General features: G+C 43.9%; 4 protein-coding genes across 7 annotated transcripts; 2 read left to right on the forward strand and 2 right to left on the reverse strand.

Moving 5' to 3' along the window:
- The first annotated feature begins 1010 nt into the window (after positions 1-1010).
- On the forward strand, positions 1011-92250 carry LOC118386998 (prolyl 3-hydroxylase 2-like). Of its 2 annotated transcripts, XR_008144466.1 has the most exons (16): positions 1011-1713; positions 63612-63764; positions 65888-66077; positions 77964-78095; positions 80271-80398; positions 84488-84577; positions 87106-87146; positions 87838-87929; positions 88233-88360; positions 88851-88940; positions 89343-89499; positions 89676-89793; positions 90010-90085; positions 90316-90456; positions 90696-91127; positions 91158-92250. XR_008144466.1 is itself a non-coding variant. In XM_052526826.1 (15 exons), the coding sequence occupies exons 1-15, from the start codon at positions 1297-1299 to the stop codon at positions 90795-90797; spliced, it is 2055 nt and encodes a 684-aa protein (XP_052382786.1). In that variant the 5' UTR covers positions 1011-1296; the 3' UTR covers positions 90798-92250. The 2 variants fall into 2 exon arrangements, 1 of the variants encoding a protein (XP_052382786.1); XM_052526826.1 differs by having other exon boundaries at positions 90696-92250.
- ccdc181 (coiled-coil domain containing 181) lies at positions 92248-98379 on the reverse strand. The gene is made up of 6 exons (XM_035775129.2): positions 98174-98379; positions 97394-97498; positions 94965-95987; positions 94631-94777; positions 94128-94285; positions 92248-93824 (listed from the first exon to the last, which is right to left on the reverse strand). Exons 1-6 carry the CDS (start codon positions 98372-98374, stop codon positions 93653-93655), a joined length of 1806 nt encoding a protein of 601 aa, XP_035631022.1. The 5' UTR covers positions 98375-98379; the 3' UTR covers positions 92248-93652.
- A 420-nt stretch (positions 98380-98799) lies between these two features.
- On the forward strand, positions 98800-106557 carry LOC118387042 (oxygen-dependent coproporphyrinogen-III oxidase, mitochondrial-like). Its single transcript, XM_035775150.2, has 7 exons — positions 98800-99588; positions 100476-100619; positions 100859-100980; positions 101090-101220; positions 101861-102079; positions 104643-104747; positions 105270-106557. Exons 1-7 carry the CDS (start codon positions 99051-99053, stop codon positions 105352-105354), a joined length of 1344 nt encoding a protein of 447 aa, XP_035631043.1. The 5' UTR covers positions 98800-99050; the 3' UTR covers positions 105355-106557.
- Positions 106558-112346: 5789 nt separating this feature from the next.
- On the reverse strand, positions 112347-119605 carry LOC118387049 (transmembrane gamma-carboxyglutamic acid protein 1-like). 3 transcript variants are annotated; one of them, XM_035775178.2, is made up of 4 exons: positions 119476-119605; positions 118635-118680; positions 115345-115508; positions 112347-114721 (listed from the first exon to the last, which is right to left on the reverse strand). In XM_035775178.2, exons 2-4 carry the CDS (start codon positions 118642-118644, stop codon positions 114272-114274), a joined length of 624 nt encoding a protein of 207 aa, XP_035631071.1. In that variant the 5' UTR covers positions 118645-118680; positions 119476-119605; the 3' UTR covers positions 112347-114271. The 3 variants fall into 3 exon arrangements, with proteins under 3 accessions (XP_035631071.1, XP_035631056.1, XP_035631064.1); XM_035775163.2 differs by lacking the exon at positions 119476-119605 and adding an exon at positions 118855-119436; XM_035775171.2 differs by lacking the exon at positions 119476-119605 and adding an exon at positions 118855-119424 and having other exon boundaries at positions 112347-114703.
- Positions 119606-123766: the final 4161 nt, after the last annotated feature.

The raw sequence follows: 123766 nt of genomic DNA on the forward strand, positions 1-123766 counted from the left end.
TGTTGAGATCAGTGTGGAAGAACTTGACTGACCTGCACAGAGCCCTGACTATACACCCATCAAACACCTTTGAGATGAGTTGGAATGTCGACTGCGAACAAAGCCTAATCACCCAACATCAGTGCCCGACTTCACTAATGCTCTTGTGGCTGAATGGAAGCAAGTCCCAGCAGCAATGTTCCATGTGGAAATCCTTCCCAGAAGACTGGAAGCTGCTATACCAGCAAAGGGGGGACCAACTCCATATTAATGCCCATGATTTTGGAATGAGATGTTCGACAAGCTGGTGTCCACATACTTTTGGTCATGTAGTGTATCACAATGGCTCATGCTGTATGAAAAGTTATTATTTCCCTTACCAAACATGTTTGATTTGATTCGAATAACTTGCTGTCTGGTAAGAAAGTGTTGACAGGGGAAAATGATATAATTTAAGTATTTCTCATAAGAGCAAGTAATGACGCTCTGCAGAAAGTACCAGAAAGTACTAGAATGACTATATGTGGCCTGCAGGGGGAGACAATATCCAGTGATTGGACATGTTGAGAGAGTTACGAAAGGTGATACGAGGTACTCCAGGCATCCTTCGATCTCTCAAAGAAAATGGTTTATGTTTAAAAAAAATAATAACGTTTTAAAAATGTGAGTCCCATTTAACATTTCCAAAATGGTGTATGGTAATATCTAGAGGGTAGGCTTGCAGTGCAGCCTAATAAACTAACAGTTACAACAGTACTCTAACACCTCTACAACTGAACAGTAGTTAGCTACACTCTACCCTGTGTGTTTACTAGTATAGACTACACTTCAAACAGTTCATCCAGATTGGATTTATACTTTTTCATGTGAAGTAGCCTAGCCTATAGATTTAGGCTGATTGTTGCTATGATACAACTGTTATTCGTGCAGTACCATAGCGGAATTCATAAACGCAGTAACTAATTGTGTCTCAACAACACGGCAAAAATCATAAGAACTCAGTGAGATGTTATGACCATTAATTTCATAGCAGAGGGGGAGGAGTTAGTATGTGTGTGTGTGAGGGGGGTCATTACAACAAATGTGTCCCTGACTGAAGTAGTCCAATTTCCGCCCCACAGCCGTCCGCAACATCTACCAAAGGACGCATTTAATGGGACTCAAATCTTCATTTTCAACTCTTACGTGACTGTCACGTTCCAGCTGGACTCCGCAAGCCGCCCATTGGTAATTCTATTACATGACTGAGGATTTTGTACAAACGGCAAGCTAGTGCGCTTGAGTAGTGTCCCACCAAAGATAACTAACGACAGAAAGATGAATGTGCACTTTCCCACTAGTAGTATCTTGTCCATTGTCCTTCAAGCGCTCTTGTTGTCGTCTTCATATGGTTCGTTGGAGCCCTACGACCTTTTATACAGTAATGCCGTCGACGCCTTTTACAGAAGTGACTATAAAGATGTAGTGCGATACATGGAGGGAGCGCTCAGCAGCTACGCAGAGGTCCGCCAGACTAAAGTCCGATGTCGACTGAGGTGCCAGGACCAGCACCCGTTTGACTCTGTTTCCATGGACCTGCAGTTCTTTGACGTGGTTCTCCGAAGATCAAATTGTCAAAACGAGTGCATCGAAGAGAAGGTTGGAACGCAGTCCATGCACAAAGTCAGCGAGGATGTCAACCAGGATTTCCAGAGACGAATCCCGTACAACTATCTTCAGTTGGCGTATCAGAAGGTAAGGTGTTTTTTTTATTAGTATATCTGACAATCAACGTTTGATAGGAAATTTCTAGATATTAAGTCACCCACCGTTATTAGGTTTACAGCGTATCATTCTGTGACCTACATACAAAGGCTACTGCGATAAACTCGTGCGCAGCTGGATTTTCACCGCTGTTGCTGCTGCTGAGCAACGTGAAGCCATCGGTGTTGAGGTTTCTGGGGCGACGCAAGAAGAGATACTATGTTTACATAAGTCTCTGATAGAGCCTACCTTACTGTATCAGTTTTTGTTGCATATCATTTTTGGGACTTGAGTGGAACTTTGTTTCCGTTTTTTCAGGAGTGTTCTCCTTCCCAGCTCTGTTATTATATGTATAGCCCTAACACAAAGGGCTATTGTAGCCAATGATAAGCAGCTTTGTGCTTCTATTTCTGTGCGTTTTTAGTTCTGCGATATGTTGTGTGTCTATTGCAATATAGACCTGCGGGGAAATGAAGCAAACTGTGTGCGCAGGTTCGAGGCTGAGGGAGGGAGAAATTTCCATCACTCACATGAAGTGTGGTCACAAAACTTGCTATCTTTATAATTTAACGTAAACACGACGTGCTCACACACGCACATCTACATCAATACCAGTGACATGCGGTGAGGTCTGATGCCGCGTTCAAAACAACTGGGAACTCGGAAATCTCTGGCTTCAGTGCGTTCAAGACAACTGGTAACGCAAAAAAACGAGCTTTGACTTGGAAAATTCGTTTTGAAAGGTCATCTAACCCGGAATTGCACATCGGAAACTCTGGCATCTTTCTAGAGCTCCGACTTTCTGACTTGAAGATCACTGACATCATGATTTGACCGTGTCATTTTCCAAATGTCTTGAAACCACCATGAGGTCAGGTCAGTCTTTCCAAAGATACCACTGAGATTGAAATGATCATGCTATTTTCTGGCCCTTCCTTTGAAGTTTACATTACATTTACATTTAAGTCATTTAGCAGACGCTCTTATCCAGAGCGACTTACAAATTGGTGCATTCACCTTATGACATCCAGTGGAACAGCCACTTTACAATAGTGCATCTAAATCTTTTAAGGGGGGGGGGTGAGAAGGATTACTTTATCCTATCCTAGGTATTCCTTAAAGAGGTGGGGTTTCAGGTGTCTCCGGAAGGTGGTGATTGACTCCGCTGTCCTGGCGTCGTGAGGGAGTTTGTTCCACCATTGGGGGGCCAGAGCAGCGAACAGTTTTGACTGGGCTGAGCGGGAACTGTACTTCCTCAGTGGTAGGGAGGCGAGCAGGCCAGAGGTGGATGAACGCAGTGCCCTTGTTTGGGTGTAGGGCCTGATCAGAGCCTGGAGGTACTGAGGTGCCGTTCCCCTCACAGCTCCGTAGGCAAGCACCATGGTCTTGTAGCGGATGCAAGCTTCAACTGGAAGCCAGTGGAGAGAGCGGAGGAGCGGGGTGATGTGAGAGAACTTGGGAAGGTTGAACACCAGACGGGCTGCGGCGTTCTGGATGAGTTGTAGGGGTTTAATGGCACAGGCAGGGAGCCCAGCCAACAGCGAGTTGCAGTAATCCAGACGGGAGATGACAAGTGCCTGGATTAGGACCTGCGCCGCTTCCTGTGTGAGGCAGGGTCGTACTCTGCGGATGTTGTAGAGCATGAACCTACAGGAACGGGCCACCGCCTTGATGTTAGTTGAGAACGACAGGGTGTTGTCCAGGATCACGCCAAGGTTCTTAGCGCTCTGGGAGGAGGACACAATGGAGTTGTCAACCGTGATGGCGAGATCATGGAACGGGCAGTCCTTCCCCGGGAGGAAGAGCCGCTCCGTCTTGCCGAGGTTCAGCTTGAGGTGGTGATCACCACCTTCCGGAGACACCTGAAACCCCACCTCTTCAAGGAATACCTAGGATAGGGTAAGTAATCCTTCTCACCCCCCCCCACCCCCCCTAAAAAGATTTAGATGCACTATTGTAAAGTGGCTGTTCCACTGGATGTCATAAGGTGTATGCACCAATTTGTAAGTCGCTCTGGATAAGAGCGTCTGCTAAATTACTTAAATGTAAATGTAATGTAAATGTGATCCGTCATCCACACTGATATGTCTGCCAGACATGCAGAGATGCGATTCGCCACCTGGTCATCAGAAGGGGGAAAGGAGAAGATTAATTGTGTGTCGTCTGCATAGCAATGATAGGAGAGACCATGTGAGGTTATGACAGAGCCAAGTGACTTGGTGTATAGCGAGAATAGGAGAGGGCCTAGAACAGAGCCCTGGGGACACCAGTGGTGAGAGCGCGTGGTGAGGAGACAGATTCTCGCCACGCCACCTGGTAGGAGCGACCTGTCAGTTAGGACGCAATCCAAGCGTGGGCCGCGCCGGAGATGCCCAACTCGGAGAGTTGGGTCCTTAAACTCACGTCTTGGTCTTCCATCCCTTATCACCCCGTTACGCTAGAATGTCACAGGTTTAAAACGGTTTCAGATGCAATATACTAGCCACCCTGATCAGTTTTCTTTTAGTTAGCAGCAAAACGGATGTAACAGCCAAAAGGCCGATTACGTGTGACGTCCGTTGGTAGGTGAGAACACGGCCTTTCCCATGCGCATTTATTATTTGAGCGCAATGAAAATGGATGGGACATATTGGGCGTTTTAGTGGGTCACTTTGTCAAAATGAGTTGTGAATCACGCCTTTCAAAATGAGTTGCATTATAGGGATACAAATGTTCGACAACGGCCTACATGTCACGTGAACTTTACCACAACCATGTGATCAAAGGTCACGAAGTTTAAACTGCAGTCGACTGCCATTCTCCACAGTTGCTCCTCACCAGCTGCAACTTGTAGCCACCACCTGCATTGTCAACCCATCATTCGTGTTTTTGTTTGGCCCACTTGAACGGGACAACTTTGCCTCGATGCCATATGTATACAGTGTACAAAAGTATTATTGATTAAAAAAAAAAAATATTGATGTATTTTTCATTCGTTATTTTTTTCAATAATTATCACAGGGTAGGTAAGAGGCATGTCACTGAACACTCTACACACATGGCGGGCTATGGAATTGGATGATTTAGCATTAGCCCCTCTCCCAGTCTCTGCCTGCACTCATTCATAAAGTTTTCCAGACATGCCTCTGCCATTGAAGCGAAACAGGTACACGCATCTGTTCACTTGTTTGACATTTTAGAGAATTCTATGCGTTTTTACAGCCTGGTGGTTTGCTGTGCCATGCCAACTGCTGGCCACAACTGCTGAAGTGTGTGTTTTTGCTTTGGCTGCCAGTTACTCCTTGATTTCCGTCCTATCTCACAGAAACTAATGGTACCAGACTGCAGGGTGCTTCTCAAACTCAGATCTGCAACACTTTGTATGACATTGGACTGTCTGAAAACATATGCATACGCCTAACAACATCACAGAGCTGGTGAATGATTGTAATCTCCCCAGTAATTAAGCACCAGCAACATCGAATACTGCATCTTGTGGTCAGTTGATTGTGAAATAATGCAGAAATACCCACAAGTAGACAGAATCATCATCACTGTCCCAAATTGTCTCGGATAACTTAGGCCCTATAGCCGACATTGACACTGAGATCAACCCTTTCCTCAGAGCTCTTAGATTTTACTGTGCTGCTGGCAAGATGGGTGTGGGAACAATGAGAATATCTATTTGAATTGTAGAATGAATATCATTCCCTTTTTTATAGACTCAAGTGCCCAGTTAATCATTCACATACCCTAATGGCAGTAATCGGGGCGACCCGACCAAATTAACATAGATCTATAACTCACAATTCTATCATTCCCGTTGAAAGCAAGTCTAAGAAGCGGTGTATCTTTTCTATATGCTCTGTTTCTATGTTTTCCATTATTTATTTTCATTTTTGCGTATTTTACCCCAGCTTAAAACAGCTGGAAATATATTTCACGGCCTCCCTAGTGGTGCAGCAGTTGAGGTGTCAGTGCATACCCAGGTTCGATCCCAGGCTATATCATGACCTGGAGTCCCACAGGGCGGTGCACAATTGGCCCAGCGTCGTCTGGGTTAGGGGAGGGTTTGGCCCGGGGGGCTTTACTTGGCTCATCGTGCTCTAGTGACTCCTTGTGGCGGGCAGGTTGACCTCAGTTGTCAGTTGAATGGCATTTCCACCAACACATTGGTGCAGCTGGCTTCTGGGTTAAGCAGGCGGATGTTAAGAAGCGTGGTTAGATGGGTCAGGTTTTGGAGGACGCATGATTCAACCTTCGCTGAGCCCGTTGGGGAGTTGCAGCAATGAGATTGCAATTGGATATCACAAAAAAGGGGAGTTAAAAAATAATACATTTATATATTTCACAGCGGTTTAGATGGTATAATGATTCTCTACAGGACGCATTGCTTGTTTTGTCACAAACTGAATTTAGGCAAAATATTTGAATTTTTGCAACCAGCTAATGGCAAAGTGATTTCTACATATTGAAACTTTAAGGTCTAATAATAGGGGTTCATTTAGGGCATGTAATTCACAATTGCATGTGTTTGGCTTTCGAAGGACAATTATTTAGTTTGTTCCCAATTAATGCACGCATTGAGACATCCATGTCTCATTCATCCTTTACATGAACTAGGTGTGTAAATGAGATGCTATCAGAAGCCCCTGGATGTCCCTGAACTTTGAACTCAGGATGGGCATTGCGGCTCATCAAAGAGCCTAGTGGACACCCGGCTACACTTCCCCCGACTGCCTACAGACGTATTCGTCTGCCGCCTGTGTGTCATGGGGGATCCAATGCCAACTCGCTGACACAGGTCCCCCACCTTAGAAGTGGTGGGGAAGTCACTGTCTGCAGGCAAAGATGGTTCTGCTTCCCTCTATCTGGATTGGCCCAGTGCTTTATAGACTGGGGGCTGCTGCGGCCCATAAAATAACAATGTACAAGTCTAGACATTTGGGACAGACATCCTCTTAGGCAAGACCTTGGCCCAGCCCTGTAAATATTACTCATCTGTGCTGCAAAGGGGAAATTATTTTACCACCATCTGCACAACAGAGTTTGGTGGCATTATATTATGATATTTTCAAACAGAATAATAAGCACACACAAAAAAGAAGGCAGTAACTAATACCGCCATGGCTGTTTAATAGATTTACAACCTCCGTGTCCCTGCATGTCTCCCAGCGTGTTGATGTCTTTCTGAACTGACTAACATGGCAGCACATCAAGGCCTAGGGGTCCTGTGTTGACCTCACAACAGGTCAGGGGGCGATCTGAGGCATTCCCATTGGCTGGCTTAATACGACTATGTTAGTAAGAGCAGGCTCTGTGAATGTGTGTCGGTGTGCATCGAGGTGGGGGCGCGTACTGGTGATTGTGAAAATAAACAACATTCCTCCACTATTTAACATTCCACCTCTGGACCCAGCCTCTGCCAGGCCAAAAGGGGTCATTATGCCAGAGGGGCCCATAGACACCAACACAGACACCAACTGTTCTGCCCTATTAAGGCTGGTACGTGTGTCCCCAATTCGCCCATCGTTTAGCTGGGCAAATATTTGTTTTCTCCCTTTTGTGGCCTGTTTGCTTTGCTAAAAGGAGAGACACGCTACGCTCGTGCATGAGGTAAAGGGAGACTCTTGTGGGGCCTGACCCAGGTAGACAGCAGTAGTACCTGGTGGTTGGCTAGAGCTGGCTCCACAGCTTAAAGCCACAGCAGGATCAAAGGCCCTCAGCAGCCCCTGGACTCCCAGGACCTGGTCCCCCTGGCCCCAGGGCTCGATGCTAATACAGTTTTAAAAAAAATCTGGATCAAAAAGGGTCTTAGGTGGTGGGCACGGCAATGGGTCGGGCACGGCTGAATTTAAGAGAACATTTTGGAGGTCCTGCCACGCCAAATAGTGTCCCCCTCTACATCACCATGGGATTCGATAAACTATTAGCGTCCGTTGCTATGTCAACAGTGTGATGACCTAATGATTCTAATTTTTGGAGATCGTTACAGCCTAGATGGCGTTCTTTTCATCCTCACTATGCAAACAAAGCTGGTTTCCACAGCAGTTTCGCTGTTTAAACAAGTTTTGTTGAGCTAATAAAATGGAAACATTCATTTGAACTACTTTTGGGTACCTTGTTAACATTGCAACATTAAATCCATGTCTTAAACATTGCTACGTTTCGGAAATGTTAAAGAAAACGTGTAATCTGCTTGACACATTAAAGTTACTTTACCTTACAGATCAGGAAGACATGCTAATTCCCACTCCATTCATATGCAAATCCATTTGATTCATACACTGGCTTGTCTGGCTGCCATGTTTTTAATTTAACCTGCCCTTCCCTTATCTACACTGAAATAATATAATTTCAGTAGTCCTGTTACGATAAAAAATTTAAAAAATCTGTCTCGCATAGCTCATTAGTACACCCTGGTGGTTGAATATATATCTATCTATTGTAGGTCCTAGGATACAACAATGAATAGTGTGGAGCCTAATAGATACAAACAAAGGATAACAAACAATAATTAACACCTTGTGAAACAGCTGTGAAAACCAACCTGGCAATATTTAAGATTTGAATACATTAACTTTGATCGTTTTTGGTACAATTGTGTCGTTAATTTATTTTCACCAATTTTTAATTTTAATTTTTTTTGGGGGGGGGGGGGCGCACTCCCATGGCAATCATAGACTAAAATACTGAATTCTGGTGTTTGGGATATAGAGGAGGTGGTTGCGAGGTTCTGCCTGTCACTTGTTTTCAACAGGCAGCCAGTCTCGGAAGGGGGACGTGAAGAGGGAGACTGCAAAGTCCACAGGCACTGCTGCTCTCTTTGTTCTGAGTGTTTGCAGTGCTAGTGTTTTTAATTCATCTGTGTATCTCACATATGATGAGCCCGGTATGATGGAGCAAGAAAACATTCATAGCAGATAATGACAACATGACAATAACAGTAGATGATGTAGATGATCATGTAGACAATAACAGTAGATGATGTAGATGATCATGTAGACAATAACAGTAGATGACTAACTCAGCTCCTGGAGAACTCGAGCAGAGTTAGTCGTTTAAGTTTACAAAGAAAGCGTTTCAATCCCGAATATTTGACTGTTACACTGTTTGAAAAAATGCGTAGGCAGCCCGTCCAATGATTTCAATGGCAAAACAATCCTTGTAATCGCCAACCCATCTGGGGGAGGGCCACTGGGTGACCATTCTGAGGGGAGTTTGAACTGGTGTGAACCAGAGATCCTAACCACAGTGCAGTAAGGCCCTGTGGGTGCCGTTTGTAATGGAAGAGAAATGTAATCAAATAATAACAGGGATGCCTCTCTTTAAGTACTTATTTCCCTTGTTGTGAAGTTTGTTTGTGGCTAGATTAGTTACTGTATTAAAAGTATTTGCCATGTGTTGCCAATTAACTGAAACATATTTGAAGAGACAAAGGAACAATTTAATTTGATCACTTGAATAGCTGTATTTCTTGGAGATACGACTGGGGCCAGAGGTTCTATAATGGCTTTGTCTAGGGCCAGATGGCGCAACGGTTTGATTTATAATGAATTCATTTATTACTTGACATATGAGGATAATCTGCCTTCACAAATTCCGTCTGCCCACCATATGACACATTGGACTGCGCGTCGCTCTTGTGTCTCATTGTGGACGAACTGATTTCCCATTGTTGCTTTGTTTTGGAGACTTTCCCCACCTCTCCCAGCGTGACTTTATGAATCCTGCTGTTCTTGTTCCCTGCTCTCTCTGTCCGGAATGCCTCGCATATTACAAGTCTATCTCCAAGGCTCTACATCAGCGTTTCCCTAACTCGGCCCTCTGGACCCCGAGGGGTGCACGTTTTGGTTTTTGCCCTAACACTACACAGCTGATTCAAATTATCAAAGCTCGATGATTAGTTGATTATTTGAATCAGCTGTGTAGAGCTTGGGCCAAAACCAAAACGTGCACCTCCTGGGGTCCCGAGAACTGAGTTTGGGAGACCCTGCCACATCATGAGGACTCTAGGACTTGTGTTTTCCACTGTGAATAACTTCATGATTTGATATCCACTCAGCAGGCTACTTGTTGTTGTTCAGCTCCAACTGTCTCCAGCGTAGATCTCCTCTGAGATTAGGACTTGGACGGGGCTTCTGTTTCACTCAAATCCCTGCCTTGATCGGAGTGGATGTGTGTAAGGGCGTTTAAGTACGGAGGGATAGGGGAGGCTCGTGACCCTAACCAATTACAAGGACTCCTTTTACACCACGCCACCGAAGTATGGATCATCGTCGCATCTGTCTCATTCGAAGCGCTGTCATAACGCTGATCCAGTTAGCTAACCCTCGGACAAGGGCAGGAGAAGGAGGAGGTGTCTGTTTCTAGGAATGCTGGCGTTCTGAAGCTGGGTTTTTTTCGAGTGGAAAAAAAATTCTCTCTCTCCACAACGTTTCTATTACCCATGATACTCCAGCACAGTATGTGTCTGGCATGGGGGGGAGTAGATCCTGTTATTGTCGTCTGTTACTGATAGTGGAGGATAGAAGAGCTGAGAAGAAGGAAGGGGTCGATGTGATGAATATTATTTACACCAAACAGAGATCCAGAGTCAGGGTGACTCCAGGACAGAGAGCAATTAGATTTTCTTCCTCTGGAACCTTTCGATAAGGGATATTCCTCACGGATGAAGGATAGGACCTAGGAAAAAGGATAGAGGCTTAGGAGAAAGACATGGAATGCATATGGTGAGAGCCCCCCCCCCAAAAAAAAAAAACTACTCCACCTTCCTGTGTTTTGAGGGCCAGCTCTAGCCTACAGATTAAGGACCCAGAGAGATAGATGTCATGTGGAACGAATGTTTTAGAAAAGTGTCTCCACATACTCTGCCGTGTTGCTTTCGTGAAACCTTTCGCCGAGTCGATAAAACACTCCTTACGGTGCACCTTCGCTTCTGCTCATGGGCCAATCCCGAAACCCCCCCTGGCTGACTCTGAAGCATGCTATAACTAACTTCCTGCACTCTGCCCACGGTGAGCGTGGCCGGGCCTAGACGGAGTGGCACTCGGCTCTGCCAAAGACCTTCTGCATGACTACCTCTGAGCGGATAACAGCACAGCAGGAATGTGGGTGAACTTTCTCCAATGGACTGTACTGTATTACTGCATCACCCTAATGCTGTCTACCTTATTAACGATCAGAAGGCTAGGGGAAAGAAGGGAGGAGAATGCTGAGAATGACTTTCTAGAAGACTGCAGTGTTTGCAAGGGGAGATGAGGCTGCAGACTCTGGAGAGAGAAGAAAGAGAAAGACCTGGCCAGGAAGTGACACTGTCAAGTGTTGACACAGTGTAAAGCCATCATCAATCGACAGAGAGAAATTGCCCGTGCTCTTGTTTCTGAATCAGAGAGATCAAGCGTCTGCTGCTTATTTGATATCGGTTTCAGTTCCTTGCCATAGATCACAATATCCCTCGTCACGGAAGTAAGCAGTTGGATGGCGACGCAGTCGCCTGATCCAACCAGCCAGTGATCAGAGAGCATGTCTTTCCCACTTACTCTTGTTTTAATTAAAGAGGCATTCATCAGTTTGAGCGGAGGGCTCAGGGGTTGGCATTGACTTGTGTACTGTGTGCTGTATGAGTGTGGGATGTGAATTATTGTGTGGGCTGTGAGGGGATGAACCCTTGGTTGTCTCCTTGGGAAGGATCCTGCCTGTGGAAAAAGGTGGAGTGTCTTGCAAGGCCCAGAATCTGTTAGGCTTGATTAATGACTATGTGCTGCTGAATGTTTTGATCAGCAAACTTGTGGGACCCTCCACCTTCTCAATTTTGAACGATCTGCTTTTCTCCCCTGTCAGTATAGCACAATGCCTGGCTCTTTTGAATGACCAGAGGAAAAACCGTGAGAGTGTGGGTGTGTGGTGTGCACATGCAAACACGTTGTCTACTGTTATGTTTATCTACGTGGGTCTATGTGCATGTTCGCACAAAAACAGGAAAGTGAAACTTCGACAGCTTCGAGGATGAACTGCTGTCAGGTGTGCGAGGCCAGAGAGACCAAAGGGACATTTGTCTATGAACTGACAGTTTGCTGTAAATCCCACAGAGCTACGCTACGGGCCTAGAGGGAGATATCTGAGTTGGGGTTGGGGAGGAGGGGGATGATGTTGAGGGGTCTTTCACAGTGGGGAGAAATGAGAAGGGGGTAATGTACACTAAAGGGCAGGACAGAATTGGTCACCACATGTTTTTTTTTTTGTTTTTGACTGTGGTGATATTGTCCACAGTCAGCCACTGGCTGATGATGTGTTCTTATTTTCTTGAATGGTTATCTGTCTTAATTAAGAGAGAGTCCGTTTTAGCATGGACAAAGTCCACGTTTGAGAAGTTTCCACAGGGAAAGTGACATTTCCCTCAGGTACTTTTTCCGCCCTACACTTTGAATGTTTACACCGTGTGTAAATACAAATGGGTATATATATATTTACAAACGTGTATATATAATTGCTCGGGCGTTATTAGTTGAAGCAGACTGTGTTTGTCTATTGTTGTCAAGATCAGGTCAAATTTGATGACTAATTTATGCAGAAATCCAGGTGATTCCAAAGGGTTCACCTACTTTATCTTGCCACTGTAGGTCGGCCGATACCGTAACTCTTTCTGCCTGACCTTGTGCTATAAATTAATCTAGGCTCTCGTATTACTTCCCTGGAAGTTCTGGAGAGCTGGGCCCTTCATTTATAACTGTTGCATAAATGTAACACTAAATGCGTGCCACTCCTGAAAAGACTGCGCACACACAAAACTATTGAGATTTCTAAACTTACCGCACGCCACACGTACGCGTATTTCCCATTTATATATCTGGCCTGTCCTGAAACTGTGCGCACGTGAACAAGCATTTATAACTCCACCTAAAAAGCAAAAACGCCCATCATTCACCTGTATATGGTGACAATCAATGTTGACACATTTTTTTTCCGGCACTGAGCAAGTTTGTGGTCTGCTGAGCGCAAACTTGGAACATTGTGAAAAAGTGAAGTGCAACTACCAGCTCACGTTTACTGTGGACACTGAGGCTGTATCAGTTTTAACAGTTGCAAAGTAGGCTACTCTGGCTACTTGATCATAATGTAGGTGTACCAGAGTGGCATACCATCAAAAACAATGGACAAAAATGCATCCCATAACATTTTAACATGGAAATAGCTGTTCTATCAAGCCTACAGTAGCAGAAAATGTGTGGTGTTCAATGTAGACCGACATTCCATGGGACTTTTGGAGAAAAACATGCAGGGCTTGACATTAACCTGTTTATCCACTTGTCCTCCAGACAAGGAGGTGACTGAACATGTTGTTGTTTGATGCAAGAAACCACTTAACAATATCAAATTAATTATTATTCCCATACCATTATTACAGAGAATCAGACAAATTATACTACCCTCTGCCTATTGGCTACTTAGATTATTCAAGACTGTCTCAAAATGTAACACTGCCCCTTTAAGACTTAAAAAAATGCTCTTTACCTGACTCGCTTTTCAAAGATGGCTAGAAATTAGGGATGTCCCATGCCTAAAAAAAAAATGTGTAGAATGAGAGTCGTCCTGTACTTTCGATCAAGCGATTGGTCGAAATGTTTAAACTTGTTTTTCCCACATATAGACAGACACCCTATGTATTTGAAAAACAATCTGCTTCATATGCACTGAGCTTGTCTGATGCTTTTAAGTACACTGTTTGATTAAATAATGAAGACACACAAATCACTCAAGAAAGAGCCAGATGGTCACAGTTAAAAAAAAAAACAGCGAGTGCTTGTGTGACTGGCGCACGTTGTCTCATTCTCCTCCCTACTGCAGCTAAAAGGCACCACAGCAAAGCACGTGTTTATTGCGCTGTTCGTGCTGAAGCTGTGACATAATTTCAGCCATTTTAGTGTCTTACTTGTTTCTGACTGAAAAGTTCTGTTACCGAAATCCTTTAATTGTTTAGAAGAAACATTCCCTATTCCCTCAAACCTTTCTCTCTTTACGTGAAACATGTAAGCATCGCATGCATGTGACCAATAGGCTACATGTATAATTGGTAATAACAAACTCCGAAAACAGCAACACGTGACAGCAAAATGGATGCGGAGAACGTGAAAAAGTAACTCGAAACAGGCAAATGTTTACTGGTTGCTCAGGAGGGAAAGAGGAAGTCAGATCTGTGGAAGACATTTGACTTAGTTGGCGAAGCTTCTGGAGATTTAAAAAATGTGATTACAATATTTCTGACCGTTTGGAACAGTGTAAGCAACACTAAATTAATAGGTGTACCAGAGAGTCTGTTCTAACAAAATAAAAAAATATATAAAGCCTTTATTACAGCAGACTAAAAACAGTGGCATGCAAGGAAGCTTGCTCATCCATTTATATGCAGATGATACAGTCTTATACTCAACTGGCCCCTCCCCGGATTTTGTGTTAAACTCTCTATCATCATTTTGTGGCAGCTGGTAACCTAGTGGTTAGAGCATTGGGCCGGTAACCGAAAGGTTGCTGGATTGAATCCCCAAGCTGACATTGTAAACATCTGTAGTTCTGCCCCTGAACAAGGCAGTTAACCCAGTCATTGTAAATAAGAATTTGTTCTTAACTGACTTGCCTAGTTAAATAAAGGTACAATTTTTAAAAAGAAATACAAGGACATGGGAGTATGGCTGGACGGTACACTATTCTTCTGTCAGCACATTTCAAAGCTGCAGAATGAGGTTAAATCCAGACTTGGTTTCGTAATCGCTCCCCTTTCACCCCAGCTGCCAAACTAACCCTGATTTAGATGACCATCCTACCCATGCTAGATTACAGAGACAAAATGTATAGATCGGCAGGTAAGGGTGCTCTCGAGCGGGCTAGATGTTCTTTACCATTCGGACATCAGATGTGCCACCAATGCTCCTTATAGGACACATCACTGCACTCTACCATTCGGACATCAGATGTGCCACCAATGCTCCTTATAGGACACATCACTGCACTCTACTCTCTGAACTGGTCATCTCTGTATACTCGTCGCAAGACCCACTGGTTGATACTTATTTATAAACCCCTCTTAGGCCTCACTCCTCCCTATCTGAGATATCTACTGCAGCTCTCATCCTCCACATAGAACACCCGTTCTGCCAGTCACATTCTGTTAAAGGTCCCCAAAGCACACACATCCCCGGGTTGCTTCTCTTGTCAGTTTGCTGCAGCTAGCGACTGGAACGAGCTGCAAAGAAACACTCAGTTGTGGCTGCGTCGCGTGATGTATTGTTGTCTCTATCTTCCTTCCCTTTGTGCTGCTGTCTGTGACCAGTAATGTTCGTGCCATGTCTTGCGCTGCTACCATGTTGTGCTGCCGCCATGCTGTTTTGCTACCATGTGGTTGTCATGTTGTGCTGTTGTCTTAGGGCTCTCTTTATGTAGTGGTGTTGAATAAAGGTTCAATAACGATACAAACAAATGGTGAATTGCGGTTTATTTATTGTTTTAGGCTAATTATTCAAAGCTCCCTTTGTTATTTAATTTTTAACCCAAAATACTTGATTGCATTTCAAAGCATGAACTGTCAGATGTATGCTGTCAGATGAATGAATGAATGATTTATTGATGCAGTAGCCTATAAAGTATATTGAAATATAGGTCATAAGTCAGTTACGGTATTAAGACTGAACAGGATGCTCTCTTAGGCCTACAGCTCGATGGTGGTTATACAAGACTACTACACAAAGGCTACTAATGATAACGACATGACTTGTTGTAACGATGATCGTAATAACAATAAGAAGGGAATCAAGAAAGAGGAGGGTACAGGAGTGAGGGCTGCGTGCATATTATGTGTGACAAACAGGTGCTGTTAGATTACAATGTTATTTTTCTGCCTGTTTGGAGCAGTGTAAACAACAGTAAATTAATTCTAAGTAATGCCAGTCTGTTCTAACGGGGAGGGAAATAAAGCCTTTATTACAGCATAGCAAAGGTTCAAAACAGCCGAATCTGTGAAATGGCTTTATCCAACATTTTGCCGTTGCATGAGGCTTTGGAAACAGGAAACCGATGCAAGATCTGTCTTATTTCTGTAGTTATGTATGGATGATTTATAAAGCCAGGCACATTTAACAGTTAGGGTCTTGATTGTAGACCTAATTAAGTTGGTTTCCTCTCTCCTCAATTTTCTTAGAGGCAAGGGCTGTTTCCTCATCTCTGCTGCTGCTCCCTCTGCTGCATTGTTCTCAATCCCCATTATGCTGGTGTACTTTGCTATTATTCACATAGCAATTTAGGGAAAGGCGCCAATTCTACGGCGCACTGAAGATTATGTTTCAGAACCGAGGACAGCGACCGTATCCAACAGGGCAGAAAGCACTTTTGTCATAAAATAATATCAGATTTATTAGTGTTGCACCATTATTTTTGCATAAGATGACCATATACAATTTCAGTATCACATCTCTTAAAGTGATGCACTGTGCACTCCGCGTGGCATCCAAAATGGATAATTCCACTGAGACAGGCGCGAATCGTCTTCAGTGCCGAAAAAAAAAATGTGTCAACATTGATTGTCACCATATACAGGTGAATGATGGGCGTTTTTGCTTTTTAGGTGGAGTTATAATGCTTGTTCACGTGCGCACAGTTTCAGGACAGGCCAGATATATAAATGGGAAATACGCGTACGTGTGGCGTGCGGTAAGTTTAGAAATCTCAATAGTTTTGTGTGTGCGCACTCGGGCCTGAGTCCTGCCTGTCAATGCAACAGAATCCATCTCCAATGCGCTCTGCCTACATGAAAATCTGACATTTGCTGTATCTGACCGTGTCTGAAAGACAAAAACAATGCACATTGTTGTGGACCTGTCAAAAGATAGTTTGAATTCAATAATGTTTTGCATTTACTTTTTCACTAAGCAAAATATACTGCACTCCCCACTGCCTACTCAGATTTTTGTTGTTTAATTAGCCTACAGTAGGCCTAGTTACAGTAACCTACATACTTCAATGCAAAAGATCTACTGTCTGTTCACTTGGTAAATTCTACTGTATGTTATAAACCGCATTCCCTTTCGGATGCAAAAACTTGAAATTCTAATATCTAATAGGCACAATTAGAGATGCGCATGGTAATTTGTTGTATGGCTACTTCGGGAATATGAACTGATCATGGCCAGAAAAGGTGAGGAATATGTTCCCGCAATGGTTATGATGTTCTTAAGTGTGTTTTGAAATTGAAAAATGAAATATTGTTTACTCGATAAATTTGTGATTACAGTATTGCCGATACGATAGTTTTGCTACATAGCAAAACTGCTGCTATGCCAGGAGCCATTCAGTGCTTCGGCCACGAGCATTGCACAATGCCAAGGAATGTCAAGCGGCGGAAAAAAATAATCAGCAGCAAGCTGGTTCATTCTCCAACAGAAAGGTGCAATATTGAGAAACTGATAAATTGACACAGTGACCAAAATCTAACTCCTGTTGTAAATATTAGTTTAGGTTTAATTCACAAGTAAAAAATACTTGTCGACGTGCCCGGACATGCAAGCTAGCAAGCTATCTAAGCTAAGCAGATAGCTATGTGACTTGTCAGCAAAGATTATGTATAACTAACCCTTTCATCTGTGGTGTTAGCTACCTATATTAGCTACTATGCTAGCTAGCTAGAAAAACATGATGCTAAGATAACAAATATAAGTTATTAGCCAACGTAGCTAGCTAATGTTAGCTGGTTATCATTTTGAACATGCACCATTTTCAACAATGAGCCATCTGACTTGTGGTGTAACCACAGAGTTTCTAATCCTCTTTGGTGTAACGTCAGCTATTTACTGGTGTGCTAATCTGACCAGCCGCAATCGTATCCGTAAATTGAAAGTTGATTGTCGGATTAGATTATTTTCGTAATAGGGAAAGAAGGAAGTGTTTTAGAATGCCTAAATAAAGGTTGGCAATAGGTTTAGCTACCTAAGAAAATTCCTGCATGTTTATGGCCAAGAAAGATGTTCCCGTGTTCTCACTTCTCAAACTAAGTCATTCAGTGTCAACGGCAAGTTAACATAGTAGCAGCCAGCAAATTATATGAGTGGTCGAGTGAGATGTGAAAGGAAGCGGAATTACAGCCTCGCTCTATCCAATCATAGCAGTGAGATCAAATGACAACACATCCATTTCTTGAAAGATAGCTGAACTAGCCAATTTAGTTGTTTCGAATTTCATCCTTGCAGCTGAGTTTTTTTAGAGATGCATCCTGACAGCTGAAAATGTTTCAATCTACAAATAAGGACGTTACGTTGTACCATTTGCATTAAATATATGTTATTTTATACCGTCAAACTAACAGCAGTGCCTATATGATGTCCTTCCATACAGGTATGACATAGGGCTCATGAGTGGCGCAGCGGTCTAAGGCACTGCATCTCTGTGCAAGAGGTGTCGCTACAGTCTCTGGTTCAAATCCTGGCTGTATCACATCCGGCCATGATTGGGAGTCCCATAGGGCGTTGCACAATTGGCCCAGCATTGTCCGGGTTTGGCCGGGGTAGGCCATCATTGTAAATAAGAATTTGTTCTTAACTGACATTCCTAGGTAAAGAAAGATAAAGAATTGATGCTTCTATGCGAATGTTGTTGATCAGTAGGCCACATCGAAGGAAAACAGGTTATTTTTCATCTGTAGCACCATAGACTCCACTGATCAGTCAAAATGAGCTCAACACGCATTGAATATGCATTCACCTGTATTGTGAGTAGGCCTATGCCATCTTAACTTACCCAGTTCATCAAGAGATTTACCATTCAAATACAATTATTACCATTAGGGCGGGGCAATATGGCCAAAATCTCATATCCCGATATAGGTCATTTCATATCCCGATAACGATACATATCACGATATAACACATTTTCTATATAATATATATATATTTTTGGGGGCTTGCCTGTTTCGCATGTTATTTTGGCACTAATACGTGTCACAACAATTTGCATTTGGTACCATGGGTTGAGTGTTTGCACCAACTCACGAAACCCCCATTTCTCCACCGTGTAAATTGAGGCCATCTCTTTGCAAATGTAAATTGTAACGGCAGCTGTTATCTCCTTCCATCGTCGTGATTCATTGCTATATGGCGTGCCGCGGGCATAAGCCTCTTGCAAGGTCTGAGTCGGGGGTTTGTTTTGAGCACTCGACTGTACTTTTTGGGGTCTCATCCGTAGACTCTCTCCGTACTGTTTCACGTGATTCCTGCGTAGGTGGTAAGAGGTTAGTGGTGTTTGAGCCTGTTGTCGGGACCGGCCTGCGGCATATTTTGCAGAGGACGGTTTTCTGGTCCCTGTCAGACTTTTCATACCCAAACCACATCCATGTGACCGTAGTAGCCCCTCTTTTAGGTACGAGCTCCGTGTCTCCATGCTCGGTGTCACGTTCACTCTCCTCCACGTTTGTTTGTGTTGCAAATTTCAAATGCAAAGCGTCGTCCAATTGACAAAAAATATTGTGCAAATATGATTTGCGACACAACAAAATAAACGATAGAAAAACGTCTAATCGTTTCATATTATGCTCTATCGATCGCCACACAATATATATCGTCATATCGCCCAGCCTTAATTACCATTATGTTACGTAGTTAGGTTGGTAAAAAACAAAGTCAATTTTATTGTTTCTGGGAAGTTTTGTCATCAACATTTTCAAATGTAATAATATTCGAATATCGGCCGTGGGGCCACCTTGACCCCCCAAAAAAAATCTGTATCGGCCCTAAAAAAAATCTGTATCAGTCATTCTCTACTACAAAAGTCAATGGAAAATATGAACTGTCTGTTTTGCAGTTAAACTGTGCTTCAGCCCAGAAAAAATAGAGCAAAATACTTGAAATATCTCATCTATTCACTTCTATTTACTACATTGAAGTGGGTCCAATTAGATGAAATGGCAGCTTATCACAACGTTGTAGGCCTATAGGCTATTTTACATCACAGCCAGAAAAGCTGAGGAATTTTATTCTGCCAAGGATCCTGGAAATGAAATAAATAATAAGAAATAGATGCCTTTTTTGAATTTATTTTTCAATTTTTCCCTCTTCTCACTAACAGCAAATGATTGCATCTTGTGATTGTATTTAGCTACCTGTTTTTTTGTTGTTGTTATGAATAAGAGTGTCATCATATATTCCTGCACAAGACTACTACCAAGCTACTTTTGGCTTCTTGCAATGCTTTCAGACTTCAACCAATAGAAACGGTGCGTACGCAATGGTCTAAAGTTTGCGGGAGCACAAGCACATTCTCACGTCAGGTTCAGTTTTGATCAATTCCAACTTTTGTTTGAAAACTGGCACACGCATGTTTTGGGGCATATTATTGCGTGTACGCAACGCTTATAAATGAGGCCCCTGATGTGTTTAGGGTGGAGCAACTGAGTGGGTGGATGGCGAAAAAGTACTTTGAAATCGTCCTCTGGTCTTTTTCCTAAATAAGGACGGATTTCGTCAAACGTCTAGATGTTATCTTCTTTCAGTAAAGCCTGAACCATTGCTTGATTGGCCCACCCAGTTAAGGAGATTAGTTTAGCTAGCTTGTACTGCCCAGTCATGCAATGAATTGAACTCTGTCCTAGTGAATTGAACTAAACTTGACCGAAGCCCCCTGTGGAAACAGAGAATCTGTGGGGCTCTTGGATATTCCTGCGATAATATAGCAGGCAGCGGTCTGCTCCTCAGATGTCACGGCAGATCCATACGTTTCTGATTACCCACCGCGATTCAATCAACACACTGGGGTTCAAACAACGCAGCCAGGCTGCAGGAACTGATCGGGGGCCTGCGTTGTGCAAGCCGTGTCTAATCAGACTGCGGTGCCGTAAGGCCGAGCGATGACAGCGATCTACGTTGTGATGCATGACTGGGTCCAATGTAGTGGCCATGTTAGAATTGTGTGCGGCCTTTTGAGATGGTAGGCTTGTGACATGTTTACATGTCTCTTTTAATGTCTCACAATGTGCTGAATGGGGTTGAAAAATGTTGCTAACTTCCCCCAAACCCTGTTTTTCCAGAAATCCTGTTTTGGCGGATTCCGGATATTCCGGTCACTCTCAGCTCTCACTCTCTCACCCCGAGACTGAGGCTATTTCCTGGTGAAATGTGGACCCTGAGTCACGTGTTTGTTGTACTGCCACCCTGTGTGTGTGTGTGTGTGTGTGTGTGTGTGTGTGTGTGTGTGTGTGTGTGTGTGTGTGTGTGTGTGTGTGTGTGTGTGTGTGTGTGTGTGAATTAGAGAGACAGAGAGCGAGACACATGTATAAGCTAATAGCCCAAAAATGATTTATTTCTGACAAGCTGAGCTTTATCAATCTTGGAAAAATGTGAATATCCTAACAGGACCATGAGATTTGGACACAACACGATCTCGATATGGAGATTTTTATAACACTGCCACCCCAGATTCACATTCCACATGATGCTGGGCTTCCAAGTGGTAACCTCTTCCCCACTCCTCTTCAGTGTTTATCTGGAGGGGGGGGGGGGTCGTTTTCAAGACCCTGCGGTGACCTGGCTGCGACCCAAAGCCGACCTTTGAGGCAGGCATCTCCACATCTGGTTCAGATTGTGTGCCACTTCTGTGAATTACAGCTAAACGCAGCTCTAACCAGCCATGATGGCTAACAGACTCCCCGCCTACTCGATTACAGTGGTTCGAGTGGTTTATTCGACACACCTTTAACAACGAGTGCCTCACTGTCCTCCTTCCTCACCAGACAGCCCTGCTGAGAATTTAATTTCAAGTCCTACATGTGCCAGGGTCACAACTCTTGACTTCCACTCGGTTATTATGACTAAGCAAAGTGCTGAGGGAGAGTGTATATGTTGGAATTGTCCACCGCGTTATCCTTTATCAGTGGACCCGGGACAGATGTCCTTACAGAACCTTGACCGTACATCCTGGGGCTTCCCCCAAAATTCACAGGGGGACGTATGTCATGATCCTCACAGAAAGAGTGGGAGTTATTTTGCAAGAAGATCCCGCTGGCTTCCACAGCACCCCGAGCAGATTAGCTCGGTTGATGAATGGGATGTGAAGAGAGTTTTCGGAATGTAGTAATGAGTGGTGAATTAGAACTATGGAAATAGATGACGGTGATCTGGCATGACGTGATGACAATGGCCGCAGTCACTTGGGTTCATGCCTTTGGAAAGTGAAGTTTTCTTGTGCAATAAACCCGAGTAATAGCGTTGTCTTGGAATAACGCGTAGTGCGAGGATGATTGGGTCGATGATTGGAGCAATGGGCATTCTTGGTTGAGATTCAATCAAATGCCTCTGACTGCTTCCTGACAAGGTCGTAACCCTGTGAAGATCCCACACTGGGGGTTGGGTTGGAGACGTTAGGTCAATTTTGTCTTCAACTCCCCTGGCCTTAACGGAAGGAAACATGAGACTTCCCTTCTGAGGTACCTAGCTGTGAAAGTGTTCCGTCTCCTTCTCTTCATCTCCGACGAGTGTAACAGCTTAGAGATCAGTGTCAGGCCCTGACTTGGGCCCCTCACGGTCCCTGTTTGTACAGGGCTTTTTGTTATTGTCTTAGCTGTATAAAAGACACTCCACAAGCTTAACCCCCAGTTCAACCTATCAACGTTTCCCTTATGTCAGAGTCCTGTCCAGTTAAGTGGAGTCTGCCGACTTGATGTGGAGATTACTCATACGAATGACTCCGTTCCTGGTGAGAACAGACCGGACCAGTGTGAGGAGATGAGGTGTCAATGAACTGTTTGAAGAGCAGTGAAGGCGACGCAAAATCAACGTAGGCGGCTAGCCGCTGAGATCAGTGGGGGCAATGTACAGAACAAACGGCTAGATTGTGTCGTGTGCATTTGAAGTGAATGAGCAGGTCTAGTCGTAGTAGCTCTTCATGATCAAGGCATTGCCCGATGGATGCTGTGATATGTACACAACTAGAACAGACTCCGCGTGGATGTCTTCCTGGAGAAGCAGGCAGCATCATGTGTTCTCTCTGTGTTTAGTACAGAAGGCTTATGTGGAGAAAGAAGGCTAGGGAGGAGGGATGGGGTAACTCATTCACTCTCTCTTTGAAGGTAGACTTGACGATGTGGCGTTGAGGCGAACGGCAACACGGGTCAATTTCCGCAACAACTAAGAAGGTTTTTAGCTCGAGGCTCAACTTCTCCTCTGTTTTGGGTTCCCAGGCTACCACGCTGTGAACGGTGAAGCGAACCCGTGCACGTGCGCAGATACCGTGTGTGACTGTCCTTCTTTAATAGAATGCCATTGAAACCGAGTAAAACCCGTTTCAATTCATTGACGACTATCAGCTCAAGTATACTGCTATTCATAAACATGTGTGAAGCTTTTTATTTTACATCTGTTTTTACAATGCGCTTGAATTTATTGGGTCTTGTCAGCTTTATTTGCCATGATATCAACTTGTCATTAGGGTGCTAGTTTCAAAGTCGGACTGTGAATTGACACGGTGGATAAGCCCTCCTCGTGTTCATTTTCAAAAGTTGTGATTTTGAGAGAAATGACTGCGACCACCACATGACACATTGGGAAGGGAAAGGGGTACCTAGTCGGGTGCATAACTGAATGCATTCGAACCTAAATGTGTCTTCGCGTTTAAGGTGCTTTAATCAACATCCGTGTCATCAGCGCCTTGTGACTCAGGGATTCAAACCAGTGACCTTTACCGGCCGGTGCCGCCGCACATTGACTCTGTACTGGTACCCCGTATATAGCCTCGCTACTGTTATTTTACTGCTGCAGTTTAATTATTTGCTACTCTTATTTTTAATTTTTTTTAACTTATCCATTTTTGTACTTGACATGTTCTTTCTTCTTAAAGCATTGTTGGTTAAGTTGAAGATTACCACACCTGTTGTACTCGGCGCATGTGACAAATAAGATTTGATTTGGCCCAACAAAGTCCACATGCGCTCAATAAAAGGGAAGGCCTACATTTTCCTGGATGCCTTTACAAAGAAGTGACCATAATGCTCTTTGGAGATGGGAAACTAAACAGAAATGTGATTCCTTGGGGTGAAATCACAAACATCGTGGCAAACCCCATGAGGGCTGAGCGATATGGCCAAATTATCATACCACAGTATTTGAAGAACTGTTGATGATATTTTATTTTTGATGAATAAAAGTTCTAAATGTACTTTATGAGTGGTGCGTGACGAGGGTGGCAACACATACATTCAACACACACAGTTGAAGTTGGAAGTTTACATACGCAAAATACATTTACACTCAGTTTTTCACAATTCCTGACATTTAATCCAAGTAAAAAGTCCCTGTCTTAGGTCAGTTAGGATCACCACTTTATTTTTAGAATGTCAAATGTCAGAATAATAGTTGAGAGAATTATTTATTTCAGCTTTTATTTATTTCATCACATTCCCAGTGTGTCAGAAGTTTACATACACTCAATCAGTATTTGGTCAAATTGCCTTTAAATTGTTTAACTTGGTTCAAACATTTCGGGTAGCCTTCCACAAGCTTCCCACAATAAGTTGGATGAATTTTGGCCCATTCCTCCTGACAGAGCTGGTGAGTCAGGTTGTAGGATCCTTGCTCGCACAGGCTTTTTCAGTTCTGCCCACACATTTTCTTTAGGGTTGAGGTCAGGGCTTTGTGATGGCCACTCCAATACCTTGACTTTGTTGTCCTTAAGCCATTTTGCCACAACTTTGGAAGTATGCTTGGGGTCATTGTCCATTTGGAACACCCATTTGCGACCAAGCTTTAAATTCGTGATTGATGTCTTGAGATGTTGCTTCAATATATTCACATAATTTTCCTGCCTCATGATGGCATCTATTTTGTGAAGTGCACCAGTCCCTCCTGCAGCAAAGCACCCCCACAACATGATGCTGCCACCCCTGTGCTGCACGTTTGGGATGGTATTCTTCGGAGCCTCCTCCTTTTCCTTCAAACATAACGATGGTCATTATGGCCAAACAGTTATATTTTTCTTTCATCAGACCAGAGGACATTTCTCCAAAATGTACGATCTTTGTCCCCATGTGCATTTGCAAACTGTAGTCTGGCTTTTTTATGGCTGTTTTGGAGCAGTGGCTTCTTTCTTGCTGAGCGGCCTTTCAGGTTATGTCGTTTTACTGTGGATATAGATAATTTTGTACCTGTTTCCTCTAGCATCTTCACAGGGTCCTTTGCTGTTGTTCTGAGATTGATTTGCACTTTTCAAACCAAATTACGTTAATCTCTAGGAGACAGAACGCGTCTCCTTCCTGAGCGGTATGACAGCTGCGTGGTCCCATGGTGTTTATACTTGCGTACTATTGTTTTTACAGATGAACGTGGTACCTTCAGGCGTTTTGAAATTGCTCCCAAGATGAACCAGACTTGTGGAGGTCTTGGCTGATTTCTTTTGATTTTCCCATTATGTCAAGCAAGAGGCACTGAGTTTGAAGGTATGCCTTGAAATACATCTACAGGTACACCTCCAATTGACTCAAATTAATTCAATTAGCCTATCAGAAGCTTCTAAAGCCATGACATCATTTTCTGGAATTTTCCAAGCTGTTTAAAGGCACAGTCAACTTAGTGTATGTAAACTTCTGACCCACTGGAATTGTGATACAGTGAATTATAAGTGAAATAATCTGTCTGTAAACAATTGTTGGGAAAATTACTTGTGTCATGCACAAAGTAGATGTCTTAACCGACTTGCCAAAACTATAGTTTGTTAACAAGAAATGTGTGGAGTGGTTGAAAAACGAGTTTAATGACTCCAACCTAAGTATATGTAAACTTCTGACTTCAACTGCATGTATAACTTTATCATCTGGACTGTGTTTGCGCTCATTAGTATATTTAGTTGGCACCCTTCATGGAAATGTACTATTCCTTGTGCTAATTGTTTTAGCATTCTGGTAATAGACGTCTGTCACGCCCTGACCGTAGATTGCTTTGTATGTTTCTATTTTTAGTTTGGTCAGGGTGTGATGTTGGTGGGTATTCTATGTTTGTATTTCTATGTGTTTGGCCTGGTATGGTTCCCAATCAGAGGCAGCTGTCAATCGTTGCCTCTGATTGAGAACCATACTTAGGCAGCCTGGTTTCGCCCTTGAGTTGTGGGTAGTTGTTTTCTGTTTTGTGTGTATCACCTGACAGAAATGTTTCGTTCTCGTTACTCCTCGTTGTTATTTTGTTTAGTGTTCAGTTTTGATTACATTTCCAACATGAACACTTACCACGCTGCGTTTTGGTCTACTCCTTCTTCCACCAACGAAAACCGTTACGATGTCCAATGGGCTTTTTTGTGTGTTTTTGTGTACTAAGCCGGTAACACTGTAAGTCCCTGGATGAGAGTAGAACGGTAGGACGATATGAAAATCTGGATACTGCTCAACCCTAATGTTTACATTTATCTATTGTTTTGTTTCCGCTTTGTTTTGTTTGGGTTCAATTTACCACAGCATTGCGATTCACTGTAACTCTGCCTTGAGTAAAGAACTTCATGAGGCTCTCAAGGCCACAGGAAGTGGGCGTCAGGGTGATTTTACTGGTGGAAATCCATCTCTCTCCGTCAGCACACACTCCAAAAACATGGAAAATGTTTGTTCTAGTTTTTCACTTTGGAAAGAGATTGTTTTTCTTCTTTGGCAAGATATCGTTTAGAGTTCTCTCAGTTGTTTCTCTGGGGGTTCACCTCGTCACAGCATGTCCTCATCCGAACGGACCTGTCAGGTGTGTCTACACAGAGCTGCTCCCCCCTACTTCTCAGTCTTTCCATCTCAATTGGCGTGGTAAATATAGATGTGTGTGAAAGAGATCAACCCGGCTCAACGTATTTTACTGGTTTGTGGCTCAGTGACACTGCCCCCGGTTAGAGGATAATAAAGCATCCCGATAGTTAACACACAGGAACGTTATTTTAAACACGCTGAGGAAGATTAACACGGGGACGTAGAAGGGGATGGTTCTGGAAGGCACAGAGAAAGGAATAATGACGATTCACATACAGGCTACAATGGATCGAGCAGAGTAGTGAATGAGCTGTAGCCATGTAATGGCACACTATGAAAAGACTCTATGATAATACATTGCAGCAATACTCGATAACAAGGACTGTGTCTAATAAGCATATATTCGATAGCAGAGTAGGCTAATGACAAGCATGTTTGCTGACAAGGAATAAACAATGGCCGTGTAAGAAAGGAGGGTATTTACATGAAGGTAAGTTATATTAGTAATTGTTAGATCACTAATGTATTATTACTATATATAGATGTATGCAAAGTCAAGTTAAACAACAACTACAACTTACTTGGAGGGCTAAATGTTTTTGGGAGGACTGCTGTTACATAGAAAGCTGACATCTTAGAAGTGTGATGGGTCACAGATTGGGCGGTGTCCAGATTGTCATACCATCATACCCATCTTGTGCCATATTCAGTAATGCTGGTTCTGAACACAAGGGGTGTTGTTTTCAAATCCCATTGATACTCTGTAATCTGAAGGTTAGCAATGCTATAGGATTCTTTTGAGAGGAACCCTAAACCAAATCATATCCATGGCCAGATACAGTGCCTTGCGAAATTATTCGGCCCCCTTGAACTTTGCGACCTTTTGCCACATTTCAGGCTTCAAACATAAAACTGTATTTTTTTGTGAAGAATCAACAACAAGTGGGACACAATCATGAAGTGGAACGACATTTATTGGATATTTCAAACTTTTTTAACAAATCAAAAACTGAAAAATTGATAACAGACTGACTCTTGCCCCAGGCACAGACTATTGCAGCATAGATACTGGAGACTCAGACGGGTGGGTCGGGGGACACTGTGGACCCGTCCGAAGATACCCGCAGATAGGCCAACCAGGCAGGATATAACCCCACCCACTTTGCCAAAGCAAAGCCCCCACACAACTAGAAGGATATTTACATTTAAGTCATTTAGCAGACGCTCTTATCCAGAGCGATATCAACAGAGCACAAACTTACTACCATGAGACAAGGCTGAGTATAGCTCACAAAGATCTGAGGGGGCGCAAAACCGGACAGGAAGATCACATCTGAGACTCAACCCACTCAAGTGACGCACCCCTCCTTCCCCCCTAAAGCACTAGTAAGCCACTGACTCAGCACCTGTAATAGGGTTAGAGACAGAAAATTCCAATGGAGAGAGGGGAGCCGGCCAGGCAGAGACAGCAAGGGTGGTTCGTCGCTCCAGTGCCTTGCCATTCGCCTTCGCACCCCTGGGCCAGACTACACTCAATCATGAGTCTTCAGTAAGGACTTAAAGGTCGAGACAGTCTCTCACATGGATAGGCAGACCATTCCATGAAAATGGAGCTCTATAGGAGAACGTCCTGCCTCTGGCTGTTTGCTTAGAAATTCGAGGGACAATAAGGAGGCCTGCATCTTGTGACTGTAGTGTACGTATAGGTATGTATGGCAGGACCAAATCGGAGAGATAGGTAGGAGCACGCCCATGTTATGCTTTGTAGGTTAGCAGTAAAACCTTGAAATCAGCCCTAGCCTTAACTTCTTGACGCTACCTATCCCGTTAACGGGATAATTGTCATCAACAATCGCTGAATTGCAAAGCGCCACATTCAAATTATATTACTAAAAATATTTATATTCATGAAATCACAAGTGCAATATAGCAAAACACAGCTTAGCATTTTGTTAATCCACCTGTCGTGTCAGATTTTGAAAATATGCTTTACAGCGAAAGCAATCCAAGCGTTCGTGTAACTTTATCGATCACTAGACAAAACATCATGAACACCTAGCATCAAAGTAGCTTGGTCACAAAAATCAGAAAAGCAATCAAATTAATCGCTTACCTTTGATGATCTTCGGATGTTTTCACTCACGAGACTCCCAGTTACATAATAAATGTTCCTTTCGTTCCATAAAGATTATTTTTATTTCCAAAATACCTCAGTTTGTTTGGTGCATTATGTTCAGAAATCCCCAGGCTCGAGCGGTCACGACAACACAGACGAAAATTATTATTATCCGTAATGTCCACAGAAACATGTCAAACGTTTTTTTATAATCAATCCTCAGGTTGTTTTTAACCTCATAGTCCGCCCCACCCCGCATGCGGTCGCGTTACTACAGCCTCAAGCTCATTACCATAACGCAACGTTAGCAATTTCTAAAAATCGCAAATGAAATGAAATAAATATGCCTGCTCTCAAGCTTATCATTTTCTTAACAATCCTGTCGTCTCAGATTTTCAAAATATGCTTTAGAACCAGAGAAAATCAATAATTTGTGTAAGAGTGGTGATAGCTAGCTTAGCATTTAGCGTTAGCATTTAGCACGCAACATATTCACAAAAACCAGCAAAGGGATCAAATAAAATAATTTACCTTTGAAGAACTTCAGATGTTTCAATGAGGAGACAGTTACATAGCAGATGTCCAGTTTTTCCTGAAAGATTCTTGTGTAGGACACAACGTTCCGTTTTGTTACTATGCATTTGGCTACCGAAACTAACCGAAAATTCAGTCACCTACACGTCAAACTTTTTCCCGAATTAACTCCATAATATCGACTGAAACATGGAAAACGTTGTTTGAATCAATCCTCACGGTGTTTTGTCATATATCTCTTCATTGAAATGCCGTCCCTGGAAGCCTGCATTCTTCTCTGATTCGGATGGAAAAATACTGGTAGCTGACTTTCGCGCACCAATTTCCACGCAGACACCGTGCGGGACACTTGGCAATTGTAGTCTCTTATGGTCAATCTTCCAATGATATGCCTACAAATACGTCACAATGCTGCTGACACCTTGGGGAAACAAGAGAAAGTGTCCGTTCATTCCTGCCGCATTCACAGCCATATAAGGCGATCATGGAAAACGTAGCCTCAGAAATCCTGTTCATTTTCTGGTCGGTCAAACATCTTGGTTTTGCCTGAAGCATTTGTTCTAGGGCACTCATAGTGAAATTCTTTGCAGTTCTGGAAACGTAAGAGTGTCTTCTTTCCAAAACTACCAATTCCAAGCATAGTCGAGCATCTTTTCGTGACAAAATATTGCGCTTAAAACGGGCACGTCTTTTTATCCAAAAATGAAATACTGCCCCTATAGGACTAACAGGTTAAAATATATAATCAATAATATATCAACCGGTACTGTTTTTTTTTCAGTAGGAGTGGGAGAGACGATGGCTGCCCAGGCTCTGTTGCACAAGCAAAACTCATGTGAACACCTGATGCGATGTTATCTTTCTCGCTCATTTTTCTAAATAAAAGCCTGAAACGATGTCTAAAGACTGTTGACACATTGAGGAAGCGATAGGAATAGGAATATGGTTGACATCCCTTTAAATGGAGCGAAGGCAGGCTATGGAACATGGAGCTTTCAAAATAGAAGCCACTTTCTGGTTTGATTTTCCTCAGGTTTTGCCTGCAATATCAGTTCTGTTTTACTCACAAACAATATTTTGACAGTTTTGGAAAATGTAGTGTTTTCTATCCCAATCTGTCAATGATATGCATATTCTAGCATATGGGCCTGAGAAATAGGCCGTTTACATTGGGAATGTTATTTTTTCCAGCATAAAAATAGTGCCCCCTAGCTGAAAGAGGTTAATAGAACGCCAATGTAGAGAGGCTAGCACTGGAGTAATGTGATCAAATTTTTTGGTTCTAGTCAGGGTTCTGGAAGCAGTGTTTAACACTAACTGAAGTTTCATTGAGTAGTTTATCCAGGTAGCCAGAGGGTAGAGCATTGCAGTTGTCTAATCTAGAAGTGACAAAAGCATGGATTAGCATTTCTGCATAATTTTTGGACAAACATTTTCCGATTTTTGCAATGTTCCGAAAATGGAAAAAAGAGGTGAAAAAAGTTGGGGCTTCACCATGTTTCTTCGAAATGTAGAGCTGTGTTTTGTCTGCATAGCAGTGAAAGTTTACATTGTGTTTCCGAATGACATCACCAAGAGGTAGAATATATAGTGAAAACAATAGTGGTCCTAAAACGGAACCTTGAGGAACTCTGAAACTTACAATTACACCTTCACCTGTTAACAGCAGCTGTTGTGTCAATATAAGCTCCATTCTTCATTTGAGTCGTGGAAAATCACCAGAATGTTTTATGTGCAGAAAGGCAGAAAGAGTTTCAGCCAATTGACTGAAGGTGAAACAAATGATCAATCACATTACTTTAAATGTCAAGACAGTGCTTCCTGGAGGAACATCTATCTGCTCTTTCTCTCTCTGTATCCTCTGAGCTCACTGAAAAGGCAGTGTGGTACCTGCCTTAATGCTACAGACAAGCAGGTTGCCTGGGCTCAGGCTGCCTGTGGTAGGAAGCCTAGCAGAGAGCCTCTGTAATGGGAAGTCCAGGCACTAAGCAAAGTCACACTCAGTATCATCTGACCTCAGACAGGCTGAGTGGTGTTGTAATAGGACAGGACGGGGACTGTAAAAGGAAATGAATGGCACATGAGTGAGTCTTGACCAAAATTGAAGGAAGATTTGTGTTCACTTGACTGGGCAACTGAATTCGCAGAGGTTTCTGTTGCAATATCGATCGAGTATTTTCACACCACTAGCCTACAGTATGACATGTGCCATAGGTTAGCCGGGATTATGTGAGTGAGGACTTTGATACTTGAGGGATTTAGGGAGAGGCTCCGGATGAAAAGACCCCCCCCTCAAGAACTGGTTCTGAATCCAAGTACACCCACGAGCCACAAAACAAATCTGACCCCAGAGCAATGCATCAGGAACTGTCTCTACCCCACCCCATCCTGTGTGAAAATGACCGGAGTGTTGGGAAAGTAACTTATGTGTTTTCAATCAGGGCACCCCGTCCATTGGGGATGCTCTTCTGGATGGTAAAATAGCCCTCTCCTTCAGTTCACCCTCTTTTCCCAGTGCCATTCAGCTTACTGTGACTCAATGGGGCTTGGACAAGGTTTAGAGACCAACACCACTTTCTGGCTAAGCTTTTTTTGGATGAGGGTGGAGGGATATGTCTCTTTTTTTGTGTGTGGGTGTTTTCATAACTAAGAATGCTCCCTTCGTACAAGAACAAAACGCAGTGCTTACACCTGAGACCGGTTACTCTATTATATTGTGCCCTCTACGTTGCCAAGGGCGAGTATCGCTTGCCATCACCTGGTTGAGATTTAGAAATGAAGGTAAAGAAAGCTTTGAAGGGTTTAGGAGTGTCTTCAGGTTTCTTTTGTCGGCCCCACCACTTAACAACGTTCGCGGCTCTGTGTGGAAAAACTCCCATTCAAAACAAACAGCTATCTCTGCCCCAGGGCCCCAGGACAAAAGGGCAGATATTATGGAAGGATGTAACTATAGCTTACTCCCGACACGGCCGCATGGAGTGCCTGGTGAAAGTTGAGCATGCAGACAGGTAGGGCACTTATCTGTCAGCCTTTCCCTCTAATTAAACATGCTCTTTGGGAATTACCCCCCTTCTGGAAGATTCTGTTCTTACCGTACGCTTCTCCTTAGACATTAAACTCACCTTGCTCCCAGCACTTAGCCGCAAGTACTCCCCAGTCTGTCACAGAGCATTTCCCATTGTGACCGTTTCTTTCCAATGACGTTAGCCGCGGAATGCGAAGCCGCATAGTTTTATTGCTGTGATTATTTAATTTAGACTGCGCTGCTCCCTGCTATTAGTTCTCCGTGCCACACACGATCAGGACCCCAGGACTGCTTACTGCTTGGCAGTGAAAGCTGTGGGGAGACGTACAGTGCTTTCAGAAACGCTTCACACACCTAGACTTTTTCCAATATTTCGTTGTGTCGCAGCCTGAATTTAAAATGGATTCAATTCAGATTTTGGCCTACACATAATTACACCATAATGTCAAAGTGGAATGTCAAAGTGGAATTCTGTTTCCTGACAGTTTAACTAATGCATTAAAAATGAAACGCTTAACAAGTCGCATAATGAGTTGCATTTACTTACTCTGTGTGCAATGTGTGTTTGACATATTTTCAAATGACTACCTTCTCTGTACCCCACACATACAATAATCTGTAAGGTCCCTCGTCCGAGCAGTGTTTTTCAAAACACAGATTCAACCACAAAGACCAGGGAGGTTTTCCAATACCTCGCAAAAAAGGGTACCTATTGGTAGATGGGTAAAAAAAAAGCAGACATTAAACATCCCTTTGAGCATGGTAAAGTTATTCATTACACTTTGGTCACTGCAAAGATACAGGCGTCTTTCCTAACTCAGTTGCCGGAGAGGAAGGAAACTGCTCAATGATTTCACCATGAGGCCAACGGTGACTTTAAAACAGTATTGGCTGTGATTGGAGAAAACTGAGGATGGATCAACAGCATTGTAGTTACTCCACAATAATAACCTAATTGACAGAGTGAAAATAAGTAAAGCCTGTACAATCCAAAGCTCTTAGAGATATACCCAGAAAGACTCACCGCTGTAATCACTGCCAAAGGTGGTTCTATCATGTATCAAGGCTGTGAGTACTTATGTACATAAGATATTTCTGTATTTATTTTTCAAATACATTTGCTAACATTTCTAAAAACATGTTTTCACTTTGTCATTATGGGCTATTGTGTGTAAATGGTCATTTTAATTAAATAAAAGTCTATCTGTAACACAACAAAATGTAGAATAAATCAAGGGGTAGGAATACTGACTTTTTAGTTGTGTTGCAGCCTGAATTCAAAATGGACTAAATATATTTGTTTTCTCACCCATTTACATACAAAACCCCGTAATGACAAAGTGAAAACTTGTTTTTTTTAGAAATGTAGCTCTGACATCCCAGGATATTGTGTATGATTCCTGGTCAGGAGCGTATCGAATGGACCTAATGGAAGTAGTTGCATGTGTGGCTGCCGGCCGCCACTTCCCCTCCTCTCGAGTTGTGACGGGATGCAAGAACTGAAGATCCGAGTGGAGCCACCTGATGGGTTCATGCTCAGGGGAACGTTTGTCCCACTCCCTTGTTGCCCGAAGAGGAAGTGAGGTCAATCACTACCCAGGGAGTTAAGGGAATACATTTTCTTCCACAGCCCCTGGTGCCTCAATCCCATCACAAATAATAGTCACAGTTGAGCTGTTCATTTACTCTCTATGCCCTCCCCTGCCGTTTATTGTATGGAGAAACTATGGAGAATCTCCCTTCAGGAACCCTGTTACTGGCTCTGCCTGGCTGACTCCTCAAGCTGCAAGCCAGGTGGTGGCGACGCTATGGTGGTGGTGGTGGTGTGAGATTCCCAGACCCAGACTGCTTTGTGTGTGAGACGGCCTGGTAGTTTTTTCCCTCCAGCCTGCCTGGGATTGCTGGAGATTTCCTTTCGTCCCCTGGGGACGGACAACTCTCCTTGCCGTGACTTAGTGGGAGGATCCCGTCTGCATATGTCACTCCTTTCGCTCTCTTTTTCTTTTACTCCTTGTCGTAGATCTGAGAGATCAATACAGTAGCTGAAAGCAACAGAGGTTTCACTCAGTCCTCGTTTTGTCTGGTTAACAGTTTTCACAATAGGCTTTTAAGCTATATCGTTTTCTTTAATACTAACTATTGCCTATGGTCGTATAGGATCATAAATCTTGTGGATTATTTCACTTGGGTTTGATTTTCTTGCCAGAGTCGTCTTCATGTTATAGACATTTCTCTTGGAGGGGTTCCTCAGTCGAAAAGGGGAAGAGTTATTTGCCGCAAGTGTGTGTCTTCTCCGGCACATCTCGTTAAAAGGGGGAGTGATTTATGTTAACGCTGTTGTAACGCCATGCCTGAAGTCAATCGCTTCTAGCTTCTACCGGTGACGGATGAGGAAAACCCTGGACTTGGTGGGCTTGATGACAAACAAACTCAGGGTCTTCAATCAAAAAATGTTTTTTTTTTTCCAAGTTGGCACATTTTTTTCCAACAAAAATCATTTACTTATGACAGAACGGGGATGTAAACCTTAACTAATGAGTGTATTTTGGCATCTCGTTCCATAAACTCTCTGACACTGACCTGACTGCCTGCTAGTTCAGACAGACTTGACTGGTCTTGCTCCATGCCCACAAAATTGGTTTCCATATGGCCATTAGACAATGCTGCCCGATGATTTATTGAGTGACCTCACCATCGTTTATCACCTCAATTAAAAATGTGTCTTCCGGGGTGCTCCCTCTCTCAAGGCAGGTCAAATAGGCACTATTAAAAGACTGTTGTTCAGTTTAGTTTCCAGTTAGCAATGGCTCAGGTTATTAGCCCAGCGATGACATGGGGGGGGCTCTGCTTTGCATCAACCAAGCAGGCCTTTTCTCGGGAGCAATTAACACCTTTAAGCACAGTGTATTGGATAATTACTTGCCCATAGGGCATATGAGAAGAGAAAGCCCTTCTGCTTCACAGCTGCTTGTTAAACAGCTAGGCGTAGTGAACTCTGACCTCCCTGACCTGTAGTTGTCATCTTTCCCTCCTCTCTGCTGGGAGTTGTCGGACCATCTCTATTTGATCATCATTTGTCAGACCTAGAGAAGTCTCTTCTCTTAGTTTGTTTATGTCTGCCCATCCCAGCCGAGTCTAACCCACTCGCTGAGTCACGCACTCAACTATGAGTTTTATGGTTAAACAGCTTTGGGTGGACAATGTTCCAGACTCACCATCAAACTGAGACTTTTACCATGTTTAATACCAGTCTGGGACTCTATGGTGTATGACGATGGATGCTGAACTTTTGAAGAAACTATTCAGAACCGTTCTCTTTCATTCTCACACTCTCTCCCTCGCTGTCTGTCTGCCTGTCTCGTTCTCTCCCTCTCTCTCTTCCTCGCTCTCTGACAGAAAAGGAAGTCACATGTGGGCGAGAGTGTTCTCGTCTGGGTCACACGGTCTCGCACCTTGTAGTCAGGAGGGCCTGCTTGATGATTGCACATGGAAGCCTAGCGAGGAAGTCTTGCTGGCTTGCTAGACGACGTGTCTTCCCCAGACGTTTGTTGTCAAGTATAAAGTAAGACCAGACATGCGTGTATGCTGTTACTTTACATCACAGACACGCGGCACATCACGGTGGCGATAAAGGAAAAAGCTTTAGGGTCACATGACTGTGGCGGGCTTGTTACTCTCTCTTTGATGCTTGCGAATGACTGTGTGTGTCATCAGTTAGTCTGGGATAGCAATTACTGCCCACTGTTCTGTTTTCAAGTTCAGCTCATGTCATGGTGTTTTTGTAATACACTTAGAATAGACACGTGTATAAGCACAGCTCCTAATTTGGCTGATGATAATTGCAACTGTCAAAATGGAGGATTTTGCCTTCCATTATTTATAAAAGTCTTTGAAAGTGTTGTCGCCTTTTAAGCACATCAAAGCTTGAGATTTTAGGATATCAGTAATCATGCTTGTCCTGTTCAATTCCCCAGTGTGCAATATGTCTGTCAGAGAGCTACTTAAACACAAAGACGCACAAAAAAAGGCTTTCGAAGTTACCAGAAGGACCGGGGGGGTTCAGGATCAGATAAAAGTTGGGCCTTTCAGGAAACCCTTTAATGATGAATCACGACTTCACCGCAACATTGCTTTTGGGAACGACAGACTTTGCTGGTGAAAGCAAGCCTTTGACTGGTGTTTCTCCCTGCGGTGCTGGCACCAGGCCTCACACCCTCATTTAATGACCGTAGAAATAGCCCTGGCAACAGGCCTCAGCCATCTCAGTAGTCGAGATGTGTTTTTATTTTCTCCAGCATTTTTATGACCGCTATTTTGCAATTCATCCTTTCGGTCAGGTGGGAAAATGTCTTTAATTTAAAGCGATCTGGTGAGGACGTGACATATGCAGTTGTTGTTTCAGGTTGCTGGCCTCAAGAGCCATAACATTCCTTTTTTTTTAAATGATGGAGCACGTTCCGTGCGGTGGATGTTTGGAGGGAAAGTGTGTTACGCTCCAATTAATAATAATAATAATATATGCCATTTAGCAGACGCTTTTATCCAAAGCGACTTACAGTCATGTGTGCATACATTCTACGTATGGGTGGTCCCGGGATTGAACCCACTACCCTGGCGTTACAAGCGCCATGCTCTACCAACTGAGCTACAGAAGGACCACACAATTGGATCAGGTGAATATAAATATTTAAGCGGCAATCGTCAACTTTGAAGTAGTCCTGTTTTTCGTCCTGCCACACAGCCTTGTGTGAAGTTAGAGGTTGTGATATGCAAGGATTTTTGTTGCAATGCCCTTTTTAAAAGTCTGAATTTAAAACAGTGGGGAATGTGTGGGGGTCTATACATTTGCCACATCAGCAGCCAGAAAGAGCTTGGCTGCTTCCCAAATCACACCCTATTCCCTTCATAATGCACCACTTTTGACCAAAGCACTAAGTGAACTGAATAGGGCATAGGGTGCAATTTGGGACGCAGATCTTGTTTTACACTGAACAGATGTGTCATTGCCAACCTCCTGTTTGCCATGTAATGCCAAACCACTTCCTCATATACCCCTGTATATTCTGGGGCAAGGGCTGGAGCTGAATCTGAGACCTCTCTCACATGGAAAAAAATCAAAATTCCTCTAATACTTTTATAGTCCCTTATGGCCAAAGCTGATGCTGTAAACTATCTTAAAAATGGCGATGGCTATTGTTTATAGACACATTCATAGCTCTGGGAATGCTTTTAAGGAGGAGAGGTGAGTGCCAGTGTTTCCAGTGTCTGATCCTTGGAGGAACAGATCCCAAGGAGTATTATGAGGTTTGGCAGTAAAACACCCGAGAGGGAGAGCTGGTTGCTGAGGGGGGAGACACATTTGAAGAGAGAACGTCCAAATAGTTAGAAAGCAATCGTGCCCTGTTTTAGGGTCAGAAAACGGGATAAATTTACCATAGAGATCTCTCAAAACAAAAACACAGGCTTCAAATATTTGTTAACATTTTATTTTTATTTTTACATTTATTTAAATAAGCAAGTCAGTTAAACAATTTTTTTACAATGACTGCCTACCAAAAGGGCTCCTGCGAGGACTGAGGCTGAGATTTAAAAAATAAGACCACACACACGCACGCTATCTCACTGTCTTGTCTAACAAACAAAGAAATTACATGTTTTTTGTAGCAATACCCATTACACAGACTGCATCACAAACCCTAGCAATTACCTAATTGACAATTAACTTCAATACAGGTATGAAAAGAGTATACAAACACATTCGGGTAATATATTCCACATGATAAATATAAATGATATTTATAAATATCCCCTCATCAAATAACATTCAATAAAATGTGCTTCTCATAATAAACGGGTTTTAAATCAATGTCTGGACGTGCATAATCAGGGAAGACTTTAGCTTGTGACAGAGGACACACTATAGGACAATCGTCACATATGTAAAGAACATTTAATCTGTAATAGAAGGATTAAGGTCCTATGCAGCATTTTATATCTCAATATGAAATCATTTCTGGGTAGCAAATGTTTTTCAAACGGCTTATTAGCAAAGAGACATTTCTCAAGCATGAATTTTGCTTAGACAAAAGAAAACAATAAAAAAAAATTCTAGGACTGTCTGGGTGTAGAAAACTGTTATTGGCAGAGAGGTTTGGAACTCTCTTTCTTATTGTTCTATTAACTCATTTACCACCAAAAACAGGACACAATTTCAGGCCGGTCTTTTCAAACAGCTCTTACACTAAAAGGGTATTATCATCAGGTGGAAATCTGGGATGTAAAGCGGGGGAACGGCGCTTATAAAATACACTGAGCTGGTAAAAAATGTGAATCAATTATATTTAATTACCACAGAAATTCCATGAAAACTATAGAATAACAAACCGAATAAATATGTAGGCTATCGCAGCCTATATGTCGGTACATTATGTTTTCTTCCTTGTCTTCTCTCTCTCTCTGGCGGCAAATTATGAATAACTGTAGGCGTGTGTGCAGAGGCTTTGAGCGGGCCAAATCCGACATTTGAGCGGGCCACAGACTGAAAAGTCTACCAGGGGTTGCTAATGTAAAACTGCTGTCCTCAAAACAGTTTGTAATGGACTTGGGGTTCATGTACGACACACTTGAACTCGCCCTACTGTCCGAGTGCTTAGCTTCCAGAAACCACCTCTATTGCGTATGCAGATATGCGTATCCCCCGCATGAACCTTATCATCACACTAATGACATCTAGGACCCAAATTTACCGCGTGTCTGCCTTGATGTTCCCGAAAACTCCATGGACAACCTCTAGTGCGGTGGAACCAAGAACGATATGTGACCACTAGGTTACGGTGCTGTCCTTTCTACATCACGATTCTAACGGCACTCAAATCAATTAAGGTAACCCTCATAAAGATCTGTTGCCTCCACCAAATAGTCCGACTCATCACTTATTATTATTACAAATAGAAGATGATCACTTCTCACCACGATGCTCGCTTAGTAAAGTTAGCTCAGATCTGAAACAATGTCTCGCAAGGTCACAATGATTAATTAGTATTTTACGTAACCGAACTGAATATAACAGCATATGCTGTAGCATAGTAGGTCTATAATATGTTACACCAAAAATGTAAGGCATTAAATCGGCCGTAGTGGTGAAGTAATTACAATTTAGCAATTAGACACTGGAGTGACAGATGTGCAGAAGATGAATGTGCAAGTAGAGATACTGGGGTGCAAAGGAGCAAAAAATGTAAACAACAATATGGAGATGAGGTAGTATGATGGGCTATTTACAGATGGGCTATGTAGCAGCACCCACCCGTAGCACACGCTCCAGAAGGTATATTTCCCTGGTCATCCCCAAACCCAACACCTCCTTTGGCTGTATTTCATTCCAGTTCTCTGCTGCCAATGACTGAAACGAATTGCAAAAATCACTGAAGCTGGAGACTCATATCGCCCTCACTAACTTTAAGCATCAGCTGTCAGAGCAGCTCACAGATCATTGCACCTGTGAGCTGAGATAAGGCGTGGTTTTACGTAGCAAAGACTTATAGATGACCTGGAGCTAGTGGGTTTGGCGACGAATATGAAGCGAGGGCCAGCCAACAAGAGCATACATGTCGCATTTGTGGGTAGTATATGGGGCTTTGGTGAAAAAATGGATGGCACTGTGATAGACTGCATCCAATTTGCTCAGTTGGAGCCTATTTTATAAATCGCTGAAGTCAAGGATCGGTTGGATAGTCCGTTTTACAAGGGTATGTTTGGCAGCATGAGTGAAGGATGCTTTGTTGCGAAATCGAAAGCCGATTCTAGATTTAATTTTGGATTGGAGATGCTTAATGTAGTCTGGAAGGAGAGTTTTCAGTCTAACCAGACACCTCGGGATTTGTAATTGTCCACATATTCTAAGTCAGAACCGTCCAGAGTAGTGGTACTGGACGGGCGTGCAGGTGCGGGCAGCGATCGGTTGAAGAGCATGCATTTAGGTAGACTTGCATTTAAGAGCATTTGGAGGCCACGGAAGGAGAGTTGTAGGCATTGAAGCTCGTGTGGAGGTTAGTTAACACAGTGTCCAAAGAAGGGCCAGAAGTATACAGAATGGTGTCGTCTGCGTAGAGGTGGATATGAGAATCACCAGCAGCAAGAGCAACATCGTTGATGTATACAGAGAAAAGAGTCGGCCCGAGAATTGAACCCTGTGGCACACCCATAGACTGCCAGAGGTCCAGACAACAGGTCCTCCAATTTGACACACTGAACTCTGCCTGAGAAGTAGTTGGTGAACCAGGCGAGGCAGTCGTTTGAGAAACCAAGGCTGTTGAGTCTGCTGATAAGAATGTGGTGATTGACCGAGTCGAAAGCCTTGGCCAGGTCGATGAATACGTCTGCACGGCATTGTCTTTTATCAATGACTGTTATGATATCGGATTGCATGGCTGTGTGCTCGATTTTATACACCTGTCAGCAATGGGTGTGGCTGAAATAGCCAAATCCACTCATTTGAAGGGGTGTCCACATACTTTTGTGTTTATATCGTGTATATATGAAACATAAGGAAATCACGTTTTTGACTGCACTGGACCTTTAATTACTTTACTGTGATTGTTTTCCATTAACATTGTAAAAAATAAATAAAAATGCCATCATAGCAAAGACCGATTTCTCAAGCAAGAATTTAGCTAGGAATGGAGGGGAAAACCGAAAACTAGCTGTTGTTGACAGAGGTTTTGAACTCTCTTCCTTATTGATCTATTAACTAATTTACCGCCTTGTAATGTCACCAGGCAGGCCAAAACTCCCTCCCACCAAAACATGCTGATATTTCAAACCACTCTTACACTAAAAGGGCATTATCATCAATTCCATAATCTCACAGTGGGTAAATCGAGACGTTTTCACAATTTTAAACGAGGTCAATCAAGATATACCCTACGCTTAGTCACAATATAGGTGAATGCATATTCACGTTATCTAGTCTCCTTGCCCAATTTAGTTTGGTGAGTCTGTAACTTCTCAAACTCAGCAGGGGACTGGAACCTACACGCGTACCAGTGGCAGTCGGTGAGGTTTAAGATGAGGGAGGAGTTGTTGTTATTGTTTTCATGAGCATGTCCTTATTTCTATTACAGCATGTTGGATGACTGTCCTTCGTATTCCATTCACCCAGCTCAATGTAGCATCCATAGGTTTAGGCTACTACATGATACCCTATGCCCATCATGAGGTTGCTACAACCTAGCCTATGAATGAAAATTGAGAGAAAAATGTGCGTAATCAAGGTGACAGACACATTCAATACCACCTTGCACACTCTTGCCTTCACCTAGCTGATCTAGGGTGTAATCGTCCAACAGTTGCAAACGAGAGTTTCTATTGGACAAATTCAGGTATGTTTATCCCCGTTTCATTCCGTTTGCTTGCGCTTAAGAAACGTTTTTCAACAGATTCGGCAGAATGAATACACCCCTGATCACACTCGAACACAGTTCACTTTCTTGGCAGCCACATATAAACAGCATGATCTTTTTGCTCGTTGTAGACTTTCCTCTAGCATCTACACGCTCTCCTCCTCTCATCTTTTCTCTTCGCTTGTGGACTTCAGTGCACAACACATCAGCTGTATGGCAAGGCGAAAAAAACCTTTCCAAGCCAAACCTCTATATCATAACCGCTACACACAGCCTACATCTTTGCTAGTCAACATAGCTAATAGAACTAACGTGCTAGTAAACCCTCTACAATCATGAAGTACAGTAAGCAATCAGTCTAGCAGTTACACCGGCGGGCCCGGGTGCAAAATAAATAGATAAAAACCAAAAGCTCACCTTGATTCGAAAGAGTTAGTGTTGGATAGCCATAGCCAGATAGATAACATAGTATCCTTCTCTGTTAGAGGCGGGTGTTTTAGTATGCTAAACTACATAGCTGCATTCCCTATCTAAGTTTAAATGAAAAAACAACAACAATTAAATATAGCTCTCTCTCTCTTGCTTCTACTTATTTTTTTATAAATTAGTTTGTTAACTTCAACTATTCACCACATTTTATGTACTGCAGTGCTAGCTAGCTGTAGCTTATGCTTACAGTACTAGATTCGTTCTCTGAGCCTTTAATTGGTTGGACAACATGTCAGTTCATGCTCCAAAAGCTCTGAAAGGTTGGAGGACGTCCTGATGTTTTACTGTCTATGGAAGGGATTGAGAACCATGAGCCTCCTAGTTTTTGTATTGAAGTAATGTACCCAGAGGAGGATGGAAACTAGCTGTCCTCCGGCTACAGTGCATCAGAAAGTATTCAGACCCCTTCACTTTTACCACATTTTGTTATGTTACAGCCTTATTCTAAAATTGATGAAATAGTTTTCTACAATCTACACACTATCCCATAATGACAATGGGCTCTGGCTGGGCCACTCAGTCGCTGTCCTGTTGGAAGGTGAACTTTGAGTTTGAGTTTATTTTATTTTTACAGGGACAGTGCACATTAATCAGCGTTTCAGTAAAAGTGCCGGTTTTAGCCAGCCGGCTAATTTTCAACCGCAGTCCCTGGGCAGGTTATTAAAAACAATTACAACATAGGACAAGCAAGACATAGCATACAGACAGAGCAACATAGAACAAAAAGCAGCAAGACAAAATTCATAAAAGCAACAAAGTGTTTCCACACCTCACAAGTTACTGACACCCTAGTCTGAGGTCCTGAGTGCTCTGGAGCAGGTTTTCATGAAGGATCTCTCTGTACTTTGTACTGTAAGGATGGTGCCAGGTTTCCTCCAGACGTGACTCTTGACATTCAGGACAAAGAGTTCAATCTTGGTTTCATCAGACCAGAGAATCTTGTTTCTCAGAGTCCTTTAGGTGCCTTTTGGCAAACTCCAAGAGGGCTGTCATGTGCCTTTTACAGAGGAGTGGCTTCCGTCTGACCACTCTACCATAAAGGTCTGATTGGTGGAGTGCTGCAGAGATGGTTGTCCTTCCGGAAGGTTCTGCCGTCTCCACAGAGGAACTTTGGAGCTTTGTCAAACCTTTGGGTTCTTGGTCACCTCCCTGACCAAGTGCCTTCTACCCCGATTGCTCAGTTTGGCCGGGTGGCCAGCTCTAGGAAGAGTCTTGGTGGTTCCAAACTTCTTCCATTTAAGAATGATGGAGGCCACTGTGTTCTTGGGTTCCTTCAATTCTGCAGATTTTGTTTGGTACACTTCCCAACATCTGTGCCTCGACACAATGCATTCTCGGAGCTCTATTGACAATTCCTTCAACCTCATGGCTTGGTTTTTGTTCTGAAATGCACTGTCAACTGTGGGACCTTATATAGACAGGCGTGTGCCTTTCCAAGTCATGTCCAATCAATTGAATTTACCACAGGTGGACTCGAATCAAATTGTAGAAACATCTCAAAGATGATCAATGGAAACAAGATGCACCTGAGGTAAATTTCGAGTCTCATCGCAAAGGGTCTGAATACTTATGTAAATAAGTTATTTATCTTTTTTTCAATCTGAAATTTGCAACAATTTCTAAAAACTTGTTTTCAGTTTGTCATTGTGGGGTATTGTGTGAATATTGATGAGGAATATTTTTTTATTTAATCCGTTTTAGAATAAGGCTGTAACGTAACAAAATGTGGAAAAGGGGAAGGGGTCTGAATACTTCACAAATGCACTGTATACCATGGTGCTACCCAACAGAGTGACGTTGAGGCTACTGTAGACCTCCGTTGCAAAACAGTGTGTTTTAATCAATTATTAGGTGACGTTAATATATTTAGTATAGTTTTATCTACAAAGGATAACTTTTTGAATGTTTCACTTAAAAAAATTCTGAAATTCACTGAGGAGAATGGTCCTCCCCTTCCTCCTCTGAGTAGCTTCCATTGCACCGTCCATGCACACACACATATATGCAGACACACCTACCATTCCCTTTCCCTATTAAGGTGCCTGCATACTAGGTTTGTTTTGCTCCTAGCGGAACTCGGCTAAGCGAAACAAACGACTGTGCCTCGCATATGACCTTTGCTTGAAAACAAGAAAAAAAGCAGCCATATTACTGTTAGTTCCTCTTGAGACGCCGTAGCTACAACTTGGCTAGTATACACTTCCTCAAAATAGTCCGAATTAACATAAGATAAATCAAGAAATCTGTAATAAATTGACGTTTTTACCTAGGAGGTCTTAGTCGCGCAGTTTTATATCTAACTGGGCGAAAAGGGTCCATATCAGCAGATACGTTTACATGTTTTAGATATTCTAGAGAATACAGGCCATTTCTAATGCATTTTTGATATTCTGAATCCAGACGTCTCTTTTTGACATATATGATATTGGGATTACTCCGAATATTAGACATGGACATTTACTATGGCCGGATATGGACTCATTCGATACCCTGAGATATGTGACATCCTGTTAATTGACCACAAAATCAACATTTTGCTACGGCCATCTCTGTCTCTGGACTTGAACACCATTGAAAACCTGTGGTTTGAATTGTGTTCTCCAATCCCATTAAACATAGCATTGAAAACCGGGGTGCCAATAATTGTGACCCCTATCTTTTGGAGATTTGTCTTTTTATTACCATTTATTTCTCTGAGCAGTTGAATTAGTATAAAATAATATCATTTCCCAATTTTTTGGAACATGCAATATAGCTCAGTATTTGTATTATTTATTTTATACAGTCTTTTTTTAAATCAAGGACCCTACTGTTTACATTTCAAACCCCGTGACAAACTTAACCATGGAAACAATGACAAGCGGAAGCGATGTCACCGAAATTACAAGTTTGTGCTGAGCCTGAGCCAGAGCATCACGCTCGCATTCCGTCCATGTCCTACGACACGACCACAAACAACTTAATGACTGAGCACTCTCACCATCCCCTCCTAGACTTGCTCGCACTTTCCCTTCATCATGAAGAGAGAAATAGTCATCCTTCCCTTTTCTATAACAGGCCCAAACCAACACCAAGACCCTGTAACTAGTCGGCAAGCCATGCGAGGGCCATGACATCATCCTATTAGATATGCAGGTCTAAAACAGGAAGCTGCCCCTTCCGGCGGATGGATGGATCTACGGCTAGGCTAGTGGTTTAAGGAGGGTGGCACTGCTAGGAGATGCCGTCTACCATAGCGTCATTTGTTTTTATCACTGGTGACAGTTCTAATAGTCAACATTGCATCGTGTATCAAAAGGTTTGGCTGGTCCTCATTTAAGTCCCGTAGATCACTTCGGGTGATCTCCGAACGAGGTAAATCCGCTTTTAGTTTTAATGCACCTCGTTGCTGGAACCAACTACATAATACATTACAGTTGGATGTTCTGGTGCCGTTAGGCAATTGAAAATATTGGCTAGGAAACTTCTTACTGAGGAATGTAAATGTTTCTTTTTGAATATTTGTGTTGTGCTCTATTTTAGTTTGTTTTACTTCGTATCTGATGTTGATTTGATTTGTGTCTTGTGAATTGTATATGCTTGGGCTCCCTTGCGAAAGAGACTGGTCTCAATGGTGACTCCCTGTTTAAATGAAGTTCAATTGAAAATGCCAGCTTGCTCTTGGGTGGTTGTCAATCTCCTCCGCTGTTGCCTCAATGATGCCGCCTGTCAGTGTTAAGTGGGCACACCTCAATAATCTAAAGTGCCTTTCTTGTCCTTGTCTCCTTTCCTTGGTCCTCACTGTAGGTTGAAAGAATGGAAAAGGGAAACCAACGCCCCCCAGACATTACCTACCCAGTTCTTTAATATCAGTGCAGATGAAGGAGAGGAGACAAGGAGAGAAAGCCGCTTTAGACATAGTGGACAACCATAGTCACAGCTGATTTGTACTTATATTTATGATGGATCCCCATTAGTTCCTGCCAAGGCAGCATCTACTCTTCCTGCCATCCAGACAAAATTAAGGCCAGTTATACATTTTAAAAACATTACAAAACATTCATAACAGATTTCACAACATATTAAGTGTGTGTCCTCGGGCCTCTGCTCTACTACCACATATCTATAACACTGTCCATTCCATGTGGCCTTGAGCTGCTTTCGCAGAGACTTGTTCCTGAGTGAAGACGTTGATCTTGGGTCAGTTTTGCATATTCCCCACTAACGGTTAAGGTGAGGATTGGGGGAGAGGAATCTTAACCCCTTGTGGGGCTTCCCCTTCTGACCCCCTGACTGCATTTGGAATGCAGGCCACATAGTAACAGCCGGGGACATCTCACCATGAAGTCGTCAGCCAGCCACTGACACGACCCCTGACCTTGGACTGTCCAACTGCTCCCAGCCAATCACATCAATGTCACATCAAAGGGAAAGGGCCAATGTGAGGTCCTGACCTTGCGAAGCACATAGGCACCTAATTGCATGCACAGATGGAAACACATGCACTTCCGCATACCAAGACACACCTATATTCTGGACTCTCTCAGTGAAAGCCCATTTCTCCTACAGCACTGTGGGGTTTACCTTATTTTAAGACATAATCCGTGACCCAGGATGTGTTATTGTCTTAAACACGTGACCTTTGGCCTACATAATTTCACTCTAAGCAAGGGTGGCCATTTGAGTTTTGTTGTACTATTGTGGGTGTCGAGGGTGGCTGGTCAATTCCTTTTCATGTGATACACAGGGCCCCCTCTCCTGTCTGTGTAGGAGGAAGTTGCCCCTAGACGCTGATTTTGGCTCAGTTTGGAATTTCTCCCACAAATGGTTAGGATTGGGGAGGGGAAGCTGATCCTACATCTGTACCTAGGCAAAACTTAAAACTGGATCATCTCTTGTTGGTACTGCGCTAATGCAGACCGTCAAACTGACAGGTCTAACCCATGTCAACCCTCCTCTGTGCTATTAGTTGGCCTGGATTCTTGCTAGCATGCTGTGTCAGTAGCTCTGGTCATTCGTAACGTGACAAGAACTGCTACATGAACAGCCCATGCTAATGGGTGGCAGAGTGAAAATCCATCCTATGGCTGGTATGAGGAAATCAGAGAGACCGTCTTCTAGATGAAGATAATTGCTGAATCCTCCGGAAGTTCCTTAGAGCAGGGGTTTTCAAACCTCTCTCCGTGGGCCCCTAGTCGGTCCATGTATTTGAACTAATCCAGATTAAGCACACCTGATTCAACTTGTCAACTAATTATCAAGCCCTTAAGGTGAGCAAGCTCGGAGCTAGTTCAGGGCTGCTGAAACGTCTGGAGGTCCCCGAGGAGTTTGAGAACCACTACCTTAGCGCTGCTGATGTTGACGATGTTTAATGCCCCTCGGGAAGACATTCTTTCCACAGTCACATCAGCTGAACCATCCCTCCTGTCGTTCCTTGGTGAATGTCAATGGAGAGAGACACCCGAAAGATGAAGGTGATGCATTGGTGTGACCTTCCAGTTTCTCCCCCCTCTTGCCCCTTTGGCCGCAGTCTCTTAACCCATTGTGTAGTATACGGTGTTGTTCAGGGTGTACTGAGAATCCTATCGTCAGTCAAACCAGTCCTGATGTGTGTGACCTGGGCGGAGTGCCAAATTGCACCCTATTCCCTTCATAGTGCACTACTATGGGCCCTGGCGTAGTGTAATCCATAGAATAGTCCTTTGGAGGATGGATTGTTGACATATATTTGACATTTGTATCTAAAAGTATAATTGAGAAATAATTACTAAAAGTTGGCATATTTATGACATTTTGGCCTTAACCAGGCCAAAATGTAAGACTCCATATTATTGTATCTGTAGATGCTATATAGCAAGATATAGGGAATAAGTTGCCACTTGAGATGCTTCCTTTGTACAATAGGTGCTGGAGTTCTCAGACGACTGGGCATGAATCCAGACTTGAGATGGACTTTTATTAAGGACACTCCTCCACATAAACCCTTCCCAGCACTGTCCTGGTTTTACAAGATGTCGGGGGAGGATGTGAAGTAAGATTAGATATGAGGAAGAGTATAGCCCTGCTGTGTTTCCACAGCTATGAAACACGGACGATCATGGACTTCTTACATTTCACTAATCTGTGTACATGGTCATAAAGGGAAACGTCAAGCACGCGAACACTTAAAGGGATAGTTCACTCAAAAACAATCCTTCCTCCGCTGTTGGTACAATCCCCTAAAATAGTGCATGTCGGCAGTTACGTTTTCAAGATGGTACACGTCCAGTGCAGAGCATCTCGCATCATATGATGAGTCCACCTCTCTGCCTTGAGAGCCCAAAGGTTCAACGATCTAATTAAGCTTACCCATATTGGATGAGTTTTATATTTTGAATGTTTTGATAAACTGCTATCACCTCTGCCTCCCCCGGAGCTTTCAGAAAACAAACTTCATCCCTGAGTCTTGTTGGCTAAGATAATTGACAGGAGGAGTCAAGCCCTCCTCGGCTGTCATCCTGGTTAAAGGTATTTCTGGCCTCCCAGGCTGTTGATGCCCCTCAGGCAGGTTGGTCTGTTTCCTATTGCCTCCTCTGTACTGTTGTGGTGTTCTCACCAGGGGGGTGAGAGAGAAAGAGAGAGAGAGAGAGAGACTCTGACTGACAGGCTAATAGCTCCCTCTCTTTACTTCTAACAGGGGTCTAATAGTTCTCTCACCTCAGGAATTGTCTTGTCGTGGGCTAAGCTACTGAGAATTTTGCAGCTGGGGAGCAACCCAGGATCAGGTTCTCCCCTGTCCACGTTATCTTATTCATTGTGGTCTAGAAGGCAAAACTGATCCGAAATCAGCGCTCCTACTCTGAGACGATTGATTGACATCCAGTCCTTGGAACGGTGTCTATCTCTACCCATTCACTAACCACCCATCATTTTTTTCCCATTGCCATAGGGCAAACCTTCTTGGAAGACAAGTCTAGATTTCACTGTTGAGTGTTCCGTGACATCTAGTGAAAGGTTATACATGTACAAATGAGATGGGATCTATTGAGTGATTTGCTGTAGGGAACGGGGAGGGAAAACGGGTACCTAGTCAGTTGCACAACAGAATACGTTCAACCAAAGTGTGTCTTCCGCATTTAACCCAACCCTTCTGAATCAGAGAGGCGTGGGGGGGGGCTGCTTTAAGGATTAAGGGAGGAACAGACAGGTCTTGTCCTGAACCTAACCCCGAGGATGGACACAGATCTCCGTCATAGTATGGATCGTGAGTTTTGAATTTAGGAGCTGCGCCTGTAGGAGTCTTGACCATCTCATGAAATAAATGTTCTGCTCTGATATGGTTGTGGCTTGTGGTGCCCAGTAGCACACTGCTTTGGTGAGTTTGAGGATGTTGCCGCGATGACTGGACGCTGACGCAAGTCCCAAGCAAAGATCAACATTCTTGCTTGAACTGTTAAAGGTAGTATTCTTAAGTGCAAGATCCACGTACAACGTTGGGCGAAGTGTAGGAGAAAAGTTACAGGAAACGCTGTGTTTAATGCAAATCACGCATGTGTTGCATTCTGAAAACGGAGGGTCTTGAAGATCTGCTCTCCCTTTTTTTAAATATGAACAATTTGCACAGCTGGTCCATGTGAATGATCCATTCATTTCAGATATGCCTTCAAATTCATCTCGGATTCCAAATGTGTCTTGAATGTGTTTTCCTTTCAGTGGAGCTTTTCCCATGGACATGCCTTAATACAGCAGGCTGTGTCCCGTCTGTCCTTTTTTAAGAACGCCTTCGTAACTACACGAGCAGATTGATTTCAACATGGACAAATACATGTTGTATTTGATATTTCTCTGGAGAGGGGTTGGGAGGGATAGAGCGAATGCCGGGTAGCTGGATGAATGTTGGCATTGTCTGGGCACACACACACAAACACACACACACATGCCTCGGTGGGGTCCGTCCGTAATTGTTTCTATGAAATGGGGCTGTACAATTGACTGTATAATTACTTCAGGGATTTTGCTTAAATGTTTTTCATGATGTTTGTATAGCACACACACACACACACACAGCCCTACAGGGACAAAATGCATATATTGGCAAGTTTTTGGGGGGACAAATAACTAATTGAAAATGTTTGACGTTTTCCACAGAAAGGGCTGCTTTATTCCAGTGGAAACCGCAGGTGTTTGAAATTGCGGGCAAGAGCGGTTTAAAAATAACACTGGGGTCGGCCATGCCTGTTTTTAGAAGCTCCTGGGAGAAAGGAGAGTGTGTTATTGTACATGGGGAAGGAGGGAAGGAGGGCACGTGAGAGAAGTGCGAGGAGGACGTTTGAAGCCACATTTTCGTCTCACGCCTCACACACCCTCTGTTTTCAGGGTGCCAGCACAAAGCAGGCCTTGTGTGTCAGCGCGGTGCAGGAAAAGGGGGCAGACTGCAGGGAGTGAGTGATGGTTGGCTGAGGATACAGTAGCTGGTGTTGCCTCGGGATCGTCGAGGAGAAAGGGATAGTCTTTCACTGTCACTGATTTGACAACCACTCCACGGAGGCTTCACTCAAGACTCCTAAGAAGTGGTCTGTCATGTCCAATCACCTTAATGAGGAAAACGTCACACACGTGACCAGTTTCAGTGACAGAGTACTCCTGCACTGCATAACAAGCATCTCCATTTTTAGATCTGTCCAAACACAGATTCCCATCAGGAGACTGGCATCTGAGATTCATCATAATGGGCACGAATTGTGTTTTGTTTGCTTAATAAGTTCTCCGACCACGGCCCGCTGTTCCCACTCTGGGTCTCTTCTGCGTTCCGACCACTGTGAGGGAGCCTCCGTGTTCTCTAATCAAAACCAGCCGCCCCCCCCCCCCTGTTCAGGACCAGACCACACAGCCAGGGAAGCTCTACACTACCCAGTGCTCCCGTGTACAACGGCAAGATTATCCCACCACTGTTTTCTCTCCTTTTCAACATACAGTCTTGTTGGATTATGTCCCAGCCGCTGCAGCCTCTTGTCCTCACGCGGGCTTGTCTTAATGAAAGAGGCTGTGTCCGTGGCAGCCGGCCGACAAGGCTTTTTAGGAATTCCTAAGACATTACCTTATTGGATGACCACGCATTGGGCCCAGGGTGGGGCGAGAATAACCAGAATGGGGGCAGTGTGCAGAGCTGCCAACGGGGAGGGGACATGGCGAGGAAGAGAAGGGTAGGGTGAGGTAAGAAGCGATGGAGGGGGAGCTGAAAGCTCAAGGATGGCCAGAAAGCGCACCTATGACATCACATAGGAAAGTTCCCCTCACACACCCCCCTTCTTATAGCAGCACAAACGTGTTTTTCATTGAGGCGTGTTATATGCGCTAGCCGTGTTGCAGCCTATGAAATACACACTGCAGCTGGCTGGCTGGTTTCCTGGTCGGTGTTGGTGTGAGTTATAGTGGAGCGCCAGTGTTGTGTGCTTTAGCGGCTGAGGAAAAACAAGCCCACGTCTGGTCAGTTTAACCAGTCAGCAGAGGTGATCAAGCGCCTTATTCAGACTCCATGTACAGTAGCCTACTGACGTTCTGTGCTCCTTGTGAAGTTGTACCATGAAAGTGCTTTTAGTTCATTAGCTTAACGGGCGGACTTAATGAAAATCACTGTTTTGAAAGGCGCCTGACGGAACGTTTTATTTGTCAGCGTCACACTCGCGTCACAACAAGCACTCTTTAGCCCTGTGTACTGTATGTACTATGTGTGCATGGGTGTGAGAGAGAGATTTCTCTGACCCCTGCCTAAGTGAGCTGAACAACTGATCGGACACAGACTTGATATAATCTGATCGCCAGGGAATGAGCGATCTACAGGTGGAAGCACCCTCCGCTGCATCTGTGACAAGGCACATAAGTTGTTTTCCAGGTTCCTCAAACAGTGGATCTGGATCGACACAATGTAGGGGAGACTGGGGGCAATTGTATCCGTTTTTGTATTTTACTCCATTGCTCAAACTAGGCCAGACATTTTTGATATAAGAAACGTACATATGTCTTCAAATCATTCATGCCATTTATATGTGTTTACTACGATATTGATTTTATTGAGCGGACGGTTAAATTTGTGCCACGGGCAATTGTCACAAGAGCTGTGGTCAAATGAAACGCCTAAAAAAATAGACCAAATTCACGTAACTTCAAAAACATTCATTATTATGAATTATAATCTTATCATAGACATGCAATTGGAAGTCGGAGGTTTACATACACTTAGGTTGGAGTCATTAACACTTGTCCACACATTTCTTGTTAACAAACTATAGTTTTGGCAAGTCTGTTAGGACATCTACTTTGTGCAAGACACAAGTCATTTTTCCAAAAAGTTGTTTACAGACAGATTATTTCATGTATAATTCACTGTATCACAATTCCAGTGGGTCAGAAGTTTACATACAGTAAGTTGACTGTGCCTTTAAACAGCTTGGAAAATTCCATAAAATGATGTCATGGCTTTAGAAGCTTCTGATAGGCTAATTGACATTATTTGAGTCAATTGGAGGTGTACCTGTGGATGTATTTCAAGGCCTACCGTCAAACTCAGTGTCTCTTTGCTTGACATCATGGGAAAATCAAAAGAAATCAGCCAAGACCTCAGAATTATTTTTAGACCTCCACAAGTCTGGTTCATCCTTGGGAGCAATTTCCAAAGGCCTGAAGGTCCACGTTCATCTGTACAAACAATAGTACACAAGTATAAACACCATGAGCATGCAGCCGTCATACTGCTCAGGAAGGAGATGCGTTTGGTCTCCTAGAGATTAACGTACTTTGGTGCAAAAGTGCAAATCAATCCCAGAACAACAGCAAAGGACCATGTGAAGATGCTGGAGGAAACGGGTACAAAAGTATGTATATCCACAGTAAAACGAGTCCTATATCGACATAACCTGAAAGGCCACTCGGCAAGGAAGATGCCACTGCTCCAAAACCACCATAAAAAAGACAGACTACGGTTTGCAACTGCACATGGGGACAAAGACTGTACTTTTTGGAGAAATGTCCTCTGGTCTGATAAAACAAAAATAGAACTGTTTGGCCATAATGACCATCATTATGTTTGGAAGAAAAAAGGTTATGCTTGCAAGCCGAAGAACACCATCCCAACCATGAAGCATGGGGTTACTTTGCTGCAGGAGGGACTGGTGTACTTCACAAAATAGATGGCATCATGAGGCTGGAAAATTATGTGGATATATTGAAGCAACATCTCAAGTAATCAGTTAAAGCTTGGTCGCAAATGGGTCTTCCAAATGGACAATGACCCCAAGCATACTTCCAAAGTTGTGGCAATATGGTTTAAGGACAACAAAATCAAGTTATTGGAGTGGCCATCACAAAGCCCTGACCTCAACCCTTAAAAAAAAATGTGTAGGCAGAACTGAAAAATCGTGTGCAAGCAAGGAGGCCTACAAACCTGACTCAGATACACCAGCTCTGTCAGGAGGAATGTGCCAACTTAAAGCTTGTGGAAGGCTACTCAAAACATTTGACCCAAGTTAAACAATTAACGGCAATGCTACCAAATACTAATTGAGTGTATGTACTTCTGACCCACTGGGAATGTGATGAAAGAAATAAAATCTGAAATAAATCATTCTCTTTACTATTATTCTGACATTTCACATTCTTAAAATAAAGTGGTGATCCTAACTGACCTAAGACAGGGATTTTTTTACTCAGATTAAATGTCTGGAATTGTGAAAAACTGAGTTTAAATGTACTTGGATAAGGTTTATGTAAACTTCAGACTTCCAACTGTATGTAATGATTTTGCCAAGAAATGTGTGTATTTCTATGTACGTAATAAAAAGGGCTGGGAATTGCCAGGGACCTCACATTTCGATATTACAATACTTAGGTGTAGATACAATATAAATAACTATTATATATGTATTGATTTGATGTTCCAAATGACAGGAGGCTGGGCTGAGGGTAGGACGGCTCATAATAAGGCCGGAACAGAATCAATGGAATGACATCAAACATGGAAACCATGTGTTTGATTTATATATATATACCATCCACCTATTCTGCTCCAGCCATTACCATGTGTCTGTCCTCTCCAAGTAAGGTGCCACCAACCATATGTGTTCCAATCACTATATACTGAGTATACAAAACATTAAGAAAACCTGCTCTTTCCATGACATAGAGTGACCAGGTGAATCCAGGTGAAAGCTATGATCCCTTATTGATGTCACTTGTTAAATCCACTTCATTCCATGTAGATGAAGGGCGGGACACCGGTTAAAAGAAGGCTGTTGCATTAAGAATGTTGCATTACGTCTTTTAAATCATGTTTTTAAAAAAATGGAGCGGTAGATCTCAGCCTGCCTTTTGACTCAAAGTGATCTTGACTCTGTTAACACTGTCAACGTTTTCCTTTTCTGGGGCAATTGTGTTCGAATCAACCCAATATTAGCCACTTTCAATGCAACATACCGAAACAAAACAAACCATGCAAGAGATTTTGTTGTAGGCAGAACGCTGTCATGACGTTGGGACAACGCATTGGAGTAGGATTCTATTTCTTTGACACGCACTACTCAGCCCCTACTCTACACAGACCGGTGCGGCTTAACCAATCAGAGCTTCAGTAGGACTATATGCAAATAGACCATATGGATCTGTGCCATGTATCTGTGCCATCTGTGCTGCATGTAGCCACGTGTTCACATTTTTGTTAATATCCTTTGTTCGTTAGGGAGTTGTTTACCCAGTTCTAGATCATTTGTAGTCAGCAATAGGGGAGCGAGGGCTTCCTACAATAACACAAAAGATATACATTTCTATGTGCTTTGAGTTTCATCATTCTAGCTTTTTTCAAGGTTTGACAATTGGCCCCCCGTTACAGTCTCCCCTACTTTTGAACTGAAATGAGCTGAGAAGAAGTCGTTTTATAGATTTACAACATAATCCCTTGTCTATTATACTCTTAACACCTCAGGTAATTGAACATTTACACATATTTTCCTATAGGTGGGGTTCCAAATGCCAAAAACTCCTGCCTAGAAGACTGCTACTACAGCTAGTAATGCCCATTTATACAAATACATTGTTTGGTTTAAGCACCAGTGAGTGCATTTCCAATTTGATTTCTGGCCAGATGGAGATTCAATCATACTCCCATTCTGTTGATGATTTACAGTACACGCTGTTGAATGGTTGTGGTAGTTTTCTTGGATGTTTTACCAGATGCTTTTATCAAGGTGCCAAGCAGTAGTCTTCCCCCCCCCCCCAAAAAAAAACTTTCAGGCAGCATCCATCAAAGCCAGCAGGTTTACAGTGGAAACTATGAACACGGTTTGCGATGTATGAACAGGCCACATTTATCCCTATTGTTACAGTTTGCCTTTAGCCACACGTTAATCTACTTACGTTTTTGGGGCATTGATTATAAAGTAGCGGGGAAAGTACCTTAATTCAAGGTGCCATGATCAGTTCCATTCTCTCCAAATGGGTTCTTGTATTTACTGCCTCTCCTTTATTTTTCCTTGCCAAAAAAGATTGGTGTAAAGCACTCCCGATGTTGTGTCTAAGCAACTAAGATGTTAAACTTATGTTTGGTCTACACACACACATAGCAACGAGACCACAACATCTTCTTGATATGACTACCATACTGTAGACATTCTGTAGTTTTCCTCCCTGTATGGCTAAACAAACAACCCCAGTCCAAATTGGACCCAACCTTCGTAACATGAATATTGGGTTTGCAACAGTAAACTCTTTCTTGGTTCAGCCTAATCAGTGAATAACTACTGTGTTTACAGACCACTAAATATTATAACACGTTAGAAGAATACACCTAGTCTAGATTTAGTGTATCTTCTGGTATTAACGTTACATAGTGACTGGAATGTATGCGAAAGATCAATGCAATGTCAATAGGTGATGATAGACTGTTGTCTGATGACGTCATGCTCGAAAGAATGTAGAGCACTGTCACAGCGGCGGCCTCTTTCATGGTGTTTGTGACTTGACTGGAGACACTACACTACCGTTCAAAAGTTTGGGGTCACTTCGAAATGTCCTTGTTTTTGAAAGTAAAGCACATTTTTACAGACGTCTCCCAAGTCCTCAACTGGCAGCTGCATTAAATAGTACCCGCAAACACCCGTGTCAACGTCAACAGTGAAGAGGCGACTCCGGGATGCTGGCTTTCGAAGCAGAGTTACTCTCTCCAGTGTCTGTGTTCTTTTGCCCATCTTAATCTTTTATTTGTATTGGCCAGTCTGAGATATGGCTTTTCCTTTGCAACTAGAAGGCCAGCATCCCGTAGTCGCGCCTCTTCACTGTTGATGTTGAGACTGGTGTTTTGAAGGTACGATTTAATGAAGCTGCCAATTGAGGACTTGTGAGGTGTCTGTTTCTCAAACTAGACACTCTAATGTACTTGTTCTCTTTCTCAGTTGTGCACCAGGGCCTCCCACTCTTCTTTCTGTTCTGGTTGGAGCCAGTTTGCGCTGTTCTGTGCTGGGAGTAGTACATAGCGTTGTACGAGATCTTGCAATATCTTGGCAATTTATCACATGGAATAGCCTTCATTTCTCAGAACAAGAATAAACTGACAAGTTTCAGAAGGAAGTTCTTTGTTTCTGGCCATTTTGAGCCTGTAATAAAACCCACAAATGCTGATGCTCCAGATACGCAACTAGTTTAAGGAAGGCCAGTTTTATTGCTTCTTTAATCAGGACAACAGTTTTCAGCTGTGCTAACATTTTTGCAAAAGGGTTTTCTAATGATCAATTAACCTTTTAAAAAGATTAACTTCGAATTAGCTAACACAATGTGCCATTGGAATGCAGGAGTGATGGTTGCTGATAATGGTCCTCTGTACACCTATATAAATATTCCATTAAAAAAATCAGCCGTTTCCAGCTACAATCGTCATTTTGATCTGATCAATTTGATGTTATTTTAATGGACACAAAAAATGTGCTTTTCTTTCAAAAACAAGGACATTTCTAAGTGACCCCAAACTTTTGAACAGTAGTATATGTTATAATTCCGTCACCTTCCACCTAGAGCCTTCCATTTCGGGGCCAGTTGAGGACATGCAGGTTCTCAAGAACAATACCAGCAAGTCTAGGTCCTTCAGTGATATAAACACATGGAATAGCCCTACTGGTTATGCCTGGCCATGTATAAAACACAGGTCATCACATCTTTAGAGATAATGGATATCATCGAAACAACAACAACAATCAAATCAAACAATGCATCTCATCGAAGCAGCGTTTCCTCTTAGATACGTTCTCTGGCAGATGTTTGACTTCTAACTTGACCCTAGTTAGCAGTGGTTGGCAGCTATTCTCTTAGGGGCCTTAAAACCATTATTGGCTGCTGTTGCTATCATACAGGCATTACTGCTGCTGGAATGTGTACTATGCTAAATCCTGGGGCCAAGGAACTCACTGGACAGTACTTCTTTCAAGACATTTTTCGCGATGGTCAAACTTCTGTCAGTGGAGGCTTAGCAGACTAGGCCGGGTGTTTAATAGCAGCAGTGAGAAATGTTTACGCATGTAACAGCCACAGGCATACATTTGACACCCAAAGCGCAACATGCGCTAAATGCTATTAGCGCGTAGTTAGGGTGTTGTTAATCTACTGGTCCCCATTGAAACCTGAATGAGGATGGAAGCTGTTTCCATTTGTGTCCTGACCTAGGATACAGTACTGTGGACTTTTGGCATTAAGTTCTCACTCTTTGATTCTGGCTTTCTGTTCTAGAGTCCAGGGTACTAAAACTCAAACCATGACCCTATAGCCTGCCAATGACCTAGAGCAGGGGTCATCAACTAGATTCAGTGAAGGGGCAATATTTTTCTGGAGCGGATGGTGGGAAGTCCGGAACATACAGTAACTACAAATAATTTGTAGACTGCAATTAAATTGACTGCAAGAAGCCCAAACAGATATCATATTTGTGTAATTATTTCAAACCCCGCTTACATTTGTTTGTGTCTCTATATTATGTGTGGGAGTTCTTGGGCACAGATTTCCAAAATTAAAATCCCTTGGAGCTGACTTCCTGGTGTTTTTGCAGTATTTTATGTCCAACAGCTAAAATTCTCAAAAAGTTTTTAAAAAAAAATATTATTAGTATTATTTTCTTTGCTCAAATCTTTGGGAGGGCCAAATAAAATCACCCATGGGCCAAATTGGGGAAACCCTGCCAGTTGGGGAACCTGACCTAGGGTCTTCTAGTCTAAGGTGTTTTAGAAAGCGGCTTACTTAGGGATTTTATTAATATGGGTGCAGGCCAGTCACTGCCAGATTTCCCCCAGTTCTTCCAAGTTTGTTGGGAAGACAGTGGTTGCTGGTTGCCTGGTTGGTAATTACTGCTGACTCTAGTCTTGACGCCAACCCCTGTCTCTTGTCTCCTGTCAATTTGTGTTGGAGGGATACGTGCTCGTCATCACAGCCCCGCTGTGTCTTTGAAATTCATGAGGGGAAAAAACATGTGCTTACTATACAAGGACTCTGTGTTCGATACCTGATGGTTAATGGTAAGGTTGTTACGGTTGTTAGCTTTGAAGCTTAAACAGGTGATGCTGGTGTGTATTGCTCAATTATTTTTTAAATATGAAAGGAAAAATCAAATATTTTGTTGTGGGAAAAGTCTTACTGTCTTAAGGAGCTGTTGATAACAAAGATTGGGAGTTAAACTGAACGGTCGGCTGAAAGTAATTGATCTATTTTGCATAACTTACTACAAGAAGACTGTCTATATCAGCCTCGTAGTGAATCTGTGGGAAGAGTGTGGTTTTCTCATTACCACTAACCCCTCCTCAGATGTCCCCTTCTCAACCTGGTCCCGGGGTCCTATGTTTAGTAATGGACTGTCGCCAAGGCAACGCAACGGGGGACAACCCCCGATACATGTAATAGAGATTGTGATCTAGGAGTTGTCACACAAAAAAAACCTAAAGATGTGACTAATCTAACATCACTCTTCAACATGACTCTCCCTGCTTGATAATGGAAATCATTGTGATATGCCTGGGAGTATTTGATAATGTTATTCCATAGTGCTATTTGGTCGTGCTGTAATTCCTCTTTAAAAAGATGATCTATTCGCACTGGGCCTGCAATGTCATCCCGTGGGGGATATTTTGACTAATTTGGGGATTTGATTTATGTGCAGATGTTTTTTGTGAAATATCAGAGTGATTGCGTCATGCTTTACTATACTGAACAAAAAATATCAACACAACATGCAACCATTTCAATGATTTTACTGAGTTACAGTTCATGTCAGGAAATCAGTCAATTGAAATCAATTCATTAGGCCCTGTTCTATGGATTTCACATGACTGGGCAGGGGTGAAGCCTTGGGCATAGGCATACCCACTTCAGAGCGTGGCCCACCCACTGGGGAGTCGGCCCCAGCCAATCAAAATGAGTTTTTCCCCACAAAAGGGCTTTATTACAGGCAGAAACACTCCTGAGTTTCATCAGCTGTCCGGGTGGCGGTCTAAGACGATCCTGCAGGTGAAGAACCCAGATGTGGAGGCCCTGGGCTGGCGAGGTTATGCGTGGTCTGCAGTTTTGAGGCCGGTTGGACGTACTGCCAAATTCTCCAAAACGACAATGGAGGCAGCTTATGGTAGAGAAATGAACATTAAATCCCTGGCAACAGCTCTGGTGGACATTCCTGCAGTCAGCATGACAATTGCACTCTCCCTCAAAACTTTTAAATTTTAAAGTGGCCTTTTATTGTCCCCAGCACGAGGTGAACCTGTGTAATGATCATGCTGTTTAATCAGCTTCTTGATATGCCACACCCGTCAGGTGGATGAATTATCTTGGCAAAAGAGAAATGCTCACTAACAGGGAAGTGCACATCATTTGAGAGAAATAAGCGTTTTGTGCGTATGGAACATTTCTGGGATCTTTTATTTCAGGTCATGAAACATGGGACCAACACTTTACATGTTGCGTTTTCTAATTTTGTTCAGTATACAGTGTGATACTGTACTCCTTTGGCAGTCTCCTCTTTAGCCCCTCCAGCATCACTGGATGTTTTGAGGTCAACACTGCGGGGTATCACTGTAAATCTATTATCACTATAGAGAATGAGTCTGTCAGCACGGCTGCCCAGTCCTGTATGTTGCTTATGGAATACCACTGAGGTCTTCATATGGCAGTTTTCATAGCGAACCTTCACCCTCACTTTGCTATGTTCTATTTAATTGCACACTTTTCTGAAACTGTGTTTTTCTTAGAGGAAACTACATTCACACAAGAAAGATTTAAAACGATGTAAAAGCGTCACATTTGGTACTTTGCTCACTTTAATGGTTGTGCAGAATTGTGACCACAGATTCATGATGGTATTGTGGCCTCTCATGATCAAAGCCGGATGGCAGTGTGCTGCTGTCATGCGTCAGATTGAATCTCCTCCTCCACTTTCTCGCTCTAGTCTCTCTCATGTCTCGAGACAATAGATCTGGCAGTGCTGAGACGCAGCTGTGTTGGTGCTGCAGCTGGACTTAATACCCCTTTCTCCTGACCCTGCCTTTCCGAGGCGTTAGGGGGAGGACTGGGGAGAGTAGTGGAACAGAACGGCAGGTGGGCCTAGACAGTCCACAGGTGGCTGGATTCCACCCCGCCCATCTCCTGAACGTCACAGCTCCGTCCTTGGCTCTAGCTCTCGGACGGAGAGAAGTCCGTCGGAATTCATCGTGATTACCGGAAAAGTGGAGAGGTCAGCATTTGGATGGGACACTAAAATGCCTCCACCGTCCCTCTGGCTGTCCCCTGGCTGGCTGTCCCCTGGCTGGCTGTCCCCTGGCTGGCTGTCCTCTGGCTGGCTGTCCTCTGGCTGGCTATCCTCTGGTCCTTAGCCTCAGCCTGGGCAGCATGGGGAGAGGTGGACAGTGCAGGAATGTAGTTGATGCCAGTTCGCTCTTTGGCCTTTCAGAGGTAACCAAGCATGTCCACACAGCTTTTCTTTCCCCTGCTCCTCTCCGTGGCTGCGTCGCAAAAAGAGAAGGGGAAAAAAAGAGGAGATTGTTGATCAGCACAGCACCCAGATAAGGACTTTGCGGCCAGCCTTCCTAGTCAGGAAAGAGCCTAGATCTGACAGTGGAGTTACAAGCTTGGAGCCTGGTCTTTGGTCTCAGACCATTCAAAACGGCACCTGTTTTTAACGAGTATAGGAAGGATTTAAAATGAGCAGGATCATATAGTCACCTCCCTTCTTACGAGACATAAGCTAACGTTGCACCACATGAGACCCCCATCTAGACGGAGCTCACTGTCTCGTACACTTATCCCTTGGACGCTAAGCAGGAAGCCACCTCTGCTGCTTGCTCGCCCGCTACCACTGACCATGACCTCTCTCTCTCTCTCTCTCTCTTACCCTCACTCCCACACAGACAGAGGTCTGTGAAGCATCCCTAATCTCTTGGGAGTGTGTTATTGTATCCCTGCGATGTTGAGGGTCTGTCCATCTCTGTCCTGGGCATGTTTCTCAGGCCATGACATGCCACATCTTGATGTGAGCTATTGTGAAATGTGGTTGTTTTTTCCGGCAATGTCCTAGAGAAAGATTGGCAAATATCTTGCTTTGTCAGGACTTGACAGTGATTTGATCAGATCTGATAGCACCCTGAGAGCTCTTCAAGCAACCAACACAGGTCGCAACTGGGGCTGGAGCAAAACCGTACCTTTCTTTCCCCGTTGATGTGATCCAATCTCTTAAACTGCGTTTCCTTATCTGACATGAGGAGGCAGGTTAAAAGTTTGAAAAAGTGGAATTAAAAAGTGACATTTTGAGGTTTTACGACCCTTTTAATGTGAAGGGAGGGAGGGAGGGAGATATGGGCTTCTTAACTGTAGAGCCAACATTGTGTCCTAAGTACAGCGGTGCTTGTGAAGGCAGAATTAAGACCTCAAATTTCACGGCACGTGGGAATCCGCTCCGTCTGCAGCTAGCCTATTAGAGTGGGCTGTTAGTGAATGATGCTGTTAGTCTGGTTATATTCAACAGCTGTGGAGCCTTTGTGTCAATTCCCCAAATGGTGGTGTGGGACCCACTGGTGTGTCATGGCTATTTCAGAGGAAAGAAACTTTGGCTTTTTCCATTTGTCAAAAGAACAATGGAAATAGCATGTTTTCAAGAACATTCTTTAAAGCTTTATGGTTTTGGCCAAAAGATTTTAACAAGCTACTGTCTTCCAGAACCATTAGAAGACCACTACATTTCTGGGTAGATATGAAGCGTCAAACAGACCTACTTGTAGTTAATGATCCTTCAGCAAATGTCACACAGGTCATTGACTAGTTAAAAACATGGAACCCAAGTGAGAGTTCAGAGCACTTCTTAGCGGAGATTGCGTCGGCAAGCTGCCAAGCCTGAGAAATAGCAGCGGCTGGCTTTTTTACCATTTGTACCATGAGCTCATTTAGACCAGCAGCCCCGAGGTCTGTACAGTATCCACAGCAATTCTACTCAAAAACCCCCACGTCTGTGTTGTCTTGTTCGGGAGGCCTCTGATAGGAGTCAAAGATGCTTGACAGGCCCAGTTTTATCCTTCTGAGTTTATTCTTGATGCATTTGGTCTGGGATGGAAGAAAATCCTTGGGATTGGGATAATTATTTCATGCTAATGTGCCCAAATGTATGATTCCCACGTTTCCAGATGAAGGAAGCAAATCCATCATTTGGGGTGACATTGATGGAATGGATGGTTTCCATGTCGACGGGAAGTAAAATGGGAACAATGTGTCCTTCTAAAAGTCACGGTTCTTCTCGCCTGCTCGTCTTCCTGCTCAGCCAGAACCATTAATATTGCAAACTAGATAACTTAATGAAGGAGTCTTTTTGTGCTCAAGTCAGCACTGGTTTGTTTGAAAGGTCTTCTTTGATCTGTGGCTTGTGGTATGCCACTCTCTGTTAGTGCAGTAGATTCTCCGCCAACCCTAAATCTTAACACTATGTTTTGTACAAAAAAAAAGGTGTGAGGTCAGGTCATGGCCTTAACCCGTTCTTTGAATGGCACGGTACACACTTCATTTGATTGCTTCTGCAGTCTCTGCCCTGTCCGCATAAATGACCTGTGCCGTCCTCTATATTCCATGTGAAGGGAGTGGTGATGAGGAGGCGGGTCAGGGTGTGTCTCCACCTCCCACTTCCTGAGGTGAACACTGTCATTAATATACTCCACTGTCCTTGTACTTACCTCAGCCACACCAAAGTATTCCACGTGGCCACACTGCCCTGCTAGAGACAGCTGGACTACAGAACTATATCATCTGTGTGTGGTTGATTTCTCCAACTGTGGCGCAATGAATTTGACCCTGGGAAAGGCTATGTTTGGCTAAAAGCAGCTATTTGTCAGCCAGGTGCAGCTGGCGTACTCTCATGTGTAGGGGTTTTCATGGATATCTGTGCTAATTTCTCTCTCGCTGTCTCTCTCTCTCTCGCTGTCTCTCTCTCTCTCGCTGTCTCTCCTCTCTCTCGCTGTCTCTCTCTCTCTCGCTGTCTCTCTCTCTCTCGCTGTCTCTCTCTCGCTGTCTCTCTCTCTCTTGCTGTCTCTCTCGCTCTCTCTCTCTCTCTCTCTTTCTTTCTCTCTCTTTCTTTCTCTTTCTTTCTTTCTTTCTTTTGTATAGCTGAAGCAGTTGGACAAGGCAGCGGCGGCGGCCCACACCTATTTCCAGGCCAACCCAGAGCATGTGGAAATGGATCAGAACTTAGAGCAGTACAAGGCTCTGGAGGGATCCGACCAGGACCACTTTGTGGACAGAGAGGCCCGGCCTCATCAGGTAAGAGTGTGAGGCTAGGGTTACAACAATTCTGCTATCTTTTTTTCCGCAAATTCCCTGGTTTTCCAGAAATCCCGGGAATCCTCCAAACAGCATTTTTGGGAAAGTTTGGAGAAAGATGCATCCCTACCCAAAGTACTCTCAATGGGGATTTTCCATTGAGAATGATTTTAATCCATCTTTACACAACTTGTTTGATTAGTGTAAAAATTCAGGGCCTGTTTTAATACCTTTAAATGGCATCCTTCCTTTCCAACTTCCATGACGTTGAGACAATATTATTTTCCCCTTCCCCCAATACGATCTAAACTCTACTGTCCCCAAGTAATTGCTCTTTCCTAGGAAGTAACGATAGAAGTAGCCGATGCCAATGAGCTACATGGACACTGAAAAGACAATACAAAAGAGAAATTATAAACTGGATGGTTCGAGCCCCGTATGCTGATTGACTGACAGCCGTGGTATGTCAAACCGTATACCGCGGGTATGACAAAACATTTATTTTTACTGCTCTAATTACGTTGGTAGCCGGTTTATAATAGCAACAGAGACTCACTGATAGATATTGAAGGCTATGGACTCGCCAGCTCCTGCTTTCTCCCGTTGTGCTATTTACAAACAAACGTGACTGGCTCAACTGTCCTGGGGAACTACGGTAAGTTTCACATTGGAAAATAATGTGACAGGTGAAATGAAGAACGCAATCTGCTTTATCTCCTGAAGTATTGCACAAGGCTATTGCGGATATTAACTTAAAAAGTAGCTAGAGAATATTCACATTTTATTTAAAAACTTCAGAGAGATACTTTTGACGGTATTGAAAAATCATCCCGTGGCTTTTTCCAAGTACCCTGGCATATGGTAATACGGTATACCGCCCAAGCCTATTTGGAAGGACCAGGCTGGGCTTTCTCTCTTCAAACCCTCTTGCCTCTTTCTGCCAAACAGAAATAGGTGTACAGTCTTTCAATTGAACATTTTGGTGTTGGCAGGTCTGTGTTTCTTTGAGTGCCATATGCATCGTGCCTACAAAACAGTAAGTACCTAGCCAGAGCATTGAGTGCCAGTTCACATTAGCTGAACCAGTGTCTGTTTTTAACACATTTTCAGCTATTACCATTCCAAATAAAGTGCATTACCATTCTAAATAAAGTACATTACCATTCTAAATAAAGTACATTACCATTCTAAATAAAGTGCATTACCATTCTAAATAAAGTGCATTACCATTCTAAATAAAGTGCATTGCCATTCTAAATAAAGTGCATTGCCATTTTAAATAAAGTGCATTGCCATTTTAAATAAAGTGCATTGCCATTCCAAATAAAGTGCATTACCATTCTAAATAAAGTGCATTGCCATTCTAAATAAAGTGCATTGCCATTCTAAATAAAGTGCATTGCCATTCCAAATAAAGTGCATTGCCATTTTAAATAAAGTGCATTGCCATTTTAAATAAAGTGCATTGCCATTTTAAATAAAGTACATTACCATTTTAAATAAAGTACATTACCATTCTAAATAAAGTACATTACCATTCTAAATAAAGTGCATTGCCATTCTAAATCATGTGCATTACCATTCTAAATAAAGTGCATTGTGTGACTGCTCTATGTGTAAATGGTTCTTTCTGTTGGTGGTTATCCGTGATTCAAGTCTTTTGGCTGACAGTGGTCAGTGCAATTTCATGAGCGGGGACGAGTTTAGGTAATTGACTGCTGCTTGTGGAGAGCACTGAAGCCCATTGAGGTTTGGTTGTGGAGGGATGTTGTCAATGCTCACACACTGTCACATTCATTGTAGTGCTGCAGTGGTGCCTGACTGCCTGTTTGTCTCTCCATACAGACACAGACCACACACTGTTTACTCTGTGCTTTCGTCATTTAGCAGGCAGCTGCAACTTGTATGAGCTGTCTATGATTGTCTATACTACAACTCGATGTGTATAGATGTGGTCGCAAGCTGAGCTAAATTCTTTATCCGCTTTCTCTCCCCCATCGCTCTCATCCTCTCTCTTTCTATGCCTTTGTCCCCCTATATCTCTCTGCCTCTCCTATTATTGTCTCTTCTCTCCCCTATCCTCCTCTCCTATTCCCACCCTCCCTCCCCCTCTCTCCCCACAGAGGTCCTTCTCAGCCGGGGTGAAGCTGTATGACAGTGCAGACTACAAGGGGGCCATCGCCCTGTTCGAGGAGGCCCTCCAAGAGTACTACAGGGCCGACGTGGAGTGTCGGGCCCTCTGCCAGGGGCCCCAGAAGTTCGAGGAGCAGGACCATGTCCTCTACCGCTACAGCCTATACGAACTGGTCTCAGGTCAGTCACTATGTAGTTCTGTGCATCTATAACATCTCCTATGTAATGGCTAAGTACACAGCTGTCACCATGTCCTCTACCGCTACAGCCTATACGAACTGGTCTCAGGTCAGTCACTATGTCCATGGAGAACAAGAGCACCTCCTCCCAGCTGCCCACTGCACTGAGGCTAGGAAACACGGTCTCCACCGATAAATCCATGATTATCGAAAACTTCAATAAGCACTTCTCAACGGCTGGCCATGCCTTCCGCCTGGCTACTCCAACCTCGGCCAACAGCTCCGCCCCCCCCGTAGTTCCTCACCCAAGCCTCTCCAGGTTCTCCTTTACCCAAATCCAGATAGCAGATGTTCTGAAAGAGCTGCAAAACCTGGACCCGTACAAATCAGCTGGGCTTGACAATCTGGACCCGCTATTTCTGAAACTATCTGCCGCCATTGTCGCAACCCCTATTACCAGCCTGTTCAACCTCTCTTTCATATCGTCTGAGATCCCCAAGGATTGAAAGCTGCCGCAGTCATCCCCCTCTTCAATGGGGAGACACCCTGGACCCAAACTGCTATAGACCTATATCCATCCTGCCCTGCCTATCTAAGGTCTTCGAAAGCCAAGTCAACAAACAGGTCACTGACCATCTCGAATCCCACCGTACCTTCTCCGCTGTGCAATCTGGTTTCCGAGCCGGTCACGGGTGCACCTCAGCCACACTCAAGGTACTAAATGATATCATAACCGCCATCGATAAAAGACAGTACTGTGCAGCCGTCTTCATCGACCTCGCCAAGGCTTTCGACTCTGTCAATCACCAAATTCTTATCGGCAGACTCAACAGCCTCGGTTTTTCGGATGACTGCCTTGCCTGGTTCACCAATTACTTTGCAGACAGAGTTCAGTGTGTCAAATCAGAGGGCATGCTGTCCGGTCCTCTGGCAGTCTCTATGGGGGTGCCACAGGGTTCAATTCTCGGGCCGACTCTTTTCTCTGTATATATCAATGATGTTGCTCTTGCTGCGGGCGATTCCCTGATCCACCTCTACGCAGACGACACCATTCTATATACTTTCGGCCCGTCATTGGACACTGTGCTATCAAACCTCCAAACGAGCTTCAATGCCATACAGCACTCCTTCCGTGGCCTCCAACTGCTCTTAAACGCGAGTAAAACCAAATGCATGCTTTTCAACCGATCGCTGCCTGCACCCGCATGCCCGACTAGCATCACCACCCTGGATGGTTCCAACCTTGAATATGTGGACATCTATAAGTACCTAGGTGTCTGGCTAGACTGCAAACTCTCCTTCCAGACTCACATCAAACATCTCCAATCAAAAATCAAATCCAGAGTCGGCTTTCTATTCCGCAACAAAGCCTCCTTCACTCACGCTGCCAAGCTTACCCTAGTAAAACTGACTATCCTACCGATCCTCGACTTCGGCGATGTCATCTACAAAATGGCTTCCAACACTCTACTCAGCAAACTGGATGCAGTCTATCACAGTGCCATCCGTTTTGTCACTAAAGCACCTTATACCACCCACCACTGCGACTTGTATGCTCTAGTCGGCTGGCCCTCACTACATATTCGTCGCCAGACCCACTGGCTCCAGATCATCTACAAGTCCATGCTAGGTAAAGCTCCGCCTTATCTCAGTTCACTGGTCACGATGGCAACACCCATCCGTAGCACGCGCTCCAGCAGGTGTATCTCACTGATCATCCCTAAAGCCAACACCTCATTTGGCCGCCTTTCGTTCCAGTACTCTGCTGCCTGTGACTGGAACAATTGCAAAAATCGCTGAAGTTGGAGACTTTTATCTCCCTCACCAACTTCAAACATCAGCTATCCGAGCAGCTAACCGATCGCTGCAGCTGTACATAGTCTATAGGTAAATAGCTCACCCTTTTTCACCTACCTCATTCCCATACTGTTTTTATACTGTTTTTATTTATTTACTTTTCTGCTCTTTTGCACACCAATATCTCTACCTGTACATGCCCATCTGATCATTTATCACTCCAGTTTTAATCTGCAAAATTGTATTATTCGCCTACCTCCTCATGCCTTTTGCACACATTGTATATAGACTGCCCATTTTTTTCTACTGTGTTATTGACTTGCTAATTGTTTACTCCATGTGTAACTCTGTGTTGTCTGTTCACACTGCTATGCTTTATCTTGGCCAGGTCGCAGTTGCAAATGAGAACTTGTTCTCAACTAGCCTACCTGGTTAAATAAAGGTGAAATAAATAAAATAAAATAAAAATGTAGTTCTGTGCATCTATAACATCTCCTATGTAATGGCTAAGTACACAGCTGTCACCATGTCCTCTACCGCTACAGCCTATACGAACTGGTCTCAGGTCAGTCACTATGTAGTTCTGTGCATCTATAACATCTCCTATGTAATGGCTAAGTACACAGCTGTCACCATGTGTTAAGACACGCGATGGCTGGGTATGTATGTAGTGTTTATAACAGCTCCTATGTCGTGTCTACGTAGTGCCTTGAACACACATACACTGAGTATACAAAATATTAAGAACACCATGACATAGACTGACCAGGTGAACCCCGGTGACAGCTATGATCCCTTATCGATGCCACTTGAGACATGGATTGTGTACGTGTGCCTTTCAGAGGGGTGAACGGGCAAGACAACATATTTAAGTGTCTTTGAACAGGTTATGGTTTGTGTCAACTGCAACGCTGCAGGGTTCTTCACGCTCAGTGTCCTGTGTGTATCAAGAAGGGTCAACCACCAAAAGGACATCCGGCTTACTTGACACAACTGTGGGAGGCATTGGAGTCAACATGGGCCAGCATCCTTGCGGAATGCTTTTGACACCTTGTAGGGGGGGGGGGGCGTTTGTATAGTCAGTCTATGCAGTGTCTAACACCTCCAACATAAGTCGTGGTGTCTCACATCTGGTTATATATCGTTTATTTTACTGAAATCTTCAGTTTTCTGGCTCTGATTCGAATTCAACTCTTGTTGTACTCTGTTCCTTTGTGACTTGCTGATTGATTGCTCGGTGGATTTTGACACCGCTCAGTTTGTTGACCTCTGTGAATAGATATATATGGATATGTAATATGCGCTGCGTGGGTGTGAGCTGCTTGTTTTGTATGCTGTATCGCTGACTGACCAGAAGACCTTGGTACTTAATTTCTCTGTGCTCACAGCTACTTTACTGCAGTGAGGAGTCTCTCAGCAGCCAGGGGTAGTATTTTTTTATTTAAAAAACAGAGCTTTCTACTTTGAGTGATGGTTCACATTGCTCACAACCCCCTGGTGCAAAATGCCCCCCCACCCCCCGAGAAACACAGCCTTGTGAAAAACAGCCGTTTATCATGTTATGAAGTGGAGGTTTAATGTGGGATGGGAAACATCTCTTGCTTTCAGATGTTTTGACATTTTGAAATGGCATACGGCTATACCATGCTCACTGGCAGTAGGCTGGTACATGGTGGGGGACTTGGCACAGGGTCAAAGACAGGGTTGGGTAGGTTACTTTCTAAATGTAATCTGTTACAGTTACTAGTTACCTGTCCAAAATCAGTAATGTCACTTTTGGATTACCCAAACTCAGTAAAGTAATCTGATTACATTGCGTTACTTTTAGATTACTTTCCCTTTAAGAGGCATTAGAAGAAGAGAAAAATGTATGTAACCAACTGAACGACATCTATTGCTGGATAAATCAATGTTAAAATGGACATAGCTGGCCATATATGGATGTTACATTTGACTTTATGGGTTCGTTATGTAGGCTTCTTCTAACGCATCGCTTTTTACTACATATAATAATAATATGTTATATATTTACAACAATAAAAACAAAGTCTATCAGAATTCCAGTCATTCCAATAAATGTTATACCCCTGAAATATTCAAGAATAGGACTTGGAAATATGGAAGTACAGATTTGCCAAATTGTTTTACCTGAGCATGACCCCAAAACTAAGGACTTATTAGCTTAGCCCTAGTCTGTTGTTTATGATTTGTTGTCAAGGAGGACTGATTGCGCTCATTGATTTGAGTTGAAAATAAATGCTGCTCTCATGGAATGGCCTGCTTTGAGCACTACTGAGCACTGCTGCATTTGTTATAGGACTATTGTTTACCTTTTTGTTGGTGACACTTTATCTTGATAATATGCAGTTGTTTAAAGGGCAAATCCACAGATGAAACAATAACAAAACGGAGGCCTCTGTTTTAGTAAAAAGCTGAGGGATGGTGTCACGCCCAGACCTTACAGAACCTTTTATTTCTCTATTTTGGTTAGGTCAGGGTGTGACTAGGGTGGGTAGTCTAGTTTTTCCTTTTCTACGTTGGCCTGGTATGGTTCCCAATCAGAGGCAGCTGTCTATCGTTGTCTCTGATTGGGGATCATATTTAGGCAGCCTTTTTCCCCCTGTTGTGTGTGGGATCTTTATGTGTGTGTGTGTGTAGTGCCTGTGAGCACGCCATTACGTTTCGTTTGTTTCTGTATTGTTTCGGTGAGTTTCAATAATTAAACATGTGGAACTCTACGCAGGCTGCGCCTTGGTCCATTTATTCTACAGACGACCGTGACAGATAGGCCTGGAGAAATTGTAACCACTCTCAGATGAACAGACAGAGCTATGGATGCAAGGACTGACCATCCATGATATCAAAATGATTGTTTTAACCATGTTATGAGGCTATACAGTGTCTGTTTACATTTACAATGTTTACAAACCTTGGGAGAAAAACAAGCTTATATTTTGGGTTCTCATGGAGTGTGACAGTTGAACTAACCTCGTGAGGCAGTTAATAAGTTATATTCTTCAAGAATCAATGGATATACAGTATATATAATTTATAAATCCCAAAGTTGATGTAGCAACTACAAGATTGCCCCTTTAAGTCTATCAAAAGTGTGCGGGTTTCAGCATGTGTCCTTTAGGGGGGGAAAAAATAATGTATCAGCTTGAATTAGATTGAGCAATAAAAGCTCCACTTTTATTCCATAGGCTGGGATCCACACTATGCAGCTGTTATTCCATAGGCTGGGATCCACACTATGCAGCTGTTATTCTATAGGCTGGGATCCACACTATGCAGCTGTTATTCTATAGGCTGGGATCCACACTATGCAGCTGTTTGTTGCAAGAGTGCATTTTTCACTGGCTATCTACTGGTTTCAAAAACAATGATTGACAGGCAGCTTAAACTTCTTGAATTCAACCATTGTTTGGTTGAAATACACATTTATATTTGTGAACAGCCATCCACAACAACCACAATCCGTAAGGCGCAAATAGCTAAATGAGAGAGCAGCTGTGTTATTCACATCAATGTGTTATGTAGATATCAATAATAAGTGATATCTGTATCGCCGTAGACTACACCACTGTTGTCATCCTTGCCTTCAAGTGTTTATTCAAATTGGATCATCTTTGGATGCCGACAGCAGTCGTACCATTGGAAGACAGAGCTTGGACTGCAACCGACAAAAGCCTATTCCTGCTCTTTTCCCACAATCCATCAAACTTTTTTGGTGCGTCATCATAGCGGTCTTAAACTTAAATTTGCACCTTTTTTCAATGCTGATTTTGAAGGTCACTGAGAAAACGGAGAAGTGTCAAATATCTTTTTCCCGAAAACATCCTCTTTGAATTTAAAAGTAATCCTCGAAGTAATCATCTAGTTTTTCATAAAGTATCTGTAATCTGATTACAATATTTTTGCTGGTAATGTAACGGATTGTAGTTTCTGTTTTTTTTTTTGTAATCCCTTACATGTCATCTGTGACTCTCCAGCTCTGGTCAAAAGGCAGATGAGGGAAAATATGCAGAGAGAGAGAGGGCGCTCTGGACCGCTAGGTTGCCAAATGCCAAGAAATCACAAACTGTTGTGTAAACAGCCCAATGTCTCTCTTTCACAGCGCACACATATTTATGGTGACTTGTTTTTGATGTCACACTTTAGTGTCGAAGATTAGTCATTGCTCAGAACATATTTGAATGAGGATAATTGAATGAGGTGAAGTTTGAGATGGCTGCCATGTTTTAGCCAAATCGTTCTTGCAAACTGACTCTTTATTGATTTGACGGAAACAACTCCCTCAGTTTGGAAATGGTCTAATGTTTTTTTTCATATTAATAGTTTAAAACAACATGAATCTTGAAATAAATAGACTGTTTTTTCATTATGAGGGGAGTACTGGTATACTCTACTTAACAGCAAATACCCCTACGCCATATCTCATGTGGTTCTGCCATTAATTTTTAGAGAGAGCTACTTACCGTAAATTACCTCCTCGAGGATACTTTTTTTCAGATAAATTACTTTTCCACCTGGACTACTTCATGGGACAGTTCATTTTAAAACTACCCCCCTTCATCTCTTTTGGCCACTCAAGGAAAATGGCCGACAAGACTTGAAACACCCATGACTCCTCACACATATTTTGGTTCTTGGAATTTCCTGTGTAATATCCTGGTATTGTAATTTCAAAACATTGTTGTGGCCATGAGTCTGACTTTGGCTAAGTGGTCCAACAGACCACTGAACATCTAGAAAGAACCTCTAAACGGGCGGAGATGAGTGCAGGAAAAACAATGAGCAGTGTATTGATTGTGTGAAGTCCAACACAGTTGGAGACAAATGTGTACGGTGTGCATATTACTTTCCTCTTTCCTCTGGCTGTCTCTGTGTGTGTTCACGTGCAAAGCCTTTTTGACATCTTTTTGACTTGCTCTGTTACCATCTTAGATGATCCAAAAAGCCAACAGTCTGAAACTGGGCCAGCAATGAGTGCCTAGCTATTGCCTAAAGACACAGCCATAGTGACCCCTGCTTGTAAATCTCTCTCTCTCTCTGTCTCTCTCTCTGTCTCTCTCTCTGTATCTCATGCTATTGCCTAAAGACACAGCCATAGTGAGCCCTGCTTGTAAATCTCCCTCTCTCGCTCTCTCTCTCTCTCTCTCTCTCGCTCTCGCTCTGTTTCTCCATCCTTTGAATTCAAAGTGCTTTATTGGCATGGGGAACATATGTTTACATTGCCAAAGCAAGTTGTAAACAATACACTCATAGTAAACATTACACTCACAAAAGTTCCAAAGGAATAGAGACATTTCAAATGTCATATTGTGGCTATATACAGTGTTGTAATGATGTAGTTCAAAATGGAAAATAAATCAACTAAAATTTGTGTTGTATTTACAAAAGTGTTTGTTCTTCACTGGTTGCCCTTTTCTTGTGGCAACAGGTCACACATCTTGCTGCTGTGATGGCACACTGGTCTTTCACCCAGTAGATATGGGAGTTTATCAAAATTGAATTTGTTTTTGAATCTTTGTGTATAATCTTAGGGAAATTTGTGTCTCTATGGTCATACATTTGGCAGGAGGTTAGGAAGTGCAGCTCAGTTTCCACCTCATTTTGTGGGCAGTGAGCACACATCCTGTCTTCTCTTGAGAGCCAGGTCTGCCTAGTTTTTTAAATTTTTTAAATTAATTATTTCCAATGGGTCAAGTAATTCTCTTTTTGTTTTCTCATGATGTGGTTGGGTCGAACCCTGGGGCTGTCCTGGGAATCTGTGGGGTCTGTTTGTGTTTGTAAACAGAGCCCCAGGACATATCTCTCTCTTTCCCCACCCACCCTCTCTCTCTTTCTTCATTATCTCTCTCTCCTTCCCCACCCTCTCTTTCTTCACTGTCTCTCTCTTTCCCCACCCTCTCTTTCTTCACTGTCTCTCTCTTTCCCCACCCTCTCTTTCTTCACCGTCTCTCTCTCTTTCCCCACCCACCCTCTCTCTCTTTCTTCACCGTCTCTCTCTTTCCCCACCCACCCTCTCTCTCTTTCTTCACCGTCTCTCTCTCTTTCCCCACCCACCCTCTCTCTCTTTCTTCACTGTCTTTCTCTTTTCCCACCCTCTCTCTCTTTCTTCACTGTCTTTTTCTTTCCCCACCCTCTCTCTTTCTTCACTGTCTCTCTCTCTCCCCATCCTTTCTCTCTTTCTTCACTGTCTCTCTCTCTCCCCATCCTTTCTCTCTTTCTTCACTGTCTCTCTCTCTCTCCCCATCCTTTCTCTCTTTCTTCACTGTCTCTCTTTCCCCACCCTCTCTCTCTTTATTCACTGTCTCTCTCTTTCCCCACCCTCTCTCTCTTTCTTCACTGTCTCTCTCTTTCCCCACCCTCTCTCTTTCTTCACTGTCTCTCTCAATTTCCCCACCCTCTCTCTCTTTCTTCACTGTCTCTCTCTTTCCCCACCCTCTCTCTTTCTTCACTGTCTCTCTCAATTTCCCCACCCTCTCTCTTTCTTCACTGTCTCTCTCAATTTCCCCACCCTCTCTCTTTCTTCACTGTCTCTCTCAATTTCCCCACCCTCTCTCTTTCTTCACTGTCTCTCTCAATTTCCCCACCCTCTCTCTTTCTTCACTGTCTCTCTCAATTTCCCCACCCTCTCTCTCTTTCTTCACTGTCTCTCTCAATTTCCCCACCCTCTCTCTCTTTCTTCACTGTCTCTCTCAATTTCCCCACCCCTCTCTCTCTCTTTCTTCACTGTCTCTCTCTTTCCCCACCCTCTCTCTCTCTTTCTTCACTGTCTCTCTCTTTCCCCACCCTCTCTCTCTCTTTCTTCACTGTCTTTCTCTTTCCCCACCCTCTCTCTCTTTCTTCACTGTCTCTCTCTTTCCCCACCCTCTCAATCTTTCTTCACTGTCTCTCTCTTTCCCCACCCTCTCTCTCTTTCGTCACAGTCTCTCTTTCTTTCCCCACCCTCTCTTTCTTCACGCTCTCTCGCTCTCGCTCTCTCTCTCTCTCTCTCTCTCTGCATCACCTCTCCTCGTCAGCCATGGCCATAAGCTTCTGACCACAAAGTCATCCAGAGCAGGTCTGGTCAATGTTAGGTGAACTCATTGGTCAGTTACAGCCCCCCGTATCCAGCCCTACGTCTACAACCGTTGAACTGAGAGAGAGAATTGTTTCAGATTTGTTTCCCTTTTTTACTACTTCAGTTTCATAATTTCTCCATAAAGTCTTGTCAGCGACTACTCAGTGTACAGTCTGGCATTAATGCTCCATTGAGGGAAAGCATTCGCTTAACGTACTGTCTTATTGTTGCATTTTTGTTAGTCCAAAGTGTCATTGCGTCAGGCCTAGCTTGTGAGTCCATAGACTCCAGGGCCCATATTCATAAAGATCATGAATGCTGATCTAGGATCAGGTCCTCCCTTCTTAATGGAATCTTATTCATTATGCGTTAAAAGGAAACTGATCCTGCTCTGAGAGGCTTTATGAATGTGGGCCCAGAAGCAGCACAGCTGGATAATGTTGGATGTTCTGATGTGGAAGGATGTGTAACAGGCAGCGGAGGCTGCTGAGGGGAGGACGGCTCATAATAATGTCTGGAACAGAGCGAATGGAATGGCATCAACCCATGAGATTGATGTACTTGATACCATTCTGCTCCAGCCAGTACCACAAGCCCATCCTCCCAAATTAAGGTGCCACCAACCTCCTGTGGTGACAGGGGTGTCAGGCCTCTCATAGCACTGGAAAATAGTCATGTGATTATGCAATTATACACACACACAAGCGTAGTCAGCTGTGTTTGTGTTGACATTAGCCAGTTGCGCAGTTCCCCTCACAGAACGCTCTGCTGCTAGCGGTATTGTGGTGGCCTTGAAGCTAAGCTGAGTCGATGGCAAGCGTGCTTTGTCTCAATCACTCGTATCATTGCGCAAACATGCCAAAAACATACAGTCTTGGCTTTGGTGAGGCTTTTCTCAATGTCTAATCATGCCAAGAGTTCTTTTTCCCTAGGGCTTCAACAACCGTAGAATCAGCGCAATTGTAGTTTCTTTGACCGTGGGACTATGTACCTCAAGTGCTGAATGAGTCTAAAGTCAAGTCATGTACCTCAAGTGCTATTTTGATTTTGATGGAGAAGTAACGTTACATGGTAAGGCATTTGATTTGACTTGATTTATTAGGATCCCAATGGCGACAGCTAGTTTAACTGGGTTCCGACACATTATGAAAAAGACATTACAGACAAAAGACTTTATAATTGACATACATTTGAAAACATAAACACATAGTGTGTGGATCGTAAAGTTTGGAGGAGGAATAATGGTCTGGAGCTGTTTTTCGTGGTTCGGGCTAGGCCACTTAGCTCCACTGAAGGGAAACCTAAACGCTGCGAGCCAGGCCTAATTGTCTGACATTGGTGCACGACATCACTAATGCTCATGTGGCTGAAAGTCCCCGCAGCAATGTTCCATCTAGTGGAAAGCCTTCCCAGAAGAGTGGAGGCTGTTATAGCAGCAAAATGGGGGACCAACTCCATATTAATGCCCATGGTTTTGGAATGAGGTGTTCGACGAGCAGGTGTCCACATACTTTTGGTCATGTAGTGTACATGTGAATGGAAGGGATTCATTTTCCTTTACACTACAGTATTCACAATGTTATATATTTATGTGATCCTGTAGTGGTTTACTGTCTTCCGACGTACTTTCTTCCGTGGTTTTGGAGGTGGCACAATATAAGGGGTTAGACAAAGCAACTTTCGTGCAACTTTATTTACAGTTGCAAGTGACAACCTCTCAAAAAACGTTGCTGATACACGAAGCAACTCAAACGCGATGGAAATTGCTCATGACAGCCAATCAAATTGAACCCTCTTTTGTTTACTTGATAGCTACCTACACAAACAGCTAGCTAGAATGTGTTGTTAACCCGATAGAAATGTATTAAGACTTAAAAGCAATACAAATAAAGTTGTCCGGCCACATGGTTTGAGAATTCTAAGTTCACCCAATATTAGGGGACATCTCTTCCTTGGAGAGCATGTGCCTCCATTCTCCTCTCTCCTCAATGCAGAGTGTGGTTCTGTGACAACATGCTCACGCTCAACCTCACTGGCCACAAACACTCCCATCTGGCTCCTGTCCCCCTCCTCCTCTCCAACTCCTGCCCCCAGCCCCTCCAGCCTGACATCACGGAACAATACAGCAACCTTACACAACGGTGACCTTGAAATCAACATGACTGACTCTCCGAAAGAACGGACATGGTTGTTGATGAACTTAAGGGTGTTCTTTTCTCCATTCCATGTGTGAGAGCAACAAATGACAGACCTGGCCCGGGCAACGAATCAACAAATGCAAAGACTAGCAACGAGAGACGAGATTATTGTTGGTGTTCTTTAGTTATAGAGATACAGGAGTATCCGGTTGTCTGACCTGTGATTTCACAGTGGTTGACTTCACAGGAGCATATCACCGGGGGGGACATTGGTTAAAGCCGAATCCCACCTCGGCCATCTCTTTCTTTTTATGTTTGTCATTAGAGAAAGGATGACGATAGTTTATACATGCATGTCACTAGGTCCCATTTTATTCCTGTGCTATAAATGTTTTGTTCACCCACTATTGTTACCCACTGTGTGTGGAAGGTGATGAAACCGTTGAACGCTAAAGGTTTGTTGTGTGGCTTTAGGATGCGAATTCCTCAGTCGGCCTGAGAGTCTCAGTGAGTGAAGCTAAATGTAGTGCAAGTGAAAAGAAAACACATTTTGAGTTGGATCTACTAGCCACTGAATCTGAACCGAGTGTTGGGCTGACGTGTCCCATAGTGATTGCACATCGAGTACGGAGAACGCAAAGCACAATATCTACAGTAAATCGGTGGCGACCTGGCTGAAAAGAAACCTTTGTGATCGCAATAAAGAATGTATGGCAGTCAGTCGGATGACGACACTGCATGAGACATTACGGTAGGCATTGCGAATGGTTCCTCGTCGTGATCACACGGCTCAATGCTTTTCCTTTAAAACTCTGCTTGATAAATGCTTATGAATATATGACTTCCCCCTGTATCCCCACCTACCCTCCTGTGTGTGTTTCAGACCACTTCACCCAGGCGCTGCACTGTGAACACGAGTGTGTGAGGGACCTGTCGACCCGGCCCGGCCGTCTGTCTCCCATGGAGAACTACCTGCCTCTACACTACGACTACCTGCAGTTTGCCTACTTCCAGAGTGAGCAACATCCCCCTACTGCACCCTACTTTCACCTCGGTTTTACCTCTTACGCTTCGACTGCCTGCAGATCACCCGCTTCCAGAGTAAGGGCTGGAAGTATCGCCGGAGATCCGCGCTATAGTTAGAGGCAACGTTTCCGCGTTCGTCGGAGACTGCATTCGCAGTACAACCGCTGCATGTGTCGGCTCAATCGGATATTACCTTCGCAGTTAAATGTGGATCTTCCGAGATACTTCCCCCAATACGGATTGATCCCAGCCCCAAGTCTTACCTAACCGCACCCTGCTTTACCCTACCTGACACTGCTTGCCGACGTTCCAAACCACAGGGTGTGGTGTTCAGACTGCAGCGATGGCCAACCCAGATCTTGGAGGGATGTCGTGTGTACAGGCTTTTATTCACTAACAATAACACACCTATATCGAATGATCATGAATTAGGTCAATATTCCCCTGTTGACTCAGAGACAGGGAGCTGAGGAACACCTGGTCGCGGGCATTTGAAAAGGCAGGGATTACAAAGGCCAGAACTCGTATTCATAAAGCTTCTCAGAGTAGGAGTGCTGGTCTAGGATCAGCGCGACCTTTTTAGATTGTCATGAATTGGGACAGGGTGGATCTGATCCAAGATCAGCACTCCTAATCTGAGACACTTTGTGAATACAGGCCCAGACAATCAACACCAAACAGACCAGGACCACACCTCAATAGAGAAGCACACACTGTTCCACTCAAACTGATTCAGCAACATTTGTCCATGATCTGGTCTGTTGTTGTTCATAATAGGCCACCAGCATTTGTGTAGTCTGAGCTGTTTGGGGATCAGACATTAGAGGAGGGGGGGTTGGCAGGACAACATAGGAAAGGAGAGAAGGAAGGAAAAGCCAATGAGCTCATCAGAATATGTCTAATAAACCCAATTGGCTTATGGGATCCTAGGAAAAACACAGAGCTCAGTGAATCATTCCCAGCAGCAGCACTTAAAGGGATAGTTCAGGATTTTGGCAATGATGCCCTTTATGTACTTCCCCAGAGTCGGATGAACTCATGGATGCCCTTTTTATGTATCTGTGTCCAGTATGAGGGAAGTGGGTTAGTTTCGCAGGCCAATGCTAACTAGCGTTAGTGCAATGACTGGAAGTCGACAAGTCTTGAGTCGCCCGTCAAGTCTCCCCATCACTCAGCAGCCTCACATTGCTCTGCGGGAAGCTGTTTCCTCAATGATCCGTTCGGTGACATTGTCGCGGGGGGATTTACGGCCTCAAAGCCCCTCACTGTTTACGACCTGGGAACCAGGAGGAGACGCGCTGACCGCAGAAATGCTGCTGCCTCAGGCCTGGCCGCCCCACCAGGAAGTGATATGTGAGCCCAACTACTTTACAAGATGGTAAAGCGCACGTGTCAGGGTGGATGTATGTGTGTGCATGCGTGTGCATGTGTGTATGTGTTACTTGCAATTCACTACTTGCTGTAAGCACTTTAGGGACGGGAGATACTGCCCTAGCCTGGAGCCTGGAGCAACTGTGGGTATGTGTGTGTGTTTCCAGTACCTCACCTAGCCTCTGACAAACTCTCACTGTTGTAGCGCTACTGCTGCTTGCTCCATTGTGGTCATGCGCCTGGAATGTTCAGCCGCGCTAGACTTCAAAATCTCATTTAGACCTAGGGGTTGCTTTATGACATGTGGACCTGTGCCGAACTTTGAGTGGAAACCTATAGGAAGTGTCTGTCATACTGTCTTCATCCCCAATGGCACCCTATTCCCTATATAGTGCACTACTTTTGACCAGAGCTCCATGGATGCTATTTGGGATGCAGTCTTACAGGGGAGTTCAGGGAGGGAGTCTGTAACGGAGGTGTGATGACAGTCCCTCTTGTTTAGGCGGGGCACAGAAGGATGGATGGAGGTCTTTTCAAGCTCTCTACCTGTCAACAGACTCATTAAACACCACCTTGCCTGAAACCTATTTCTATTGATTTATCTCTCTCTCTCTCACTGTTTCTCTTTCTTTCGCTCTCTGTTCCCCCCTCTCTCTCTCTCTCTCTCTCTCTCTACCCCCTTTCTTTCAATTTCAATATTCAATTCCATTTTCAATTGTGTTGTCAAAGCAACACAACAGAACGTAACACTAACGTCCATTTTATAATGTCTTCTTTCTCTCTGTCTCTCCAGTGAACATGGTGGAGGAGGCGATGGAGTGTGCCAAGTCCTACCTGCTGTTCCACGAGGGGGAGGAGTTTATGACTGAGAACGTGGAGTACTACAGAGAGGCCGTGGGCCACGACGTCAAGCCCCGGGAGGTAAGACCTTGGTTGCATCCAAAATGGCACCCTATTCCCTATTATAGTGCGCCATATTTAATCCGGACCCACATGGGCTATTCCCTAGCCTGGTCCTGGATCATTTTTGTGCTATAATTTCAACTATTTGTCAACCCAAACTGTTTGGCATGATAATGAGTGGCAAGGAGTGGCATGTTGACACAAAAAGACTGGCACCCAGGCTAGCTATTCCCTATATGGTATAGTGCACTACTTTTGGTAGTAATAAATAGTGCACTGTAAGGAATAGACGCACCTTGTTATTTGCTTTGTTCACGTTGGAGGGTACTTTAATCAGTTACTGTTGCTCTTTCTACGTTGTATGGCCAAATAGTTGGGGCCCAGGGTTTAGTTTTGATTCCTACAGATTTACTGCCCAATAGATTTTATAAGCCTGATATTGCTGCGTGAATTTAATGCCAGATTTTTTTTTTGTGACTCATCGTTTGTGTTTACCGGCAACCATATCCCCTTGGTTGTTCCTAATTATCGGGTTATTGGGAATGTAAATGTGCTGATAATTCCGAGCCGACGTTTGGAATAGGCTGCGTGTCAAACGGCTCACTATTCCCCCGTGGAGGGAATAGGGTGCTATTTGGGGTGCATCCGAAGTTCTCCAGGCAAACTGACTATCTCGAACTGGCAAATTAGCAGCCGGTTTTACCCCGAAGAACTTGTCCCCCCCCAAGAACGGTCGGCTTTAAACCCTGCACTCTCTGTACAGCCAAGGAGTCTCTTGTTCTGCGCTCCCTCCCTTGCAGGCCCATTTTCCTGGAAAGCCTGGAACCTATTAGAGTGAACGTGAGTTCTCCCAGTAGGGCCAGGGTGTGTGTGCGAGAGAGTTTGCGTGCGTTTGTGTGTGTGTGCATGCCAGTGGACAAACCGGTGCAGCTAATGACTGTGGTTAGGACTCTGACATCAACCATCTCAGTCCCTCTGGGTCTCTCCTCTCGGCCCCTCTACTCTCCTTTCCTCCATTCCATCTTTCTCTCCCTCTCAGTTTTTCTTCTCTCCTCTCCATTCCTCTCTTTCTTTCTCGTCCTTCTCTCTCTGCGGCTTCAGGGACCTCATTTAGCCACCATTTTGAGCAGTGAAGAGCCGTGGTCTGTCTGCCTGCCTTCCTGGCAAGGCCTCCTGTCCTTCAGGAACAGGGAGGAGGGGTTATATCATGCATTAATGCCCACAGAAACTATTTAGGAGCTGTTTACATTACAGGTGGAAAGAGGAGATTTTTTCGCCCACCCACAAACGCCACTGGCTACTCGGGTTTCAAAACAGCCTCGCCACTTCTTGTCTATTGCAGATCACCCGTTCTTTCCCTCATTCCTCCTCTGTAACAACATGCCATTTGACACCCACCATCTCAGATTGTTCTGAAATCGTTTCTGTAGTTAGAAACAGATAAGATTAGCATTCCTGCAACAATATTTTATTGAAATATAATTCAAATGTCCAATTTGGGTGCAATCAATTTGCCTCAGAGACTAATTGATTGCACCCAAATTGGACATTTTAATTTATAGGATTCATATAATATTCAATAAATATAGGACCTAACATCCTATTTGGACCAAACTTTTTTTCTAACAATGAGTAAGACATAAGGAATCCAAATAAATGGTCATAAGACCAACCCAACCCAACATTGAATATACAGTATCAGTTCTCTATGTCTGACAAGTAGTATGGGGCTGCAGCTTGGAGTATTGTTTCTTCATCCTATGTAATGTATTCTCAGTGAATTTTTTTTTTTTCGCCTGTTCAAAGAAATTAGTCACTGAAGTTGTTAGGTTTATGTCCCATCCTACATCCTGATATTACCAGCTTCTGACCACTAGATGGTGCTGTTGTTGCTTTCAGGTGATTATTTTTTTACTCTTATTATACTGCTCTGTTTATACACTGCCCCCATCCTCCCCTTCCCAAAATACACATGTAAATGTTGGACTATAAATTGTGCCATCCTGTATTAAAATTATGCTAAAATATTTATTCTATTCTACTGAGCCATTTACTTTATGTTCGTATTTTTGGATATTATTTCTTATTGTTATTGCATTGTCGAGACGTAACCTGCAAGTAAGCATTTCGTTGGACGATGTATACTATGGGTATTCCGTACATACAACTAATGAAACTTGAGGGGGGAATCTTCAAATGGTTTTTTCACCTAATAGCAGAAACAGCACCATCTAGTGGTCAGAACATGGCAATATCAGGATGTAGGGACCTAAACCTAACAACTTCAATGCAGCTCTATAGTACTTGTACTAGAGAACTGATACGACACTTAACAAAAATCTAAATGCAACATGCAACAATTAAAAATATTTGACTGAGTTACAGTTCATATAAGGAAATCAGTCAATTTAAATAAATTCATTAGGGCCTAATCTATGGATTTCACATGACTGGGAATACAGATATGCATCTGTTGGTCACAGATACCTTAAAAAAATATAGGGGATCAGAAAACCAGTCAATATCTGGTGTGGCCACCATTTGCCTCATGCAGCGCGACACATCTCCTTCGCATAGAGTTGTTGTCCCACTCCTCTTCAATAGCTGTGCGAAGTTGCCGGATATTTGTCGGGAACTGGAACACGTCGATCCAGAGCATTCCAAACATGCTCGGCCAATGGGTGACATGTCTGGTTAGTATGCAGGCCATGGAAAAACGGGGACATTTTCAGATTCCCGGAATTGTGTACAGATCCTTGCAACGTGTATTATCATGCTGAAACATGAGGTGATGTCGGCAGATGAAAGGCACAACAATGGGCCTCAGGATCTCGTAACGGTATCTCTGTGCATTGAAATTGCCATCGATAAAATGCAATTGTGTTCGTTGTCCGTAGCTTACGCCTGCCCATACCATAACCCGCCATCATGGGGCACTCTTTTCACAATGTAGACATCAGTAAACTTCTCACCCACCCGACACCATTCAGTCTGCCATATGCCCGGTACAGTTGAAACTGGGACTCATCCGTGAAGAGCACACTTCTCCAGCGTGCCAGTGGCCATCAAAGGTGAGCATTTGCCTACTGCAATTGGTTACAACGCCAAACTGCTGTCAGGTCAAGACCCTGGTGAGAACGACGAGCACGCAGATGAGCTTCCCTGAGACCGTTTCAGTTGTGCAAACCCACAGTTTCATCAGCTCTATGGGTGACTGGTCTCAGACGATCCCGCAGGTGAAGAAGTGGGATGTGGAGGTCTTGGGCTGGCGTGGTTACATGTGGTCTGCTGTTTTGAGGCCGGTTGGACGTACAGCCAAATTCGCTAAAACAACTTTGGAGGCGACTTATGATAGAGAAATGAACATGACATTCTCTGGCAACTCCTGCAGTGAGTATGACAATTGCACCCTCCCTCAAAACTTGAGACATCTGTGGCATTGTGTTGTATGAAAAAACTGCACATTTTAGAGTGCCATTTTATTGTCCCCAGTACAAGGTGCACCTGTGTAATGATCATGCTGTCTCAATCAGATATGCCACACGTGTAAAATGGATGGATTATCTTGGCGAAGGAGAAATGCTCACTAACAGGGATGTAAACAAATGTGAGCACAAAATCTGAGAAGAATAAGCTTTTTTTGTGCTCATGGAACATTTCTGCGATCTTTTATTTCAGCTCATGAAATATGGGACCAACACTTTACGTTGCGTTTATATTTTTGTTCCGTATATCTACACATTGTTGGGGATGGATTGGTGTGTGGTGTACGTGGTTGGCTTTTGACAATTTCATTGGATTCCAGCTAATGACTGTGGTTAGGACTGACATCAACCATCTCATTTGCTCCAGCAATGAGGCGAAGAGAGGACTGGACCAGCAGCTTGGCTGCTGAAGAGGTGTTAGGGTTGGGACAGTAAATAAGATATAAGAGGCACAGTGGTTATAAAACAATAGTCTTCCTTAAACGTTCTGCTTCAAGGGGTCAAATTTGGGAGATTCAGTCGCTCGGTAAATGTGCTAAAGTGATATCATTTAAAAAAAAAAAAAAAAAAAATTAACCTGTGGAGATTAACATGGCTGCCCGATATCTCTGTGTTTCTATAGAAGGCCGAGTGGTACCTGAGACGCCATAAGCAGGAGCTGGAGCTACTAGTGATTGGCAGTGAGAACATGCACGTGGAATTTACAGAGGGGGTGAGTACAGTGCATTGATGACAAAATGGAAACTCGGCCTCTTATTTTGAACTTTTTGGGCTGTCTCTGATACTTGTGAATGGCTTCCATGACTACTGAAAGGTCAATTGGGGGTGACGTTTCTGGTCCTGTTACTGGAACGTGTCATTTTTTAAATAGGGACACAGAAAATGAGAGCCAGCGCGCTGGGGCCAGATTACTGATTTAGGATCCGTTTGGCTTTTTTAGATCACAATTAATAAGATTAAATTGAGGGGGTGGGGTCTGATCCTAGATCTGCACTCCTACTCTGTGACACTTGTTGATACATATGGGCTGTATGTAGGACAGTAACAGGTGCCTGGTAGTTACACCATTCTAGCCGCAGGACACAGCACCACCTAGAGGCCATGATGGAAAACCATTGGTGCTCCAGCTTTTCATTCATGTACTTTTTGCACTTTAATGCTTCTGGATCTGCATCTATTCCACATAGTTGTAGTATAGATTTAGTATATATATTATAATATAAGGAGTTTGTATATAGTATATACACTGAGTGTACACAACATTAGGAACATGACATAGACTGACCGGCTGAATCCAGGTGAACCCTTTTGATGACACTTGTTAAATCAACTTCAAGTCATTGTAGCGGCCCCCCTCTTGACAGTGAAGGTAACAATTAGCGGTTTTACAGGTCATTTCCTGCTATTCTACACATTTTGCCATAGGATGGAGGCAATTAAGCCGACATGGGCTAAATGGTGACTGCTGATGCACAACCAAATTTCAAAATTGTACCATGTGTATTCTATTATTTTAACTCTCAGCAGTAAGTTGAGACCCAGACTGAATGACTAAAAAATATATATACAGTACCAGTCAAACGTTTTGACACACCTACTCATTCCAGGGTTTTTCTTTATTTGTACTATTTTCTACATTGTAGAATAACAGCGAAGACATCAAAACTATCAAATAACACATATGGAATCATGTAGTAACCAAAAAAGTGTTAAACAGATCAATATACAGTACCAGTCAAAGGTTTGGACACACCTACTCTTTCAAGAGTTTTTCTTTAAATTGACTATTTTCTACTTTGTGGAATGATATTGAAGACATCAAAACTAACAGACATCCCACTCATCGCAAACGGGATGGGATAGCGTATCGCTGCAGAATGCTGTCGTAGCCATGCTGGTTAAGTGTGCCTTGAATTCTAAATAAATCACAGACAGTGTCACCAGCAAAGCACCCCCACACCATCACACCTCCTCCATGCTTCACGGTGGGAACCACACATGCAGAGATCATCCGTTCACCTACTCTGCATCTCACAAAGACATGGCGGTTGGAACCAAAAATCTCAAATTGGATAAATTAGACCAAAGGTCAGATTTCCACCAGTCTAATGTCCATTGCTCGTGTTTCTTGGCCCAAGCCAAGCTTCTTCTTATTATTGGTGTCCTTTAGTAGTGGTTTCCTTGACATTTTCCGGATTGACTGATCTTCATGTCTTCATGATGAACTGTCGTTTCTCTTTGCTTATTTGAGCTGTTCTTGCCATAATATGGACTTGGTCTTTTACCAGATAGGGCTATATTCTGTATACCACCCCTACCTTGTCACAACACAACTGATTGGCTCAAACGCATTAATTAAGAAGGAAAGAAATTCCACAAATGAACTTTTAACAAGGCACACCTGTTAATTTGAAATGCATTCCAGGTGACTACCTCATGAAGCTGGTTGAGAGAATGCCAACAGTGTACAAAGCTGTCATCAAGGCAAAGGGGTGGCTAGTTTGAAGAATCTCAAATATAAAATACATTTGGATTACATTTACATTTGGACACTTTTTTGTTTACTACATGATTCCATGTGTTATTTCATAGTTTAAGTCTTCACTATTATTCTACAATGTAGAAAATAGTAAAAATAAATAAAAACCCCTTGAATGAGTAGGTGTGTCCAAACTTTTGACTGGTACTGTATATATTGGTGAAATTGGTCCGTGGGCCGACAAAAGGGGGCAGCTCATCCCTGATTCAGACAAGTGAGACATGGATTGTGTATGTGTCCCATTCAGAGTGTGAATTGGCAAGTCAAAATAATTGTCTTTGAACGGGATGTGTCTGGAACTTCAACACTGCAGGGTTTTTCACGCTCAAAAGTGTCCCGTGTGTATCAGGAATGGTCCACCACCCAAAGGACATCCAGCCAACTTGACACAATTGTAGGAAGCATTGTAGTCAACATGGGCCAGTATCCCTGTGGAACTCTTTCGACAACTTGTAGAGTCCATGCCCTGACGAATTGAGACTTTTCTGAGGGCAAAAGGGGGTGCAACTCAATATTAGGAAGGTGTTCCTAATGTTTTGTACACTCAGCGTAGGTTTACTTACTATGCCTGTAATATGTGGTTGTCTAACCTAGATACCTTAAGATGAGCGCTATAACTGTAAGTTGCTCAGAACAAGAGCATCCGCTAAATGACTAAAATGTACAATTCTGATCTGTCAGTGTTTTACCTTGTCTTGTAGCATTACTGGACCAGCACAGGTGGAAGAGAGGATTCGAACAGGTGAGCAAACCCAGAAATATCCTCTTGGAAATGTTAACTTGTTCAATAGTTGTCCCATGGAATGTCCTGTATATTAATGAATATCAGATGTGTAGTTTACAAGGGCAACACTGTGTCAGATAGTTTAGACTCAAGTGATTCTTTTCACTTATAGACAATAATAAATGAATGAAAACTGTATTATGTCCTGTGTCGTATTTGACTGTAGTACCTCTGCTTTGTGTGGTATACACCACTGACATCTATTGGATACTTTCAGTATGGCATGGTTCTTGTGTAATCTGTTGTGGCAAATAGTTGCACACTCTATATATGCTCCCAATAAATACTATTTAGGGTATTTCAATTACTTTCAAAGACATTTCAGAGTAAGTATTTGTATATATATATATATATATACTTGTTTAAATACAAGTCAGTTGAATATCGGAATATATTTGGAAATACTTTTAAACACGTCAAATAGAAGTAGGCAATTCGGCCACATTATTTGAAAAAAATAAAGAAAATAAGTATTTCAAATATAAAGACTCAAATACACATGTATTTGTCTGCTAGCTACTTCCGTAGATGTAACATAAGAAGACACTGAAGGCCTACCGCAGCCCGAATGATTGTCCTCAGCCTTGTTATAAGCATGTACTGTCTGCCTGTTGACGTGGCTCCGTGCTCTGTTCTTGCATTCCCCCAGGATCCCCTCTGGTACCGATGGATGGATGGAGTATGTACCCATCTCAGAGAAGAAGAACTTCACTCTGGCCCCACCACAGGAGCTCAGAGAAGGTAGGACATCCTCTGTTCCCGACACCAATGCTTTTCCAACCTCTCCTCGGGGACCACCGGACGCTTCACACTTGATCGGTTGACAAATGTGTGCTAGCTCTAGAATGTTTGAAATACATGGAACGGCCTGACTCTGAGAAGAGATTAATAGGACTCTGCAAATAAAGCAGAATTTAGATTGAACTAACCCATGATGTGATGTGTAAACAACTTGACAGATGAATGTGTTCCAGCATAGATGAGGTAACACTTTGCCCTCATCCTCTGTACTGGTTTGTGTGTTTGTCTGTGTGTGTACTGTAGGAGGGCCCTTGGTGTATGACAGTGTGCAGCTGGTCCAGAACTCAAAGGCCCTGAACGGAACTCAGAGGGTTCTTCTGGATGATGTCATATCTGTGGACGAGTGTGCCGAGCTCACAAACCTGGCCCATGTAAGACTGCTGAATCTTATATTTGGTATTTTTGGGTATATTATTAGGATCCCCATTAGCTGTTGCGAAAGCGGCAGCTACTCTTCCTGGGGTTCCACACAAAACATGAAACATGACAAAATACAGAACATTAATAGACAAGAACAGCTCAAGGACAGAACTACATCCAAGTATTCACTATCATGAATTGTACTGTGTGTAAACGTGCATTTCAATTGATCGCTATTTAGTGTGTCGTTACAGGTTTACAGTGAACACTATGGGCCGGTTCCCCAGACACATATCAGGCCTAATCCTTGGACTGAAAAGCGCTTTCAATGGAGTATTCTCCGCCAAGTATGCTTTTTAGTCCAGGACGAGGCTTAATACAATCCGTGTCCAGAAAACTGGCCCTTAGTGCACTTTGTGAACATGGCCATTGTTTGGTACTTGATAAATGCATTTCTAGAATATGAGAGCCAGGGGTTCAGTGCTCTTGTTTGGTCTACAGACTGTCACTATGGCAGGAGACGGATACCGAGGGAAGATGTCTCCTCACACGCCCAACGAGAGGTTTGAGGGAGCCACTGTGCTGAAAACACTGCAGGTAAGCAACGCGCCTATACATAGACACAATGGAGAAGATTAAATGAACCTCTGTTTGAAACCGCTTGATTCGTATTGCCCTTTTCATGTAACAATCTCTCAGTAACGGTCTTGTCTCAAAGTTATCAAAAGTCACTCTTTCAGTACCTTAGTAGGCAACTACAGAATATGTTTGGTTCCTTACAAGCAGGGATGCAAATTAAGATACCCTGCTAGCCTGAGGCTCGTATTTTTCAGACTGGGCTAGTATAATTTATTTTCAAACAAACTTTGAAAAAAGTGTGTCACCCAGGCTAGTAGAAGTTGTAGTCTACTAGCCAGGCTGGCTAGTGCAGTTCTATCCTTGGCAACATGCTGAGTGAATATTTACCCATTATTATTATTTCTACTGTGTTACCTGCAGTACGGCTATGAGGGCCGTGTCCCATTGAGGAGCGCTCGTCTGTTCTATGATGCCAGTGAGAGGGCCAGACGCATCATCGAGTCCTACTTCCTGCTCAACTCGACGCTCCACTTCTCCTACACACACCTGGTGTGCCGGACCGCAATCACAGGTGAGCCAAGTCATTGTGTGACTTTGAGAGTTTGAGCATGTAGATTTAGTCAAATTTGGTTTAGTTTGCCTCTTTGTTGCTTTAGTCAAGTTCGTCTCGGTTTGGTGCTGTTTTGGGGTTAATAAAGTTGGTCTCTGTTTTGGGTTTAATATAAGTTTTATGTCTGTTTGGTATAGGGCAACAGGACCATAGAAATGACCTGAGCCATCCCATCCACGCTGACAACTGTCTGTTAGACCCAGAGGCCAACGAGTGCTGGAAAGAACCACCAGCCTACACCTACAGAGACTACAGGTTACCACCTAGCTCTGGGCCTTCATTTTTCCACGATGAATATACATTTCAATGTAGTTATGAAGCAGCTTAGGGTACAAGCTCTGGTCCATGGCTAAAGCTGCCTCCTAACAACATTGAAACATATTTGCGCTGTCAATGGCACCATATTATTACCGTTACCTAGTGTTAAATAGTCATGGCTCGAATTTTCAATTGTTTTCATTGTGTCCTAAGTGCTCTGCTGTACCTGAATGGAGACTTTGAGGGAGGAGAGTTCATCTTCACAGAAATGGACGCCAAAACAGTCACAGTGAGTCCTCTCCTGAGAAGGGAAATCTTCTTTTTTTTGAAGAGTGAAGTGAGCAAAAGGTCTCATGTCATTGCCCGTCTTTTCGCATGTTTTTATTAGTCCTACTGTCTTACCCTTTCTCCGTTTGGAGCCTCGTCTAAATAAAGCTGGAATTTCCCACGTCCAATGTGATCCCATTCCACCACGACAGTCAGGTACTGACCCTGGTCTCCCCCCTCCTCCTCCCCTAGGCACAGGTGAAGCCAAAGTGTGGTCGTATGGTGGGGTTCTCGTCTGGCGGGGAGAACCCCCATGGAGTGAGGGCCGTCACCAGGGGGCAGAGGTGTGCCGTGGCCCTGTGGTTCACCCTGGACCCCCTCTTCAGAGAACTGGTAAACACACTACAGCCGTGGCCCTATCATAATGTCTTCTTTGATTATGTCTTTCACAGGGACACATGTCTAGAGTATAGTACATCATGTTATGTACAAGATGTTTATAATGGCTATTGATTTAGGGATATATTTATTGCTCTTTAGTTAGGAAGATGATTATTTTGGGAAGATGTTTGTCACGAGACATAACTCCTCTCTTTTCTCCCTCTCTCCCTCCCTCTCTCTTTCTCCTCTAGGAGCGCCTGCAGGCAGATGAGGTGATGCAGGCGTTGGACAACCAGAGCAGCCAATCACAGTGGGACACAAGCCTCAACATCAACCCCAAAGACGAGCTGTAGTAGTCCGCCGGCCCCCAGCCCAGCACCCCCCCCCCAAATCTTTATATCTATCTATTTATTTAATGAAGTTTGGATCAGAACAATTTTATTTTTGTACTGTTTGAAGTGCAAGGTTATATAGTTGTTTGTGTTGCCGTCGTGGCTTTTAGTCTTGTTGTTGTGATTTATTTTTCTCCTTCTGTACATACCAGTACTTGAGTTCGCGTTTGGGTCTTTGTTTTTCTTTCCATTGACTCTCTCTCTCTCTCTCTCTCTCTCTGTTGGGGTGAAACCCAGTCATTGTGCCTCACACTTAATAAGGTCCAGTTTACTTTGTGATGACTTTATGAGGTCCAGTTGACTTTGTGATGACTTTATGAGGTCCAGTTGACTTTGCGACGACTTAAAATGCTCAGTTCCCTTTGTGATGAATTTGTGTAGTGTGCGGGTGTGCGCGCGCACGAGGTTGTTACAACACAGACCTGTCATACGTATGAACAGTTCTTCCTGCACTGTGATCAAGCGAAAGAGAAGAACAGCAGTCGACATTGCCGTTCTCTTGTTATAGAAAAGACAACGGGCTGTTTATAACGTTTCAAACATGAACTCCTAAAACAAATCGGCCGTGGGATTATCTCCTCCGGGCGGTGTAAACACAGTTGATATGTTTCATCTGCTTATTCACTGAAACATTGGCTGGAGTATATGCATTCACCGAGAGAAAGAGGTCAGGCATTTCTTTACAAACAGGGAGCTGCAAATCCCTTTCGGTGACTGACAGCGATGACTGAACTGATCTGTCACTATTTTCCCGTGCACTTTCTTCTCGTTCGTGGTGTGGTGAAGAGACACAGTCTTCGTGACTCACATCCCTCCCTAGCTCTGGTCCATGGCGCTAGCAAGCCTTACTAACGCCTTGGACCAGAGCGAATCCCTCCCGTCAATTGCAATCAAAACGCCGAGCAAGATAACTGTTTACAAGTTAGCTGACACACGGGCATGGAGTGTGTTTGTTGTTATTGTTGTTGTTGTTGTGTGTTTGACATGTCTGTTTTTAAGATAGACAGCTGCTATTGCAATTGTCGGCATTTGATATTAGAAGCTTTTTAATAAAAGATGTCGTTCATTCCTGTTTAAAGGAATTCCTATTTTAAGGTGGCTTATAGGTATCCTTTCCTTTCGAAACTTCCTCATTTCCTGGGTCAAAATAGACAGACAGGCACACACACTGTTAAAATCCAATGGAAAGAACGTGCCTTGTGTACTATGATATTTCAGTGATTACAACTGCTAACTATCCGTAACTTATGCATTTTAAGTTAGATTAGGGGTTTTATCTTATTTTTTGATAGGGAGGATGGCCACTCACTAATATTTAAATATAAATTGCTGTAGCACAAACAAATTGTTGTATCCATCTCTTTTGTTGTCAGTGTGTACTTATAAATTAAAAAGACAATATTTCATAAAATAACTTCAACCGTGTCCTTTATTATTTGGGAACGTGTAAATTGTTTACAATATGTGAACACATTGTCTATAGGTTCAGTTGTAAACCAACAGCATTTCATGAAGTGGTTTTACAAAAATGTATTTGAAAATCTAACCATGAATATGACGATAAGTAAATATGACGATAAGTAAATCTATCTTAAATATCAAGATAAACATAGAGGTGAATTATTCATAGTACTGACTGTTCCAACTCAGACTTGTCTAATTACAAATGATGTATGCCGTATCAAACCATAATTCTTTTTTAAATCTCTTAGCATCTATAGTCAGTGCATTGTCTCAAATCAGATAGCCGCGGGAAGTAGGGGTGCTTCAGCACCCACTGAAAAATCGGTGGAAAATGCACACACCAAAAGAAATCTTCGCAGCACCTCAAAACATCTTTAGAATGAAGCCGTAGAATGGCGCCCTCTGACGGAAGACAATGTGGTCGGCGTAGATGCCACTACTACAAAGGACCTAACTTAAGATAGATTTAAGAATAAACTTAAAAACACTCGGTGACAAACGGTTCATAAAGGCATTGTGGTAACAGTGGCAATATGGGCTACCCACACCGAGACGACCTACTAGCACTGCAGGCATTGGTGAGCTCAATGTCTTCTAGTAGGCTAGGTTAAAGTGCATCAGCAACAGAGGAGGCTGTTGACAATGTAGAGAACAAGTGCCAGTAGACCTATGATCACATTCTGTATATATATTTGTCGTCGCACAGCTATTGAGCCAGTCACCTTGGTTATAATCATTCATTTGATCAAATCTCTTTATATACTGTACACAGCGAGCACAGGATTGATCCCCGACACCTGATCAATACGGAACCCTTGGGAGTTGGGCATGTCTTACGAGGTAACGTCGAAGGGAACAGAACTTCGGAGGTCCTAAACGGATCATCTGTGACAAATGAAAAAGTAGAAAACAAAGCCCTTCTCTCAACAGTAGTCAACAGTGCTGATCCCATCTAAAGATTCACTTTCAGTAAAAATGCCTCATTTTAAGTTGATACTGGAACAGAGCCTAGATTTCTTTGGTGATTCCCCTCTCCCTTAGGCCTCGCCCACACTGAGATTTCTTTTTTTTTCAGATGGAGACTATGCTTTTTCAATGGGAGCCGTCCAATGCAGGATGAATGACAACGGAGCTGATTGTCCCCCCCCCCCCAAAAAAAAATGTTCCTTATGAAAAAGTGTAGATTAGTTGTACCTTTATAGAGCAAAAATTGACAACTATGTAGGCCCTAAGTCGTATACAATTTCATCCGTGTTCATGTGTCTCTGTGTACCCTGTACCCTTAGCTTTGCTCAGATCTCGACTATTTCCTCTCGAGGTATGATGTTGCGAATGGTGGGTTCAGAAGCCGCTCAGAAGCGGTACGCCAGGTGCTCAGTGAAGCGGAAAGGCTTGGTCTCGTTGACGGTGCACAGGAGGTCCTGCATGCGCCGGGCGCGCCGCTCCTCAAACACCAGCCTGCGGGAGCGCTCTCTGGCCGCCTGCTGCTCCGCCCGCTTCTCTGCCCGCTTCTTCTTCAGCCACCTGATGAGAGAGAGAGAGAGAGAGAACCGGACACATTATTTAAAAGATCTTGAGTGTCCAGGACCAGGGCGATCCAACCCGGTTCCTGAAGAGCTACCCTGCTATAGGTTTTTAACTCCAACCCCAGTTGTAACTAACATGATCCAGCTTATCAACCAGCTAATTATTAGAATCAGGAGCGCTAGATTAGGGTTGGAGCGAAAACCTACAGGATGGCAGCTCACCAGGAACAGGTTTGGAAAGCAATGGTCCAGACTATCTCCAAGGCCCTTCCAACAGTAGACAGACTGAGTAGGGACTCACAGTTTGAAGGCTCGTTCACACTCTTCTTGGTTGTGCATGTAGAATCCACTCTCCTCCTCCAGCCTCTTCATCTCCTCCAGCTGTCTGTCTCTCTGCTGTTGTTCGTGTTTCCTCTGCAGCCACGACTTAAAGGCCTCGCCTGGGTCACTGTGCTCCCTCTGAGGGAGGTGGGACACGGGGAAAAATCTGGTCAAAACGCTTTCACTCACTATCCTACTTTTTTGGATTTGCTTTTCACAAGCTTTCTGGTGCAGTATATTCTATGATTGCACAAAATATTATAGCAGTTTAGAATACAGATACCCAATAACAACTTTTTCATTTCTTTATAATACGTTTCAGAAAATAACTTTCTAACCTTTATTTATTAAATTATTTAAGTAAATAGCATGTACATTTAGCTGAAAGCACTGATTTCTACATAGTACTACTACAGTACAATTACAGTACTACAACAGCCTGTGCTTGTGTGCTAGTGTCACCCTCTAGTGGCCTGTGCGTACCCTGCCATTCCTTCTCTCCATCTCCTGGGCTCTGTCGATCCTCTTCTCCTCCTGCAACTGCTCCCTCTTCCTCACCAGCCATGCCCGGAACGCCAGTTCATTCTCCTGACGCTTCTGCTCATCCTCCTCCCTCTTCCTCTGCTCCTCCTGAGAGAAGGGGCAGGGGTAGAAATAGAGAGAGAGAGAGAGAGAGGAGTCGGGGAGATAAAGAGAGAGGGGAAGCAAGGAGGATCATATAAAAACAGAAGGGGGAGAGGTAGAAAGAGTTACACAGGAAAACAGAAAAGGGGATTTATCTTTCATGATAAGCATTGGGACGTCCTGTGCTCCCCACCTCTCTGGCGAGCCTCTCTCTCCTCTCCTGTATTTTGTTCAGTAGCTCCTTCTGTTGGGGCGAGAGAGTGAAGGTGGCCTGCTGGGTAGGGGCACTGTTGGCCGACTGCACCCTGCGCTTAGTGCCCCTCCCTCCGCTGCCCCTCTGGCTGTGACTGGCCGAGTTGGGCCGGTTCCTGGGCTGGGCCGGAGGTCTGGGGGCGCGGTGGTGCTCGATCCCTATGGACATAGTGCTAGAGATGGGACGCAGCGGGGAGGATGTGGGGGTCTTGTTCGGGCTTAGGTCATTTGGACGGGAGGACGAGCGTGAGTTGTCGCTGGGGAAGCTCGCTAAAGGTGGCAGCATCAGGCCACGGCTCTCCATCTCCTTCAGGCTGACAAGGTCAAACTTGCCATCTTTCTCCACCAGGACCTTGCCCTCTTTCCCTGGTCCACTCTGGCCAGCCTCCCCACCACCCCCACCCTTGAGCCCCTGCCCTCCTCCTTCCCCTTCCCGAGGGGTGAGCTTCATCTCAGAGAGCTTCCCTGACACCTCACTCTCTACCTCCATTTCCTTGCTGGCCGTGCTGCTCACCTGCTCTACCACCCCTGCCTTTTGGGGGGTGCTGCTGTCTTTCTCGTACTCCAGTGGCGCCACCACCAAGTCCACCAGCGTTTCTTTGAAGTGAAGACGTCGGCGCCGAGTCATGTCCGGCGCTTCCTGGTCCTGCAGCTGCCGATTGGCTAGCTGGATCTTCTCCAGGATGTACTTCTTCTCCTCTTCCGGTTGGTCTTCCAGCACCGGAGGGGGCGGCGCTAGGGGGGATCCGCCCTTATATGGACTGTCTCGGTCGGAGTCGAACTCCAAAGGTTCCATGGGCGAGGGCCACCTCTCCTCCTCCTCCGCCTTCTCTGACTCGCTCGCCCACTTCTCCTCCTTCAGGCTTTTCTTGTCCTCCTTCCTCCCTCGCTTCTTCTCTTCCTCCTTCCCCTCCTCCTTCAGCTCCTTGTCTATTTCGGCCTCGATGTCCTCGTAGTCAGGTTCCTGTTGAGGAGGAGTGACGGAGTTCTATTCACCTGAGTCTCTCAGCAGACAGTGTGTCAGCAAACGATATGTTAATTAGGTACTTTGATACTTTGTGAGAGACATGACGACTGTGTGTATGTGTGTGTGGTTATCAATGTACCCAGTCCAGAGCCCTATAGCTGTGGCCCAATGAAAGTGTCTGGATGTGTGTCAGTGGGTTGGATTTCACACACATACACTGAGATGCAGGCGCACGGTAACACAACACCACAAACTGTGGGCGCATTTGAGCAGATCACTTTTGTCAGGTTGGTGACCATCGTTGGTCACCGCCTTCCAAAGTGTGTTGTATTATGGGGATAAAAAAAATAGTCCGATTTGCACTTGCATGACGACTGTATGAGCTTTATAACAGATCAAAAGTCATGAAATTTTGACTGCAAATGTATTTCTGCAGTTGCTCTTCACCAACTTCATCCTGCAGCCATTACCTGCGTTGTGGGAGGTTCTATTGCCAACCAATCATTAGGGTGTTATTGTTTGACTCATGTGATCATGACCAAAGACCTGACTAAAACAGGAACCAACTTTGCCGCCATTCATGTGTAGTTGAAAGTGATATTTGTGGGCTCTCTTTCACCAATTGATAGTACAATGTTAACAACTATATTTACAGTTTGTGAGTGTGTGATATGGGGGTTGGAGACACTGGCAACACTGCCATGTTACACTGAGCTTTGCTGTTGGAAAACCGCATCAGTGTCCGACCTTCGGCTGTCCCAGATGCACTTTCCCCCACTTCACTCCTTAACTTTTGTTTACAGTTGGTTGCTTTCGCCTTTCCTACTCAAAAGATCCCTGTGACATGGTCACAGGAAGTGGGCAAGCCGGGCGACCCAGCCGCTCACTGACCTACTTGGCCGTCGCTCCTGAGGTGCATTCAGTTCACTTGAACGTTTGCTACGTTGCCGAACGGTTTGTACTGAACGACACGTTTCCCCAAAACGTTGTTATACGTTCTTGAATAGACTTTGAGGTGCGTTTGCTCCCATTTAGTGGGTGTGGCAAGGTGTGGCTTGAAGCAATGAGTGATATTAAAAGGCAGTGGCTATGCTGACAGTGTTGCCCAACCCACAACCCAACCCCTCCCCTTTTTTCGACTGGACGTTCAGTACAGCACCGTTTCCGGTCAGTGGAACGTTCCAGAACATAAAAAAGTACTTAACGCAGCCCTGGGTCCTCACTGATCAGCTAATCCCCGCTGACCTACCTGGCCGTCGCTCCTCCCCTTCCCGCTTATCAGCCAATCCCTCTGACCTACCTGGCCGTCGCTCCTCCCCTTCCCGCTTATAAGCCAATCCCTCTGACCTACCTGGCCGTCGGTCCACCCGTCCTCGCTGATCAGCCAATCCACACTGACCTACCTGGCCATCGTTCGTCCCCTCCTCACTGATCAGCCAATCCAGGTCCTTCTCAAAGTCGTCCTCATACTCCTCCTGGGTCCTAGTGCTCGTTGGCACCAGACTCATCTTCTCCAAAGGAATAGCGTGAAGAACAATAGAAGATCAACCGGAGCATTGTATATGCAGGGCCATTTGTGATGATAGCCCCATAATTATACTTCCAAGGGTATACATACTTCCATTGTATTTAAACTCACACCAGTTCAGTTCGACTTTGTGCATTGACAATCCCTCATAAAACTAAAATAGAATAGCATTCCCGACTGTTTTGCGCACACATCACAAGCATACAACTTCTGAACACTCACAGATCATATGTCACACAATACTATAGTGGACCTGTATCCACGACTCCCGTGGCCCTCCCATGGCCAAATGACGCATAGCCCCGGATAAACACTTCAACCTGGGACAGGTGCAGTTGTTTGCATTCTTTTTTATTATGGGATCGTATTGTGAAATAGGCTAACTTGTCTTAACTGTTGTTGGAATTACTGGCAGATGTATTGCAGCTTGTAGAATATTACTGATACAACAGGACTGCGTGATGTGACAGACAGACATAGCCTAGTCTCTAGGCTCCAATACAAGAGGAAACATAGAAGCCTAACACGATGATGTAAACATTAGAATAGGCCACTATTTCCACAAGCAATAGCCTACACACTTTATTATGAGGCGCAAGTCTGAAATAATTAGAAGCACAACCGTACCGTTACCCAAACATCGAAATGAACTCACCACTACCAGATGCTTGTGCGTCTCCTTTTTACTCAGAATAAAAATAAAATGTGTATTATATCCTCTTATATGGGAACTCGTTATTCGTTTTAATGGCCTACATTTTGGTGATACAAGCCGGCCGGAGCACCTGTCAAGATAATCTCCTGTGCGTGTCCCTCTCCGCTGCTCCACTAAAGGCTTTAATAATCCTGTTGTCATAGAGACCTACAACACGCACATGCGTAAAAAAGAAAACAAGTCTCTCACACTCGCGCAAACACACACTTCTTCACCTCAATGCACACAGACACATCTATACATCTATGAAACTGTCAGTAATGAGTACTGGGAAGGATTTTATAGACTAGCGTAGGCTACACTCTAAATATGTGCTCCAAAATGGTATTATGAACATGTTATTGTGAGGAATTAAGTGCACGTCTTGTCTTTGTGTTGTTGGAAATAGTGACATAAATAAATTAAGACCTACTATTTTACGTCATGCTTTAATAACATGTGAATAAGAAAATAAATCCATTCGTCAATTATGCGACAATTATTATTTTTCAATTACTATCTTGGCAAAGAGCGGATAAGCAGAGAAGAAATGGGTCTCTTATCACGGTCTGGATAGTAACGACACGCCTACAGAAAAGCACTGGCTTGTGGGTCTTGATGTTTGCTGTAATTTACTGTCAATCAAACAAACCTGGACAGACTCATCGAGAACACCATTTCCCATGCCTCCTCGCTCGGTTCAAGCCAAGGACACACCCCCGGACCTTAGCTTGCCTACACGGCTGTCAACTTGTGATTGTAGTTTTCAGTTTTGCTAGATGGATGTCTACAAACTGTACATTTTACATGGAGATGACAGCTAGATCATTTACAAGTCATGGCGACCATCGTTCTTTATTCCATGAACAGAACGGCGCAAACCACGGCGAGACTATGTTTTTTTCCGTATTCAACGCGAGCTTCCATAGTGGACTCGCGCATATCTTTCTTCCATAACACTTCGGTCCGCCGGTTAACTCCGCTTCCGGGAGCAAGGTGGGTTCCCAAAGCTACTGGAGTGCAGTTCATGTCCAATGGGATTGCAGGCAAAACGGCAACCGGGCGAACCAGGAGAAGTGCCCTGCTGGTTGCTGGAGCAGCGGCGGCAGTGGTGGGTTTTGTGGCTAGCGCTAGTCACTTTCAGCGGGCTGAAATGGCAACCATGATCACCAAAACCGAGGAGACGGAGATATCGGAGAAATGCAAGAAGTTCATGTCTCCGCCGTGTACTGACGTCAAAGTGCTGCAGCAGAAGAAAGAGGAAATGTGCACGAGGATGGAGATGCTGATCATGGAGACTCAGGCGGAGTTCTGCAGAGCGCTCGAGGAGGTGGACGGCGGCAAGTTCAAAGTGGACAAGTGGGAACGGAAAGAAGGCATGTAATCGCTCCCTTTGGCACGTGCCATTTGGTACACACAGCCCGTACCCATCCCGCATGGATAGTCGGTTAGGAACCCCAACCTAAGGCCAGAGCATCTTACCTATAGGCCAACGTAGACCAACACTATAAGACCAAAAGTATGTGGACATCTGCTCATCTAACATCTCATTCCAAAATCATGGAATGATTTGCTGCTATAACAGCCTCCACTCTTTACTAGATGTTTGAGCATTGCTGCGGGAACATGCATCCATCCATTCAGTCACAAGAGCATTAGTGAGGTCAGGCACTGATGTTGGGGAATTAGGGCCGGCTCGCAGTCTGCGTTCCAATTCATCCCAAAGCTGTTTCGATGGGGTTGAGGTCAGGGTTCTGTGCAGGCCGGATGGTGAAGCGTGATTCACTGCTCCAGAGTCCAACGGTGGTGGGCTTTACGCCACTCCAACCAATGCTTGGCATTGCGCATGGTGATCGTAGGCTTTTCATGAAGCTCCCGACGAACAGTTTCTTGTGCCGACTGCTAGAATTTTAGCTGTCGTTCAATCTTCTTGGCGTAACAGTTGGGATAATGGGACAATTCTGAGTACGACACATTTCTCACCTCTGGGTTGAGGTACGTTTCCCGGGCCATAGTTTGTGCCGGCTCTGCGGTGTCTTAACCTAATCAGGAAGCCTGTCCGACTCCAGTGCAGCTGTAAACTAAGGTCGGAGTCTATTCTGGCTAATCCAAAGGTTATCCACCCTGGCCCAACATCCACAGTAGCAACTTGCAACATTCGGCACCCATGCCATTGTCTCACTGTCTGTTTTACATAGCATTATTAAGGTGCCTTGATGTTTGGCTCTTTCTTCACTGTCTTAACATCTTGTGTCTGTATCAGGTGGCGGGGGCATCAGCTGTGTGCTGCAGGATGGGAAGGTGTTTGAGAAGGCGGGGGTCAACGTGTCCGTGGTGTTTGGGAACCTGACCGAGGAGGCCGCCAAGCAGATGCGCAGCAGAGGGAAGGTTCTCAGAGGGAAAGATGGTGAGTGGCCGCCCTAGGTTCATATCAACCTCATTCATTTCAGCAATACCTTATGTTGTCTTGCAGTACCGGGTGTTACCTCATGGTACGTGTGTCACTCAAGACCAGAGAGAGCCATTCATGCCATTCCGACAACCTGATGTGTTCAAGGAATCAGGATTGGATCCTTGAGTCCGACTATGGTTGAGATGTATATTACGGTATTGTATTGTATAATATTGTATTATGTTCACTCCCAGGCATCCTGCCATTCTGTGCCATGGGTGTGAGCTCAGTCATCCACCCCAAGAACCCCCACATTCCCACAGTGCACTTCAACTACAGATACTTTGAGATAGAAGAAGAAGATGGTGAGTGTCAGGCTGTGACGTCACACCATTCAAGTGTTGGAGCTGAGATAATGAATGATGGCTCTTGTGTTGTGTGTGTGTGTGTGTGTGTGTGTGTGTGTGTGTGTGTGTCCGTCCCAGGCACTAAACAGTGGCGGTACAGACCTGACTCCTACCTATGTCAATAAGGAGGATGGCGCTCACTTTCACAACAGTCTGAAGGAGGCCTGTGAAAAACATCACCCCAAGTACTACCCCGACTTCAAAAAGTGGTACGACCCATATCGGTGACTTCATACAACATGTGGTAATGACTGGGTGGGTGGGTGACTACACTGGGTGGGTCTCTACTGTTCAATGCTGAATGGCCATTTCTTCAGAGCTAGTGAATGACGTGTCAATGAACGGGAGGGTAAGTGAGTATGGATACTGTACATGGATGTGTGTGTCTGTGTTACTTTAATGGCTAGGTTTCTATAAGCTGTTTGTGTTTTACACATTGACACGGTGGTCATCCCCTCCAGATTGACATCTTGATTTTGATTATCTTAATCTTCTCTCAACTCAAACATACAGTAGTTGTATATTTAAAGAACGTTGAGTTACATTTTCATTGAGTGTAATCATATCTAATAACTACCTCTGTGTTTAGTCATTGAAACCAGTAGCTCAACATTTGTACCGTGTGTCAAATACCTGTAAAAGTACTGCATTGTACAAGTTATGCTGCAATTATGGAAATTAACATTGGTAACACTTGAATTAAACCCTGCTGGTATAAAATCATGAGTATAACAAGTTATAAGGCAATATACAGTACCAACGGGCAGGTATAATTCAAGTGTTTCCGTAACCTGCAAAAAATGTTGTCCTCAAGTTTAGTTTAATTCAAAGCACTCATGCTGCCTGCAGGTGTGACCGGTACTTCTACATCCGCCATCGTGGCGAGACGCGGGGCATCGGTGGCATCTTCTTTGACGACATGGACTCTCCCAGCCAGGAGGAGGCATTCAGCTTCGTTAGGAGCTGTGCCCAGACCGTGGTGCCCTGTTACCTGCCCATTGTCTACAAACACCTCGATGACCCCTTCAGCCTAGAGGAGAAGGACTGGCAGCAGGTGCGGAGAGGCAGGTGGGTACAAATGAGAGGGTGTGGGTGTACCTCGGGCTGTGGCGGTCATGACGTTTTGTGATTGTCAAGCAAATAATTGCCTGTCTCAAGGTAATTGACCGTTAATTAACATAAACACATTTAGCATCTCCCTGGCTTCCACGCATAGACGACAAGCCACTGATGCAGACCTTTTGGATCGTCTAATAAATCCATTATGTATTTTAGACACGTCTAAAGAAACATGATATGAAGAAAATGTCTTATTTCAGAAGAACAGAATGGCATACTGCTTGTCCTTACGTTAGGCCCTGATCTGGCTATGCAATATGGCTGTGGGCTATACTAGTTAATTTAGCAGACCAGATTTGCATTGTTTTATATTATTTTATAGTATGAAGAATACAATTGAACATAGCTGAATAAAATACAAAGGATGTTTTCGCCAAAAGATTTCTGAGGGAGTGCGCACATGCCGCTTTTCTGTGAGCCGTTAACAAAGAAACCGGTCTTCCTATATGCTTAATTTAGAGTTATTTATGCAACTTTAGTTGTGATCAAAGAATATAGCCCAACGTTAGAATGTATAAAAAAATTCAAAGGCTGCATGATGTGACTCTGATTATTTGAAAAAAGTCACATGAAAGGCATGTGCTTTGTTTTTTTGCGCAGGCTGCACACACTTCATCAGTCTGTCATTCACAATTTGACATGCACTTGCTAATACCTCGAATTTCCCTGTGGCATCCCCTTTGCGTAGTCGTAATGTACCCTAAAGAAATCCATGCCTTTTGTGGCCGCTGTGCCCTTGGGCTGAATATAATAATTATAATTCCCTTCTCCCGGCTGCGTGCTCTGAAGCACCTCTCACTCACATGGCTCAATTCTTATTAGCCAATGCCCGTCACTTGATCGGGTCTTTCTCACAGGCTACAAGTGAAGACAAAACACATCGGGGATGCAACTGTGCTCATCCTTATCCAATTCCGAGGTGCACATTGAAGAAATTGGAAGAACTGTCCACATGTACGTTGTCAACCAACAAGATGAGTGGGCCTAAAGAACAGCAAAAGCACTAGCCTATCAACGTTTGTACTATGGGGGATAGTAGATTGACATAAGCTGCCTATGTCATTCTACTATCCACCATAGTACAAAAGTTGACCTATTCTGTGCGAGAAATAAATATTCCAAACATAGTCTGGGACAGTTGTGGGATGCGATAGATCCCAAATGAATACAACCACCAAAAAAAAGTTTTTTAAGCAATGAGGCTGACGCAACATATCAGAACTTTTTTAGCTTCAAATGTTGATCAACTATTCACATTATAAGCGCAGCAATGTGCACACGGCAGGAGGCTACAAGCGCGAATGTTCCAAAATGCAATCAAGTAGCGGGAAAACACCATTCTCAAACGTGACCACAAATGCGATTATGCATGTCATGCTTTTATTATAAAGGTGCATTTTTAAGGTGAACATGATCTACCCCAAACGTGAAAAAGTTAGGTGCGACAACTGTCGTAAAACTGATTAATGTGCTTAATTTTAAGAAGTTATTTGGCCACTAAAGTTGTGATACAAACCTTATCAAAACATATAGACATATGGGCTAGGCTACATGAGGTATGCAACTTAAAAAGGCATGCGCTTTTGATTAATACAGTATATCATTCATAAGTCACCCATCAGACTGTTCTTGATTTAATCTTTGTCTTTACCTACATTATTTAGTATATGTGTGAAATTTGTTTTAATTAGACTGGCCCATTATCTTGCACATGCCTCGAAACAGGAAAAAAATAAATACATGTCATCTATGCACTTCAATAGCAAATGGAGGACGCATTTCCCGTGGTTCCTTTTCATGCCAGCCAGGTAGGCTATACTCCTGTTGTAAAGATAAGCAATGTGCTTAATATTAGGAAAGTTGAGAAATAAATATAGTAGGACAAGCCTATAAAAAGCTGATCGGATCCTCTTTTTAGTAGAGGCCATCACTCTGTTTTCTATTGCAATTCCATAGCCTATAGAAATGTTGTGTAACATTTCCCGAGTGGCACAGCGGTCTAAGGCACTGCATCTTTGCTAGAGGCGTCACTACAGACCCTGGTTCGATCTGGGGCTGTATCACAACCGGCCGTGATTGGGAGTCCCATAGGCCGGCGCAAATTTAGCCCAGCGTCGTCCTGGTTAGGGTTTGGCCAGGGTAGGCCGTCATTGTAAATACGAATTTGTTCTTAACTGACTTGCCTAGTTAAATAAATAAAAGGGCTCATGAGGTGTTTGATTAAATTTGCATTGATGTCAGAGTGATTAGAGGGACAATAGAGTGCTGAGAACCAGGCAGTTAGCAAGTTTGGTAGGCTACTAATGACCATCAGCAGCATCAGAGCTTGGAGAAGCCTAATTACCGTGACTAAAACGATCACTTGGAATTTGACTGGCAACGTGTCGGTAATACGGTCACCGTAACAGCCCTAGGTGTACCTACATGCTTGTGCATGTGTAATAACAGTTTGGTTCTGTGTCTGTGCTTGTGTCCCATTAAGCCTTTGGTCTGTGTGTGTGTGTGTTTTCAGGTATGTGGAATTTAACCTGGTGTATGACAGAGGGGTGAAGTTTGGACTGGCCACCCCAGGCTCCAGGATCGAGAGCATCCTCATGTCTCTGCCCCTCACAGCCAAGTGAGTACTGTTACGTCACAGTCATACTGCTGCTAGCACTGGATGTATAGCACTAGTGATTGGGAATGAGTACTGGGGTTGCGTCCCAATAATCTCTCCTTCCTCCTGATGTGTGCACTCTTACACTACTTCCCATAAATTGCACTTTTTAAACCCATAAAGGGAAGTGAACACTTTGGGAAAAAGTGAGAGATTATTGGGACGCAATAATAACGTAAGGTTGCAAGGGTGGATCCCCCGAGCTGACAAGGTGAAAATCTGTCGTTCTGCCCCTGAACAAGGCAGTTAACCCACTGTTCCTAGGCCGTCATTGTAAATAAGAATGTGCCTCGTTAAATAAAATAAAAATTGTGCATAGCCCTGTGGAACACACACTGTGCATGTCCCTCATGGTTCGTACCATGACCGAGCTGCACCACAGCATCAACCAGAGCCCTCTAATGTCAGCTGTGTACATTACATTTCTATATGCACTCACTGAAAAAGCCCCAGACGCCTCATTCATGCCGACTCTCTTCACAGGTGGGAGTACATGCATGAACCTCCTAAAGGTTCCCAGGAGGCCGATACGCTGGAGGTGTTACGAAACCCCAAGGAGTGGGTCTGAAATGGCCGTTGCCGTGGAGATACCAACCTGACTCAGCCTTCAGAACAGGAGCCGACATGAGCTGTTGACTGGAACAGGCGTCCGTCCCTTTGACTGCTTCGTCATCGGCCAACTCACCGCTGATGCAATTAGCTAGTTGTTACTGGAAAATGCACACCTGCCTTTATTTCTTTTGCTGTCTGTTTCTTATTGCTTGATATACTATTGTCTGTGTCAGATAAGCCTTAACACTACCATTTACATTTTTTATCCAGAGTGACTTACAGGAACAATTTGGGCTAAGTGCCTTGTTCAAGGCACAAACAGATTTTTTTCACCTAGGTGATTTCAAACTAGTGACCTTTTCGGTAACTGGCCCGACACTCCCTGAACCGCTACCCCTTTGCCTTCCGCCCGACTGCTTCAGTTAATATTTCCTGTGTACCAACTGGTTGAGATTGGCTTGCTCTCTAGCTACATTCTGAGAGCCCTCATGGTCTCCTGTTGGGGATTAATCAGAAGTAGTTGGGTAACATAGATAGGATGTTTTATTTTCATGATATGCTTATGAGTTATTTCTCATAAGAATGTATTTTGTTGTACTATAGTGGTGGCCATTTGCATTTTATCTGTTCTCTGTCAGGACTAAGTTGCTTGGGCCGCAGAGAGGGGAGAGGTCAAGGTGTCATCATGTGCAAACATATATTTTAAACCATGTGAAGAGATGATTGATGGGGAAACAATTATCTCCACTGTGTCTGTGTGCCAGTCACTCCCTACTTTTCCCATCGGGGAGAGGAGGATAGAATGGTTCCTGACACTTCCATGTTCCTTCTCTCGTTGCCCCTATCTTGACCTAGAGGCTCACTTTCCTCTCCGTGAACTTGTCCAGAATTGGTTGTATTTAGGATGGAGTATCTAAAATGACAATTTGATATATGTCATTGGGAGGGGGTAATGTCTTGGTACCATTTTGTACCAAGGACGAGATAAGAGCTTTGTTTAGGAGACCAAACGGAACGATTATTTAAAGTCTTTCTTTGTGTAAGTTCCTAAGACCTGTGGTTTGTCATGTCAACTAGGGGGGGTGGATATTTGCTATAAAGGATCCCAGTTGCCATTATGTTGAGCACTCTTAACTTTTCATTAGAGATACTGAACTGTTGAAAGTCAAAATGCTATTGCAAAAGCGTAATTATTATTAAAGGTGAAGATTAAGCATAACTCTGACTGGTGTGTGATTTGCTCTCTCATCATTTGGTAATTAAGGAAATTTCCACGACATTTGGCGACGGGGATGTGAATCTTCACTCGGTGACCGCTCCTGACGACCTCGGTAATCGTGCACAAGGGATCCCTCAAACTCGGGATCTCAGGGAGACCACACTTCGGGAACGGAGCAGATGGACCAACCGAAGATCGGAGAGGCAGCGAGCCGAGAGGATACCACATCCCGAACATAGTAAAAAATAAAATAAAAAAGAGGTGGGATGAGCAAACCACACTTGAAGTTGAGTTGGATAGGACTGTAACTGTTTTTCCTCTGTGTGTGTGTGTGTGTGTGTGTGTGTGTGTGTGTGTGTGTGTGTGTGTGTGTGTGTGTGTGTGTGACTAAGGAGCCATGGGCGCGTGCGAGTGCAAAGAACCAGGCATTCCGGACCCTCCTACTGGAGCCTTGAAGGTTATGGTAGATAAATGGGGTAGGGATATTCTGGAACGGGTACTTCTATGGCATAGAGAGGGTGGTTTTCCTTTGACAGGGACACTAAGTGTGATGCTGTTAGATGAGATAAGACAGAGATTGGTAGAGAAGGAAGATACAACTAGGAAAAAAGGAACAAATTGACTGGGTGAAATTCAGGAAATGGGAAAGGGAAGCTGACAAACGGAAGAAAAGACAGGACACATTTCGGGGAAAACCCTGTCAGAATATGGTAGTTCAGACTGAGGAAGGAGAAAAGAAGGGGAAAGATAAAACGGTAAGAAGGAATAGGAAGGATGATGATGACAGAGACTGTCCCCCTCCCTACTGTACTCCTCAAACTCTCTACCCAGTGTTGCCGGACCTCCCTCTTCCTCAGGCGCCTCCTGCTGATCCGCTGGATGCAAGACCACTACAACCTGCAGCCCCACCCCCTGTCTCTCCCAACACCACGGTGATTGATCGTCTGGCACGGAGCCTGGCTGAAGTCCTTACAGGGTCTGGAGTGACTCTGGCCAGTCTCACTGGAGGCGCAGTGGGGGGAGCACGCCAGAAGGGGGAAAAAAATCAACAATCCTTTTCTCAAGGCTCCTCCAGTGAGGAAAGTGAGGACGGAGGGGCACCCCAGCTGACTCCCCCGTTGAAGGACCGTCTACGGACCAGGACGGAGAGGCGTGTCTCTACCCCCTTCCCATACGACCCAGCATCAGACATGTATCATCAATACCCTCTGATGGCCTGTCCTAACCCTCAGTCTCGACCTGATAATGCTGCTGCCGCCGCAGCATGGAACCCCATTGTGTATGTCCAGAGGACGTGGAGACATGATGAAATCAAAGACATTGTAGAGGACCGACCAGACCCAAGTAAGGACGCTGTGAAATATTCAGCAGAGATGAGGGTCTTAATGGGTCAGTACAAACCATCTGCTGCTGAGATAGCCCATATCTGTAAAAAGAAACTGGGACTCAGGTGGGCGGATGTACAGGGACAGTTTGATTGCAACTACCTGTGGGCTGAGAATGGCGCATATCAGGACCAGATAACGGCCAGGATTGTGGAAATGTATCCAACTAAGACTGACTGGACTGCTATCAGAGAATGCACTATGAAGAAGGATGAGGGCCTGGAGGCTTTCAGAAAGAGACTTGAGACCTGTTTCAGGCTACACAGTGGTATCAGACCAAACGAACATGCATATGGGGATCTGCTGAAAGACGCCCTGGTGAGGGATCTGACACCGGGCCTGGAGAAAGCTGTGAGGACTACCTGCATCAGTTTGTGAGAAAAATGGTTTTATGTCATCTGTTTTAATACAGGAACATGGAGGAAAGCAGCGCCCAGTTGGGTATTATTACAAACAGCTGGACAGTGTGGCTAGAGGTCTGGTTTGTTGTTTGAGAGCTGTGGCTGCTGCTACTGAAGCTGTGTTGGCTTGTGCAGACATTGTTGCCATGTGTGAACTCACTGTACACGTTCCTCATGCTGTGCATGCTCTTATTTCACAGGCAAAGACGGCCCATCTAACACCAGCTCGACATGCTCCATTATCAGAATGTTCTTCTGACAATGTGTCATGTGACCCTGAAGAGGTGCACTGTGTTAAATCGTGCTACTTTGTTGCCCACCGAGGATGATGGAGAGCCGCACGACTGTGAACTGTTGGAGCTTGTCTCTAAACCAAGGTCGGATTTAACTCATGTCCCTTTGCAAAATGCACATTTGGAACTGTTTGTAGATGGCTCTGCTCAGCGTTCTGAGAAAGGAGAACCATTGGTTGCGTATGCGGTTACTACTGCCTCAACCACACTGGAAAGTGCTAAATTACCCTCGCACCTTTCTGCACTCACTAGAGCTTGCATATTAGCTAAAGGCCAGTCTGCTACAATCTATACAGATAGCAGATATGCCTTTGGTGTGGTACATGATTTTGGTACTCTGTGGAAACAGCGCGGCTTCCTGACCTCCTCTGGTAATGCGATCTCTCATTCAAAACTTGTTGATAACTTGCCAAAAGCTATTTTGCTTCCTTCTGAAATTGCTGTTTGTAAGTGCCTTGCTCATGCTAACTCTTCCGACCCTGTCTCCAAAGGTAATGCTATGGCTGACTTGGCAGCAGCTGTCTCTTTGGAGGCCCCTGTGTTACAGATGGTTTTACTTCCTGATAATAACCTCTTCTCTCCCACTGATATCTCTGACTTTCAATCCTCTGTAGGTCCTGTTGAGTTGAGGAAGTGGAAACGACTATGTATATATGACTAGGTGCAGAAACTCTGGCTGGGCCCGGCTGGGCTACCAGTCTTACCACGTTCATGTTTCCCCTACTTAGCTAAGTTGTCACATGGAAGGGATCATGTGTCAAAGGGGGGAGTTGTTGATTTTGTAAATACAATTTGGTTTGCACCTGGGTTTTCTGTGTTTGCATGACTAACAACATGGGAAGAGGGATTCCCATGCCACTGTCGGCTCATCCGACCCCTGAAGGACCATTTGAACACATAATGATGGATTTTATTGAACTCTCTCCCTGTCAAGGTTACAAATGTTGTCTGGTGATAGTGGATGCCTTCTCCAAGTGGGTAGAGGCATTCCCATGTCGACATTCCACTGCTATGGCAGTAGCCAAGAATCTCCTTAGGGAGATAATCCCAAGGTGGGGTTTACCATCTAAATTAACCAGCGACAATGGCTCCCACTTTGTAAACCTGGTGATACAGAACTTGTCTGAGAGTCTGCAGATAGACCTCAGGACCCATTGTAGCTATAGGCCGCAATCCGGTGGTTTAATTGAACGCGCTAATCAAACGCTGAAATCTAAGATGGTGAAGCTTATGGCAGAGACAGGGCTTTCTTGGGTCACTGTGATCCCCCTGGCTCTGATGTACATGCGAGGGAGGCCCCACAGAACCACTGGATTGGCTCCTCATGAGGTTCTGACAGGTAGACCAATGAGGATGATTAATTCTCCCTTCCCACAGAACAAGCTGACACTGATGGGCTGTGACGATGACATGGTAAGTTATTGTACTGCACTAAACAATGTTCTGAAGGCTATTTTCCCCAGGGTGAAAGCGGCTCTACCCCAGCCACTGGCGGGGATCCTGCACAAACTGCAACCAGGTGACTGGGTGGTGGTGAAAGACCTGAGACGAAAGCATTGGAACCAGCAGAGGTGGACTGGACCATACCAGGTGATGCTGATTACCCCCACTGCTGTTCACGTAGCTGAGAGGTCTACTTGGATCCACGCCAATCACTGCAGGAAGGTGCCATACTGCCCACCAGACCCTGAGGATGGAGGACCAGAGACGCCGGAAGTCACCGACTAGATGGGAGGATCAGGCCCAGACTCTATGCATCACGTTTCTTGCTCTGGTCTTGAGCCTTCTCATTGCAGTTGCCATATGGACAGTGACTCAAGGACAACCGGTCCTGGAAAGACAACATGGTACAGACTCGACTGATAACCATTCAGTCCCACTTCGGGACTTAAATAACAGCCACTCCAGCTCGAGCCAACGGCAGGCTCAGGACAGGAGTCCAGCAAACCATAGCCGCTCCCATATCGAAAGAAGGTCAATGCATCCACTGGATGAGCATCACAGTAGGAATCACTTGGTGGTCACTGCTTAACTATACAGTAAAGACTGAACTGATGTTAGGAAATACCTCCTGTTACGTATGTAGCTTGTTTCCACATTCAGCGATCTCCCCATTCTTACAGTATTCAGTAGAGGTCAGCATTAATGACACACTATGTGCTCTTGTCCAATGAGAACACAGGGGGTCAACCTTCACTAGGTAGAACACTGAGGGATAAATGCATTCATGGTAATTTGTCATCAACAAAAAGATTTACGGGGGGGATTTGATTGTTCACAGTGGTGCAGTAGAATCATCTTAGAACCTAGATCCCGTGTACCAGAACCTATTCAAGTCCAACCCCGGCGAACCCCATTTAGGACCTGTCATTGTCACAATCCAAGCAATATTTCCATACCACAATGGAATGAATCCTATCTGGGAATGTCAACATGTGTCAATTATAGTGTTTTCCCAATAGGATGTAGCTGGAAGAAGGGCGCATGCAGCTCTGGATACCCCATTAGACTGAGGGTGGGACACACCATTATTGATGCTGAAACTGACGAGCGTTGTCCTCATCAATTTGGCTCGGCAACATTTACTGATCATTAATGGATTTGTGGTGATAAAGCTTCTCTACCTACCCACAAATTGGACAGGGTGCTGTATTTTTGGTAAACTAAACAGCTCCCTTGTGGTAATGCATAAAACTAATTCCTTTATTCCAAGCAGGTTAAGACTAATTAAGAGGGACATCTCGCAATACAATAATGTCCCTAGTGACTCTCGACGATCCTCGAAATTGTAAAAGTTCTGGCGTGGTTTTAATCCCCTGGTATGGGGCATCGGAGAATGCACATGAGTTGGATAGGCTAGGATATCATTTGGAATCCCTGGTAAATTTGACCACTGCAGGGTTTTCTATGATAAGACCAGAATTACAAGCCACTCAACTCATGGCAAAACAAAATAGAGTGGCACTTGACATGTTGCTAGCACGTGAAGGAGGGGTGTGTCAAATTATAGGAGATCACTGTTGTACATTTATACCCCAGGAAGATGACAATTTGACTATTGTAGTGGAACATTTGAAAGAGCTTAGGGGTGTCATCCGTTAGGATGGGTTCAGTCAGTGTTTGGTGCTTGGGCTGCGACCATTTTCCACTGGTTCATCTATGGTCTAATATTACTGATTGCTCTTGTTGCTAATTATCATTTGTGTGAAGAAATTGTTTAAAGTGTTTGTTGTTCTTACTATGCCCTTGCTTGCAAATGCAGAATCTGAGATTGATGGACAACAATCAGGTGAACACAGTGAAATATTCTCACTGGACAGTGTAGAGAGGGTTCACTGTATATGAATGAGTTCCCTGACCTATATCTCTGATAGTGGGGAACCAAATTCTAAGCATGAGGACTTAGAGGGATTGGGTTGTATGAGGCCTGTGTTTAGACCCTGGTTCTCTTGTAATTTTGGGAGCATTTATGTTTTGTTATTTTTAAGCCAAACTACTTCCTGAATGTTGACACGGTCAGGACACCAGGGCTTTAGAGAAATCTCAAGTCTCTTCATGCATGGTTAGGTTTGAACAGCCTTTTAAAAATAGAGCATGTCCAGTGTTTTTGGACTGCAGAAGGACCAAGACAAGTCATCCATCATGCTTTTTACATTAGACAGTGGGTTAGGGTTAGAAATTGAGAAATTGAGGCACTGACAACTGCCCCGCATGTTTAAGTATTTTATTATAAATTACAATTCAAGCTCAGTACATATTCAAAGGTTTTTTTTTTTTTTTTACATTTGCTTAAGGCGTAAAAACTGGATTTCAAAAAAGGTAACAGTACAACAAATTTGGCCCTGCCCAGAATTCCTTGCCCCCGTTACCTAGACCTGAACTTAACGGACAGGTGGAAGAAATTTAGCAACAATTCCACCACATACTGTGTCTATTACATATTGAATCCTCAAGTGGGTGGGGGCTGTTTCTGGACAGGGCCATATGGCGTGTTCATGACAGCTCTGAACCTCAAGTTAAAATGAACAATAGTTATTTGCGTAGGTTGATTCGGATACTTTCCAAGTGGGAAACTCGGGCCTCATCGTTCGAGTTGTCTTGAACGTACCAATAGACCATCAACACATCCCAGTCACAGGTCATATAGCATTGGGTCAAGTGCTGAGATCCACAGGTCAACAAAAAAACATTAGTGCTCGCAAATCTTTAATGAACATATTACACAGGCCCCGTACATTAGTTCTACAACTAATGTACAACATTTGGCACAATAGAAAGTTTTTGTAAAAATGTTTTATTACAAGTGTTGGAGACACTGCACAATTAGTGTGTAAACATTTACTGTGCAGACAAAGGCCAGGATTCAAAAATCGGTAAAACGCGGTTGACAAATGCACCTTTTTAAAAGGCAATGTTCCTGCATTAACAAAACACTGTAGATGACGGCTTAATGGAAATGACTTTCAAAGGGCAAGCGCGCAAATAACGTGGATGAGATTGAATCCCGGCCAAACTATCCGTTGTAATCATAACCATGGTGTCAAATGAGTTGTAAATCAGTTGTACATCCTAAAGTGTGTACAGGGCCATTGACATATTGTGATAATGAATATTAGGCAGATAGTCGGTGCTTAGGATGTCAGCAATTAGTCCCCCAGCTGCATAATTAGCATGTAAAATAGACCGTTTGTATCAATAGGTGACATTGCCGAGTTGCGCTGAATAGACCCAAACCAGACTGCCTTAAAATTCATGAGCCTTAACAGAAAGTGCCTTCAGTCACGCCACATATATCCACTACATTAGTATCAATGTAGTCACTACAGTTATCTGCAGAAAAAAAAAAAATAGAAGCACTCAAGTGCACTCTTACACATGCTCACCCACACTGTCCATAGTGGCATTTATCGCCGTGAGTGAAAAAGGGCCTTTGTCGCTTCCTGGCCCATATTTCCTTGCAGGTCACTCCACGCCAGCACAGCTCAGATAATGTCACTCCGAGAGACAGACACAGGCTTGCAATCCCAAACTACCCTATACCATATTTAGTGCACTGCTACCCATAGGGTTCGGGTTAAACGTAGTGCACTGTATAAAGATTTAGGGTGCCATTTGGGACAGTCTTGCACAATTCATACGACGCTGGCATAGATCCAGTGAGTGTACATAGCCATATGTTTTGGTAAGCCAGTATTGGCTAAAAACGAAAGAAGAATTGCTTGTTTTATCAATTCACTTCCTGAACATTCAAAACAACTTGTTTGTTCTCTCATCTTTCCTTTACACCACACAATTGTCATGCACCGTTCATTTGCAAGCCCCAAACCTCCAGGGTAGTCATAACATAAATCTATGGTAGTATGGAGGAAGCTAAAAAAATAAAATGAAAATAAAAAATATATTTTGGTTTTGTGAGATCAAACATTTGGTATCGTCTCTGCTATCACTCAACTCCTATCCGATGGTCAGTGCAAGCGTCAACGTTATTGCATCCAACAACTCTCCGTTAGTGTAGTAACAGTTAAAGGGAGGTGAGGTGTAGGCTGAGACCAGGAGGATGATATAGCTGGATGGGGGCTGGAGAGAGAGGAGGGGAGCTGGTGGGGCATCAGGTAAGACGGGGGGGGGGGTTACTTCACTTCCCATGGCCAATGATGTCCTCATACTGAGGCGGCGGCTCTGTCTCTATGTGCACATCCGTGTGGCCAACTGCCTCCTCGTAAGACGGCGGTGGCTCTCCCCTGCTTCCCCTCGCAGACGTGACCTCTGAGCCCGGGTAGGCGGGGCTGCTATGGACGCTGAGCTCGGAGTGGTCGTGGAAGTCCCGTCCCCACTGGTCCATGGAGACCACCGATAGTGTGGGGTCCCGGTGGGAGCCCCCCAGGGCAGGGCTGCGCTCCGAACGCTTACGGGAGTGGCAGCGCCACACAGTGATGGCCACTGCTGCGATGAGGAGGAGCACCAGGAGCAAGGGGAGGATCAGGTAGAGGGAGTGGACTCCGCCAACCGCCGACTGCAGCCCGCCACCTGGGTTGCTCTCCCTCACATACTCCTCCCAGAACCGTTGCTGCAGCCAATCAGAGAGCTACATCAGACCAATTACTGGGCAGAATTATCAATTCCTGGGCATTTAAGGTAAAAGAAACATGTGAAGTCTACAAATGCCATTTGCAGCATTCTGAATGCCATACTCCAGAGAGCACACACGCATTCAAAACAAAAACACAGAGCTGTCCACACATGTGCGTGCTGCACATCCCTCTGCGGGACAGACTGTGCATTCCCTGTCCTGACAACAGTTGCAGCAATGACCCTCTCCCTACTGAGCAGCACTCTAAGAGAGTCAGCTACCCTTCCTGCTGATTATAATCACTTCCTGAAAAGCAGGAACATTCCACAGGCCAGCACACTTGGAGTAGGATTACACGTGTTTTTGTTATCAAGTGTGTGTGTGTCAATGAGGGAGCAACAGTGAGACAAAGAGCATTGTGTGCATCCGCGTGAGCGAGTATTGCGTACAAGGTTGGGGTCAATTCCATTTAAATCCAGGAAGTAAACAAAACAAAGGTCAAATTTTCCTCAACGCTTCCCATATAAGAAACATTAAAAAATAAAAATGGAATTTGAATTTCAGTTTACGTCCTAGTTAGACAGAGCTGAAATGGAATTGACCCCAACCCTGGTTGCGCACGTGTGTGTCTCACTCACAGTTTTCTCGTCATTCTCAAAGGCCTCTCTGGCCTCCTCGTAGGTGCAGATCTCCTCCCTGCACTCTCTCTGGATGTTGCCCTGCCGGATCTCCTCTAGCAGGTAGCTGTTGTCCCTGCGCTGCCGACTCAACACGGAGTTGGCCAGGTCCGACGGCAGGAACACTGTCAGAGAGAGAGATGGGAGGGAAGAGAAAAGAGCGAGAAGGGGAGGGAGAACGAGAAAAAGTGATGAGAGAAAAAGAAAAACGGGAGAGATGCAGAGAGAGAAAAAAAGAAAAACGGGAGAGATGCAGAGAGAGAAAAAGAAAAACGGGAGAGATGCAGAGAGAGAGAAAAAAATTAAAACGGGAGAGATGCAGAGAGAGAGAAAAAGAAAAACGGGAGAGAGGCAGAGAGAGAGAAAAAGAAAAACAGGAGAGAGGGAGAGATGCAGAGAGAGAGAAAGAAAAACAGGAGAGAGGGAGAGATGCAGAGAGAGAAAAAGAAAAACAGGAGAGAGGGAGAGATGCAGAGAGAGAGAAAGGAAAACAGGAGAGAGGTAGAGATGCAGAGAGAGAGAAAGAAAAACAGGAGAGAGGGAGAGATGCAGAGAGAGAGAGAAAACAGGAGAGAGGGAGAGATGCAGAGAGAGAGAGAAAAAGAGGAGAGAGGGAGAGATGCAGAGAGAGAGAGAAAAAGAGGAGAGAGGGAGAGATGCAGAGAGAGAGAGAAAAAGAGGAGAGAGGGAGAGATGCAGAGAGAGAGAGAAAAAAGAGGAGAGAGGGAGAGATGCAGAGAGAGAGAGAAAAAGAGGAGAGAGGGAGAGATGCAGAGAGAGAGAAAAAGAGGAGAGAGGGAGAGATGCAGAGAGAGAGAGAAAAAGAGAAAGAGAGAGATGCAGAGAGAGAGAGAGAGAGAGAGAGATGCAGAGAGAGAGAGGAGAGATGCAGAGAAAGAGAAAAAGAGGAGAGAGGGAGAGATGCAGAGAGAGAGAAAAAGAGGAGAGAGGGAGAGATGCAGAGAGAGAGAGAAAAGAGGAGAGAGGGAGAGATGCAGAGAGAGAGAAAAAAGAGAGGAGAGATGCAGAGAGAGAAAAGAGAGAAAAAGAGGGAGAGATGCAGAGAGAGAGAAAAAGAGGAGAGAGGGAGAGATGCAGAGAGAGAGAAAAAGAGGAGAGAGGGAGAGATGCAGAGAGAGAGAAAAAGAGGAGAGAGGGAGAGATGCAGAGAGAGAGAAAAAGAGGAGAGAGGGAGAGATGCAGAGAGAGAAAAAGAAAAACAGGAGAGAGGGAGAGATGCAGAGAGAGAGAAAGAAAAACAGGAGAGAGGGAGAGATGCAGAGAGAGAGAAAGAAAAACAGGAGAGAGGGAGAGATGCAGAGAGAGAGAAAAAGAGGGAGAGATGCAGAGAGAGAGAAAAAGAGGAGAGATGCAGAGAGAGAGAAAAAGAGGAGAGAGGGAGAGATGCAGAGAGAGAGAAAAAGAGGAGAGAGGGAGAGATGCAGAGAGAGAGAAAAAGAGGAGAGAGGGAGAGATGCAGAGAGAGAGAAAAACAGGAGAGAGGGAGAGATGCAGAGAGAGAGAAAAAGAGGAGAGAGGGAGAGATGCAGAGAGAGAGAAAAAGAGGAGAGAGGGAGAGATGCAGAGAGAGAGAAAAAGAGGAGAGAGGGAGAGATGCAGAGAGAGAGAAAAAGAGGAGAGAGAGGGAGAGATGCAGAGAGAGAGAAAAAGAGGAGAGAGGGAGAGATGCAGAGAGAGAGAAAAAGAGGAGAGAGGGAGAGATGCAGAGAGAGAGAAAAAGAGGAGAGAGGGAGAGATGCAGAGAGAGAGAAAAAGAGGAGAGAGGGAGAGATGCAGAGAGAGAGAAAAAGAGGAGAGAGGGAGAGATGCAGAGAGAGAGAAAAAGAGGAGAGAGGGAGAGATGCAGAGAGAGAAAAAGAGGAGAGAGGGAGAGATGCAGAGAGAGAAAAAGAGGAGAGAGGGAGAGATGCAGAGAGAGAGAAAAAGAGGAGAGAGGGAGAGATGCAGAGAGAGAGAAAAAGAGGAGAGAGGGAGAGATGCAGAGAGAGAGAAAAAGAGGAGAGAGGGAGAGATGCAGAGAGAGAGAAAAAGAGGAGAGAGGGAGAGATGCAGAGAGAGAGAAAAAAGAGGAGAGAGGGAGAGATGCAGAGAGAGAGAAAAAGAGGAGAGAGGGAGAGATGCAGCAGAGAGAGAGAAAAAGAGGAGAGAGGGAGAGATGCAGAGAGAGAGAAAAAGAGGAGAGAGGGAGAGATGCAGAGAGAGAGAAAAAGAGGAGAGAGGGAGAGATGCAGAGAGAGAGAAAAAGAGGAGAGAGGGAGAGATGCAGAGAGAGAGAAAAAGAGGAGAGAGGGAGAGATGCAGAGAGAGAGAAAAAGAGGAGAGAGGGAGAGATGCAGAGAGAGAGAAAAAGAGGAGAGAGGGAGAGATGCAGAGAGAGAGAAAAAGAGGAGAGAGGGAGAGATGCAGAGAGAGAGAAAAGAGGAGAGAGGGAGAGATGCAGAGAGAGAGAGAAAAAGAAAAACAGGAGAGAGGGAGAGATGCAGAGAGAGAGAGAGAAAAAGAAAAACAGGAGAGAGGGAGAGATGCAGAGAGAGAGAAAGAAAAACAGGAGAGAGGGAGAGATGCAGAGAGAGAGAAAAAGAGGAGAGAGGGAGAGATGCAGAGAGAGAGAAAAAGAGGAGAGAGGGAGAGATGCAGAGAGAGAGAAAAAGAGGAGAGAGGGAGAGATGCAGAGAGAGAGAAAAAGAGGAGAGAGGGAGAGATGCAGAGAGAGAGAAAAAGAGGAGAGAGGGAGAGATGCAGAGAGAGAGAAAAAGAAAAACAGGAGAGAGGGAGAGATGCAGAGAGAGAGAAAAAGAAAAACAGGAGAGAGGGAGAGATGCAGAGAGAGAGAAAAAGAAAAACAGGAGAGAGGGAGAGATGCAGAGGATAATACAAAGCCAGCAGAAAAGAGGGAGCTGCCTACTAACTGCATTTCTGTATAAAACAAAAGCTTCTTTGATTAGAACGGCCAATCCGGGCCAGTATAAATGAAACTAACTCTGGGAATCAAGAGAGGGGCACAGAGCGTCCCTCTGTTGGACTGATTTGGGACTCCATGGACAGGAACCATATTGTGTGTAAAAAAACATTGATTAGACTCACAGAAGGGAGAGTCGGCTAACATGTATATTTTCCTGGACAAACCACAGTGTTGAGTAGTTGTTTAAACAAGGACCAGCCTTGCCTGTAGTACATTTACGTAAATGTACATGCTGAAGGCCTGTGAATAGCATTGAGAACAAACGTACCACTCCCCATGTTTCCTGCTGGTCTGTTTGGGGTGGGTGACAGTGTCTGTTGGCAGAAAAACATTCACCAGAAACAGTCAGTTCCATGTTTTTAAACTGGGACAAAGTCAATGAGAGGAAACAGGACAATAGTAATCCTAGTCATAAAAAAAAAAAAAAGAAATAAATTTAAAAAAAAAACAGGTGAATCAGACATTTAAAGCATTCTACATATACAAACCATAAAGTAGGCCTAGGCTCATAATTCCCACAGTGTTTAAGGCTAACGTTACTCTTCCCATAGAGCATCGGAGTTCGCATAATCCTGTTATACCTATCGAACTCCTGATAGACTTATTAACGGAACTGGCCGTCACACACGGTGTACTGTGAATTCCAGGCATCCGTGGCCAGCTAAAAACTGAATGACCAAACGCTGACCAGGGTTACACAAGAATGTTACCGCGATGACCGAAATAGAACACCAGCAGAAATGTAACAAACAACGCGCCGCCCGCCCCGTTCCTTCAATCTCTTCAAAAGCGGCACAGGATGTGAATCGCGAAACCGTTATTAGAACAATAAAAACTGCTTTAATCTCTGGCGATATTATCACAGCTGCCTATAGGTGTGAACAGTGAGAGATGGACGACATCCGAGATTGAAGCTGGCTGACGTTTAGCTCGCTGACAATCGGATGATTTGTAACAATTTCGCTGACTGATTTGCTACATTGTAGGCTAAGGAGCGACTCCTATCGTTCCGATGAGCAAAGGTTTTAGCTGACCGCTTCAAGAACAAACGTAGGATTCAAAGCATTTATTATTCAAATGAAAATGGTAAATAATTCAACTTTATTTACCTGTTTTCCTTCCCGAATGCGCTCTAAGCTCCACTAACGCCTCAATGGCCAAAATGTTTCTACGCACGCGTAAAAGCCTGTTGGATAGGCGTTTTCTCTTTTTTTCATTTTAAAGGGACAGTCAGGTGACTGGCATCAAATCCCTAGAAGGCTATGTGCTATTTCTACACAATATCATTGTTTGTTTCACATTATATCATTTGGGAGTGTGCAGCAAGAACTAAAGAGACTGTGTAAATCTATACTCACGGTGCACAGTTAGGCACCCTGGAGATATGTAGTCCACATTTAGTTAATGATTAAATGCACAAGAAAACGTTGCCTGTGGAAGGCATTGACTCGCGCGTCTAGGCCCTAACAATCTACTGTCTAGTGTCTAGGCTATCTAGCAATCTAGGGCCTAGACACTAAGCATGTTGTCATTTAACAAAGTGTACTGAAATGACATATTATCTAAATGATCTCTTGAATGATAAAATAATAGATAGCACTGTACAATTTAAGATGGGTTGTTAGTCTCATCACTCAGTAGCATCAGACTATCAATCAATTAAACTGAAGAGTTGACAATGTTGTGACATATTCAGGGGGTGAGTCCCTGACCGGGACTCGAACCAAGGTCCAACGGCTGTCAAGCCAATACCTTCACCATTATGCAAGAGGTCCGAAACCACTTGAGGAGGTCGCTAGTTGTTGGGTTAAGGTCACGACATTACTCCCCTTCCTTCGGGGGAGTGTGTCCCTCTCGTGCACACACCTCTCAGATGACCGCCTTTGCGCCATCCCACTTCTGACACCAATTTTGTGAAATCAGGGGGTGCCCCTGACTGGGATTCAAACCCAGATCCAGTGACTGTCAAGCCAACACCTTAGCCGTTATGCCAAGAGGTTTGAACCTTTGAGCCATGTCACTAGGTGCTGGGTTAAGGTCCCTAAAATATTGTAACATCCAATAGCACAATACCATTGACAAACACATTGACTGTAAATCTCTGGTATTAATAGCTTAGATATCCGACTGACAGACCCAAGGTTGTGGGTTTCAATCCCATTCAACCCTATCTCCTGAACTCACTGCACTGGTGTCAGACGTAGGATGCCACTTCCCTGGGGCCATTGGAGGCGTGCTCAGGAGTGACATGAGTAAGTAGAGATAGGGATGAGCGCAGGCATGTTTCCCAGATGATGGAGGTAGTGTAGTTATAGCATCCTTAGTAGAACACCATCCACTTAGTAGGACCACAACGCCAGCTCATCAAGAGGTTCAGATATCTTGGTATACATGGCTTAGATGGTGGACTCATTCCAGTGGTGAAAAAAGTACCCAATTTTCCGACTTGAGTAAAAGTATAGACATCTTTTTTTTTAAATACTCCAGTAAAAGTCACCCAGTGAAATACTACTTGCTCAGGCTTACTGGCAAATGTATTGCAATGTACACAATGTGTGTGTGTGTGTGTGTGTGTGTGTGTGTGTGTGTGTGTGTGTGTGTGTGTGTGTGTGTGTGTGTGTGTGTGTGTGTGTGTGTGTGTGTGTGTGTGTGATGTCTCTTAGTGATGTGATTGATGTATTGTGTTGTTGTGGCTCAGGGGGTGTTGTGTTAGTGTGTGATGATCCACTCGGAGCCTCTTGATTAGAATCTATAATCATCAGTGATTATGTAGAAAGACTTTGCCACAAGGCACAGTCGTCCTACAGTCCTAAAACTCATAAATGCAAACACAGATGCAGGAACACACACACAGACAAGCGTGAACCCACACGCGCACGCGCACACGCACACGCAGACTCACTAAACACAGATACTGAGTTTTTTTGTAAATTATGTTGGAGTGTAGGAGTGTGCCCCTGGCTGACCGTAAATAAATACAAATTACAAATTGTGCTGCCTGGTTTGCTTAGTATAAGGAATTTGATGAATAGCATTTACTTTTTACTTTTACTCAAGTATGACAAGTATGCCTACTTTTTCCATCACTGTATTTAAGTACATTTAAAACCAGATACTTTTAGAATTGTACTCAAGTAGTATTTTAATTTGTGACTTTCACTTTTACTTGAGTGATTTTCTATTAAAGTATCTTTACTTTTACTCAAGTATGACAATTGAGTACTTTTTCCACCGATGCACACCTCTGCTTTATCTTTGATGGTTGAAACCCTATTATCTGGCTAGGACCCAAATGTAGAGCGACATGAACTCCTCTTTGTTGTCGAGTCATTTTTCCATTTCTGTTGTATTGGTTGAAACTTTTTGTTGGCCTAAAAACAATAGCCCTATTCATTTTAATTGCAGTAGAGGTACAGCTAGGGGCTTTTGTAAATGTCATTTCTTTATTTTATTTCACCTTTATTTAACCAGGTAGGCCAGTTGAGAACAAGTTCTCATTTACAACTGCGACCTGGCCAAGATAAAGCAAAGCAGTGAGACACAAACAACAACACAGAGTTACACATGGAATAAACAAACGTACAGTCAATAACACAATAGAAAAGTCTATATACAGTGAGTGCAAATGAGGTAAGATTAGGGAGGTAAGGCAATAAATAGGCCGTAGTGGCAAAGTAATTACAATTTAGCAATTAAACACTGGAGTGACAGATGTGCAGAAGATGAATGTGCAAGTAGAGATACTTGGGGTGCGAATGAGCAAAAGCAAATAACAACAATATGGGGATGAGGTAGTTGTATGGGCTATTTACAGGTGGGCTATGTACAGGTGCAATGATCTGTAAGATACTCTGACAGCTGAAGCTTAAAGTTAATGAGGGAGATACGAGTCTCCAGCTTCAGTGATTTTTGCAATTCGTTCCAGTCATTAGCAGCAGAGAACTGGAAGGAAAGGCAGCCAAAGGAGGTGTTGGCTTTGGGGATGACCAGTGAAATATACTTGCTGGAGCTCGTGTTACGGGTGGGTGCTGCTATGGTGACCAGTGAGCTGAGATAAGGCGGGGCTTTACCTAGCAAAGATTTATAGATGACCTGGAGCCAGTGGGTTTGGAGATTAATATGTAGCGAGGGCCAGCCAACGAGAGCATATAGGTCGCAATGGTGGGTCGTATATGGGGCTTTTGTGACAAAACAGATGGCACTGTGATAGACTGCATCTAATTTGCTGAGTAGAGTGTTGAAGGCTATTTTGTAAATGACAATCGCCGAAGTCAAGGATCGGTAGGATAGTCAGTTTTACGAGGGTATGTTTGGCAGCATGAGTGAAGGATGTTTTGTTGCGAAATAGGAAGCCTATTCTAGATTTAAATTAATCTAACCAGACACCTAGGTATTTGTAGCTGTCCACGTATTCTAAGTCAGAGCCGTCCGGAGTAGTGATATTAGACGGGCGGGCAGGTGCGGGCAGTGATCGGTTGAAGAGCAAGCCACTAGCTGACAGTTGGATATGGGATGTATCATGCATGCCTATGCAGCATACAAGCTTAGGAGAAACCAATTAATTTTGGGATGTTTAAAAAAAAAAAATTGTCACAAAATATCAAATTCAAAATGTCTAATCAAACTCCAGTCTATGATCACATTTGACTGTAGTTTAAAATGAACACTTCACCTATAGGTCAAACAGCCTACATGGGAGTGAAATTAACCATGAATCATATCAAATAATTTCACTCCTCAGAAAACCCCCATGTTCATTGAATGGGGCGGCCTAGTGGTTAGAGCGTTGAGCCAGTATTTTTTTCAAAAAGTTGATGATAATGTATATTTCCGTTAGTTTACGCCATCAAAATGTCATGAATTCTAACCACTTTTAAATGGACATGTTACCAAATGTAGTAACTTACTTTGAAGAGATGGTGATTGGGGCTAAAAAAAAGTGTTTGGCGTTTGGCAGTTTAAATTCAGTGTAGTTGTCTTTAACTGCCATTTCCCCTAAAGTCAGACTCTTCCCACACTCCAAAAAATATTTCTCAGCCTCGGTCGCATCTGCATTCACCAAATGTTGTGTGGGTATCCTTAGACTTTTTCTCCAGACATTGGGAATTGTTGATATGGCATACCATTTTTATACACTTTATTCATTGTTTTGTTGTTGCCAAAAATGGGTTTTAGGTAGGCCTTTAGTATTTTACAGATATCGAAACATGAACGTGTATTTATCCACAATCTGCTATGTATAAATCCGGTCTTGGAGTGTTTTAACAAAATGGAACAAAATATTTAGGCTGAATTATCACCTAATTTGCGTGTTTTAATACAATATTTCAGAAATATTGTAATACAAAAAAAGCTAAATTTGTATCTACATTCAAATGGTAAAAGTTGATTGTGATAGAA

This window comes from Oncorhynchus keta, chromosome 1 (assembly GCF_023373465.1).
Source record: "Oncorhynchus keta strain PuntledgeMale-10-30-2019 chromosome 1, Oket_V2, whole genome shotgun sequence".
Lineage (NCBI taxonomy): Eukaryota > Metazoa > Chordata > Actinopteri > Salmoniformes > Salmonidae > Oncorhynchus > Oncorhynchus keta.

What these genes read in the sequence shown, in the direction of transcription:
- LOC118386998 (XM_052526826.1), top strand. Translation starts at nt 1,297, where the DNA reads ATGAATGTGCACTTTCCCACTAGTAGTATCTTGTCCATTGTCCTTCAA. An exon ending in AGCTCACAAACCTGGCCCAT is followed by an intron (nt 88,361 to 88,850) that starts GTAAGACTGCTG and finishes TTTGGTCTACAG; the next exon opens with ACTGTCACTATGGCAGGAGA. An exon ending in GAGCCACTGTGCTGAAAACA is followed by an intron (nt 88,941 to 89,342) that starts CTGCAGGTAAGC and finishes CTACTGTGTTAC; the next exon opens with CTGCAGTACGGCTATGAGGG.
- ccdc181 (XM_035775129.2), bottom strand. Translation starts at nt 98,374, where the DNA reads ATGACAACAGGATTATTAAAGCCTTTAGTGGAGCAGCGGAGAGGGACA. An exon ending in TGGAGAGAAGGAATGGCAGG is followed by an intron (nt 94,286 to 94,630) that starts GTACGCACAGGC and finishes CACCTCCCTCAG; the next exon opens with AGGGAGCACAGTGACCCAGG. An exon ending in TGTGAACGAGCCTTCAAACT is followed by an intron (nt 93,825 to 94,127) that starts GTGAGTCCCTAC and finishes CTCTCTCATCAG; the next exon opens with GTGGCTGAAGAAGAAGCGGG.
- LOC118387042 (XM_035775150.2), top strand. Translation starts at nt 99,051, where the DNA reads ATGGCGACCATCGTTCTTTATTCCATGAACAGAACGGCGCAAACCACG. An exon ending in CAGCAGGTGCGGAGAGGCAG is followed by an intron (nt 102,080 to 104,642) that starts GTGGGTACAAAT and finishes GTGTGTTTTCAG; the next exon opens with GTATGTGGAATTTAACCTGG. An exon ending in TCTCTGCCCCTCACAGCCAA is followed by an intron (nt 104,748 to 105,269) that starts GTGAGTACTGTT and finishes CTCTCTTCACAG; the next exon opens with GTGGGAGTACATGCATGAAC.
- LOC118387049 (XM_035775163.2), bottom strand. An exon ending in AGCAGGAAACATGGGGAGTG is followed by an intron (nt 115,509 to 118,634) that starts GTACGTTTGTTC and finishes TCTCTCTGACAG; the next exon opens with TGTTCCTGCCGTCGGACCTG. An exon ending in TTGAGAATGACGAGAAAACT is followed by an intron (nt 114,722 to 115,344) that starts GTGAGTGAGACA and finishes GGTCTGATGTAG; the next exon opens with CTCTCTGATTGGCTGCAGCA.